At 54.7% G+C, this 141,959-nt stretch overlaps 2 protein-coding genes across 5 annotated transcripts in view; both read right to left on the bottom strand.

Moving 5' to 3' along the window:
- Positions 1-49,910: 49,910 nt before the first annotated feature.
- RASAL3 (RAS protein activator like 3) lies at positions 49,911-123,824 on the bottom strand. Of its 3 annotated transcripts, XM_044994974.1 has the most exons (19): positions 123,799-123,824; positions 119,861-120,287; positions 89,772-89,890; positions 88,433-88,517; positions 80,349-80,446; positions 79,846-79,934; positions 74,450-74,582; positions 73,974-74,072; positions 72,553-73,098; positions 71,816-71,960; positions 70,681-70,825; positions 67,935-68,171; positions 65,821-66,022; positions 61,623-61,723; positions 60,341-60,665; positions 59,590-59,712; positions 58,910-59,109; positions 55,948-56,023; positions 49,911-54,760 (listed from the first exon to the last, which is right to left on the bottom strand). In XM_044994974.1, exons 2-19 carry the CDS (start codon positions 120,285-120,287, stop codon positions 54,617-54,619), a joined length of 3,294 nt encoding a protein of 1,097 aa, XP_044850909.1. In that variant the 5' UTR covers positions 123,799-123,824; the 3' UTR covers positions 49,911-54,616. The 3 variants fall into 3 exon arrangements, with proteins under 3 accessions (XP_044850909.1, XP_044850911.1, XP_044850910.1); XM_044994976.1 differs by lacking the exons at positions 119,861-120,287; positions 123,799-123,824 and adding an exon at positions 97,279-98,054; XM_044994975.1 differs by lacking the exons at positions 119,861-120,287; positions 123,799-123,824 and adding an exon at positions 95,155-95,300.
- Positions 123,825-127,805: 3,981 nt separating this feature from the next.
- Positions 127,806-141,959, bottom strand: part of PGLYRP2 (peptidoglycan recognition protein 2) — a 24,362-nt gene continuing 10,208 nt past the window's right edge. The window contains exons 3-6 of one of the 2 annotated variants that reach the window (XM_044995676.1): positions 138,925-139,839; positions 134,508-134,718; positions 128,580-128,901; positions 127,806-128,039 (exon numbers count right to left, since the gene is read on the bottom strand). In XM_044995676.1, the coding sequence (XP_044851611.1) occupies positions 128,037-128,039; positions 128,580-128,901; positions 134,508-134,718; positions 138,925-139,839 (1,451 nt within the window). In that variant the 3' untranslated portion in view covers positions 127,806-128,036. The remainder of the gene's footprint in view (positions 128,040-128,579; positions 128,902-134,507; positions 134,719-138,924; positions 139,840-141,959) is intronic. The other variant, XM_044995677.1, reaches the window with a different exon arrangement.

Here is a 141,959-nt window from a genome sequence, read left to right as displayed (position 1 = left end):
AGACCTTCTCGAAGGTCTTCGCGTTCCGCTTGTTGGAGCGCAGCTCCGAGAGCACAGACTCCTCGCCCCACACAGCGATCAGATCCTGGACTTCCCGGTCAGTCCATGCTGGGGACCTCTTTCTATTCTGGGATTGCCCGGACTCCTCTGCTGGAGAGCTCTGCATCGTTGCAGGTGCTGCGGAGCTCGCCCCGATGTGCAACCAGAACGTCAGATTCAAACCGCCCAGACAGGAAAATGAATTCAAATTTTCGCGGGTCATTTCCTGTGTGGCTGGCCAGAGAATCCAAGCTCGGAATGCTGTCCAGAGCGTCAACAGAGTGGTGAACTGTGGGATAGCTCCCGGAGCTGCTAAGTTCGATTAGCATCCACACCAAGCCTAATTCGAGCTAGCAAGTGCGAATTTAGCGTTACTCCACCTGCCGGGGTGGAGTACCAAATTCGAACTAAAGAGCCCTCTAGTTCGAATTAAATGGCTTCCTGGTGTGGACGGTTGAGCGGTTAGTTCGAATTAACGCTGATAAATTCGAATTAAAGTCCTAGTGTAGACCAGGCCTCAGACATACTCTGTAGACCCTCAGGGCTAGACGATCGCCGTGGTTTCTTCTGCTCTTGGAATCTATGAATGTAACAAAGCTAGCAACAAAGAATTAGAGGCTAAATATATAATAATTCCAGTCAGTAGGGTTTCCCAGGGGGCAGGTCTTGTGAAACCAACCGATTGTCTTTTTTTGACAAGATTATGGCTCTGGTTGATACAGGTGTTGCTAGGCTATACTACTCAAGGCATTTGCCTTAGTACCCCATCACAGTTTGATTTAGAAACTCACAGTATATGGAATTAAAAGAACCCACATTAGATGGGTTAAAAACTGGTCGCTGGCAGATCTTAAATTGTAGTAGTTAATGGGGAGTTAATGGGCTGTTTCTGGCAGGGTCCCTCAGATAGCTGTTCTTGGTTCACTGCTAGTTCACATTTTTGATAACACTCGATACGATGATATAAAAACTTTGCTGGCCGAGTTTGCAGATGACACAAAGATTAGATTGGTGGAGTAGTAACCGATGGGGAAGACAGGGTACAAGGTAGGCCTACACTGTGTGTACGTCTACACTGCAAGCTGGGGAGGTGAGAGTCCCAGCCCGAGCAGACACACTCGTGCTTGTTCTCATCGAGCTAGCGCGCTAAAAACAGAGTGAAGCCATGGGAGCACAAGGAGTGGAAGGAGCTAGTTGCCCAAAGTACATACCTAGCGCCTCTGATGGGGTGACTGGGCCTCCCGCCACTTGTGCTCCCATGGCTGCACTCTGTTTTTAGCATGCTAGCTCGATGAGAACGAGCACGCGTGTGTCTGCTCGAGCTGGGACTCACCCCCCCGCCCCAACCTAGCAGTGTTGACGTACACACTGACTGATCTGAATCGCCAGGTTAAATACACACAACCTTACAACATGTTTTAATATGTTAAAAGAGTAGAAAAACGACCTTATAGCAATAATCTCCAGGAGCGAAATCTACTTAGCTTAACAAAGAGGCGGTAAAGGGCTACGATCAGTCTGCAAATGTCTCCATGGCACCTGGGGAGGTCTTATTAATATGGGCTCTTCAGTCTAGCAGACAAAGGTCTAACAGGAGCCAATGGCTGGAAGTTGAAGCTAGAGAAATTCACACAGGAAATGAAGCATAAGCGAGGGTTATTAACCACTGGAACAGCTCATCAAGGATTATGGATGTTAGTCATGGGTCCTTTTAGTAAAAGCCATGGACAGGTCACAGGCAATAAACAAAAATTCACTTTTACTATAAATACCCCAGATGTGGCATATTAAAACTCAAAGATGGGGGCTAGAGGTTTGCAAGTAGAAGAGGTTAAAATGTACACAGTGGTAACTATGGGAGGATTATCTCCCACCCTCAATAATTAACCATTTCGGGTTCTGATGTTCCAAGGTACATGCGGTGGGGAGAAATAATTGCTGTGTGACTAAAAATGGAGGACAAAATGCAGTTTACAGAGCTCTCCTATTGGACTTCCTTCTGCTTCAGCATGGAGTGCATAGCTCTCAGCGTGCTATGTCCAGCCATGTAGCAAGGTACCGTGTATGTATGTACAGTGCCCAGGCCAATGGGGCTCTCTTTTGGCGCTACCGCAATACAATGACAATATGAACAACTCTGAGGCGCAAGGCTGGGGTGTGTGTGTGTAAACCTCCCAAAGTTAGTGCTAGGGATCTTGGGGGTTTCAAATAATGGGCCTCATGCAAAACACATGGCGCTCAATGGAATGACGCCCATTGACCTCACTGGGCACTGGGATCAGGCTCACAGAGATTATCTGGAACACAGAAAACAGCGCAGCTCGGGGACTCGGGGACTCATAGACTCATAGATTTTTAAGGTCAGAAGGGACCATTATGATCATCTAGTCTGACCTCCTGCACAATGCAGGCCATACAATCTCAACTATCCACTTCTATAACAAACTCCTAACCTAGGTCTGAGTTACTGAAGTCCTCAAATTGTGGTGTGAAGACCTCAAGCTGCAGAGACTCCTCCAGCATATGACCCATGCCCCATGCTGCAGAGGAAGGTGAAAAACCTGCAGGGCCTCTGCCAATCTACCCTGGAGGAAAATTCCTTCCCAACTCCAAATATGGCCATCAGCTAAACCCTGAGCATGTGAGCAAGACTTACCAGCCAGCACTCAGGAAAGAATTGGCTGTGGTAACTCAGATCACACCCCATCTAACATCCCATCCCAGACCACTGGGCATATTTCAAGTCTCAACTTCCTAGTGTCCAGTTTATATCCATTTGTTCTTGTGTCCACATCGGTACTAAGCTTAAATAATTCCTCTCCCTCCCTGATATTTATCCCTCTGATAGATTTTCCAATTTAACTAATAAGTCCCCACGTGGAACCGTGTTAAATGCCTTACTGAAATCGAGGTAAATTAGATCCACTGCTTTTCCTTTGTCTAGAAAAATCTGTTACCTTCTCAAAGAAGGAGAGCAGGTTGTTTCGGTACTATCTACCTTTTGTAAACCATGTTGTATTTTGTCCCAATTACCATTGACCTCAATGTTCTTTCTCCTTCGAAACTACTTCCTCCTTCAAAATTTTTTCAAAGACCTTACATACTACAGATATGAAACTAACAGGCCTATTGTTACTCGGATTACTTTTTTTCCCTTTCTTAAAAATAGGAACTATGTTAGCAGTTCTCCAGTCGTACGGTACAACCCCTGAGTTTACTGATTCCTTAAAAATTCTTGCTAATGGGCTTGCAATTTCATGTGCCAGTTCCTTTAATATTCTTGGATGAAGATTCTCTGGGCCCTCTGATTTAGTTCCATTAAGCTGTTCGAGTTTGGCTTCTACCTCGGATGTGGTAATATCTACCTCCATATCCTCATTCCCATTTGTCATCCTACCAGTATCCCTAAGTTCCTCATTAGCCTCATTAAGGACTGAGGCAATGTATTTGTTTAGATAGTGGGCCATGCCTTAATCACCTCTCTGAGATGCTAGGTCTACAACTCCTGCCTATGATTTTTTCTCCCTTTCTTGGGATGCAGGCTTCTGAAAGTTTCTGCAGCTTTGACTTGAAGTAATTCCAGGCCTCCTCTGCCTTTAGATCCACGAATTCTTCAGTCCAATCCACTTCCCTAACTAATTTCCTTAATTCTTTTGAAATAAAAAACACACGAGTTGATACTCATCCAGCCATCTGGGTACCTGGGCTGAGTTAATACATGGTGTTTTTATGGTGTCATTCTAATGCCTACGGAGACGCACAGACTGGCATGTGGCCTTCTCTATTCATGCAAGGCCTGGGACTCGATTAGCAAATCAGGAATGATTTAGACTGAGAACGCTTGGATGACATCTATCTATGCTCTGGTCAGCCGGAGGCAGTGCTGTTGGCCCCTTCCTTTCAAGAGCAATGACTTCGCTTTTCACATGGTTAAACGTAATGACTTTATTAGAGCTTAAAAAAATGAAAAAGAGAATTACACCGCGCAATGCAGGCCTCGTAGCATCCGATTAACATAGCAGAAAAACAGAAACATATGCCCAGAACTGCCTTTTCCTCCCCTCATCAGCCATGTCACAGGATGCCCCAAACTAGTGAGACTCAAACATCTCATCTGGTAGATGACACATCTAAATCAATAAGTAGTGGAGCTGACCGATGGATTGAGAACTGATTTTTACCAGGTGTGAGCATTGGTTACAGTTCTGAGCCAATATCTTTTCCTTGCGATAGCGGAACCAGAAAGAACTGGGTTCCTCTTTGTTTGGCATAGTTCATACCTTAAAAGAAACTGCTCAGATCTTGACCTAAGTACTAGCTCACTAGTACCATCTTCCACAAACAGCCAATGCACTGGGAAGCCTGAAAATCATAGTATTTTGGCAATTATAGGTTCATAGCTTCCAATTCCGGAAGGGACCATTGTAATCATCTAATCTGATTTGCTGTATAGCTCAGGCTAGAAAATAGATCCTAGACTAGATTGGAAAAACATCCAATGCGGAGCAAAAAATTGTCAGTGACGGAAAATCAACCATCACCCTCGGTAAATTGTTTCAGTGCTCAGTTACCCTCTTTGTAAAAAATATATGCCTTATTTCCAGTTTGAATTTGTCTAGATTCAACTTTCTGACATTGGATTGTATTATACCTGCTAGGCTGAAGAGCCAAATACTAAGTAGCTGTTCCCCATGTAGGTAGTAATAGATTGTGACTAAGTCACCCCTTAACCGTCGCTTTGTTAAGCAAAAAACTTGAGCCCCTTAAGTCTGTCACTATCATTCTCATGGTTCAGCTCTTAACCATCTCCAATGTATCAACATCCTCGAATTGTGGTCACCATAACTGGATACAGTATTCCAGCACTGGTCACACTGGTGCCAAATAGAGAGGTAAAATAACGGCGCTATTTCTACCTGAGATTCCCCTGGTCCTGTTTTGTAGACAAGCTTTGAATTAGCCCGTCTGGACCCTGCACACACTGGGAGCTCATGCTCAGCTGGCTAACCACCATGACCTTACATGACAAATCTTTTTTAAAGTCACTGCTGCGCAGGATAGAGTCCCTCAGCCTATAAATATGGCAGTATTCTTTGTTCCCACATGTATACATTTACATTTAGGTGTATTAAAGCACATATTGTTTGCTTGCTCCCGATCTAGTTTTATGTATCCTATGATGGGTCTTCCACAGCTTCCCTAAAGACGTTATTCCTCAGGATAGTAGCTGGCACAATTAGGAAAGGATTCCTGATCCCTAGCTAAATTTCCCTGTTTCTGTTTCATTCCCTTTGTCGGAGAACGCGTTCTCAGTCTCTGGTTCGGTGCAGCAAGTCAGATACTTTATTATCTCTAGCAATTGCGTGGAGGGAAAGAGCTAAACAGGTCTCTCACAGATAAACAATTACGGCAAGCATTTATACCAGGGGTCGGCAACCTTTCAGACGTGCTGTGCCGAGTCTTTATTTATTCACTCTCATTTAAGGTTTCGCGTGCCAGTCATACATGTTAATGTTTTTAGAAGGTCTCTTTTTATGTCTATAATATATAAGTAAACTATTGTATGTATGGATTGTTGTATGTAAAATAAAAAAGGTTTTTAAAATGTTTAAGAAGCTTCATTTAAAATTAAATTAAAATGCAGAGCCCCCCACACCCCACCCCCCGAACCGGTGATCACGGCCCGGGTAGTGTGAGTGCCATAGGTTGCCTACTGAAAATCAGCTCCTGTGTCGCCTTCGGCATGTGTGCCATAGGTTGCCTACCCGTGATTTATACCTTTTGTTACATACAATAGTGAGTAACAGCTGCATTTTGTTTATACATCGGTCATCTTGATATCTTATTTTCCTCATTTCTATTTAGACTGTAGTCTACATTCCATAGCTAACACAAGGTCGCAACAATTTTTCACAGAGTTCTTTCCCACTCACCTCACAAAAGCCTCGTTTCTACAAGTCTCGCGTTATTAGGGTTACCGGTAGCTCTTGCACACAGAGATGACTATTTGCATTGAAATCCCCTTCAGAGCCCTGTCAGTTATTGCTCTACTTTCACACGTCACTCCGACCCACATTGTTCCAGAGTCAACAATTCCAATCCCTCCTTTTGATACCTACACCCTTCCAACACCATTTCTTCTGGATGAGTATTACATCTCTACATAAACTAGAGCTGTTTAAAGAACGTAAGGCATTTCATTCCAGGTGCCTGTGACAGTCTTATCAGTGACATAATGTTTGATCATTCATGCCGAGAAGTTTGCATTTACTTCATGTTCTGCACCAGCAACCTAGCAAGAGAACATGGTAATGGCAGGGGGATTAGAGTGTGTGTAATGAGCAGCTCTCTTCAATGGGCGCATAGTTCTGGTTTCTGTATCCGACTATACTAATACAGCTGAGGAGGACATGGTGCTGATTGATGGGCGTGGAGTGGGCTGGAAAGAAGAATTTCAATTTTTGATTTTCTGTGTAAGATGTGTGGGGAACAATGGGGAAAACAATAGATGTGACATGCTTTGAACTGTGGAATTTTCATCCAATCACCTGCTCTCTCGGCTTCACCAGTCCTCTCCCAGAGTTAGCAGAATTCCCAGGCCCTGATAGCAGGCTCCTGTCCCTCCAGTTGTGGCAGTGCAAAGTAGGCGTCACACTTAAGAGGGTTGATGAGCTGAATGGCCTGCATGTGGCTTTGAGGCTAGGAAAGAAGCAGTATTCCTCTGTCAAGTGTAGAAAAACTGGAACAGTGTCATTGGTGGTTGAACACAACCACGTTACTGTCGTGCACAGCCTCTGCATTAGAAGTATTGACCCCCCCCCGCACTGACAGGAATGGTCAGTAAATACTGATGGGTTCTGAGGTACCATGTGGGAGACATTAAGGAATGTTACGTGACTCCCAGATACATGCTGGTGCGCTCCAGAGAGAATCGCTAATACTGGAGATGGAACTGAGACTGCAACATCCGTTGTCTCAGGGCCCAATTAAAGGCTGGGGTGCCCTCCGTGGCAGGGGGCCACCATGAGTTGGATGTCAACATGGCAGCAGCAGGGCCTGTGCAGGGGAAAGATGGGCAGAGTCTCTTGCAGGCATCAGTGACCTTCCATGGTAACATATCCCACTGGCCATTTCTGACAGGAGTTGTTTAATGTTTGATGTCCCCTTGCGCCACTTATCCACCTGCTGGCTAGCCTTGAGGACCTTCGTGCCCTCCAGCAAGTGGCGGCTTAATCTATTTTTTGAGCAGGAAGCGAAATGGGGTGGATCTGAGCTGCTGCTCTCGCCTCCTCCACCAGCAGGGTCTGGGAATATCCCCCCCCCCAGGGTAAGGACATATACTCCAGGGACTCTAGCCTCCCCTTGGTTCCCAATGGGACAGGTTCCCGGCCCTAATGAACATCAGGTAGGGAGTACCCGGGGTGGGGTGGGGGGGCAAGTATGGACCATTAAAGTCAAAGCAGTATATGGGTACCTGAAAAGGGGAGCATGGCTGGCTACAAGGACTGATTGGTGCCCTGACTTGAATGGCAGCCAGCCGGGGCTGCAGGATGTGAAGCTGGAGTTTTAATTTCAAAAGTCTGACATCATAAGTGCACCAAGGAAGCACACGATCCTCTGGGCCATGGCTGGAGGGAGCTCTGCTGAACTAACTTTCATCAAGGAGTGGAGCTGAGGGCCACCTGGGAGAAAGCTCGCCTGGGGGTTAGGAGGAATCTTTCTCTGGGGGAAGATTATCTCATAACGGCCTATGATGGAGTTTCTTGCTCCTTCCGTGAAACAGCTGGCACCACCATCCGTTCCTGGCAGGATAGTGGACTAAATGGTCCATTGGCTGGACCCAGTGTTGCAGTTTCTGTGTTTCTGGAGTCTTGAGGGCCCAAGCAGTACATCACACTTCAGAGACCGTGATCACCACCACTCACATTATATAGTTCAGACCTTTGCCTGGCAGTTGGCAGAGATTGTAAAAAAACTTAGCCCCTGCCCCCAGGAACTTACTGCCACTGAGGTAGAAGATAGAGAAAGGGAGGAGGTGTGTACGCATCTATGTGCCGGGAGTGCTTATCCACCTTCATTTCCAGATTGGGAACTCAAGGGCATTGAAGCAAACCCATTTCCTGAAGGAGAGACCAGGGAATAAGTGCTCAGGGTTTGGGACTGTTTTTCCAGGGAGACCGGGGCTGCAAGTCCATCCATTGACAGTTCCAGATGGGCATGTGGAGGATGTGCCAAATGTGGCATATAAGCTCTCTAGGAAAAGGTTAGGATAATGCTATTTGGATTCATATATCATTTTTGTATTTGAAGTTATAAGTATTGGCTCTATACCTGGATTTCAAATGCTTGCTCCTGGGGTAACGCCCACAACATATCTATGTGGGAGTTCCCATTGGAGGAGCCAGGTATTTTGTGTTTGCGTCTGTCTTTGGGGTGCTTATGTCTCTCTCTGTCGGGGCAGACTGCTGAGCCCTGATTAGGGGGCGGAGCTAGGCCGAGGAGGGGGCCTATAAAAGCGGCCGCCCAGCCAGGCAGCGGCGCAGCTGATCGCAGCGGCCCAGGAGCCGGCCAACAGGGCTGCTAACAGGGGAGTTTGAGTGGGAGTTTACAGGGGGAGGCGGAAGGGGGCGGCACCGTGCTTCCCGTGTTCCCCAGCATAGGCGGCGAGTTCTATGGGCCCGTGGAGCCCAGGCCCCACCAATAATCCCGAGGGTGGGCCCAGCTCCACCAATGTTTGGGCCCCAGGTCCTGTGCTCCGGGGGTCCCCGCGCCAGCAATGTGGGCGCTCTTACCTCAGCGGCAGCTCTCCCCAGCCCCGGAAAGGCTCCGGGGCTGACTTGGCTCACAGCCCATTGGCCGGGAACCCCAGCCAATGGGAGCTGCCGGGGGCGGTGCCGGAGCTGCCTGGCCGCGCCTCCACAGCAGGGAGGGGGAGGGAGCCACAGGCAGCGGCTCTCAGCGCTGGGCAGAGCGAGCAGCAGGGTCTGTCACTGTCAGACAGACACAGCCGGTGAGCTCTGGGGGCAGCCAGACACACACACACACACACAGCTTGGGGAGAGGCTGTGGGACAGACACACACACGGACACAGCCAGGGGGTTGTGGGACAGACAGACACAGCCAGGGATGATGGAGACAGACACACACAAGGACACAGCTGGGGGTTGTGGGCAGGGCCAGCTCTAGGTTTTTTGCTGTCCCCCTTCCCAGCCCTGGGCTCCCCCCATACCCTCCTGCTGCCCCAGTCCTGGGCTCTCCCCCCACCCACACACACACCCTGTCACCCCAGTGCTGGGCTTCCCCCTTTCCTCCCCACCAGTGCCCTCCCTCCACCCTGCTGCTGCCCTAGCCCTGGGCTCCCCACACCAGTGCCCCCCCCACCTCCTTCCGCCCCAGCCCTGGGTCACTGGTAACTCGCTCCCAGGGTGGGTCGTTCAGCCGGAATTTTGGATGTGCACAAAACACAGACAGGATTGGTTCCCATATGCTTACAGAGCTGCAGTAAAGTGGAACAATTTTCAGCTTGTGTGATTGGAGGATATCTGGATGCATATTATAAGACTGTCCTCCATAAATGAGGAAAAGTTGAGGAGCCTTTATTATTCTTTTGTTCCACTCTTTCTTTCTATGGGGAATTTGCCAATGCAATCTCACTGTCTTCCTTTCAAACAAACAAAAAGGCAATGGCTGTTGAAAGTAGCAATTCCAGTGCTAATAAGAATTTCTTGCTCAATTTTATCCTACTTTTTCTACAGCAAGTTACAGTGGATCAGTATATTTGATTTGGGAGAAATGAAGTAAAAGCTGCCCAAACGGAGCTTGAGCACTCCTGAATTTTGAGGTGTTCAAATCTGGAAGGCAGGTGCTGCGGGTGGAAGAGGGCTGTGGGCTCCATGGGGGAGCATGGCAGCAACTGTCTGGAGCTGCACGGAGCCAGACATGCTGGTCTGAGTGGCACAGTAAGCGGTTTGGGGGTTGGAGAAGGGGTAGGAGGTTCCGGGGGGCAGTCAAGGGACAAGGAGCAGGGGGGGTTGGATGGGGCAGAGGTTCAGAGGGGCAGTCAGGGGACAGGCAGCAATTGGATAGGCATGGGAGTCCAGGGGGCTTATCAGGGGACAGGTAGGGGGTGAGGTCCTGGGGGAAAGTTGGGTGGGGTCTCAGGAGGGGGCAGTTGGGGACAAGGGGAAGGGAGGCTTAGATAGGGGCTGGGGTTCCAAGGGGCAGTTGTCTCGGGAGGGGGTAATCGGGGGACAAGGACCAGTGGTGCTTAGATAGGGGGTGGGGGTGGGGGTCCTGAGGGGCAATTGGGGCAGGGGTCTGGGGAGGGGGCAATCAGCGGCCAGGGGCTGGGATTCAAAGGGCTCTGGGCTGCTGGCAGCCGCGGGGAGCCCTGAGCCCTTTAAATCCCAGCCGCCGCCGCAAAGCCTGCGGGCAGCGCAGAGCCCTCTGAATCCCAGCCCCTGGCCGCTGATTGCCCCCTCCCCAGACCCCTGCCCCAATTGCCCCTCAGGACCCCCATCCCCTATCTAAGCACCACTGGTCCTTGTCCCCCGATTACCCCCTCCCGAGACCCCTGCCCCTAACTGCCCTTGGGACCCCAGCCCCTATCTAAGCCTCCCTTCTCCTTGTCCCCAACAGCCCCCTCCTGAGACTCCACCCAACTTCCCCCCAGGACCCCACCCCCTACCTGTCCCCTGATAAACCTCCTGGACTCCCATGCCTATCCAATTGCTGCCTGTCCCCTGACTGCCCCTCCGAACCTATGCCCCATCCAACCCCCCCTGCTCCTTGTCCCTTGACTGCCCCCCGGAACCCCCTACCCCTTCTCCAACCCCCAAACTGCTTACTGTGCCACTCAGACCAGCGTGTCTGGCTCCATGCAGCTCCAGACAGTTGCTGCCATGCTCCCCCATGGAGCCCACAGCCCTCTCCCACCCCCAGCACCTGCCTTCCAGATTTGAACACCTCAAAATTCAAGCTCCGTTTGGGCAGCTTTTACTTCATTTCTCCCAAATCAGTTTCCCCTGCAAGGTGCCAACTGAAGGTGTTGGAAAACAGAGAGATCGGGTGGCCTCCTAATGCCTGGAAAAGAGACAAAAGCCAGAGGAGGGAGTGTCAGTGCCTGTGCGGACTTCTGGGAAGTGCATGGTGTGGAAGGGGATGCTGTGATTCTTTGGAACAACTCCATACAAAGCCAGTCAGGACTCTGGGGGAGCCTCCTCTCTCGGAGCATACTGTCTCCAGGGCAAGAAGCTTACACCTTCCTGGGTCTGACCTCAGAGCATTCAGCTTGCCCTTCCACATCATGCACTTTCCACAGTGAGTCTGCCCAGGCGGGTCCTGGGGCAACCAGAGGTCCCTGCACCCCAACTCCGCAGTCAGATGTGACTCTCAGCCAGACAGTAAAACAGAAGGTTTGCAGGTAAATATGCCCAATGGTCTGGGATGAGATCTGAGTTACTACAGAGAATTCTTTCTTGGGTGCTGGCTGGTGAGTCTTGCCCACATGCTCAGGGTTTAACTGATCACCATATTTGGGGTCGGGAAGGAATTTTCTTCCAGGGCAGATTGGCAGAGGTCCTGGAGGTTTGTTGCCTTCCTCTGCAGCGTGGGGCACTGGTCACTTGCTGGAGGATTCTCTGCACCTTGAGGTCTTTAAACCACGATTTGAAGACTTCAATAACTAAGACATAGGTTAGAGGTTTGTTACAGGAGTGGGTGGGTGAGATTCTGTGGGCTGTATTGTGCAGGAGGTCAGACTAGATGATCATAATGGTCCCTTCTGACCTTAAAGTCTATGAGTCTATGAGATGATGGGAACACAGTTTAAACAGAGCTTGTTGGTACAGAAAACAGAACCCCTCTGTCAGGTCTATCTTAGGGGGTGGGGAGCCCAGAACCAAGTTCTGGGTCTCTCCCCATTTCCCCAGCCAGCTCCAAACTGACACTCCCTCCTCTGGCCTCTGTGTCTCTTCCGGACAAGGAGGCCACCTGATCTCTTTGTCCCCAACACCTTCAGTTGGCATCTTGCAGGGGAAACTGAGGCACCCACACAGTATTCAGAGAAAATATTAACATTCCCACTTCATCACAACAAGTGCAACAAAATATAATACTGTATATTGAAGTAGGCAAGTGCTGCTTCTGACTTTCCACTTTTAATTGACCCTTGTAATCTTGTGGCACTGACGCGTTATAGCTTCATTTTATATCGGCTTACAGGGCGGGAGCGGGGGGGCACCACCATTTTGGGCCCCACCAAAAATTATACAAACCTGCCGCCTATGTTCCCCAGGTAAGAACGCCGAGCGAGGCTGAGACAGCAGCAGCCATGAGCCAAGCAGTGGAGGATACACTGAGGATGAGAGCATGCAGCAGCTGCGGTATGTACATGGTTCTAGCGGGGGACCCAGAACAGTACTATGTATGCATGAAGTGCCGCCTAATAGAGCTGCTGGAGGAAAAGATCCAAGGCCTAGAGCTGCAGGTAGAAACCCTGGTAGAGCATAGAAGGGGGTTCGAGCAGCTGATGGAGCAATGGCAAGCAGTGACCGAGGGGGAATGCCCAGGGGTACAGGGGGAAGCAGGGGCTAAGGCCAGTGAGGGGGGACCGCCGGATGAGGAGGATGGGCGGTGGAAGCATGTGACCGTGAGAAGCAGGCCGAGAAAAAGGAGAGCCAGTGAGGGAGAAATAGAGCTAAGGAACAGGTTCGAAGGTCTGGAGAATGAGGAAGGGGTAAAGCAGGTGGTAGCTGACGGTGGGAGGCCAAGGAAAAAGAGAAGAGCGGCTAGTCCGATAGAAAGAGGGGAGGAGTCTATGGAGGCAGCACCAAGTGTGGGCCCAGGGAGGATGCAGGATGGCTTAACGGGAACCACAAGGAATGATAGGAATGGAAGGAGCTTGCAACCAGGGGGGACGGAGGATAGGTTAGAGGACCGCACTGTCCCCAGGCAAAGGCAGGTCTACGTGATTGGGGATTCCATACTGAGAAGGTTGGACAGGCTTGTGACCAGGGCCGATCCGGAGAACAGAAGGGTGTGCTGTCTACCAGGCGCTAAAATACGGGATGTGGACCTGAGGTTGAAAAGGATCCTAAGAGGAGCAGGTAAGAACCCTTTGATCATCCTTCATGTAGGAACGAATGACACGGCTAGATTCTCGCTAGAGAGGATCAAGGGAGACTATGCCAGGTTGGGTAAGACGCTCAAGGAAATTGAGGCTCAGGTGATCTTCAGTGGGATCCTACCTGTCCCTAGGGAAGGGCGCCAAAGGGGTGACAGGATCGTGACGATTAATAGTTGGCTGAGGGAGTGGTGTTACAAGGAGGGCTTTGGGATGTATGGGCACTGGGAGGCTTTTGGGGACAGACAACTGTTCTCACGGGATGGGCTCCACCTAAGTAGGGAAGGAAGTAGACTTCTAGGAGGGAGGCTGGCTCATCTGATTAAAAGAGCTTTAAACTAGACACTGGGGGGAGACGGTTGGGAGAGGTCCAGGTGCTCTCCACGCCAAATTTATACATTGGGAGTGAGAACAACAGGATAACAACAGATATAGCCAGAGGGGGACGGTTAGGTGTAAGGAAGAGGGGGGGGGGACGAATACTAGATTGACAGGTCATACTGGTAGTACTGTGTCCCTACCAAGTTGGGTGAAAAGGGTGAGAGGAGCCAAACAGCAAAAATTAGGATGTTTGATCACCAATGCGAGAAGCTTAGGTAACAAAATGGAGGAACTGGAGCTCCTGGTCCGGGAATTGAAACCGGATATCGTAGAAATAACTGAAACATGGTGGAACGGTAGCCATGACTGGAGTACAGATATGGAAGGGTATGTGCTGTTTAGGAAAGACCGATGCAAAGGTAAAGGTGGAGGAGTAGCATTGTATATCAATAATGAGGTGAAATGTAACGAAATAACTAGCAATGCAATGGATAATACGGAGTCTGTTTGGTCACATGGTCACATTGGGGAAGAAAACTACTAGAGCCTCCCCTGGGATAGTGATTGGGGTGTGCTATAGACCGCCAGGATCTAGCCTGGATATGGATAGAGAGCTCTTTAATGTTTTTAAGGAGGTAAATACTAATAGGAAATGTTTGATCATGGGGGACTTTAACTTCCCAGATATAGATTGGGAAACAAATGCTAGTAATAATAATAGGGCTCAGCTTTTCCTAGACGTGATAGCTGATGAATTCCTTCATCAAGTAGTTGCTGAACCGACGAGGGGGGATGCCATTTTAGATCTGATTTTGGTGAGTAACGAGGACCTTGTTGAGGAAATAGTTGTAGGGGACAACCTTGGCTCGAGTGATCATGAGCTAATTCGTTTCAAAATAAATGGGAGGATAATCAAAATTGCATCTGAGACTAAGGTATACAATTTCAAAAGGGCTAACTTTACTAAATTAAGGCGACTAGTTAGGGAAGTGGATTGGACTAACATATTTAGGGATCAAAAGGCAGATGACGCCTGGGGTTACTTCAGGTTGAAGTTGCAGGAGTTGTCAGAGGCATGTATCCCGAGAAAGGGAAAACAGCTCGTAGGTAGCAGTTTTAGACCGAGCTGGATGAGCAAGCGTCTTAGAGGGGTGATTAAGAAAAAACAGAAAGCGTACAAGGAGTGGAAAATGGGAGGGATCAGCAAAGAAACCTACCTTATTGAGGTCAGAGGGTGTAGGGAAGCAGTGAGAAAGGCAAAGAGCCGGGTGGAGATGGACCTAGCGAAGGGGATTAAAACCAATAGCAAAAGGTTTTTTAGCCATATAAATAGGAAGAAAACCAAGAAGGAAGAAGTGGGACCGCTTAAAACTTTAAACGGAGTGGAGATTAGGGATAATCTTGGAATGGCACAATATCTGAATGAATATTTTGCCTCGGTCTTTAATGAGGCTAATGAAGGGCTAAGGAATGGTGATAGAGGGACTGATGGGAATGAAGATATGGGGGGAGACATTACAGTATCTGAGGTAGAAGCCAAACTTGAACAGCTAAACGGAAGTAAATCGGGGGGCCCGGATAATCTTCATCCTAGAATATTAAGGGAATTGGCGAGTGAAATTGCAAGCCCGTTAGAGATGATTTTTAATAAATCTCTAAACTCGGGGGTTGTACCGTTTGACTGGAGATTAGCTAATATAGTTCCTATATTCAAGAAGGGGAAAAAAAGTGACCCGGGTAACTACAGGCCTGTTAGTTTAACATCTGTAGTATGCAAAGTCATGGAAAAAATGTTAAAGGAGAGAGTGGTTACGGAGCATGAGGCCGATGGCAACTGGGACAAATTACAGCATGGATTTGCGAAAGGTAGATCGTGCCAAACCAACCTGATATCCTTCTTTGAGAAAGTAACAGATTTTTTAGACAAGGGAAATGCGGTGGATCTAATATATCTTGATTTCAGTAAGGCGTTTGATACGGTACCGCATGAGGAATTACTGGTTAAATTGGAAAAGATGGGGATCGAAATGAAAATCCAGAGGTGGATAAGGAGCTGGTTAAAGGGGAGACTGCAGAGGGTCGTATTGAAGGGGGAACTGTCGGGTTGGAGGGGGGTTACCAGTGGAGTTCCTCAAGGTTCGGTTTTGGGTCCGATTTTATTCAATCTATTTATCGCTGACCTGGGAACCAAGAGTAGGAGTGGGCTGATAAAGTTTGCGGATGACACCAAGTTGGGAGGTATTGCAAATTTGGAAAAGGATCGGGATATCCTCCAGGGAGATTTGGATGACCTTGTAAACTGGAGTATTAGTAACAGGATGAAATTCAATAGTGAGAAGTGTAAGGTTATGCATTTAGGGATGACTAACAAGAACTTTAGTTATAAGCTGGGGACGCACCAGTTGGAAGTAACGGAGGAGGAGAAGGACCTAGGAGTCCTGGTTGATCGTAGGATGACTATGAGTAGGCAATGTGATGTGGCCGTTAAAAAAGCTAATGCGGTCTTGGGATGCATTAGGCAGGTATTTCTAGTAGGGATAAGGAGGTGCTAGTCCCGTTATATAAGGCGTTGGTAAGACCTCATTTGGAGTATTGTGTGCAGTTTTGGTCTCCCATGTTTAAGAAGGATGAATTCAAACTGGAACGGGTACAAAGAAGGGCCACTAGAATGATCCGAGGAATGGAAAGCCTGTCGTATGAAAGGAGACTTGAGGAGCTCAGTTTGTTTTCCTTAACCAAAAGAAGGATAAGAGGAGATATGATTGCACTCTTTAAATATATCAGAGGGATAAATACCAGGGAAGGAGAGGAATTATTTCAGCTCAGTGCTAATGTGGACATGAGGACAAACGGATATAAATTGTCAGTCAGGAAATTTAGGCTTGAAATTAGACGAAGGTTTCTAACCATCAGAGGAGTGCAATTCTGGAACAGCCTACCAAAGGAAACAGTGGGGGCGAAGGACCTCTATGACTTTAAGATTAAGCTAGATAAGTTTATGGAGGAGATGGTATGATAGGATAACGGGCTTAGTCAATAGGTCAATTACGTGCCACACTGGTAATTAGTACAATGGGTCAATGATAGGATATTGTTAGCCTTTTTCCAGAGGGTATGGCTGGAGAGTCTTGCCCGCATGCTCGGGGTTCAGCTGACCACCATATTTGGGGTCGGGAAGGAATTTTCCTCCAGGGTAGATTGGCAGTGGCCTTGGAGGTTTTTCGCCTTCCTCCGAAGCATGGGGCAGGGGTTGCTTGCTTAAGGAGTGGGTGGATCGGCTTATGTGGCCTGCATCTTGCAGAAGGTCAGACTAGATGATCATAATGGTCCCTTCTGATCTTGAATTCTATGATTCTATGATTCTATGAACCTGCACATCTTGGAGGGACTAGTCAAATTAAGTGACTCATCAAAAAAACACATCGGACAATAGCGCATGGGAGACGCCCATCTACACTAAATGAACAGTCTTGTAAAGATGCGGTTTGAGTTATATGTATGGCTTCTACTGGCTTCTACTTCCTTTGGACTACTGGAAGAATCCTAACCAAGGAACCAAAGACATTTCAATGATTTGGAAGCAGCCAGAGACTTGACTTAAGCCGGCAGTTAATTCCATCACTGCTACAAGCCTGAACTAAAGAGGATTAAAACTGGTAAATATATATATATGATTCCTTTGCCCAATTTTAATCCTCAAGTTTCTTTTTATAAATAAACCCTTAGATTCTAGCTACTAAAGGATTGGCATCCGTGTGAATTTTTTTTGGGTAAGACCTGAGGTACAGACTGACCTGGGTGTGTGTCTGGTACTTTGTGATCATACGAGCCTTTTATTTTTGAGACTGGTTGTAAAGAACCACTCATCTCTAAATCCAGTGTTTTAGGTGGTGCTATAAGAATTGGAATGCCTAAGGAAACTGATTTTATTCTTGTTTGCCAGTGTGCTGAAACAGGTTTACTTTTGTTGCTGGTTGGGTATATTTTTATGGAAGAATAACCACCAGTTCTGGGTTGCGTTTGCCCTGTTTCTCAGCAATCTGGCATTCAGATGTGACCCACTGAGGCATGGTTACACAATGTAATGGGGTATTTACCCTACAGATGCTGTGAAAGGGTAAAGGCACCCAATACTGTGCTTCTGGGAGCCATGGAGGCACCTGGCATAGATGTGGCTGAGCTATTTAGGAACTGTGCTGGTGGGGAGCGCCACTTTGTCTCCTTGAGGGGGAACTAGGCAGGCACCACCATCCTGTAGGGTGATTAAACCTGCAATTGGTACAGAGGTGTGGTAGGACCATGAATCAGTTTCCAGCCTTCACCTTCCTCAGCCCTTTGGGGGACACAATTAAGGAAGCAGTCCCTGCACTTCTGCAAATCAAACACTGTGACGTGCCCGCTCATGGGACTGCATGTGGTTGAGGCTTGCCCTGAAAGGTCATGTGAACTGAAGCCAGCAGCTAGGCATCAGGGGGACCCTGGTCAGGCTCTTTGCGTATGTGTATGAAACTCCAGTTCCCCTGAAACTCCAGCCAAGGGACCCGTAGCTCTAAGCAGGGAGCTGACCCGCCCTCCCTCAAAGCTGCTGCAGCCCAGCTGACATGTACCACTCTCAACTGCCCAGGAGCACGCCTGGCTCCAGGGCACCTTTGGCCGCATTTTTCCCCATAGGCTTTGGAGGGTTCCAGCATCTGCTGGGTGAATATGAAGGGAGGCTCATCACTGCTGATGTTTACACATCGAGCAATCTGGGAAGAGAAGAGGAAATGAGATGGAGGAGGGGTGTGGAACTCTCTGCCCCATCCACCCACTTCCACAGCAGAGTCCTGGGCTCCCAGAAGCACCATCACCTATCTCCAAGGAGTCACCAGTCTTCCAGTACAAGACTTCATACCTCTGGCCTATATGGTCATAGCTTAGGATCTGTTTTGTCCATCTCAGCTTATACTCCGGGTCTTTCATCTTTGACACTGGCATGTTCACAGGCACAAACGGCTTAACTAGAGCACAAATAACACTTTAGGAACATGCATCCATCTCCCATCATCTGCTCCTTCCCATTCTCTTTCCCATTCTGGGTTGTGCCAAGACCAAGGATACGCTGGTGCAAAACTTGTTGCTTGAGAAGGACTGCTAATATCAGTGCTCCCATCTGACACATATCTCCACACACTCATTCTTTACCTCCTTGCAGCAATGATCTGTCACTGCCAGTCAGGAGCTCCAGTGCTCGGAGCTCCCTTTAGCAGCCATCTGTCCCACACGTAGATATCACTGTCTAGTTCTTTTGTTAACCACTCCACTACTGTGTCAACCCAAGCACTTCCTACGTTGGAGGAGAAACCCCCAGCTAACCCTGGGAAGAGTATCCAAATGGGCTCTCACTGTTTTTGTAGGCTTTAATCACTGTCTCCTTCTTCTTGGGCAGGACAGTTATGAAGTACTGGCTCAGCCTGCTGAGGTTGGTGACAGCGATCTCACAACAATGGAACAGGTGGCTGCCAGGCAATTCCCCCTCATAGACTGTTTCTCACGTTTTGAGAACATTCTGTCTCTCTGGGGAGGAGAGCAGCCGGGCCTGAGTGGGCAGGAGGGATGATGAGATACAGGAGGACAGGCATACGCTACCATGGGCGGGTCTCTTACTCTGATGCCGGTGGGGTGGTCTAGAAGAGTGTGAACAAGACGACGCTGGTGACCTCTCTCTTCACTTCCCACTTTCACGATAGCCAACTGTAAGCCGGGCGGCCTTGGTTCCCGCCGGCGGCGGCGGGGAAGGAGTCCGTGGCACGCCCCTCGGACGGGGGCGCCGGCAGGAGTCTCTGGCGTACCCCTCTAACAGGGGGACGCGGCTATAGTCCGCAGCGCGCCCCTCAGGCAGGGGAGCACCGGCAGGAGTCTCTAGCGTACCCCTCTAATAGGGGGACGCTGGCTATAGTCCGCAGCGCGCCCCTCAGGCAGGGGAGCGCCGGCAGGAGTCTCTAGCGTACCCCTCTAACAGGGGGACGCTGGCTATAGTCCGCAGCGTGCCCCCCAGGCAGGGGAGCGCCGGCAGGAGTCTCTAGCGTACCCCTCTAATAGGGGGACGCTGGCTATAGTCCGCAGCGCGCCCCTCAGGCAGGGGAGCGCCGGCAGGAGTCTCTAGCGTACCCCTCTAACAGGGGAACGCTGGCTATAGTCTGCAGCGCGCCCCTCAGGCAGGGGAGCGCCGGCAGGAGTCTCTAGCGTACCCCTCTAACAGGGGGACGCTGGCTATAGTCTGCAGCGCGCCCCTCAGGCAGGGGAGCGCCGGCAGGAGTCTCTAGCGTACCCCTCTAATAGGGGGACACTGTCTATAGTCTGCAGCGCGCCCCTCAGGCAGGGGAGCGCCGGCAGGAGTCTCTAGCGTACCCCTCTAACAGGGGAACGCTGGCTATAGTTCGGGTACACGCACCTCGGGTTCGGACGGGTAGACCGCGGCGGGCAGCTCCAGCTCCTCCAGGGGTTCCGGATCCTCCGGCCGCTCGCAGCAGTCCACGCCGGGCAGTCCCACGGAGTCCCGTCCGTTCCCGGGTTCGGGCTTCCCTGGGTCCCGCGCCTCACCGGGGTCGGCAGCCAGGTCGGGAGGGAGCAGCACGGCGTCGGCGTCTGCGTCTGCGTCCCTCTGTTGCGCCACAGCCCTGACGGAGCAAAGGGCCCCGCCCTTTGTACTCCCCGCTCCGCCCCTCCCGCAGCTGGGGATGGAGCGAACTCGCCCTGGCCCCGCCCCCTCCGGCGGGGAACGCAGCGGTTTCCGCTCCGGCTCGGCAGGGAGCCACCCTGTCTCCCCACATACCCCACCCCTCAAATCCAGCTCCCGTTCCTCGGAGCTGGCATCCCCAGCCTCGCCGAGGCGGGACAGGAAATCCGCGTTGGCGTGCTCACGTCCCGCCCGGTGGCGGATCGAAAATGCGTAGGGTTGTAGGGTGAGGTACCACCGTTGAAGCCGGGGATTCGTGTCCTTCATCTCATTGAGCCATTTCAGGGGGGCGTGATCCGTAATAAGTGCAAAGGGGGCTCCAAGGAGGTAATAGCGGAGGGTGTCCACTGCCCACTTAACCGCCAGGGCCTCTTTCTCCAGGACGGAGTAGTTCCGCTCTCTGGGGAACAGCTTCCGGCTGAGGTAAACAACCGGGTGCTCCTCCCCGTCCACCTCCTGCGAGAGGACCGCCCCAAGCCCCACGTCGGAGGCGTCGGTCTGCACGACAAAGTCGCGATGGAAGTCCGGGCTGAAAAGTACCGGGGGGCTCGCTACACAACCGGGCTTTGACCGCTTGAAAGGCCTCCTCACAGACGGCCAACCAGCACACTCGGCGGGGGCTATTCTTGGTCAAGAGGTCGGTCAAAGGGGCCGTAAGGGTTGCGAAGTGGGGTACGAACCGTCAGTAATAACCCGCTAGGCCCAAGAACTGCCGTACCTGTCTCTTTGTAGTCGGGGGCTGACATTCTTGGAGTGCTTGAACCTTCCCGATGAGGGGCCGCACCAGTCCCCGACCCAAGGTGTATCCCAGGTACGTGGTCTCCTCTCGTCCAAGTTGGCACTTCTTGGGATTGGCTGTAAGCCCGGCGGCGCGAAGGTCACGGAGGACAGCCGCTACCTGGTTGAGGTGGTCCTCCCAATTGCTGCCATAGATGACCACATCGTCCAGGTAGGCTGCGGCGTAGGTAGTATGTGGCTGCAGAACCCGATCCATCAATCGCTGGAAGGTGGCCGGGGCTCCATGGAGGCCGAACGGCATTCGAGTGAAATGATAGAGTCCAGAAAGGGTGGCAAAGGCAGTCTTCTCCTTAGATTGCGGCTCCAAGGGGATCTGCCAATACCCTTTCGTAAGGTCTAGGGTGGTGATATACCGGGCGTCCCCAAGTCGCTCCAGGAGCTCGTCTACGCAGGGCATGGGGTAAGCATCAAACTTCGAAACGGTGTTGACCTTCCGAAAGTCGATGCAGAATCGCCGGCTCCCATCGGGCTTGGGGACAAGGACGACAGGGCTCCGCCACTCACTCTGGGAGCGCTCAATAACCCCCAGCTCCAACATTGCTTGTACTTCGTCTTCCACGGCCTCCCGCATCCTCCTAGGCAATGGCCGCGTCGTCCCCTGGACCACCACCCCGGGATCGGTCTGAATCACATGGTGGGCCAGGGTAGTCCTTCCGGGCTTTGTGGTGAAGGTCGTGGGGAACACGTTTATTAAGCAGGTAGCTTGGACTCGCTGCTCAGGGGTGAGCATCTCGGCGAGCTGGGGCCAGCCAGTTTCAGAGATCTCAGGGAGCCCCGGCCCCAAATACGGCTCGGGGGGGTACGGGGCAATTAGTAGCCCTTCCCGTTCCTTCCAGGGTTTCAACAAGTTTATATGGTAAACCTGTTTTTCCTTCCGGTGGCCCGGCTGTCGGATTTCATAAGTGACCAGGCCCAGGCGTCGAAGCACCTCGTAGGGGCCCTGCCAGCAGGCGAAGAGTTTTGACTCCTCCGAGGGGAGTAGGAGGAGGACGCGATCCCCCGGTGCAAATGTTCGGGCCTGAGCGCCCCGATTATATTGCGCCTCCTGGGCTCTCTGGGCGGTGCTTAGGTTTTCTCTGGCCAGCTCACCCACCTGTGCGAGGCGCCCCTGTAGTTGTAGGACATACTGCAGGAGGCCCTGCGTCGCGGACGGGGTGTGATCCCACGTCTCCCTCAGGAGGTCCAACACGCCGCGTGGTCGTCATCCATAGAGGAGCTCAAATGGCGAGAATTTCGTGGAAGCCTGCGGGACTTCCCGGATCGCCAGTAATAAAGGGGGAAGTAGTTGATCCCACTGGCGGAGGTCCTGGGTGGGGAAGCGTCGTAGCATCCCCTTCAGGGTGCGGTTGAACCGCTCGACGAGTCCATCTGTTCGGGGATGGTAGACCGAGGTTTGCAATTTCTTGATCCCGAGCAGGGCACACACTTGACGGAACAGCTTAGATGTGAAGCTGGTTCCCTGGTCGGTGAGAATCTCCCGAGGGAGGCCTACCCTGGCAAAGATTTTCAGAAGCTCTGCGGCAATAGTGCACGCGGTGATACTGCGTAAGGGAACGGCCTCGGGAAACCGGGTGGCGTAGTCCATTACGACCAGAATGTATTGATGCCCCGCCTGACTTTTGGGGAAGGGCCCGACCAGGTCCATCGCTACCCGCTCAAAGGGCACCCCCACGACTGGTAAGGGGACCAAAGGGGCCTTCCGGACACCCGCGGAGGCAGCGTGTTGGCAGTCCAGGCAGGACGTACAATAGTCCTTCACCTCGCGGTGGATACCGGGCCAGAAGAACTTGGCCAGGACCCTAGCTGCGGTCTTCTCCAGTCCTAGATGGCCTGCGGCCGGGATGTCGTGGGCCAGCTTCAGGACGGCCCGCCGGTGAATGCAGGGAACCACGAGTTGAGTCCGGACCTCCTCGGTTTGTGGGTCTCGCTCCACGCGGTAGAGGCGGTCGTGGCTGAGTTCGAACGTAGGCCAGTGGGAGGTTCGGCGGGCGTCCACGACATCCCCCTCGACTTGGGCCAGTTGTTCGTAGGCAAACCGTAGGGTAGGGTCCTCCCGTTGATCCTGGCTAAAGTCCACGGGGTCCTCAGCGGGGTCGCCGGTCCCTCGTCCGTCCAGGCCGGGGATGAGAAAGGGGGCAGCGTGCGGGTCGGCCCGGGTACGGGGGCTGGTATCGGGTTCTGAGGACGCCCCCTCGAACGCCTCGGCCGGGCCCACGGATCAGAGCACGTCGACAAAACCTGGCCAGTCCCAGCCTAGAATAACCGGGTAGGCGAGGGACGGGGCCACTGCCACGCTCAGCAACTGGGTTGCTCCGTTCAGCGTGAGCGGGAGCTGAGCCGTGGGGTACGGTCTCACGTCCCCATGGATACATTGGATCCGAACCTCCCCCGTGGTCTGCTGGCCCTCCGGAAGGAGTGCCTGCCGAACAAGAGTCTGTCCACAACCTGAATCGATCAGACCCACCACGTGGGTCCCGGCAACCTCCATGGGAGCCGTTATTTTGGCCACTGAGGGAGGGCGGGCTCGACGTTCCACCGCATACACGCTGCCAAAGTCACATTCCATTGCCGTACAGTCTCGTTGCAGGTGGCCGCTCTCGCCACACCGGAAGCAGGGGCCTAGCTCCGGGTGCCCGGAACGGGTAGGGGCGCCGGGGGCCCCGCGGAGTTGGCCAGGTCCTGGGGGTCGGACCCAGCGTCCGGAGCCGGTACGTGGTGACGTCTCTGGGGGTCGGGGAAAAGAGGTCCCACCGCCTTCTGGCCGCCGGACCCGGGGCGGGGTCCCAGGCTTGGAGCTGGGGCCCCTCTCCGGTCTCTGAGTGCCCGGTCCCGCCTGGTGGCCACGGGCGGCCGGCCCTAGAGGGGCCTCGGCTTCTAGAAAGTCTTCCATAAGGGTGATTGCTGCGCACAGTGTTTGAGGTCGGTGCCGCAGCACCCACGCCCGTCCGGGTGTCGGGAGGATGTGAATGAACTGCTCCAGAACGATCTGTTCTGTCACTTCCGCCGCGGTTCTATGCTCCGGCTGTAGCCACCTGCTGGCTGCGTCCTTTAGTTCCTGGGCGATGGCCCGGGGCCGGGCGCCTGGAGGATAACGCTTCCCCCGAAACCGCCGTCGAAAGGTCTCGGGGGTGATGTCGAAAGCGTCCAAGATGGCGGCCTTCACTCGCGCATAATCTCGAGCCTCATTGTCGGGGAGCCCCCGGTAAGCCTTCTGCGCAGGCCCCATCAAATAGGGGGCGAGGAGAGTCGCCCACTGGTCCGGTGCCCACCCGGCCACTGCCGCCACCCGCTCAAAGGTGACGAGATACGCCTCGGGGTCATCCTCGGGCCCCATCTTGGCCAGATGTACCGGTGGCGCAGGGAGTGCAGGTAAAGCGGCCCCCCCTGGTGCGCCACCACCGGGGCTCAACCACAGGGTGGCGAGCTGCTGGAGACATTGGGTCTGTTGCTCCCGATGCTGGACGCCCAAGGTCTGAAGTAGCTGCTTCTGGTGGGCCCCCAGCTGCTGCACAAGCTGCTGCTGCTGGCTCTCGGCCAGGAGCTTAATAAGGGCCTCTACCTCCATCCCCCACCCAGGGCGTCAACTGCGTCCTGGCTCTGATCCCTTCCGACAGGGATAGGTTCAAGGTCCTTGGTCAGGTGCCACTGTAAGCCGGGCGGCCTTGGTTCCCGCCGGCGGCGGTGGAGAAGGGGTCCGTGGCACGCCCCTCGGACGGGGGCACCGGCAGGAGTCTCTGGCGTACCCCTCTAACAGGGGGACGCTGGCTATAGTCCGCAGCGCGCCCCTCAGGCAGGGGAGCGCCGGCAGGAGTCTCTAGCGTACCCCTCTAACAGGGGGACGCTGGCTATAGTCCGCAGCGCGCCCCTCAGGCAGGGGAGCGCCGGCAGGAGTCTCTAGCGTACCCCTCTAACAGGGGAACGCTGGCTATAGTTCGGGTACACGCACCTCGGGTTCGGTCGGGTAGACCGTGGCGGGCAGCTCCAGCTCCTCCAGGGGTTCCGGATCCTCCGGCCGCTCGCAGCAGTCCGCGCCGGGCAGTCCCACGGAGTCCCGTCCATTCCCGGGTTCGGGCTTCCCTGGGTCCCGCGCCTCACCGGGGTCGGCAGCCAGGTCGGGAGGGAGCAGCGCGGCGTCGGCATCAGCGTCTGCGTCCTCTGTTGCGCCGCCGCCCTGACGGAGCAAAGGGCCCCGCCCTTTGTACTCCCCGCTCCGCCCCTCCCGCAGCTGGGGACGGAGCGAACTCGCCCTGGCCCCGCCCCCTCCGGCGGGGAACGCGGCGGTTTCCGCTCCGGCTCGGCGGGGAGCCACCCTGTCTCCCCACACCAACCAACCCCATTGAAGAGGCTGAGAAGGTTCTTGGGCTGAACCGCATCCCCTAGTGAGGAGCCAGTGGTTTGTGTACTTCTGGGAGGGGCAGGGTTAGTTGGGATGGGGAGGACAATGTAGCAGGGACTAATTACTACTGTTGAGGGAGGAAGAGAAAACTTTTGCCTTCGGTGTTCTCTGGGGCAGTCCAGAGCATTATGCTTGTCCATTCATGCAAGGGATACAATCCACGTATTGCGAGAGCCAGAGAGACTGAACTCTCCTGAGCCCATATCCCAAACCCCACCATCTCTACTGGCACTCGCTGGTCCTTTTGCTGAGAGGCCTGATACTGAGCACGTCTTACTTCTAGAAGGGCCCATCAAGGCATGGGGTTTCAGGTTCCATGGCTGAGGGATTGTGCATAAAGAGCCTGTATTGCCCCTGCCAGTGCTGCACTGGTATTTTGGCTGGGCTCCTGTGCTGTGCAACTAACCAGAGCGCTGCAGTCTTGGTGGCTACTGCTCTGCTACCTGTCAGTGACACCAAATCCACTTCACAGAGGAGAATAGCAGTGAAACTGGACCATTTTCATCAAATTCCAGAGACTTTCGAATGTCATCAGCTCAGCCTCCAAATCCTCTGGAAGCGAAGCACACTAGCCCTCTGCTGCCATTATCTCATCACGTCCCTCCGTATCCCCCATGGCCCCTCAGCCTCCAGAATTACCTTCCTGGGATCCCCAGGACACTACAGTGCTCCAGTCCCTGGACTGCCCAAACCAACCAGCGCCCTGGCTTGGCCTGGATTGCACACGACCAACATAGGTGCTGTCCAGCAAAAGACATCATGCCTCAGCAGGCAGTGGGAGTAGCTTGCGACTGACACCAAGGAAGATTTCTGTCAGTGGGGATATGATAGCGAGAAGCGAGGGAAGGTGGAGTGGGGGGAGAGAGAGACTTTCCACAAAGGTGGGGGAGGACCTTTTTCTTGGTTAAGTGAGCTCAGACAACCACAGGCAGTGCCGTAATACCTGGGTAAGGTGGAGCCAGATGCTCCTCGTGCAGGGCTCGTTGCACTCATAGCACAAAGGCTGCTTTTTGCTTTCTAGATCTCTGGTCTTAACCATCTATGGCCATGGCCATGGCCGGACGGCATAGGATTTGTAAGCTACACACACAGACAGCTAGCTGCAGCGTGAACAGACCTACCTTCTGGAAAGCGTGTTTTGCTCTTCCAATCTCTGTATAAAAACTAGATGTGAGAGGACGAACTCTACCAGTTTTCAATCTTGAAGAATGTGGTGATCCGAAAGAATGACTTAAAGTCACTTACTACTTCCTTTGTTTAACAAGTCTGTTAATTTTAAATGCAAAACATGTTTTGATAAAAAAAAATTCTTAACTATCCAGCATACATGCAGTAGTTTGATTCATCCAATTATAATAATAACTTTTTAACTGAATCTGAATTTCTATTCAAATTGAGGTTGATACCAATCACAAGTGAAAATTAAACATAAACCAGTAAATAAGAAATGTATCATTCACCTTTTTCTAACATAATACAAAAAAGTATAAAATAGGAATCTGAAGAGATGTATATTAGGCTGTTAAAAAAGTGTATAGATATCGTGATGCTTGTAAACCATGTGCCAGCTCCTGCAAAATCTGCAAGCATCAGCGGAGCGCAGACATAGTTATAGCTGGAAACGAGACCATGTAACTTATATGTTACGACTATGACAAAGGCCCTACGGGTCAGACCAAGAGCCATCTAGCCCAGTATCCTGTCTTCTGACAGTGGCTGAGAGGGAATGAACAGAATCAAGTGAGCCTTCCCCTATCACTCACTTCCATCTTCATGCAAACAAAAGCTAGGAACGCCATTCCTGCCCATTGTGGCTCATAGCCATTGGTGGACCGATCCGCCATGACTTTTTCTAGTTCTTTTTATGACCTCTTTATGGTCTTGACCTTCACAACATCCTATGGCAAGGAGAGCCACAGGCTGACTGTGCAATGTGTGAAGAAATACTTCCTTTTTTTGTTTTAAACCTACTGCCTATTAATTTCATTTGGTGACCTCCTAGTTCTTGTGTTATGGCACGACAAAATAAAAATTTCATATCTACTCTCTCTACACCAGTTATGATTTTATAGACCTCAATCATGTCTCCTCTTAGTTGTCTCTTTTCCAAGGTGAAAAGTCCAAGTCAATAATCTCTCCTCATATGGAAGCAGTTCCATAGCCCTCATCATTTTTGTTACTCTTTCCTGAACCGTATCCAAATCCAATTCATGAAGGCGTTCTGCAGTGCTCTGCTGGCTCTGTACTGGGCTTTCAGGGTTGGAGAATCTCGAGGTGAGTTTCAATTTCTTTTCCTCTTCTTTTTATTCCCTGCCCATTTGTCATCTCCCCTCCCTTCCTTTCAGTCCCTTTACTCTTTTCCCGTCCCTTTCCTTCTTTTCCCTGCTCGACTGCTCCCTCTGCCATTCCAAATGAGTATGTTGGTGACTAGACCGACAACCATGAGGGAGCATGTTTATGTGAAATGGTGGTATGGTAAGTGGATGGACTTACAGATGGGAGGGTGCATGGATGGCTGGATGGCTGGATGGCCAGATGGGTTATTGGGCAAATATGTGACCAGGCTGTTAAAGGCCCACATCTAGGGGTGTCTATCCCTCTGAACCACCTTAGTTCTTGCTTTACCACTGCAGGGAACAAACAGGACCTTCTGTCATGTCCATTGGCTGTTTAATCCCCCATCTGTGCACAGTTATAGCTAGTTCAGAGGGTGGGCAAACTTTTTGGCCTGAGTGCCGCATCTGGGTTTGGAAATTGTATGGCGGGCCATGAATGCTGACAAACTTGGGTGGGGTGCGGGGGGTGCGGAGGGGTGTTGCCCATACTCTGGGGTGGGGTCAGAAATGAAGCGTTCACATTGTGGGAGGGAGCTCCGGGCTGGGGAAGGGGGTTGGGTTTCAGCATCCGGGTGGGGCTGGTGATGCAGGATTGAGGGTGCTCCGGGTTTGGTCCGAGGGGGTTCTGAAGGTGGGAGGGGGATTAGGGCTGGAGAAGGGGGTTGGGGCCTGGGAGAGTTCCGTCCGAATGGGAGCTGTGGGATTGGCGCTTGGGGCAGGGGCAGTGTACAGATCCCCCTAACTGCCCCTAAGAATAGGAGCCGGAGGGGGGACACGCTGCTGCTTCCGGGAGCCGCACGAAGTCACGGCACGCGCGGAGGAAGGCAAGGCCTGGACCACTGTCATAGGTCTCACCCCCACTTAGAGCTGTTGGGTTCCAAAATGGGGACCTGCCTTGGTTTCCCTCTAAACTAAAATCCTAGTTTAGATCTGGTAAAAGCTGCCACCACCCAATAAGGTACGTGTATTGGGACACAGTCCTTCCCCAAAATCCTTGGGGATCCCAAGAGCCCCAAATCCATGGAGTTCTTACACCCAGGAGAAATAAACCATTCCCCCCTGCTTCCTCCCCTCTCCCTTTTCCTAGGAGAGATACCGGGATCCACTACATAGGGATGCCTTCCTCCTCCCTCCTCCCCTTTCCCTGAGAATCCACCCAAGGAAAGATCAACCAAGTCCTTTATAGAAAAGATTTATTAAAGAATAAAAAAGAAAGTCACTGTTTCTGTAACCAAGATGGAACAATACACAGGGTCTAAACTTATCAATCTCTGGAGAGAATTCCCCCTCCCCTTCTTTCTCAGTAAAAGCAATAACAGTACAGAATTAAAGAAATTATATAGCAAAACACAGAATTGCAAATACAGAAATAAAAGTATAAGAATACTAGTTCCTTGCTAATACTCACTAGCTTAAATAGAAGAATTTATTGCAGAAACCTGGGAGGACTTGATTAAGATGTCTGGACTCCCTTAATTCCCAAGAGAGACTCTCTAAAAACACAAAGAACAGAAAAAAAAACTTCCCTCCACGGGGATTTGAAATTATCTTGTCCCTGATTGGTCCTCTGGTCAGGTGTCCGCAGGTACTGCTTGTTAACCCTTTACAGGTCGAAAACAAAACCTTAACCCTTAACTAACTGTTTATGACAACCACGCTCCCTGTCAGGCACTCAAGGGCCAGATTAAAACATCTGATGGGCTGGATGCGGGCCACGGGCCATAGTTTGCCCACCCTTGAACTAGTTGTTCATTGCTTTATTCTAATCCAGTGTACTTTAGAGAGACGGCATGTCTCCAAACCCCATAATGTTCCCTTTGGGGGGGAGGTGTCGAAGTTGGAGATGCTTTTAGGTCTGCATTGGGTGCCAGTTTATTTTCATTACCTTTTCTATAACGCGCCATTCATTTTTCTGGGGGAATCCCAGGTGGGAGTGATGGCAGGACCTGTTAGCTTGTTGCTCCTGGAGTGGAGAAATATTCATCAGCAGAAGAGAGAGAGGGCTGGTTCTCCACTCCCATAGTTTCCCCTGGCCCTTCTTTATTGCAAGGGTAGAAGGAACATAGTCCGGTGAGGTCACATCTCCAAAATAAGGACGGGTGGAGAGGCTGTGAAAAGAGAGAAGTGGTTATGCCAGCTTGTGCTTTCGGGTTTCCCCCCCAGAGTTATTGGTCTGTGCACCTCAATATCGACCCATCACATCTGTTTCCTTCAGAGAGGGGTGTCATAAATAAACAGATCAGGGTTAAGGTCTCTTTTCCCTGGAAAGGGTTAACATGTAGTACCTGGTGACCACCTGACCAAAGGACCAATCAGAGACGAGATAATTTCAAATCTCTGTGGAGGGAAGCCTTTGTCTGTGTTCTCTGTTTTGCTCAGAGAACTCTTTTTGGATCTAAGAGAGGACAGTCATGTCTCCAAGTTCTCCTGGAGTAGTTTCTACTAATTAATAGTGAGTATTAATTAGAAAGGCGAATTAGTCTTATGATTTGATTTCTATATTTGCAATTGTGTGTTTGCTAAAGGAAATGCTTTATTCCTGTTTGCTGATATTGCTTTTACTGAGAAAGGGGGAGGGGGAATTCTCTCCAGAGATTGATAAGCTTAGACCCTGTATTGTTCTATCTTGAATTACAGAGACAAGTTACTTTCTTTTTATTCTTTAATAAATTCTTTTCTATTAAGGACTTGTTTGGTCTTTCCTTGGGTGGATTCTCAGGGAAAGAGAAGGGGGAGGTATCCCTCTGTAGTTAGATCCCGGTATCTCTCCTAGGAAAAGGGAGGGGGGAGGAAGCAGGGGGAATGGTTTATTTCTCCTGGGTGTAAGAACTCCATGGATTTGGGGCTCTTGGAATCCCCTAGGATTTTGGGGAAGGACAGTGTCTCAATCCACATTTCCTGATTGAGTGGTGGCAGCTTACTAGATCTAAACTAGGATTTTAGTTTAGAGGGAAACCAAGTCAGGTCCCCACATTGGAGCCCAACAGTTCCAAGTGGGGGTGAGACCATGACATGGTGGCAGCGGAGTTTCGAACCCATTGTTAGAAGGAGTTTTTTTCAGCTGGGCTACGCTGAAGGGAGCTATTCTCTTCTTCTAGAGCAGGAAAGCAACCTGAGAGAAGAGGGAGTTTACAAGTATTCCTTTTCTAACTGGTATTGTTAGAAGCAGTTTCAGCAGTTTGGCTGGAGGCAGTTAAGTTTTCCAGCAGGCTTTGTTGGAAGCAGTTTTTCTTTCGGGTGGCTTAGAAAAGCACCTTGGAGGAAAAGGAGGGGTAGGTTTTCTGGCAAGGCTTTGTTATAGGAGACCCCATACTGAGAGGGTACTTAGCAATTTGCAAAAGACAGTGGCAAAACAGGTTTTTCCACCTTCTTGAAAGCCAGGAGGGGGAGATTTTTTTTTTTTTTGGAAACAGATTTTCAGCTGGGTTTAGCTGAGGGAGATAAGGTTTTCTAACGGGCTGTGTTAGAAAGGAATTTTTTTTTCTTCTTTTCTTTTTTCTCCTTTTTCTTTCTGTCAGCTTAAAAACAGCTAGGGAAGAGGTGTAAGTTTTTCTAACAGGCTTTGTTAGAAGGACCCCTACTGTGAGGTACCTAAAAATTGCTAAAGGCAAGTTACCAAACCAGATTTTCTAGTTTCTTGTAAGCCAGCAAACAAGCAAACACCATTTGCAAATCAAAAGCGTTTGGTTCTTTCTATTCAATCGTGAGTAGACAGGGTAGGAATTGGGAAGCAAGCAACCCAATTCCCTGACTGCAGAGGGGTGTGACCAGCACCAAAAAGCAACACCAGCAAGCCACACATAAAATTCACTCACTGCAGAGGGGTGTGGCCAACACCAGAAGGCACTGTTCCCCATCCCAAGAAATTTCCCACCTACATGGCAGGTGAGAACACTCAGGCCTTCTTGAAAAATTTTTAAAAGGACCTGCCATGGGTACAGCATCCCTGAAGACCAGTACAAGGACTGCTCAGCAAAGTGGACTTTTGCTGTCTATGACAATTATTCCATCCCTATGCTACTGGGGGAAGACTTGGCCAACCATGTGCAGCTGGCCAAGAGGGGGGGAGTGGTCACCCGCAGCCAGGCCGAACAAGCAGGCACTCCCATCCCTGTTCCTGAGCCATCCACCAAGACCCGGTCTGTGTTACCAGACACCCAGACAGAGGTGGTGGAACCGGATCCCATGCCAGCAACTACAGCAGCCATAGTACATCCAGTCCCAGGACCGGAACTGGAAGAGCAACCAGCGGCAAAACCAGCACCAGCACTGACGCCAGCGCTTGCAACTCCACCACCAGGGGGCGCCAACGGGCCTGAACTGGCAAAAGCAGCACACAACTCTACCCAAGAGGCTCAGCCAGAGCCTGAAATATCACCTTGGGACCAGCAGAGAGCGGTTCACAGTCAACGGAAACAACATCATCACCTACATCGCTTCCAGAGGGACCAATTCCAAGTCCACAGTCTATGGAGGAACTGGTGTCTCCAGCTTCAAGGGAACAGTTCCAGACTGAGCAGGAAGCCGATGACAGCCTTAACAAAGCTTGGGCGGCGGCACGCAGCAACCCACCGCCTCTCAGCTCTTCTACCCAATTCCAGTTGTTGTAAAACAAGAACTTTTATATAAGGACATTCTTTCTGGTGGACACCAGAAAGGCCAGAATCCTCAAAAACAGTTGGTAGTTCCAACTAAGTACCGGTACAAGCTCTTAAGCTTGGGCCATGACATCCCAGTGGTCATTCTGGGGTGAACACAACCAAAGACAGGTTGGGGAAGTCCTTCCACTGGGAGGATGGGCAAGGACGTTGCCAAGTATGTCCGGTCAAATGTATAAAAAATGTTCTTCAATGTCAAATACCTTGTTGTTTACATACTTAGTAGTATATGTAATAGTGCATATGTTTTGTTAATCTGTTTATTTTAAAGTTCTAGAAGGAAATCACCGCCAGTGTGGTTCCCCCACTGTCTGCGATTTGGGGGGCGTGTCATAAATAAACAGATCAGGGTTAAGGTCTCTTTTCCCTGGAAAGGGTTAACATGTAGTACCTGGTGACCACCTGACCAAAGGACCAATCAGAGACGAGATAATTTCAAATCTCTGTGGAGGGAAGCCTTTGTCTGTGTTCCCTGTTTTGCTCAGAGAACTCTTTTTGGATCTAAGAGAGGACAGTCATGTCTCCAAGTTCTCCTGGAGTAGTTTCTACTAATTAATAGTGAGTATTAATTAGAAAGGCGAATTAGTCTTATGATTTGATTTCTATATTTGCAATTGTGTGTTTGCTAAAGGAAATGCTTTATTCCTGTTTGCTGATATTGCTTTTACTGAGAAAGGGGGAGGGGGAATTCTCTCCAGAGATTGATAAGCTTAGACCCTGTATTGTTCTATCTTGAATTACAGAGACAAGTTACTTTCTTTTTATTCTTTAATAAATTCTTTTCTATTAAGGACTTGTTTGGTCTTTCCTTGGGTGGATTCTCAGGGAAAGAGAAGGGGGAGGTATCCCTCTGTAGTTAGATCCCGGTATCTCTCCTAGGAAAAGGGAGGGGGGAGGAAGCAGGGGGAATGGTTTATTTCTCCTGGGTGTAAGAACTCCATGGATTTGGGGCTCTTGGAATCCCCTAGGATTTTGGGGAAGGACTGTGTCTCAATCCACATTTCCTGATTGAGTGGTGGCAGCTTACTAGATCTAAACTAGGATTTTAGTTTAGAGGGAAACCAAGTCAGGTCCCCACATTGGAGCCCAACAGTTCCAAGTGGGGGTGAGACCTATGACAAGGGGAACTGAGCCATCAGGCCAGGAGGGATGTGGTGGGCGGAGAGGGATAGAAAGGGAAATGTGGAACGCAAGAAATGCGGAGCGTAATGATCACGGTTTAGGAGTGCAGGGAAGTGGTGGGGAATAGGAAGGAATCATCTCTATTGTCTTTTGGGGAAGAGATGCTGAAATCATTAGTGGCGTGATCCTATGCTTATTATTGAGGTCACTGGAAGGACTCCAATGATGTGACTGGGCTTTGGCTAGGGACCTAAGTGAGCCCATAACCTCTCGAAACAGAACCCACACAAGGATTTGACCCTTGAGCGAATACTCTGGAGCCCAATCAGAAGATACACTGTTAGGCTGGATCCCGGGATGAGCGTGAACTAGTCAGACAACATGGACACTAGCGCCAGCAATATGCCGATGAACCACAGCGCTCTACTTAGCCTTCACCGCACGCAAGCAAGGCAAAGTACCAGGGCATTAAACCTTCACTGTGTTGTAGGTAACTCCAGCTAGTACAGAACACTGCAGCGTGCCTCCTCAGCAACACAGGCTACCGGGAACTCACCACCACTTTCCTCCAGTCTCTATACTGGCTGGCCACAGAATTTCTAATCAAGTTAAAGAGATCATCAAGGCTTTCCAGGCTTGGGGCCCAAGCCATCAAATGGACCATCTAATGTTCTGGAACAAAAATTATGCTTGACAACTCATTCAGGGGCCAGTCTGAGACTGTGGAATCAACTTCCTTGGCAACTTAACAACAGTCACAACCTCATCGCCTTCCACTGCAACCAAGGTGATCTCTTTGACATGCCTTCTCTAATATAAATACACAGCAACATGTGTCTAGTTAAAGAAAATTCCCTACCAAGACAAGACACGCACTTCACATGCTTTTCCCCCCTGGGGAGAAAGGTGACAGACCCAGCCACAGATGATAGATGTGAAGTCACATTGCTTAATTAGCTGCTTCAAGGTGCTCAGATGTTGCAGTGATGAGGTCAGCATAAGAATCTATATAGAATAGAACAGAATGTGGGGAAGGTTTCAGGAGCCTAATTTTGGATTTTCTCTCTGTACCTTTATCAGCATCTCCTAGACACATCCGGCCCGTGACACCCGCCTGCCCGGCCCCAGATCTCCTACCCCGAGAAGCTCGTCCCTCAACCCCTCCCCAGCTATTCCTCCCCCGCAGCCTCGGCTTGCCCCGCTGGCCACCGGTGCAATGCTCTGGGCGGCAGAGCTGCGAGCTCCTGGGGAAGCCGCAGCCCAACCCAGTGCTCTGTGCTGTGAGATGGCGTGGGTGGCTCCAGAGGGGCAGCGTGGCTGCCTGTCCTGATGCTCTGGGCGGAGCGGCTGTAGGGCTGCCAGCCACCGGTGCTCCAGGCAGCGCGGTAAAGGGGCAGGGAGCAGGGGACTGTTGTATAGCAGGCAGGGGAGTTCGGGGTGGTGTTCAGAGGGTGGGGAATGGGAGGTTGAATCGGGAAAGAGGTCCTGGGGGGGCAGTCAGGAAAGAGGGGGGGGTTGGATGTGGTGGCAGGGGGCAGTTAGGGGCAGGGGTTCTTCGGACGGTCAGGTGATAGGGAGAAGGGGTGGTTGGATAGGGCAGGAGTCCCGGGGGGGGCGTCAGGGGGCGAGAAGCCAGGGGGAGGGTCGGAAGGGGCTGAGGGCTGGGCCACGCCTGGCTGTTTGGGGAAACACAGCCTTTCCTAACCAGCCCTCCATACAATTTTGGAAACCAGCTGCAGCCCTCATGTCAAAAACTTTGCCTGCCCCTGCCCTAAAGTCAAGAATTCTTATCTGTAATCTTTAAACTTACTTCTGCATGTCAGCCTATTATAGTGCCAGGAATAGTTTCCTTTCCATTCTGAGACCTGTGTTCCTGTTTCTTAGAGGATGACAGATGGATGGATTCCTTCCTTACCGGAGGGAGAGGACGACAGGCCTGGACCACCAACAGATCAGATCCACAAGGACTCCCAGAAGCCCCCGTCAACCTCAACACCTCTTCACAGCAACAGGTATACCGAGGGGAGTGTGGCCCAGGGGTAGCCGACCTGCATACCTATCCTTCTGGCATAAACTATAACCCCTCTAACCATGAGAGGTGTCCTACCAAGTCTCTGTAATGCCAATTAAGTCATAATTTTCTTCATTACCATGACTGCCAGTCCCTCCTGCTGGTTCACCATACTCCTTGCATTAGTTTACAGACACTGAAGATATTTTTCAACCCGCCTTGTTGCTTTTCTTCTTGCCTTTTTAATGCGGTTGTGGTTTCTACGATGATTCCTTGGAGGCTAGATTACTGTGGGACATAGACAGAAACAATTCAAAGTCGTTGACGGCATTCACGGAGCAGCTGCAGATGATGGAGAGCTGGTTCTGGGCCCGAGAAACAAGCACTGACTGGTGGGATCATATTGTCATGCGGGTTTGGGATGATGAGCAGTGGCTGCAGAACTTTCCTGGATCTGTGTGCAGAGCTGGCCCCAGCCCTCCAAGAGACACCAAAATGAGAGCTGCATTGACAGTGGCGAATAGTTGACTAGATGTCCTAATTTTAAAGGGACAATCCCAATAGTCAAGGCTTTGTCTTATATAGGCACCTAATACCCTGCACGCCATCCCAATTTTTTACACTTTCTATCAGTTCACCCTAGTGGCGAAGTGAAAAAATAATCCCAATGCACCTGCCTCCTGTCTCCTGCATAATAGCTGTGAAGCAAAGGAGGGAACGTTTCCACCAAGATGAAGGGTGGAGACAGAACAGATGTCTGAGTGGTGTGGGAAATGTCCTACCACAGTGGAAGAAATAAGACAGCCCTCCACAGAAACCTTCAGCAGGGGATTGCAGACTACCTCCAGTAAACTTTCCTCAAGAGCGCTATGGAGGATTCCTGGGACATCCTGGTGCACATATACAAACTGTTCTGTGGGGAACCTTCTTCCTAAGTCTACAGCGGAAAGAAAAGCAGATAGCAACACAACCTCTATTGGGTATTTCACTACCTCTTCTAGCATAAGTAAAAGAAAAGTTAATCAATAGATATGTCCTGGTACTTTGGGGGGTTCCATCCCAGAATTTCAAAGCAAACTGCAGACGTACCAGAGGTTCCTTCCCCTGCTTCCGACTCACCAGTGCTGGACTGTAAAAACAGGTTCTGGCTCACTGTGAGGCTGGAACCCCCAGCTGCCTGTCCCCCATTCTCTCCTCCACCTCCTCTTCACTGTTCATGGCAGGGGCCTGTGATTCGGGGTCCTCTGACATATACATGGGGCTCCGGGGATGGCAGTGGGGTCTCCAACAAGGATCTCATGCAGCTCTCTCTGTAAAAATGGCAGGTCTGCGGCTACACACCAGAGCAATTGTTAGCCTCCGTTGTCTTCTGATACGCCTGCCACAAGTCCTTGGCTTTCACACGGCACTGCTTCTGGTCCCTCCTGTAGCTCTTCTCCTCCATGTCCGAAGTGATCTCCTAGATGTTGACATTTCTACGGCTGAATCAGCGGTGTGCCTGCACTGCGTCTTGTGGAAGCAGGGAAAGAATTAACAAGGATTTGAAGGGGATCTTAATGCATGTCAGTCAGTTAGCAAGAGTTAGGCCAGCTGTAACCCTAATGATGTGAGACTTCTAAAAGTGAGGATGGTGTGAGGCGAGAGAAAAAGAACTGTGTAAAAAGTTATTACGACCTTGTAACTGATAACCAAATATGCAGACTGGTGTCTTCTAGGAGTGAGAAAAATAAGATAGCAGGATGGCTTATGTATAAACAAAATGCAGTTGTTGCTCATTATCGTCTGTATTTTTGCTAGTTATTGTCTGTAACAAAGGTGCTTGCTGTAATTGTTTACCAGTTGAGAGACCTGTCCGGGACTGGGGCAACCCTGTGTCCTAGGGCACTCCCTCCCTCTATTGTAATTACTAGAGAAAGAATAAAGTATTTGATTTTGCTGCATCCAAAAGAAAAAGCGAGAACTGAGTTTTTATCCGACAGTCTTCTCATGACAGACCCAAGAGATCTATCCCCATATACTCCAGGCAGGAGCGCGTCCATACCATATAGCCAATATGGTCAACGGGACAGTTGCTAGATGTGCTCGAGAGTTGCTAGGTGAGCTCTCCAAGCCAGGCAAACAGGAAATGGAATTTCAAAAATTCACGGGGCTTTAAAGAAGAGGGGCGGGGCGGCAGGTTTTGTACCTCATCAACCACTTTGAGTCAAGGTGGGGCGAGGTTAAGCCCACCTCCCTGTCTCTACGTCGGTCTTACTACCTCCTGGTAGTCAGGGCTGTATGGCCCAAAGGCCAGAGTCCTTCTAAATCCGCCTCCCCTGGTGGGATAGAGTTGCCTAGTAGCCAGAGTCCCTATAGTGCGCTCCTAAAGCAGCATGGCCTAGCGGCCAGAGTTAATCTATCTCCTTTGGGGTAAGAGAGGGTTCGGTGAACTATGTCGTCACAAAAAGGGCGGGGTTAGCGACCCCCCCCCCCAGTAGGAGAGCCCAGGCCCACCTGCCTTCACCAGGCGCCGACCCAGGGCCAGTGGTGTGATCCGCCACGGGTCAGCGCGAAATCCTATCGCAGCACGCTGCTGTCAGAGTGGTGGGAGATACCACTCCTTTCTCTTCCCTGGGTCACTTCCTACCAGTTCTCCAAATGTAGCAGTCCCTGTGGCATCAGGCTCTTCAGGTTCCTCAGCACCCACCGTTCCCTGGGGTTACAACAGCTGCCAGTCTCTGGGCATCCTGACTACTCTGCTCTCTCCTGTAAGGGTCGCAACTGTTCCTGGGCTGGAGTTTCCGCTGGGCGTCCTCCTTTCCCCAGCCACCAGCCCTGACTGAGCAGTTCTGCAGCCTTTTATGCTTGACTCCTGGTTGGCACATGCCCAGCAGAGCCTCAGGAGTGTGCCTGCCTCTGCCAGAAGGGAAGGGTTGACTCCCTCAGTCCAGTATGGGGTCAGTCCACCCCGTCACAGATGGCGTCTTGTGTACCTGGCTGCTGAGCAATGGAGTTCAAAATGGTGACCAGAGTGGTCAAAATGGGCCATGTGGGACACCACCTGGAGGCCACTAACAGCCGATATAAGTAACTCAGTGTCTACACTGATACTGCTTTGGCCTAACTACAATCGACCTAAATTCTGTGGTGTTCATGGAGGTGGAGTTATTAAATCAGCATAGCAGGTGAGTTAACTCAGCAGGAATGAAATTATAGCTGCCTTACATCGAAGTAACTCTGTAGATCTAAAAGTATTCCCTTCTTCCCTCAATGTTTACAATCAGTCCCCACTCCACTGTTCTCCCCATCCCTCCCAACCCTGCCCCTCCCAGAGCTACACTAACCACTGGCTCCTCACGAGGGGATGAGGCTCAGCCCAAGAACCTTCACTTCCTCTTCAATGGGGTTGATTGGCTAACGTGAAGCTGGGAAATGAGGAGCGAAGTCACCAGCTCTGTCTTGTTCACATGCTTCTACAGAAGCCCACTGGCATCAGAGTAAGTGACCTGCCCAAGGCAGCGTATGCCTGTCCTCCTGTATCTCACCATACCTCCTGCCCAATCAGGCCTGGCTGCTCTCATCTCCAGAGAGACAGAATGGTCTCCAGTCCACGAGGAGGAATTGCCTGGCAGCCACTACCTCTTCCACAGCTGTGAGACCAATGTCACCAACCCAGCAGGCTGAGCCAGTACCTCATAACTGTCTGGCCAAAGAAGGAGGAGACTCTGATTAAAGCCTACAAAAACAGTGAGCTGAGATGGACAAAACAGATCCTAAGCTATGGCCATATAGGCCAGAAATATGAATTCTTGGGAACACTGGTGACTCCTTAGAGGTAGGTGATGATACTGCTGGGAGCCCAGGACTCTGCTAGGGAGGTGGGTGGATGTGACAGAGATTTTCTCACCCCCCTCGTCCATCTCAGCTCTTCTCTTCCCAGAATGCCCAAGGTATAAACATCAGCAGTGAGGAGCCTCCCTTCATATTAGCTCAGTGGTTTGAGCATTAACCTGGTAAACCCAGGGTTGTGAGTTCAATCCTCAAGAGGGCCACCTAGGGATCTGGCGCAAAAATCAGCACTTTGGCCTCCTAGAGAAGGCAGGGGGCTGGACTCAGTGACCTTTCAAGGTCCCTTCCAGTTCTAGGAGATAGGATATCTCCTATTATTATTTATATTCACCCTGCAGATGCTGGAACCCTCTACATCCTAGAGGGGAAAAATGCAGGTGAAGCTGCACACACCCTCCTTAGCCTACAAGGGGCCCTGGAGCAAGTGGAGTGAGGTAAGCTCCTGGGAAACTGAGACTTGTACATCCCAGCTGGGCTACAGTGCTGTGGCTTTGGGGGAGCTACGGGTCCCTTGGCTGGAGTTTCAGGGGAACTGGGGTTTCATACACATACTTAAGCAAAGAGTCCCCCTGATACCTAGCTGCAGGTTTCAGTTCACAGAGAAGGGGTATAATTGACTTATATGAATGGGAGCCCAGGGCTGCCATCCTCCATGGAAACAAGAAAACTGTATGAAAATCAGGGGCTGGAAGTGAATGAAATAGGTGAGGTGAGAAGAGGGCCTCCACAAGGAGGCTTAGCATCATGAACTGCCTACATTATCAGAGTGTCTTACAGAGTTTTAGTTCCATGATTCCCAGGAAAATTAGGGAGGAGATGTGACGTTCCCCTCTGATGTTATCAGGACTGCTAGGGCACTCTAAGCCTTGACTCTGGGATCCAGCCTTAGCTCCTGCTCTGTTGTGAGAACCCCCCACTCCTGGGCTGTTCACGCACAGCCTCTGGCATGTAACTGCTCCTTGGACTGTTCAACCAATTGACAGCCAATATCTCCGGACCCAGATACAACCCTAGGAACCTCCGTCTTGCAGTGTCCACTTATGCCCACACGACGCTGCAAGCCTACATGAGTTCGTCAATTGAACAAATAAATTGCTATGTATCCGGCTTGTTATCCCAAGGGGAGAGTCTGACATGCTTCACACCAAATTCACTGCTTCAGGTAGACTAAGCAAACAGATCTATAAGACGTCAGATTTGGTCAAATGAAAGAAAAGCAAAACGCACTGTAAACTGACCTTAACACTTTCAATGTCCTTAACAAACTTGTGCTTCTCACCACAGGCTGGCTACTCTTCAGCCAGGCTTGCCTCCTTGACCAGCGCTTCAATGGCTTGGTGGCGATGTCTTCAGATGTAGGTGTAAGCAAGTGCAAGAGCATGGCAAATGTCTCTCCCTTTTAGCATGTCCTTTCTCCCCTCTTGACTTTGTACCCCCCCACCCCAACCCCCACGCTTCAGAGTCAGGTGTGCATTACTGAGTCTCTCCAAGCAAGGTTGAGCAATTCCCCTGGTGGGGCCTCAAGCAGGTGAGTCATTACATTGTAGCTCCCTTGGTGGACAATGTCTGTTGATGGGTTGTTTACACCCCACCTGGGCAATGGTTACTTTCCTTGCTGTTGCCTCTGGGGAGCTCATATCTGGCTGATTCCCCCAACGTAGAGCATGTTTTAGTGACAGTCATACCACCCAAGTCTCATAACTTCATATGCATTAATGCTATAAATATATGGATAGAGAAATGACTTTCAGCAGATCATACCCTTTCCCCTTATACCTTACAAGGCATACTTTACACATTATATGAAAATTAGGAATTATGGGGGTTACATGTCCTCTGACATTTAAATAGGGACGTGCTGCAATCTCCTGGTGCCATTGCATTTGTCGTCAGTTCATCTTGTCTGGGATGGCCTTCACACTTATCTTTTAACACACACATTCCTCAGTCACACACAAAACAGAATTAATTTACACAGAACATTTGAACAGGAACATCAAATTGCAATGCAAGAGAAAAACAACCATTGCATTCTGTTATTTATTTTAAAATGCTAAACCTCCAGCTAAGTGGTGACCCTAAAAGGTCTGTCACTACCTTGAAATCAGCGGAAACAGATTCTGTCTGATGCATCTCTACTAATTGGGATTGTTTAGTCTGCAGAAGAGAAGAATGAGGGGGGATTTGATAGCTGCTTTCAACTACCTGAAAGGGGGTTCCAAAGAGGATGGATCTAGACTGTTCTCAGTGGTAGAAGATGACAGAACAAGGAGTAATGGTCTCAAGTTGCAGAGGGGGAGGTTTAGGCTGGATATTAGGAAAAACTTTTTCACTAGTAGGGTGGTGAAGAACTGGAATGGGTTACCTAGGGAGGTAGTGGAATCTCCTTCCTTAGAGGTTTTTAAGGTCAGGCTTGACAAAGCCCTGGCTGGGATGATTTAGTTGGGTTTGGTCCTGCTTTGAGCAGGGGGTTGGACTAGATGACCTCCTGAGGTCCCTTCCAACCCTGAGATTCTATGATTCTATGATAATTGCCCATTACGTCCGTCCATTCTGCTGTCAGGAAAGGTGGCTGGCAGAATATGGTCAAATCATACACCAATACATTTAATACATGCTACATTATTATTCTTTATTCTTCATTCCAAATTATACAAAATACAAACATAAAATCCTACTACTAGATGAGCATCCTGCAGTAAGCGATTGGGGTGCAGTAGAACGAAGGGTGATTGGCAGGTATGCTGAAGGCTCCAAGAGGTGCGGTTCCAGGAGGCAGAGGGCCCTATGGCTTAACCCCGAGAGAGAGTGGGCTGTTGCACTGAAGGGGTTCCTCCCAGGGACCATGGGGTGCTGAGCGAGCACAGGCCTGTGAGTCCATGACCACTTGGGAACAGCATGGAGATGGCCTATAACCATCGCCTTAAGAAGGATGTTGTAGAACTGTGCACAGAGAGAGGGTTGTGCATTGGAAGATTCACCAAGGCACAGCTGATTGCTCAGCGGGAAGAGAATGATCACTCCAAGGAGCCGGTTCCTGACCCAGCTGGGGCCATGAGAGAGGCTGGGATCAGCCAGGCAGCCCCAGGGGTCACCCCAGCCATCGATCCAACCAGGGACGCAGGAGAGGATGAAAGAAGCCAGGCAGCCCCAGGATCCACCTACCTGACCAGCAAGGGATCTTCACGACCGAGTTCCCCGTCAGTGGTTCTGAGACAGTTGGAGTTGGAAATGGAACTGAAACTGAAAGAGCTGGAGGACCAGTGAGAAAGAACAGCAGGACCTTGAGAAGAAATGGGAGGACCATGTGAGACAGAGGCAGCATGATCTGGCGATGGTGGACCTGAGAAGTAGAGAGAGACAGACCCCCTGCTGGGGTGAGTGGGGATGGGCCCAGGGTGGCTAAGCCCACAGGGAATGCTGATATAAAAGTGCTGCCTTGGTTTAAGGAAGGGTCTGATCTAGATGCCTTCCTCACTGCCTTTGAGAAGGTGTGCAATGTGTACCAGGTTGGCCCTGCAGACAGGCTTTGGCATCTCACCCCATTACTGGGTCCCAAGGCCATAGAGATGTTCAGCCAGATGGATTGGGTGGAAGCAGGGGACTACGAACTGTTCAAAAAAGCCTGTTGCGTAACTTTGAGCTGATCCTTGAGGAGTACAAGAAAAGGGTGTGCAGAAGACCCAGGGGATGACCTGTCTGGAACTGGTCACACTGATGATTGAATACACCCACAAGTGGATGAATGTGGCTGGGGCCCAGACCAAGGAGGACATGATTGAACTGATGGGGCTGGAGTGACTATATGAACTCTGTCCCCATGATCTGAGGATGTGGCTGGTGGACAAGAGGCCGAATGACCTGCACCGCACAGGGCTGCTGGCGGATGAGTTTGCAGACAGCAGGTCAGGATATGGAATGGAATCCCAGGGGGAGAGGCCCACATCAGTGCAGAAGTGGGGGCTCATCCAGGGGCTTCCCAGATGGGAGTCTTGGATAAATCCCTCCCAAGAGGCACAGCCAATACCAGAGCTGAGCGACCGGCCCCAGGGGAGCAACAGGACCTAAGGTGTAATTTCTGTGGGCAGAGGAGCCACAGAGGGCCTGCTGCCAAAAGCTCAGGGACAGGATGAACGAACCAAGCCCTCACAGGGTTAACTGGTTGGGAGCCCAGCCGGAGGAGGGGCTGGCTCCCCAGGCAGGAGAGGCTGGCAGTTTAGCAATGGCCCAAGAGGGAGGAGTCTCCCAGGCCAGCTCCTGGGGGGTGGCTTGCTGCCCCAGATTCAAAGTTATCAGTCTACAGGGTGGGCGCGGGACGACCCCTGAGGAGTTAGTGCCTCATTCCCCTGGAGCCGGAGGTGGATGGGAAGCAGGTCACTGGGTACTGGGACACAGGCACTGAGGTGATGCTGGCCCAATCTGAGATGGTGGCCCCAGACCAGGTGGTGTCCAACACCTACCTGACCCCGATGGGCATGTGCGGGCCCCCACATAAGGTACCTGTGGGAAGGGTACATCTGAAATGGGGGGGGCAAGGAGGAGCCCAAAGACATGAGGGTGCATCATCAGTTGCCAACCGATGTGCTGATGGGGGTGGGTAACCTGGCAGATTGGCCGGGCGGCCGTCAGAGTGCCCTAGTCTTCACCCGTAGCCGGAGCCAGTGAAGGGCACTTTGCCCTGACACCGGGGGGCGGTGTCCTGGCGGGAGTGCAGGTCCTACCCTGGTGGGAAAGGAGCCACTGGAGACAGAACTGCAGGGCTGCAGCCTCGGATCCAACCACCAAGAGGGAGCAGGTCCCCATCCTTTCCCCAGCCGCTGAATTCCAGGCTGAGCTGAGGAAGGATCCCTCCTTAGAGAAGCTGAGGGACTTGCTGGTCACAGCGTGGCGAAACCCCTGATGGAAAGCTGCCAGGGAAGATTTCTGTGAGAGAAGGGATTCCTGTATGGGCTCCTCAGGGGGAAGTGGAACTGTGGGAGATCAGAAGACAGCTAGTCATCCCCTTGAAGTACCACCGCAGGTCCTGGTCCTACCTTTAGGCCTAAAGGGGGCACCTGCCATCTTCCAGCCCCTAGTGGACCAGTTACTTAAGGGGATGGAGAATTTTGCCGTGGTGTATATTGATGATATCTGTGTTTTTAGCCAGACCTGTGAGGGCCATGTGTCCCAGGTTAAACAAGTGCTGGACCAGCTCCGGGATGCAGGGGGCTGACTATAAAAGCTGGCAAGTTCAAGGTGGGGCTGTCGAAGGTGTAATCGCTGGGCCACAAGGTGAGGAACGACTGCCTAAAGCCAGAGCCGGCCAAGGTGGAGGTGATCAGAGATTGGCCTGCTCCCCAGACTAAGTAGCAGGACCAGGCTTCCATTGGGATGGCGGGCTACTACCAGAGGTTCTTGCTCCAATTTAGCTCCATAGCTGCACCCATCACTGAGCTATGTAAGAAGGATAAACCAGATAAGGTGTTCTGGACCGAGCAGCCAGAGGGCTCTCCGTGCTCTGAAGGAGGCTCTGGTCAACAGCCCGGTGCTGGTAAACCCAGATTTTGACAAGCCCTTTATGGTGTTCACCGATGCCTCAGAGACAGGGCTGCGTGCGGTGATACTACAGGTTGACGGAAATGGGGAGGGACACCCTATCAGGTGAGCAAGAAGCTGCTGCCCCAGGAGCAGGGCTATGCAGCAATAGAAAAGGAATGCCTGACTATGGAGTGGGCTCTTAAAAAGCTGCAGCTGGAGCTATTTGGGCTGCACCTCACTGTGTATCAGGACCACTCGTCCTGCCGTGGCTGCACCAGATGAGAGGGGCCAATGCCCCCCCCCAAGGACCGGGACCCCTCAGCTTGGAAAAGAGACTAAGATGTGGACATGATAGAGGTCTATAAACTCATGGCTGGTGTGGAGAAAATAAATAGGGAAGTTGTTATTTACACCTTCTCATAACACAAGGAGTAGAGGTCACCAAATGAAATTACTAGGAAGCAGGTTTAAAAGAAACAAAAGAAAGTTGTGATAGACCCAGGCCAGGTGGGTACAGCAGAATAGCAGAAGGCAGATATACTGGCCACTGGATTAGCAGTTTTCTGTTCCCTGACTGACCAGAGCAGGGGCTGCTCCAGGCTAATGAGAACACCTGACTCTAATTAACCTGTAAAGAGTCAGGTGAGGCCATTCAGTTAATGTTACCACCTGACTCTGATTAAGGCCCTGCTGTTACTATAAAAAGGGCTCACTCCAGTCAGGCAGGGGAGCCAGGGAGCCAGAGGAGAGGAAGTGTGGCTGAAGGGCTGGTTACTGAAGACACCCTAAAACATCGTTAAAGGAGCCCTAAGGTAAGGGTGAAGAAGGGAGAAGCAGGAGAGCTGTGGGGAAGTGGCCCAGGGAAATGTAGCAACTCTGGCAGTGAAAGGTTGGCTGCCAACAACTGCTACCGTTAGGGTCCCTGGGCTGGAACCCGGAGTAGAGGGCGGGCCCGGGTTCCCCCCAACCCACCACTACAGGAACAGCTCCTGGAAGGGGAAGTCAGGTCCCTGTCAGGACAGGAGGCTGAACAGAGACTGTGGGAGTTCTCTCACCAACCTCCTTGCAGCCTATGATGAAAAGGGCTCAATAGACTGTAACCCTGGCCCTAGAGAGAGAAGGGCTACGTGGAGGGTCCCAGTGAGCCACTGAGGCTAAGCATAAACCGCCTAGAAGCGCAGGACCCACAGGAGCAAGGTCAGAGCTCTGCCACAAAGTATTTCTTCACACAATGCACAGTCTATCTGGGGAACTCTTTGCCAGAGGATGTTGTGAAGGCCAAGACTATAACAGGGTTCAAAAAAGAACTAGATACATTCATAGAATCATAGACTCATAGGACTCATAGGGACCTCGAGAGTCCAGTCCCCTGCACTCACAGCAGGACTAAGTATTATCTAGACCATTCCTAACTTGTTCTTAAAAATCTCCGATGATGGAGATTCCACAACCTCCCTAGACAATTTATTCCAGTCTCAACCACCCTGAAAGTTAGGAAGTTTTCTCTAATGTCCAACCTAAACCTCCCTTGCTGCAATTTAAGCCCATTTCTTCTTGTTCTATCCTCAGCAGTTAAGAAGAACAATTTTTCTCCGTTCTCCTTGTAACAACCTTTTATATACTTGAAAACTGTTATGTCCCCTCTCACTCTTCTCTTTTCCAGACTAAACAAACCCAGTTTTTTCAATCTTGCCTCACAGGTCATGTTTTCTAGACCTTTAATCATTTTTGTTGCTCTTTTCTGGCCTTTCTCCAACTTGGCCACATCCTTCCTGAAATGTGGCACCCAAAACTGGACACAATAGTTCAGCTGAGGCCTAATCAGCGTGGAGTAGAGTGGAAGAATTACTTGTCATGTCTTGCTTACAACACTCCAAGAGCTAGAATCCAAGAGCTTTTCTATGCCCATGTGCTGTGAGCTTGTGTTTGGGACAAAGGATGTACAACTACATGGCAAAGGATATAGAAGGCAGCTGCATTTTCTCCATTTTGTCTTCAGTCCTGCTTCTCAGCTGTGGAGTAACTTCTCTACAAACTGAAGATTCGAAGACAGGACTGATAGACCCATCTAAGCTTTGGGTGTGTTCAAGAGGAACTTTCAAGCCAGCAAACTCACCAGCATTGCTAAGAACCTGATATATGGACTCTGAAGTCATATGGATGTATCTGATTGCTTTAACATTTAACAACTCATAGAATCTCAGGGTTGGAAGGGACCTCAGGAGGTCATCTAGTCCAACCCCCTGCTCTTCTCTTTTTTTCTTTTCTAATTAGCCTTTAGTTTTAGGGCTGGTCTACACTGGGGGGAGGGGGAATCGACCTAAGATACGCAACTTCAGCTACGTGAATTGCGTAGCTGAAGTCGAAGAATCTTAGATCAATTTACCTCTCATCCTCACGGCGCGGAATCAACGTCTGCGGCACCCCCTGTCCACTCCGCTACCGCACGTTCACGCTGGTGGAGTTCTGGAGTCGACGGGAGTGCTTTCGGGGATCGATATATTGTATCTAGATGCCCGAGAAATCGATCGCTACCCGCCGATATGGCGGGTAGTCTAGACATACTCTAAGATACTAAAGGATTGGCTGTCAGTGTGGTATCTTGGGTAAAATCCAAATGAGTATTGATCGAGTAATGTGCTTGGCCTTTTGGGGTCAGAAGAACATTTTGTATAGTGAGCAGAGTTTTAAATAACTTCTCACTTTACTGGACCTATTTGCTGATTGGGAGCCAGAGAACTAGAATGCAGCAAAGGGGACCGTGTGATTTCTTTTTTTCTCTTCAGCTTCTCGATAACCAGTGTGGGGGATCCAGAGCATGGTTTGTCACTGGTTGGTGAATCTAACTGCCGTGTTAACCACCAGTTTGGGGAGAATCTGCTCTCCTTTTTGCAGCCTGCCCTGACCTTGGCATTTTCAGTGTGGGCTACTCTAGGCATCTTGGGTCACACTGCATAAATACAGGTGGACGTGTGCACGCGCGAGCACATGTGTACACTGTGCACACATGTCGTATGGAGCAGGGACCATCTTTTTGTTCTATGTTTTTACAGCACCTATCACAATGAGGTCCTGGTCAAAGACCTAGCCTCCAAAGGGCCACCATAATACAGCTAATAAATAATAATTGTGGGTGTGTGCTGTGTGTGTGTGGAGTTTGGTACTATGTGTTTGGTATAGTGTGTGTGTGCACCATATGAATATGTACACTGTGTGCATGAATGTGGAGTTTGTGTGCACGTGTGTGTAGAATTTCCTGGGGGACGCTGCGTCTCAGAGGGAGCTGCGCTTCAGAGTTGCCAGCTAAGCTCTCACAATTTTATCACGTCTTATGATCTTGGGGTGAGTTTTCAGGTGTGGTGAGCAACTGGGGCCAGCCAAGGGGGGACCTTGGGTAAAGGGCCCAGTGCAGAAAGATACCCCCCAGCCAAGGGTCCTTGCAGGCCAGACTGGGAGGGGGATCTTAACCCGATTGGGGGGGGGCGTGGCTGGTGCTGGGAAGAATGGTCCCACCACCCAAAGCCTGGAGGTGTGTGGCCACTGCCAGAACAAGTGTCCAACCCGCAGTATCCCTGCAGCACAGCTAGGGCCTGAGAAGGAGCTCTGGGACCTACAAGGAACAGACTGAAGTGCCCGGTGTTTTCCTTTAACCTGTCCCATTTTTCCTTATTCTTTTTTAAAATTTGTTAATTAAACAACTTGTATTTGCTTTAAATTGTATGAATTGATCAGTGGGTCAGGGAGGTGCCCAGTGCAGAGAGAGTACCCCGGAGTGGGGACACCCTAGCCCCTGTCCCAGATGACCACAGCAGGGTTGGGGGTTGAGCCCACCAGGAATCCTTTGCCAAGGGGTGCTGGTGTCACAGTGAGCTTGGGGTGGCTGACAGAATGGGGCAGGGCACTGAGGCTGTTGGGGAAGGTAACACTCACTGGCGGGGGGGGGGCAGGCGATGCCGGGATGGGGCAGGGGCAGTTACCTGTCAGTCTCCAGTGCTCCGGCCGCGCCAGCAGCCTCTTCACCTCAGAGTCTCCTCTGCTTGCCGGGGGCCACTCCTCCTCTCAGGCTGCCTGGCTGCTGCTGCTGCCGCGGCCGCCCAGGAGGACGCAGGCAGGGGTGCCGTCACAGAGGAGAAGCAAGGGGTTGGGCTCGGCCGGGGCCCTGCACCTGCCAGCAAGAGCAGCAGGAACTGGGCGCCCCTCCAGGGGAGACAGGCGACCGGAGCCCAGGGCAGTGGCAGCCTCCACAGCAGCAGGGGCAGGCATGGAGCATAGCCCGCCATGGGGCAGGAGAGGCCACACTGCTGCTGCTGCTGTTTCCTGCCTACAGCTGTCCTTCTCCTATGCCCAGGAGCCGCAGAACCCGAGTGCGGCGAGGGGGAGGCAGGGGGTCGCACAGGGTCCACTGCCCATATGCATCGGCTACTCCCCACTAGCAGCACTGCCACCTTTGCAGGGCTGCTGCCCCCTCCCCTCCCCCGTGCCGGCTCCTCCATGGCTGGGGCTCGCAGCCACCACAAGCGGAGGCTTTGGCTCTCCAGTCCCTGCCGAGCCAGGGCACCGCTTTTTGGCATTCCCAGCCACTTGGCACCCTAGGTGACCACCTAGTTCACCTAGTGATTGCACCAGCCCTGCTCCCAGGGTCACCAAAGTCCAACTAAAAATCTCAACAAAGAAAGAGGTTCTTCAGCCTGTCAGGGCGTCTCTTCAGCTCACTCACAGGGACCTGTTCCCTGGGCTACTTTGGAGTCTTTCCCGGCTCTGGCCCCAAGCTGGTTCCCCTGAAGCACCTGGCTTCCTGCAGGCCCTGGGGTTCCACACTCAGGAACACGTCAGTGGGCCAGACCCCTGAGGGGTCCTGCTCTTCCTTCAGATTAGCCCACGTGGCCTCCCCGCCTCTGAGACTGAGCCCCTGGGCTCCAATCCTCCTGCTGCACTCTGTGAGCTCTGCCCAGTGCATCCACCGGAGAAAGATGCCTGTCCAGAGACTTGCCAACTCCTCAGGGCCCAGCACAAGGATGTACAGCAACACCAGGCAACATTTTCAAACAGAGTCGGGTTTATTAGTTGGCTGAAACCAGGCCGGGAAGTCCCCAGGTTAGCGCAGCGAAGCAAAGGCTATGACACCGTCCATCCTGGTCAAGCCAGCACGCCACCCAGCCGTGGACTCCACTTTTGGTCAGTCTCTGATGAGAGCTTGGTGTCTCTCCCAAAGCCAGATCTTCTCCCCCGCCACAGATCCCTGCTGAGTTCACATGTTCTGCCCACAAGACGCTCATGGGTAGGTGTCAATTGTTTGGGCGCCCTTTGTCTTTCCAGACCCTCCATTGACATGGTTTGGGCTGAAAGGACCCCTTCACTCCACCCCAGACAGTCACATGACCTAACACCTCATGGCTCCTGCTCTGCCCCAAGAGCAGCCTTTTAACCCTTTTGCACCCACTGGGTAGCAACATAAAGTGCAGAGAGAAATTGAGGCACACACAGGCATAAAAATATTCCAGACAATTCTGACTTTGCCACCCTCTGTGAATGGGGGTTGTTGGAAGGGCCCTTCCCAGGAGGAGGGAACGCTCTGTGAGTGTGGGGGTGCGTGGAAGAGCCCCTTCATGAGGGAGAAAGGGAAGCAGCCCAAGGGGGGATGAGAATCCCCAGCTGTGGATCCTCTGGGATGTCTCAGTACAGGGCACCCTCCTGCTTGCCCCTTGGTACACATCAGTGCCTCAAACTTCCCTGCACTTAGACTGTGGAGTCCTTGCCTCAGCCAAAGGTTGGTACTTGGCACCCCCCCAGCCTGGCGCATAGCAATTGGGCACAATGATGCCCTGCTCTCAAATCAAACAGATAGGCGCTCCAGGGCTCTGATGGCCTATTTCCAGCCAGAGATCAACCCCTGCCCCAGTGTGGGGCTGGATCAAGCCCAAGGCAGCAGGGGGCTGGAGGCCTACAAGGTGTCCCCACCCCCACCCTCCTCATTCTCCAGTTTCACACTGTAAAACAAAATAACCTCCTTCTGGGCATACTCCCAATGGCTTACGTGCTTAGCCAGTCTGGCTGCTCCAGCGGATGCTGCCTGAGTCCTGAAAATCAGGCCCAAGTTGGGAAGCCAGCCAGCCCCACAAGGCACTTGGGAACATCTTGGCCCAAGGCTAGGAAGTGCAGGCAGGTCAGAGCTAGGGGGATTCGAATGGAAATATGCCTGCAGGCCTCTCCCCATCCCCCTCTCCCCCCACATGGACACGCTGGCACATGGACACCAGGGCTGCTGGCTGGTGGGTGCCATGTAGAAGGGCACAGGAGGAGCCCTTTGTCTGTGTCTTCACAGCAGCGACTGCCCTGACAGTGGGACAGGGGAGCCAGTGTCTGGAGACTGCAGTGCGCCAGTGCTCGCTGCTCCCAGACAGCCTGCCTGGCCCCTGGAGGCAGGCAGGCCCCATGAGGTTGCTGGGCTGGAGCATGGAGCTCCCGGCCAGGCTTCATTCTCGTGTTCTGCCATTTATCAAGAGATGCTCTGGCTGAGCCCTTGCAGACTGTGGGAGCACTGCGGGCCCCGGCTTCTCATCCCCCCCCCCCACTCGTTCCCTGCAGGGGCTACCCTCCCCTGAATCACCAGGGAATTTGCTCGACTAAGCTGGCCTTTGGGGCAGAACATGACGGGTACGAGAGACAGAGAGGAAGGATGGCTCCGCTCTGTGCATCAGGGATGCCAGCCCTGCCCTGCCCCAGAGAGGCCTGGATCCCTGGGTGATGGGGCCAAACCAGAACCTCAGGTTCCTGGGTCCCTTTCCTTAGGATCCATGCTGGGCTGGCGTTATTCACCTAACACAGCTGGGGGGGGCGGTGTTCCTCACATCTGTGTGCCATGGACCTTCCCCTGCAAGGTGACAGCTGCTGCGATCTCACAAGAGTTTGTGTTGGTGTCACAGCAGCTGAACTGTATCACACAGGGGAGCTGGGGACGAGTGTAGGGTGACCAAATGTCCCGATTTTATAGGGACAGTCCTGATTTTGGGTCTTTTTCTTATATAGGCTCCTATTACTCCCCCATCCCGTCCTGCTTTTTTACATTCGCTGTCTGGTCACCCTAGGGAATGTGTGTGTGTATGTGTCCCTAAGTGGTGCTGCTCCAGCCCCCTCTGTTAACCCAAAAGCCCAGAGGCATCTAGGTCTAGCTCCTCAATGCAATTCAGGTGCCTCGCTCCTGTTGAAGCCAATGGAAGTGAGCCCTGATCTACACTACTAAGCTGGGTCCTAGTCACTTGCCCTCAGAGCAGTGGGGACGGACTCCCTCCCTCTTAGATCCTCCCTCCCAACTGCTCACCCCTCCCTCCCCCACCTGGCTCCTTGCTGCGGCTTCCCCTCCCTGCAGTCATGAGCCCAGCAGGGCCCCTCCAGGACTAGAATGCACCTGTCCTCAGGAAGGCGACTCCTACAGGTGCTAGGAAACATTGGAGAGACAGGCTGCATCAGAAGTCACCCCGAGACCCTGACTATCATCCCACTGCAAATGCACAGGCCAGCCCCTGCAGACAGGCCTGCTCCTAGGGGCTGAGGGGCGAGCTGGCTCTGTGTGTTGCTGGACTGTCATGGGAGCAGAAGCCAGCTGTAGCTCTGAAACGGAGTGGTTTCCACTCTAAGGCTTTGTCTATACTGGACTTTCGTCAGTAAAACCTTTGTCGTTCGGGGTGTGTGTGAAAAAAACACTCTCCTCCCCCAAACGACACAAATTTTACAGACAAAAAGTGCTTATGTGAACAGCGTTTTATTGGAGGGCGCTTTCTCCTGCCGACAAAGCTATCACCGCTTATTGGGAGTGGGATTTTTTGTCAATGGGAGAGCGCTCTCCTGCCAACAAAGCTACTGCCGCTCATTGGGGTGGGAGTTTTTTGTCAGTGGGAGAATTCTCTCCCGCCAACAAAGAGCAGCTACGCTGTGTGCCTTTTAGCTGCAAAAGCTATGTTGCTAAAAGGTGCGTAGTGTAGACATAGCCTAACGCCCTGAATTTGATGACCCTTCCAAGCTGGCCTGCCCAGGCCCAGCCTGCAGGGGACGGGGAATCAGTCCGGAATTTGGGCCAAGTCAGGTCACCCATTTGGGAGGACGAGAAGAGCTCACTCCCACCCCGAATATCCCCATTATTCTCGTTTTGCCCAGTGCCAGGGTCCCAGTGGTAGGGGACAGAGCTCGGAATGGCCCCAGTGAGCAGGGGACATGGGGACCTGGGGGAAGCTGGTTTGGAATTCAGCAAATGATAAACCTCTGCAAGTGACAGCCAGCCCTGATGTGCCCTCCCAGGTGTGCACTGCACACATGCTGGGTGCCAGCTGTGACAGGGCCTCAGCCCTGCAAGTCTTGGAAGGTGTCTGTGTGAGCGCTCTGGGGCACAGGGAGAGACTTGCAGAAGTGCTCAGCCCCCAGCAGCACCCACTGAGAACAATGTGAGGCGCACATGTGTGTGCACAGGTTGTGCTGTGTGTGCGCATACATGCATGTGTGTTTTTCCTGTGTGTGCTTGTGCACGTGTATGTGTGTGTGCATGAACAGCAAGGCTGGGAGCTTCTCAGTAGGAGCTGGGCTTTTCTGAAACCTAGCCCTGTGGCAAGAGGCTCTCGGAGCTTGGTGCCTGCCATGCTTCCTTCTGAATCCTTGGGCCATGGCCTGTCTGGTCCCATGTGGCGAGTGCTCCAGGCTCCAACCCACATGCTCGTCACAAAAGGCACCATCAGGGCCAGTGCTTCCATTTAGGCGACCTAGGCAGTCGCCTAGGGTGCCAGGATTTGGGGGGGCGGCATTTTGCCACCCTCGGCGGCAATTCGGCGGCGGGGGGTCCTTCCGCGCTCCGGGTCTTTGGCGGCAATTCTGTGGCGGGTCCTTCACTTGCTCCGGGACCTGCCGCTGAAATGTCCCAAAGACCGGAAGTGCAGAAGGACCCCTCCGCCGCAGAATTGCCGCCAACGACCGGGAGCGCGGAAGGACCCCCGCCTAAGGCGCCAAAAACCCTGGCGCTGCTCCTGGGCACCATGTTTACTGCCTGGCTGCAAGGGACCCTCAGAGACAAGGAAGGTTTTTGACAAAGCAGCCACTGCATTTCTGGCTCTGCAGGGAGTCGTGGCCCAAGCACGAACCCGGAGACAAGCTCACTGTGGCAGCCCATCCCTGAATCCTCCAAGAGCCAAATGAGGCCTGAATACTGGTCCGGGGGCATCTCTTCTAGTCAGCCCCCTGGGCCTGTCGGCAGTCACTGGGCAGTGGCCCTGGGCAACTGGTGCTATGCAGCAGCCAGAGCTTGGGCACGTTGGGGCAATGTTCCACTACTGGGATGGCAGCATGGGTACGATGGAGGGGGCAACAAGGCATCGGGAGTGTGTGGGAGGGGTTCAGAAGGAAGCACCTGGGGACCCTTTGGATGCAGGAATAGGGAAGGGAACCCCAGTTGGGATGAGAGAGGGGCTGAATGGGCCTCTCACAAATCTGATCACTCTCCACCACTCCTGGGAGTGGAGAGCTGCAGGGGATTCACAGCAGCAGCCTGCAGCTCCCTGGGACTCCATTATCTGGAACAACATCCCTGGCAGACTCAGGACCTCCCATGCTGGACTCATACCAAGAAAGGGCTGCTGGGCTTGGGTCTGTGACAAATTTCTAGAGACAAGGTCTGGCTGGCAGGGTGTCCAAAGCGGGTGGCAGCTGCTGGAGTGGGGTGCGTCCCACGCAGGGCCCAGGGGCTGGCCGTCTGGGCCCACCAAGTTGGCTAAACCTCCTGCCAGTCCTCGGCCCCGTCCTGTGACGCTGGCATCAGCAGCGAGTTGGGTGGCTTGTCCTGGAGTCCCTGCCGCTGGCTGATGGCACAGAGCAGCTCGGCGTGTTCCCGCTCCAGGGCTGACAGGCGGCGCTCCTACAGGGACAAAGGGCTCATAACCCCAGCCTGCTGTCCTGCTCCCCTAGCCAGACGCCTAAAGCCGGCAGCACGCGCCGCGCTGCATGGAGATCTGACACCAAAGGCAACTAGCACCATCACCCTCCACTCCTGGGCAAGGTGTGGGGCAGCTCTCTTCATTCCCAGGGTCTCCCTCTTCCACGCTCCACCCTAGGAGAGACTGCCCTAAGGGACCCTCCCCTATCCCCTTTAGTGCTGCCTTCTTAGCCACCCTTCCACTCTGCCCCGCAGGAGCTGTGGCTGAACTTACTCCACTCCCATGAGGTCTAGGAGACTCAGGCTTTGGCTACACTTACACTTCAAAGCGCTGCCGCGGTAGCGCTGCCGCGGCAGCGCTTTGAAGCGCTAAGTGTAGTCAAAGCGCCAGCGCTGGGAGAAAGCTCTCCCAGCGCTGTCTGTACTCCACCTCCCTGTGGGGAATAACGTACAGCGCTGGGAGCTGCGCTCCCAGCGCTGGGGCTTTGACCACACTGGCGCTTTGCAGCGCCGCAATTTGCAGCGCTGGAGAGGGTGTGTTTTCACACCCTGCTGCAGCGCTGCAAATTTGTAAGTGTAGCCAAGCCCAAAGACTATCAGGTGGGTCAGAGCAGGGGGCTGGGAGTCAGGACTTCTGGGTTCTATTCCCAATGCTGGTAGGGGAGTGCGGGCTGGTGGGCAGAGCAAGGACTACTTCACCCCACTAATATCGGCCCTCCCGGCTCAATGGCTCTAGGTATTTTCCCACTCTCTCAGCGCTAAGCAGGGATCAGCCATAAGGGTGGAGGACACTGGTCCCTCTTGTTTGACTCACTGTGGGTGTAGGCGGAGCTCAGGTGCTGGGGGTCCTGATCCTTCCACCTAAGGGCCCAGGGGTCCCCAGCTCTGCTAGATGCAGGTGCTGGGGGTCACTCATGGGCAACCTGGGGCCCTGTCTGACTGGGCGGGAGAGGAACGGACATCACACACCCCTGGGGCTAACTCCCCCTGCCTCCCTTCCTCCTCCCCATGCAGTGAAAGCAATGGGGCGGCACAGGCTGGAGGTGAGATCCAGCATGCCCCATAATACACTGTGCAGGGTGACTCCCAGAATCCCCTCGGTTACTCCCTGATAGACCAATTGGGCGGAGCCGCTGGGCTCGTCAGCCCCAGGGGGGCATGGATCTTACCAGACGCTTCGTCCTCTCCTCGCTGGCCTTCAGCTTCTCCTGGTCCTTCCTCCGGCTGCCCTCTGCCGCCGCCACCCTGCAGGAGGGAGGGTGTCAGTGGATCCCACAGCTTGCTCTGCCCGGCTGCAAGAGCCCAGACACTGGACACTTATCTCTGCCCTAGCCCCAGGCACCTCCCAACCTCTGGACACCTCACTGCCCCACCCCTGGGCACCTCACTGCCCCACCTCCAAGCACCTCCCCGCCCCTGGACACCTCACTGCCCCACCCCTGGGCATCTCACTGCTCCACCTCCAGACACCTCCCCATCCCTGAACACCTCACTGCCCCACCCCCAGGCACCTCACTGCCCCACCCCCAGGCACCTCACCGCCCCTGGGCACCTCACTGCCCCACCTCCAGGCACCTCCCCGCCCCTGGACACCTCACTGCCCCACCCCTGGGCATCTCACTGCTCCACCTCCAGACACCTCCCCATCCCTGAACACCTCACTGCCCCACCCCCAGGCACCTCACTGCCCCACCCCCAGGCACCTCACCGCCCCTGGACACCTCACTGCCCCACTCCCAGGCACCACCCCACTCCTGGATACCTCAGTGCCCCACCCCTAGGCACCTCCCTGCCTCTGGACACCTCACTGCCCCACCTCCAGGCACCTCCCCCCCCGAACACCTCACTGCCCCATCCCCAGGCACCTCCCTGCCTCTGGACACCTCACTGCCCCACCTCCAGGCACCTCCCCGCCCCTGAACACCTCACTGCCCCACCCCCAGGCACCTCCCTGCCCTTGGACACCTCACTGCCCCACCCCTGGGCACCTCCCCGTTCCTGGACACCTCACTGCTCCACCCCCAGGCACCTCCCTGCCCCTGGACACCTCACTGCCCCACTCCTGGGCACCTCACCGCCCTTGGACACCTCACTGCCCCACTCCCAGGCACCTCCTCACCCCTGGACACCTCACTGCTCCACCCCCAGGCACCTCACTGCCCCACCTCCAGGCACCTCCCCGCCCCTGGACACCTCACTGCCCTGCCCCCAGGCACCTCCCCATCCCTGGACACCTCACTGCTCCACCCCCAGGCACCTCACTGCCCCACCTCCAGGCACCTCCCCGCCCCTGGACACCTCACTGCCTCGCCCCGAGGCACCTCCCCGCTCCTGGATACCTCACTGCCCCACCCCCAGGCACCTCCGTGCCACTGGACACCTTACTGCCCCACTCCCAGGAACCTCTCCACCCCTGGACACCTCACTGCCCCACCCACAGGCACCTCCCCACCCCTGGACACCCCAGTGCCCCACCCCTGGGCACTTCACTGCCCCGCCTCTAGGCACCTCCCTGCCCCTGTACACCTCAGTGCCTCGCCGCCAGGCACCTCCCCGCCCCTAGGCACCTCCCCGCCCCTGGACACCTCACTGCCCCGCCTCCAGGCACCTCCCCGCCCCTGGACACCTCACTGCCCTGCCTCCAGGCACTTCCCTGCCCCAGACACCTCACTGCCCCACCCCCAGGCACCTCCCTGCCCCTGGACACCTCACTGCCCCACCCCTGGGCACCTCCCTGCCACTGGACACCTCACTGCCCCGCCCCCAGGAACCTCTCCACCCCTGGACATCTCACTGCCCCACCCCCAGGCACCTCCCCACCCTTGGGAACCTCACTGCCCCACCCCTGGGAACTGCTCCACCCCTGGGACCTCCCCACCCCTGGACACCTCAGTGCCCTGCCCCTAGGCACCTCCCTGTCCCTGGACACCTCACTGCCCCACCACCAGGCACCACCCCGCCCCTGGACACCTCATTCCCGTGTCCTCGGACACCTCCCCCTGCCCTGTGCCCAGGCACCTCATCGACCCGCCACCGGGCACCTCATCACCTTAACCCCAGACACCTCATTGCTCTGCCCCTGAAGCACCTCATTGTCCTACCCTCAGGCACCTCATCGCCCTACCCTCGGACACCTCACTACTTCAACCCTGGGCACTTCACTGCCCTGCCTCCTGTTATCTCCCCCTGCCTTGCCCCATGGCACCTCCCCCTGCCCTGCCCCCAACACCTCATCACTCTGTCCCTAAGCACCTCATCACCCCACCCCTAGGCACCTCACTGTCACACACGTGTGAATATACCACTGGCCCCTGGGCATCTCCCCGTGCCCTGCCCATGGGCACCTCACCATCCCACCCCTGGACACCTCAACGTCCCACCCCCCTGGCACCTCACTGTCCTGCCCCTGGGCACCTCCCCCTGTCCTGGCCCTGGGCACCTCACTGCCCCACCTACTGGCACCTCACTTTCTTGCTCCTGGGCACCTCCCCCTGCCATGTCCCTGAGCACCTCAATGCACTGCCTCTGCGCACCTCCCCCTGCTCCTGGAAAACCTCACCCCACCTCACTACGCACTGTTCCTGGGGTACATTCCCATATCCCCTGGGAACCTGCCCCCATTCCATCATGGGGCACCTCCCCCTGCCTCGCTGCACCAAATGGAATCAGATTATGCGAGGGCCCTGACAGCTGCTGAACCTACCGCGAACTGTGCAAGGGTGGGAGGGACCATCCTGGGGGCAGATTGTGCCAGCCTTCCTGCCCCTTCCTAGCCACTGTCAGCAGGGCCAGGACCTGGTGGGAACATGTGGGCCAGCTGCCATGGCCCTCAGCTCGGCCAGATCCACCTGGGCAGCAAGTTCCAGAGTCCCCTGAGAGCCGTCAGTAAGTGCCCAGCCCACCCTGGCTGGCATCTGAATCAGCCAGGACTCAAGCCGGGGAGGGACCTGAGGTGCCCCTGGGGACCCACTAGAAGCACTCTGCTCTCCTTGCGGGCTGGGTGCCCAGCATATGCCTGGGCCATGGAGGGGCACCCATGGCTCTCTGCTGAGCCAGCACCCAACATCACCCAGAGGCTCAGCAGGATCATGGTGCCCTGGCGCTGCCTTTCTCCCTGATGGGCTCACTTACCTGGTGCTGAGGTTTGCCAGGTGCGTTTCCAGCTGCTCCAGCTGCCTCCGGAGTCTCTCCTCCTGCCCCTGGCTTTTGGCCTGCTCCTCCAGCAGTGTCTGGTTCTGGGTGACCAGCATTTCCAGCTGGCTCTCAAAGAGCCTCTGCTTCTCCCTGGACTCTGCCAACTCCTTCCTCAGCTCCTCAATTTGCTTCCCATGCTAGGGGAGCCCAAGACAAGGTCAGCTCATCAAGGGGCGTGCAGCACTCCACGGGCACAGAGAGGGCACCGTTCTGCCACGTGGGCTCCTTACCCAGCTGCAGAAAGGCTGAGAGCCCAGTACAGGCTGGCAGCAGGAGAGGGGCCTAGTGGTTAGAGCACTGGTGGCTGGGAATCAGGATTTGTGGCTGTGTGTGTGAGGAGCTCTAGGATCCTTGCCTGGAGGCCATAGGGTTGGGGAAAGGATGGTGACACATCTGCCGCCCCCTACCAGGCTAACATGGTGAGGTTTGGGGGATGGCACTGTCCTTCCCATTGCAAGCATGGGGGCTAGTTCTGTGGACTGGGGTGGGTAGCAGTGATGCACCAGCACCCTGGCAGAGGCTGGGCATTGAGGTGGGGAGAAGGACCCTGGGATGGTCCCATAGGGCCTGCTCTGGAGCCTGTATTGCCTGGGGTCTCTGGGGGTGCAGAGTGTTACCTTCTCCAGCGGCCGCATGGCATACAGCTCAGTCTGTGCCTTGGCTGCTTCCTCAGCGTGGCGCTGCCAGGGCACCGTGGATTTCCGGGGCAGCGAGGCAGATTGGCGGAGATTGGATCGCCCCTAGAACACACAGCACAGAGCCCTTCAGGTCGTTGCAGGCAGCACGGGCTGGCAGGGGGCCATGGCTCTGCCTGTCAGTGACATGGGGCCAGACACCTCCCGGTTCCTCTCGGGATAGGCTGGAACAACTGGTGATTCCTGCTGGAGCCCATCACCAGACCCTACCTAGTGGCAAGGGAATGGGGACAAGGACAGCTCCAGGCCCAGCCCTGAACTTCCCTGCCCCTCGCTGCACAGAATGGGCTCCGGGCTCCGGTGCCAGCTCTCTGGGGCTGGGGTGGGGCCCTGGCACTGATAGTGCCCCAGGAAGGGCAGCCCTTGTTCTCCGGAGAGCAGGCTGTGGCTGGCCCCTGGGGAGCGGGGCACGAGGGGTGAGTGTGCTCAGCTCCATTCCCTCTGTCCTCAGTCCCCAGCAGGCATCAGGCGGAGCGTGGCCTCTGTGGGAGTGGCTCTGGCAGTGATCGCTTTGCAGCTTGAGCAGCCTGCATGGGTCAGAGAAGGGGCGGGCAGCTAGGTGCCAAGACCCCCTTACCAGGTGGACTTGGACCCCCTTACCAGGTGGGCTTGGCCATCCCCCAGGGTGGGAGCTGCCCAGAGCCCCTTACTGAGTGGGCTCGGACCCCCTTACCGGGTGGGCTCGGCCATCCCGTGGGCGGAAGGTAGAGGGGCGAGGGCTCCCATCGTGACTGTCTTCTCCCTGGGACTCAACCACGTGCTCCATGCTGCTCTGCTTCTGCAGCCTGCGTCCTGCCTTGCTCTGGGCAGGCACACTCTGGGTGCGCTGCACCTTCCTCCTCTCCCAGGCCTGGCGTGGGGAGGCAGGCAGCTGCTGGAGGTGCTGCTCATCCTCCTTCCCCCGGCCCTTCTGGATGTTGGTCATGGAGTGACTCTTGATCAGGGGGCTGTACTTGCTCAGCTCCCTCGGGGGCAGGAATCCTGGCTTCTCACCAGGGCTGAAACACAATGGTTGGGGCTGAGCGTCATTGGAGAGAGCTAGGAGCACTGTGTTGCCCGGGGCCCACAGCCTGGACCAGAACCCAGAACCATCCCATGAACCAGACCCTAGAATCGGAACTATCCCCTGAACCGCAACCTAAAACCAGAAACATCCCCCAAACTGAACTATCCCCTGAACCCCAAAGCGAACCAGAATGGCAATCGTCACCTGAACCAAAACCATCAACCACACCCAAACTGAACTGGAGTCATCACCAGGACCAGAACCAGAACCATTTCCCAAATTGGAACCAGAACCATCAACCAAACCCAATCAGAACCATTCCTTGAACCCAAACCGTCACCCAAGCCCAAACCTCTACTTGAACCAGAACCATCCCCTGAACCAGCCTGAATCAGAACCAAACTGCCAGCTACAGTCACCCCAAATTCAAACCCAGCCTGGCACCAGCCCTTCAAGCAAACCCTTGGACTGGAGCCATCACATGAATCTCCAACCCAACCCATTGTCTGAGTCTCTGCTCCCTGCTGTCCCTCTTCCCCATCCACCTGGCCCAAAGCCACAGCCTAGCCACAGCCTAGCCACAGCCTTGCTTTAGTCCTGAGGCTCCAGACCCAAACTCTCTTCAGGCCCCACACCTGAGCTGCCTCCTAACCCCCCACATAAGCTCAAACCCTCCCCCGGGCCTTATGATGGCCAGGCCCCACTCCCATGAGCCAGAGCACCATCACTTGTCTGAGCCCCACTGGCAGGATCAGCCCAGTCTGGAGCACATCTTGCGGGGAGTGGATTTCCCAAGACTCATTTCCCAACATCATCGCACAGTGCCAAGCAACACCAACGGCCCTGTCCTGCTCCTGCTGCTGTCAATGACAGAACCTCCCCACCCCCCAGGCTCATTGAGCCCTGCACTGCCTGGACCACCGCTCATGGGGAGGGGAAGGGGAAGTACCTGTCCATGCCTGGGCCAAGTTTGATGGAGACAGGCACTGGCGTCCCCTCTTTGATGGCATTGAGGATGGTCGGCAGGGGCTCTAACGGCTCCCTCGTTCGCTGCCGGGAAACACAAAGGGAGAAGATTCACCGCTGTGGGTTTGCCAACAGCGGTGTCTCTCAGTCTTGCGTGAGACAAACCCAGCTTGGCCCTGCCAGATCTGTTGGAGGAGCTCTGACCAGCACAGCCGGGGGCAGCAGTAACAGATGCTTTTCTTCCTGTCTGGCGTATTGTCTACTTCCCAGTGGAGGTCTATTTGCACACTTAACTGGATGATAATCAAGACTGCAAAATCAAGGTGAGAGGAAAGCCCTAGAAGACTCACTCAGCAAGGCTGTTCTGCGTAGGAATAAGGATGAAGGACTGCTCTGATGTATCTAGGGGTACCAAAGACGCCTGGATCCTTCACTGAGGTGGCAGTGTGGTTTGCTTCATGAGAAAAGGTCACAACCTGCCTGGCTGTGAAGTTCTAGTGAGCAATATTTGATTAGCCAGGAGAGTAGCTTGCTAACTAAGTCTGGGTTCTAGAATGTGTTATGAGTTCATTTGCTATGAAGCCATTCGTTTCCAATCCTTCTCCTTGCTATTACTCAAATCGCTGCTTTGTTACGTGAAACTGTTGTGGATTTCACTCTAGCCAGATCTGTGCTGTGTGTTAAACAGAGCACTGATCTCAGTTGGGACTGGTAGGCGGGGGTGGATTGTTTCTTTGGAAGCAGTGAATCTGAATACTGCGGCGTCCAGTGGACCAGGGGCTGGACACTCCAGGGACACATTCAAGGGCCTTGGGGCCTGGGGTATGCCAATTGCTAACCGGCAGAGAGAGCAGGGCCTGCAGAGGCCTAGAGGGCAGGGCTTGTGTTGCCCGTGGCTGATGGAGTCGGGGACCTGAACCTGGCAAGATGCCACCCAACCCTGGTTACCAGTGGAAAGTTTCACAGGGGCAATGCCCAGCTGGGTCGGCTCAGCGCAGCTCCCATCAGCACATCCAAGGGGCGATACCCAACTGGGTCCAGCTCAGCATGGTTCCAACTGGAACAGCCATGCAGAGACAGTTCCCAGCTCAGACCAACACAGCGTGGCCCATGCAGGTCCTATGGTCTCCGCTGATGGAGCTGCTCGAGGATGCTAGCAGGTTCCAGACATACACAGCAACACCGGCCGCTGGCTGTGGAACCCTGCAGTGGATAAGCCCTTTCTACCTTCTGGCCACAAGAGGGCAGATGTGCTCTGTCAATGCACTTCCATCCCATCATGGGTGCCATTTCAGATTTTGGGAGGGGGCATCTTTAACCTGATTCCAGAGGCTACTTGGGCACCTGAAATTTTTTTTTTTTTTTGCAGATAATAACTTAGATACAGTGCTCCTGTCAGATAATAATTTCTAATTCCTATATAAAGAAAGAAAGTTAAATTAAATATTAGACCCACTCAGCTCTAATACTTGTTCTGACATCTTGTGTCGATTCACTTAAGGGACACTGGTTAGGTTTAAAAATTAATGTATAGTCTTACTCTGTTACTAATCCTTGAATGCAACAATTGAAACAATTGTACAAAAAGCTATATGACTTTCTATCACTTTTTTGCAGTTCATCAAGCTTGGAATAGATCATTGAACTTTTGGAAACATCTTATTAGGGTAAGGCCTTGTGAGTTTATATTGCGCCTGCCTGGAGCTGTAGAGGTGTTACCCCACTACAAATGATAGACTAGAAAATGACTTTGAACAGGAGTGAAACTGACACTTTCAAGTCACTTTCATAGTATTGCCAACCCTAAATGTTCAAAAATCAAGAATCAGGCTCACCAAAAATCATAAGATTGGCTTTAAAATAATGAGATTATGTAAAAAGAATAGATTTTGAGTTTTTTTTTAAATTTACATTCTGCTTTTTGAGTCTTTAGGGTGCACTGGGGCCACATTTTGAGGCTTTCTCCACAGCCACAAGGGCTAGAAACTTCATTTTTTTTAAGATTGAAGGCTGAAATCATCACACATCACTTGATTCCAGGATCTGGGGGTTTAAGGAAAACAATAATTATCATGAGACTCATGACAAAATCATGAGAGTTGGCAACACTGCTTTCACTTCTGTTTAAAAGCTAATTACTTTCCAGAAGGCTCCTAAATACTACAGTGCTTGAGTTGCAGTTTTCACGGGAGAATATTTTAAATCAAACACCAAGAAAAGTCAACATTTTAAAGTTGGGGGGAAACTGAGACTTCTGAGGTATATCAGGGCCACTGCAGGTAGGAAAGGAAAATAAACAGATACAGGAGCTCTGGGCAGCTCTTCCTCTTGAAAGAAAGTTGGAGGTCCTTAATAAAGTAAAACTTCTAGTCCTTAATAAAGTAAAACTTCTATTGCCATCAGCACCTCCACTCATAGATATAAACATCACGGTGAACACGTGATAACATGTGGGGTCAATAACTATACACTTCATACTTAAATATCTGAGCCATCTTATCCAGAGTTACACATCTTATATGCATTGGCTCAGGGATTACATTTTCTGACATATTCTGAACAGTGCTGCACACACAGATTGTGCCCAATGAATAATACAAATCATGACAATAATGGTTTACTTTATGGACTCTGTGGATCAATTTCTTTTTCTTAGTTCTGGAATTGGTCTGAATACAGCTGAAACCCTAAGAATTTGATGTATAATCACATCTGATACTCATATGACACTTTCTCATTCCTTCCTTTTCTCAAACTCAGAACAAAAACATGACAAAACAAATGGTTTTCAGTTAAAATCTAAAATTGCACAGCAGGCATTGCTGTACAACCCAGCCTGGGGCAGAACCTGCCACTCATTGGCCATTAAATGATCGCCTCTCATCTGACTCTCATTCTCTTTCTTTCTTCAGCCTTCTTGACCTCTGTGCTGCTTTTGATACTGTCAACCATGACATTATTCCCAATCATCTGGTACCATGTGCTGGAGTCTCAGAGAACTGGCCTTCTTGGTTTTGCTACCATCCATCAAAGGCCTCTTTTTTGCAGCATGCAGCAGAGAAAGACTGGTTCAGCGGATAGGGAGCTAGTCCTAAGAGACATGGGTCCTGCCTTTCCCCCCTCCCCCCGACTTCCTGTATGACCTCAGGTCAGTGCCTTAGGGACAGAGTTTCAAAGGTTTTTAGGCAACCAAAGATGCAGGCACTTTTGAAAATCCCACTAGGTGCCTAAACACATATAAAAACCTGGCTGTTAGTGTCTCTGTGCCCAGGGCCGGCTCCAGACCCCAGCGCGCCAAGCGCGCACTTGGGGCGGCATTTTGCCGGGAGGACGGCAGGCGGCTCCGGCGGACCTTCCGCAGTCATGCCTGTGGGAGGTCCACTGGAGCCGCAGGACCAGCGGACCTCCCGCAGGCATGACTGTGGAGGGTCCGCTGGTCCCGCGGCTTGGGTGGACCTCCCGCAGGCATGCCTGCGGATGCTCCACCGGAGCCATGGGACCAGCGGACCCTCCGCAGGCACGTCTGCAAGAGGTCCCCGGAGCCGCGGGACCAGCGACCGGCAGCGCGCCCCCTGCAGCGTGCCGCCATGATTGGGGCGGCCAAATTCCTAGAGCCACCCCGTCTGTGCCTCAGTGCCCCATCTGTACCATGGGGATAACCGCACTGCTCTACCTCACCAAGGGGCTGTGATGTGACGTGCACAGATACTACAGTGATGGGGCCACATAAGTACCAGAGGTAGAGTGGGAACTTCTCTATACCATTGCTAGCCCTTTCCTGAGTTTTGGACCCTTCTTTTCACTTATGCCCCTTACATCTTCCTCTTTTCTGATTGAAACTTTGGCTCAGAAGGCTCAGAAGGCTTGGCTGTATTCACCCCCACTCCCCTATTTTGGACATCTAACGACTTCCAGATCCTTAATTTAATTACTAGCCTTTTCTTAATCACCCTGCCTCTGTCTGTAAACGAAACACTGACTTTCTGCCCCAGGGACACAAGCTGGTAGAAGCACCTCTCTGCAGAACTCACATTTCACACTAATGCTGAGCAGTTAAGAACTCTGCCTGGGAGCACACCTCCTGTATGAAACTGGAGGGGGGGAGGGAGAAGGGGGGAACGGATAGCCCCCTTCTGCCTACCTAACTGGCTCTTTTGCACTCCACTCCCAGCCCGCAGTACCTGGTCCAGGCCAGTGAATATGTCGCAGAGCAGTGCGTGCAGGGTGGAGAGCTCCAGTGCCAGGTCCACATAGCCATCATAAGCCACCAGGTGGGCACTGCTGTCAGGGTTGGCCACGCTCTGCAGGAACAACTTCATGCGGCTCCAGTTGTGCTCCAGGAATTCGTTCATGAACCCCATGTACGCCTCCTTTTCGCCAAACCTGCAGGAGCCACAATGTCACGTGGGTGTCATGCACACAACACGGGCATGCACACAGTGCGGACGTCATGCACACAGCATGGGTGTCACGCATATGGCACAGGCGTCATGCACACAGTGGTCGTGCACAGGCATCATGCATACGGCATGGATGTCATGCACACGGTGGTGCTGTGTGGGCGTCATGCACACAGCACGGGCATCACACACATGGCATGGTCAGCATGTGCATGGCACGGGTGTCACACACACGGCATGGGTGTCACACACACAGCACGGGGTCATGCACACGGCAGGGCAAGCACATTCCCACACATTCTCTAGGAGCCAGTGTCAGGTGAGTTGGTCCATGCTGAACAGTCTCATACTGAGCAGTGGCTCTTCAGGGGACAGCACGTAGCTGATGAAGGGTTGTGACTAGCATTGCTGGAGACGTGAATGCCTCAGCCTTATGCTGCCCTCTCCTGGTGGGGGAACCACAGATTCAGGTAATCACACTGCTCAAGTGCCCCTGCACATGGGGGCATCACAGCCATGTCTCCCTGCCTTCTGCCCAGTGTCTCTGCCTGGCTGCTGGGTGAATGGTCCACATAAACCATAGGAGAAAGTGAAAAGCTGATTCTGCAAGGGAAACTGAGCCCACCCCACATGCTGCTAAAGTGATGGGCACTGTAGTGCCTGGCTAGCGCTTGGGCTCTCAGGGCTACTGGTAACCATAGCCAAGAAGCTGCTGGTAGCTGAAGGATGGCCCTTTGGTTTGTGCACTAGCCTAGGAGTCAGGAAACCTGCGATCTGGCCCCTCATCTGACACAGACTCATTGTGTGTCCAAGTCACTCTGGGCCTCAGGTGCCCTCAGCCTCATGGGGACAGTAGCCCTGTCCCAGGGCGATGAGGGAGGAGAAGGGTACTGGTGATTGTGAAGTGCTCAGGTACTATGATAATGGGGGGCAAAAGAGTGTGAGGGGAAAGCCTGGGGGTTACACAGCACTGGCCTTTTGAATTGCTCTGGAGCACACATGTATTTCGAGGTGACCTACCTGGGGTTCCTGCACGGCCTTTTCTAGTTGAGGAGGCTGGAAGGGTTTTTCCTGCTTCTTCTAATAATGTGACTTTGGGTCTCTGGCAAATAACCAGATCCTGACACCATGGGCCCCAGGGCCGGAGCCCAGCATCACAACTCCAAGGCTTGAGTGATGGAGATGGGGGCTGGGTGTTGTTCAGGCTCTTAAAGCTCTTTGGGGCTTGGTTACAGCTCTTCAACTTGGGCCAGAGGTCAGAGTGACCTGGATTCAGCTCCTGCCTGCTGGGAACCTCCCAGCCCACATCTCTATCAGGCCGAGCACCAAGCTCAGGGATAGGATCCAGCTGGGACCACCCAACATTTCTGCAGGAAGCCCCCAAAGTTTCTTCATCCCCCAGGGAGATGCAAACCCAGCACCTTTCCACAATTCCTTTCCTTGCCAGAGGCCCTTGAAATGCTAGTAGGAAGGGGAAGACCCGGGCAGACTGAGGTAAGGGGCTCAGACTGACACTGGGCACAGCCTGGCTTGCTTGCCCAGAGCTGGGTCCACACCATAGGGGCCAGAGCTGTGTGCAAGATACAGACAGGATTGTCCCGCAGAGGGGCAGAGCCCTGGGCAGAGCTGAGCCATGATACAGACAGGATTGCCCCACAGAGGGGCAGAGCTGAGCCGTGATACAGACAGGATCACCCCGCAGAGGGGCAGAGCTGAGCCGTGATACAGACAGGATCACCCTGCAGAGGGGCAGGGCCCTGGGCAGAGCTGAGCCGTGATACAGACAGGATCACCCTGCAGAGGGGCAGGGCCCTGGGCAGAACCGAGCTCTGATCCAGATGGGATCACCCCGCAGAGGGGCAGGCCCCTGGGCAGAGCCAAGCCATGATACATACGTAGCAAAATTGGCCAGGTTCTGGATGACTTTTGCCACCAGAGTGAGGGTGCGGGAGGTGGCATCATCTGGGTACTCCTGGGTGAGGCCAAACAGGCTGGGGGACATGATGGCTGGGCACAGGAAGCGCAGGAAGAGCGAGGCCGAGATGAGCCGCTGCCCGATGTCCTCCTTGTTCCGCTCCAGACAATCCCCCTGCCACGCTGCAAAGATCTCGCTGAGCTCCGCTGGGAAGGCGCTGAGGAGACAGGCACAGATGGTGAGGGGGAGGAGGCCAGTGCCAGTTAAACACCAGCATCTCTCAGACAATCCCTGGCAGCCAATGGGACCAGAGGTCCTCATGATGCCTCCCTGAGAAAACAGTCTGGGGAAGAAGGGGTTAACCTCCCCATATCTGCAGGGGCCAGCGCTGCCCCTGCGGTCCCAGAGCTGGGCCTCACCCCAATGTTCTGCTCATGCTCCCATGTCCCTTGTTCCCCCTGAGGTCAGGCCTGGCTGCCCATTACTGTGTTGGCCCAGCTCCCACCCAGATTCGGGGTGATGGGAGCATAGTGGGCGATCCTCCAGACCCCCCTCCAACTCTAGGGCCGTGACTTCCAGCACAGACTGTCCAGTAGTGGCTCTCTCCCCTCAGGGCTGCCCCATGGAACACAGGCTCCCTGCGAATGGGCAGCCCTGACAGAGCTGGTTGGAGTTCCGCTGCCCCTGCAATGGCCTCAGCTGGGGAGAAACAGGCCCCATGGCCATCCACCAGGAGACCCCACAGTGCCCACAGGAGCTGAGGAGGGGGAAATCCTTCCTGTGGCCAGCCCAGCCACTGGAGTCAGGGAAGGAGAGACGTTAGTTCAGCGGGAGGTTTGGGGAACCCCTGGTAGGGCTTGGGACCCTAACAACCCCTTAGTGTCAACTGGCACAGGGTTCCCTGGTCTGTAACAGCAAGGCCTACCAGGCCTGACAAACTCACTGCACCTAACACTTTGCTGTCATAGCAGAGGGATAGCTCAGTGGTTTGAGCATTGGCCTGCTTAAATCCAGGATTGTGAGCTCAATCCTTGAGAGGGCCATTTGGGGAACTGGGGTAAAAATCTGGGGATTGGTCCTGCTTTGAGCAGGGGGTTGGACTAGATGACCTCCTGAGGTCCCTTCCAACCCTGAGATTCTATGATTCTATTTATCTGCAGAGAGTGTTGTGTGGGGTGTCAAATGAAAGCTTATAGCACACTGGTCATAGTAAGCACTGTGAGATCTATGTACAGTTGGCACCTAAGAAGTTATGCGTATCTACTACAATACGTTCTGAACTAGGCAGAACTGACAAACAAGTTTTCTTCCAGACACAGTATGTTTCTTCTCCTACCCCTGATGTAGATGATGCACTGTAAAGCCAACACAACGGGGACCCCATTTACGTGTGAAATTCAACACGAAAAACAGGCTGACAGGGGGTTATGCAACAAACAGGAGTGTGGGAGCACTCCCTGGGACCAGGACTCCAGGAAGGGAACCACATGGGTCAGCCTGGCTTCAGGGGAAAAAACAGTGAGTTTGGGGAAAGCTAAAGAGAAGCAAAAGGACATTTGAGCATCCATTTGCTGAGGAAACCCCTTGAAGGGAGTGGGGAGTCATGAAACCCTGGATCCTGGTTGTGGCTGAAAACTAGCAGCTCTGTCAAAGGCTGTATCCATGGGAGAGAATCTACTCTATTAAACCGGAGAGGCCACCATGCGTGAGTGTGGGCCTGGGATTGCAGTTCATGTTTTGTTTTATCTGTGTACCCAGTTCTGCCTCCAATATTCTTATGACTCATCCAAGTCTTTGAATCTTTGTAAATAAATGTATTCTTCTTTTATCATAAACATACCTCAGTGCTGTGGTATTAGGCAGTGCGAATCCTCAGCTGAACCAAACCAGCTGGTGTGTGCACTGTTCCCTTTGGGGGACAGCGAGCCTAGTAACGCCAGCGAGTGCCCAGTAACAGGGGCTGGATATTACAGGGCTATGCTCTTCAAAGGGAGCTTGGGGATGGGGAGCACCGACTGTTAACCTACAAGCACAGTAGGACTGGCAAAGTCCTGAAAAGAGGGCGTGAGCAGCTGGAAGGCTGGTGGTGCCAGGGAGCTGACTCCCAGCTACCACAAGAAAGACTCCTTCATACTAGAGGCAACAGGGTGGCAAGAAAGCATCACAGGGCTGCTGGGACTTGTCCACGTGGGAGGACACTAAGCCTCTGCTTACCATAGGTGCCAACTTTCTCCGGAGCTGGTGGGTGCCATGCCCCCCTACCCTGGCCCCGCCCCTGACCCCACCCTGACTCCACCCTTTCCCCGCCCCCGCCCCATTCCAACCCCATCCCCAAAGTCCCGGCCCTAACTCTGCCCCCTCCCTGCCCAGTGAATCAGCTGTTTCGTGGCGCAAGGACTGGGAGGGTGGGGAGAGAAGCAGGACGCAGCAGGGCACGCTTGCGGAGGAGGCAGAAGTAAGCTAGAGCTGGGGGGTGGGGCGGGGAGCTACCAGAGGGTGCTGAGCACCCACCAATTTTTTTCTGTGGGTGCTCCAGCCCAGAAGCACCCATGGAGTCAATGTCTATGCTGCTTACCCCTTTCCTTCCCCCCACAGGCAAGCCCAGCCCTGCGTTGCCCCCCAGGAAAGCCTGGCCCTGCTTTCGCCCCTCCCTTCCTGCAAGCCAAGTCCTGTCCCTTCTCCCTCAGGTAAGCCCAGCCCCCTGTCCCCCGAGGGTTCTCCCTCACTCGCAGGAGTTGGTGATTCTCTGGAAGACCTCCTCACACGCCTGCCGCAGATTGTTCTGGTTGTCAGACAGGTCATTGGCTGCACACTTGCTGGGGTCAACTTCACAGCTATCCTCCGACTCATACAACTGGGCAATAGCCTCCCCTGCAACACACATGGAAAAGCACAGACTGACACGGAGCCTGGGCAGGGTCCAGAGATGAGGTGCCAGGGCTGCGGCCAGGCAGGACACAACGGGCATAGTACAATCCGGCTGGCCATTTGGAGACGCCCAAAGAATGTGCCCACTTGTGTGTGAGTATATGAGAGTGTGCATGCACATGTGTGTACATACATGTACAAGTGGGCTCGTGTGTGCATGTGTACAAGTGTGTGCATGTGTACATGTACAAGTATGTGTGTGCACAAGTGCATGTGTATGTTTGTACAAGTGTGTGCACGCATGTATGTGCACATACAAGTGTGCATGTGTGAATGTGTACAAGGGTGTGCATGTATGCACATGTACCTGTGTGTACATGCATGAGTGTGTACGTGTGTTAACAGCTGCATTCTACTGCTGCCCTCTGCTGGGTGAGGTCTGAGCCTGGCTAAGAATAGCATTGGCTGCCCCTGCCCCATCTTGGGCACTGCGTGGCCAGAGTCAGGACTCTCTGATCAGAGCTGAAGGGCCAAAGCTCAGCCTGATGCAAATGCACTTGGCCATAGGGGCTGAGGGAGCAGGATGAGGACGTCGCTGGCAGAAAGGAGAAAGGAAAGTGCTGCAAGGAACAGGCCTTGGAGGCCCATCCCGCTCCAAAGCCAGCATCCTCTCTCTGCACCCCCACCCCCGCAATGTGTATTGCCCCCCTGGGGCATTAGCCTGCCACTACAAACTCACCAGTAAATTGGCCGGCCCATGACACCCCCCCCCACGTGTTAGCCAGCTGGCCTATTACACACCGACACACACACCCTGTGGGCTAGCTGTCAACCCATTTCCCTCCCAGTCCGTTAGCCAAATGATCCATCTCTCTCACTCACTCACTCACACACACAGACACAGACACACACACGTGCGTTAGTTCATCAGCCCATAGGTCACTCACCACCAACTGTTACCCCCCCCCAGTGCGTTTGCTGGCTGGCCCATACCCAGTGTGTCCAACAGGTACTGTCCCCCAACCAGCTTCATGTATTCGTCGATGGCCTTGGTCGCCAGTGTGTTCTCGCGGAAGATCAGTGCCTCTCTGTCGTCGAAGCGGTCCAACTCCGCCACCCCCAGGTCGATGAGAAATGCCTATGGGGCCAGAGGGGGTGGGGTCACTGGGAATCAGACTTTCCAGCCCCGGCCCCCAGCCCTGGGCCCACCTGGCTCCATCCCTGCAACACACACCCAGCTCAGGGGTGCTGCAGCACCGCCATGCTGGGTTTGGCTGTGGGGTGAAGGAGGGGGTGCTGCTAATGGCGGTTTGCCCCTCCAGGCACCGAGGAAAGCAGCTGGGGAAAGACCCTGACTACCCTCGCCCAGGGGCCTGTGAACGACTCACTGCCCAGCACACGCCCCATCACAGTGCCACCCCCAGCCCTCCCCTCCCCCTGCCAGGCAGGACAGCCCTTCCTCTCTGGGCTGAGCCCCCCAATTATACCCCAGGAGGTGATGCTAGGCAGCCCACCACCCACATCCTGGGGCAGAAGGGGGGATTCCCCCCCATAGGCCTGCAGAACAGCTCCCTGCCCCCTGCAGTGGGTCATGCCCTGGCTCCTGCCCCTAGGAGCACAGCAGGGCTCTGTGGCCCACATGGGGGCTGCTGAGCCGGCCCTAACTCAGGCTTTCCTGTACAGTTCAGCTGTCCTGGGGCTGAGAGCGCCCCCTGGTGGCTCGGCCATACCTTAGCTTTGCCTGTGCTCTGCAGCACATGCACCAGGGCACTGGCAAGTTCTTCTTTGTGGCGCACAGCAATAGCAGGCTCCAGCCCGGCACACAGCTCTCGGTAGTGGAAGGTGATGTACTCGGCGAACTCCTTGTAGCTCACAATGGGCAGCACCTGGATCTCCTGGTAGCGTCCGCGCAGCCGCAGAGAAGGTGCCCGACTGGGGGCAGCTCCACACAGAGGGTACCATTTCTCCAAGGGCTGGCGCGAGGCGGCCAGCTCCCCCAGTTGGATGGTCACGGTGCCCAAGGGGCTGGTCTCCCGCCGCCGCCCCTCTTCCTCCCGCAGCACGCTGATGTGCAGCTCCCGCACTGCAGGCAGTGTGGCCAGCTCGAAGAGCTCGCCCCAAAAGAGTGCCCCATCCGCACCCGCTGATTTGGCTGTAGTGCGGGCGTACAGGGCGCCATCCAGGTGCAGCTGGCAGAAGTAGCGCTTCTTGGGGGGCAGGTCTCGGGCCTCATACACCCAGAGACTCAGGGTGTTCTCCACACGCTCGCAGTTGTCCTGGGGGAACGGCACAGCATGAGGGGTGTGGACACGCCACAGCAATGCAGGAGAAGGGAGAGCTCCCCTGCTCACATGGAGGGGGAGCAGCTCATGGGGAGGGAGAAAGCCAGGGTGCTGTGGGGCAGGGCAAGGGTGGGGGGATGCTGAGGGGCCAGGTGATGTGAAGGGCAACTGGCAGAGGGTGAATTCCTTGTGCCCGGTGCAGATGGGAGTGGCTGCACTCCCCCGCCCCAGCTGGTGAGTCGGGGGGGACACAGCCGTTCCCCAGCTGACGTGTCGGGGTGGGGGGGAACGCAGCTACTTCCCAGCTGGAATGTTGAGGGGTGTAGATGGTATTTTGAGGACTGGGGGACATAGCCATTCCCCAGCTGGCATTTCGGGAGGGTGCAGCTGCTCCCCAACTGACATTGCAGGGAGGATAGCCACTCCCCAGCTGGTGTTTTGCGGGGGGCAGCTGCTCCCCAGCTGACATTGCGGGAGGGATAGCCATTCTCCAGCTGGCATTTCAGGAGGACATAGCCATTCCCCAGCTAGTCTTTGGGGGGGCGCAGCTGCCCTCCAGCTGACATGGTGGGGGACAGCTGTTCCACAGCTGGCATTTCGGGGGGGGGCGCAGCTGCTCCCCAGCTGATATTGCAGGGAGAATAGCCATTCCCCAGCTGGAATTTTGGGGGGCATAGCCACTCCTCAGCTGGTGTTTGGGGGGGCACAGCTGCTCCCCAGCTGACATTGCGGGGGGGATAGCCATTCCCCAGCTGGCATTTCGGGGGGATGTAGCCATTCCCCAGCTAATGTTTGGGGGGGCGCAGTTGCTCTCCAGCTGACATGGTGGGGGATACTGCTCCACAGCTGGCATTTTGGGGCCATCTCACCTTGTTGGGCTGCACGGTTCTGCGTAAGTTTTCAATCCACCGGTCCCGCTCAGCCACTGATGTGCAGCCGAAACAGCGGCTCCCCTCAGCGTTGATTATCTGCGGGATGCGGGGGGAGGTTGTCAATGTGGGGAGCACAGCTGCAGTAAAGCAGAGGGGACCTGGTGCGGGGTCATGCTGGGTCAGTGGCCAGCATTGCCATGGAGGGGAGGAGGGGACAAGAATCTGCTTGGGCTTGTTCTGTGTGCCCGGGACAGGGCTGGTGCTCATGGATTGGGGCTGGTGCCTTGGAACTAGGGCCTGTGCTACTCCATGGGTAACCCCCATTCAATCCTTGCCCTTGGTGCCCCAGGGCAACAATGCGCTCTGGCCCTGGAGGGGCTGGTCCCTAGGGCGTGCTACACTGTGAGGCGCCCTGGGAGCATGGGAGAGGCAGGGAGACCTGCCCAGAGTCCCTGGACCAGCAGCACCATTACCTGGAAGCAGAACTTCTCGCCCAGGATGCTGCTGTGCAGCGGGCGGATCACTACGTCCTCGCCGCTCAGATCCAACTCGGCTGCACTTGGTGCAGGCAGCAGGGACTCACGGGAGCCATGCCGGCTTGGCAGCCTGGAGGGAGAAGGAGCCGGTCATGTCCTGCCCAGCCCTCCTGCCAGTCCCAACCCAGTCTCTGCCCACAGCAAGGGGGCCAAGTCCAGAGCCCTTTCTGGAGCAGTGTCACGGAGTGTGGGGGAGTCAGGGCCCTTCACCTCCCATTTCCTGTGATTCACCATGACCCTCAGCCAGCCAGTAAAACAGAAGGTTTATTAGACGACAGGAACACAGTCCCAAGCAGGGCTTGTAGGTACAACCAGGACCCCTCGGCCAGGTCCCTCAGGGGGGCAAGGATTTTAGACCCCAGACTTGGGGTTCCCTGCCTCTTCCCAGCCAACCCAAAACTGAAACCAAAAACCCCTCCAGCAGGCTCTCTCCCCCTCCTTCAGTCCCCCGCTCCCTTTGTCCATTTTGGGCAAAGGTGTTGACTTGCCCCTCCCACCTTCCTGGCTCAGGTTACAGGCGCAGGTACTGTCCCTCACCTAAAGTCATCCCCTGCTCTCCCATACCCCATGTAGACAGTCCCAGTAAAACTAAATAACATTCCCAGGTCAATCCACCCTGCTCCCTACTGCGTCACATCTCTCCCCGCTTCGAGACTGAACTGAGTGGGGTCACTCTGACCAGTGACCTGGGGAAGTTCAGGGCCCCCTCTCCAGGACAACGCATCCACTATCATGTTGGCACTTCCCTTCACATAGACCACGTCCATGTCATAATCCTGCAGCAGCAGGCTCTACCTCAGGAGCTTGGAGTTGACTCCTTTCATCAGGTGTAGCCAGGTCAGGGGAGAGTGGTCGGTGTACACGGTGAAGTGTCGCCCAAACAGATATAGCTCTAGTTTCTTAAGGGCTCACACCATGGCCAGGCATTCCTTCTCGATGGTCGCGTAGTTCTGCTCCCGGGGTAGCAACTTTTTGCTCAGGTACACGATGGAGTGTCTCTCCCCCTTTTCATCCTCCTGCATTAACACCGCCCCCAGTCCTGTGTCTGAGGCGTCGGTGAACACCATAAAGGGCTTGTCAAAGTCTGGGTTTGCCAGAACTGGGCCACTGACCAGATCCTCCTTCAGCACCCGGAGAGCCTCCTGGCACTCCTCGGTCCAGACCACCTTGTCTGGCTTCCCCTTCTTGCATAGTCCAGTGATGGGGGCAGCTATGATGCTAAAGTGGGGCACAAACCTTCGATAGTACCCCGCCATCCCAATAAAGGCCTGGACCTGCTTTTTGGTTTGGGGAGTGGGCCAGTCTCTGATCACCTCCACCTTGGCTGGTTCCGGCTTTAGGCAGCCGCTCCCCACTTGATGGCCCAGGTAGGATACTTCAGCCATCCCCACCTTGCACTTCTCAGCTTTTACAGTCAGCCCCGCCTCCTGGAGCCGGTCCAGCACTTGTTTAGCCTGGGTCCTCCCAGGTCTGGCTAAAGACCCAGATGTTGTCAATATACGCCACAGCAAATCTCTCCATCCCCCGCAGTAGCTGATCCACCAGGCGCTGGAAGGTGGCCAGCGCTCCCTTGAGGCCGAAAGGCAGGGTCAGATACTCATAGAGCCCCAGAGGGGTGATAAAGGCTGATTTCAGCCTGGCATCTGCGTCCAGCGGCACTTGCCAGTAGCCCTTTGTAAGATCCATGGTGGTGAGGTACCGAGCGCCTCCCAGCTTGTCTAGGAGCTCGTCAGGCCTGGGCATGTGACACGGAAGGGGGAGCATCTTATAGTAGGATGTGATCCGGTCTCCACCCGGTGGACAGTCAAATTAGTGCGTCCAAGCTGGTTGGAAAACAGCTGTCGGTACAGATGCAGCATCCCTCTGATCTCAGCTTGCTGGCCAGGGGTTAGCTCGGGGGTCCCCAACGCAGTGCCCGCGGACACCATGGTGCCTGTGGGGGCATCTAAATGCGCCCGTGTCCTGGCCGGCGGTGGAGCATCTGCCAAAATGCGGCCGAATTTCTGCGGCATTTCGGCGGCAACGCCTCTCGATGACGCTGCTTGCCGCCGACAAGTGACATCATCGATAGGTGTTGCCCCCGAATTTCTGTGGCATTTCGGTGGCGACGCCTCTTGATGACGCCCCTTGCTGCCGACAAGCGACATCATTGAGAAGCGTTGCCGCCAAAATGCCGCAGAAATTCAGCAGCATTTCAGCGGATGCTCCACCGCCGCAAAGGTCCTTCATCTGGCGCCCGCCAGACAGAAAGGTTGGGGACCACTGGGTTAGCTGATCAGAGAGGGGAATTGTTTCCAGGGCGGAGCCAGCCCCTGTATCATGGAATAGATCTACTAAAGGGTCGGCTCCCTGCTCCTCCCAATGTCCACACACAGCCAACACTACATTCCCCCTGTCATAATATGGCTTCATCATATTGACATGGTACACCCGGCGGTGATGTGCCAGGTTAGACAGCTCCACCACATAGTTTACCTCATTTAGCTGCTTGACAACTTTGAAGGGACTTTCCCAGGCAGCCTGTAGTTTGTTTTTCCTCATGGGGATGAGAACCATCACCTGATCCCCGGTGGTGTAGGCGCGGGCCTGTGCCGTGCGGTCATATCAGACTCTCCCTGGCCAGGCCTATGAGCTCAGCCAGTCTTTCTCAGAAGGTCAGGACATACTCCACCACGGATTCTCCATCGGGAGTGGCCTTCCCCTCCCATTCATCTCTCATCAGGTCCAGGGGCCCCCTTACCCTCCTGCCACATAACAGTTCGAAAGGTGAAAACCCAGTAGACTCCTGGGGTACTTCCCTGTACACGAACAGCAGGTGAGGTAAGTACTTGTCCCAGTCCTGCAGGTGCTGGTTCATAAAGGTTTTCAGCATCATCTTTAGCGTTCCGTTGAACTTCTCCACCAGCCCGTTGGATTGGGGGTGGTATGCTGAGGCCCAGGTGTGCCGGACCCCTCATTTTTCCCACAAGCACCGGAGCAGGGCTGACATGAAGTTGGACCCTAGGTTGGTCAAGACTTCCTTGGGGAACCCCACTCGGCTGAAAATGGTCAGCAGCTCATCCGCCACAGTGTGTGCTTCAATGGAAGCTAAGGGCACTGCCTCGGGGTAGTGGGTGGCGAATCTACCACCACCAAAATGTATTTCTTCCTCGACTGGGTCGTCTTACTGAGAAGTCCCACTATGTTCATAGCCACCTTCTGGAAAGGTTCCTCTTTGATGGGCAAAGGTCTCAAAGCCGCTTTCCCCTTGTCCCAGGCCTTCCCCACCCTCTGACAGGGTTCACAAGATCGGCAATACTGTTGGACCATAGTAAAGACCCCTGGCCAATAAAAGTTCTGTAGCAGCCTCTGCCTGGTGTGCCGGAATCCCTGGTGCCCTGCGAGAGGGATGTCATGGGCCAGGTACAGTAACTTGCAGTGAAACTTCTGGGGGACCACCAGCTGCCTCCTGCTCCCCCATGACTCCATTTTCCCTGGGGGAGCCCATTCTCGGTATAGGAATACCTTCTCCCACAGGAACCTCTCCTGGCAACCTCTCCCCATGGTATGTACTGCACTGAGGTCGGCCAGGTCCCTTAGCTTCTGCAAGGAGGGATCTTTCTGCAACTCGGCCTGAAACTCAGCAACTGGGGAAGGGATGTGGACCCTTTCGCTGGCTGGGTCTGAAGCTGCAGCCTCCCTGAGCTGTGTCCCTGGGCACTCCTTCCCCTCTGGGGTAGGATCCTGCACCTTGGGCTAGGTACCCTCCCTGAGGTCAGGGCGTAGTGCTCCTCGCCGGCTCTGGCTTCGGGTCACGACCAGGGCACCCTGGGGGTTGCTTGGTCAGTCCTCCAGGTCCCCCACCATTAACACCTCAGTGGGCAAAATTCCTTGGGGCCCTCCTTAGCCCCCCATTTCAGGTGTACTCTCACCATGGGCACCTTGAATGGGGTCCTGCCCACCCATGTCAGGGTCAGGTAGGTGTTGGGCATCACCCGATCTGGAGCTACCACCTCGGTCCGGGCCAGCGTCACCTCAGTGCCCATATCCCAGTATCCACACCCCTAGTGTGCCAGAACTTCTCGAGGTCACCACCTCTCTGCCAGGGTCGAGCGGCAGACTCGTCTGCCCCGGGGGACCGTGTTACGGCAAAAGTCCTTCTTGCTGGTCACACACTCCCAGGGGTTAATCACCCCCTGAAACCATCCCTCGCTGACTCTTCAGCACGCCTGGTTCCTGTCAATCCCCCTTCATTTTACTGCTCCCCAGCCACTTACTGCAGGAAGCGCTGTCCACGGGGTGCACTAGATCCCACCTCTACCACCAGTTGTCACAGAATGTGGGGGAGTCGGGGCCCTGCACCCCCCACTTCCTGTGATTCACCGTGACTCTCAGCCAGCCAGTGAAACAGAAGGTTTAATAGATGACAGAAAAACAGTCCCAAGCAGGGCTTGTAGGTACAACCAGGATCCCTCAGCCAGGTCCCTCAGGGGGGCAAGGATCTTAGACCCCAGACTTGGGGTTCCCTGCCTCTTCCCAGCCAGCCCCAAACTGAAACCAAAAACCCCTCCAGCAGGCTCTCTCCCCCTCCTTCTCTCCCCTTCTCCCTTTGTCCAGTTTCCCAGGCAAAGGTGTTGACTCGCCCCACCTCCCGTCCTGGCTCAGGTATTGTCCCTCACTTAAAGTCATCCCCTGCTCTCCCATCCCCCATGCAGACAGTCCCAGTAAAACTAAATGACGTTCCCAGGTCAATCCACCCCGCTCCCTACTGCATCACAAGCAGTGATCAGCATTTGCCCATGCCCGCTGCTTCCCTGCTGGAGATACCAGCTTCCTGGTGCCCAGAGCACTGGGGTGGCCTAGGGGCAAGGGGGTTCTGGTGTCGTGGATAAATGCTACACAGGATCCTTTGGCACCGCTGTAACCAGCTCCTTGCTGTGGGGAGTGATTCCACCCATCTGCCTAGGCCCCGGCCTCGGGGGGCGGGGGGGCACACACTTGCAGCAGGGCCCCTGGGGGACACAGGGATGGCCTGCCCTAGACCTGGGAAGGGAGGAGGCTGCAGGGTGGGAGATCTTCCCAGGGGCATCCACACTTTCAGTCCTGTCTGGGGGGTAACTCCCAGTACCCTGCACACCGGGGGCTGCTGTTCTACTGAACCCTATACAGGTTGTTACACTGCCCTCACAACCAGGGCATCTGATCACCCTCACTGGTCTCCTTGTAGGGGTGCCCAAGGGCTTTGCTCAGAGGAGGCACGCTCCCCAAACTCCCCAGATCCTAGGGCCTTGGCCAAGCAGGGGAAGATGGGGCTGAGGCTTCTTGCTCTCATGCCAGGGGCAGCGGCGGTGTACCTGTCGCCATCCGTAAGAGGCGCTGTTTGGGAGTCGGGCTTGGATGCAGTCCGGCCCTTGCGTTCTCTTAGCCTCTTCCATATCAGCCCCTAAGACGAGGAATAGCCAATAGTAACAAGGCTCTCATGCCACTCAGCCAGCGCTGGGGGTGGGGGGGTGGGAGGGAGAAGAGCTACCCCGATAGCTAGGGGAGGGGACTGGACAAGGGCTGTGAGCCCAAGACAATGCTGGGGGGCCAGAGAGGCAGGAGTTAGTCAACCAGACCAGCTGGGCACCTGGTATTCTGCATGGCCGCTGGGCTCAAGGTGCAGGTCTCTGTGTGCTCTATGGGCATGTGTGAGCGTCCTTCAGTGTCCCCAGGGAGATGTGTGAGCGTCTCTGGGATCTGTGTCCCTCTCCGGAGTTATGTCCCTGGGTTATGACACCTGGGGCCTGTCCCGTCTCCCATTCCCCTGGGTCAGGGCAAGATTCTTGTCCTAGCTCAGCAGCTGGGATTTTCTTACCTTCACGTTACTGAACTGGGAGCCGGTTGACAAGTCGCTCTCAGTGCCTCTTCCTGGGGCCCGAGGGCTGGGTGAGCTCTTCCCCTCAGAGGAGAGATCTATAAGAATCAGCCACACTCAGCAAGAGATCCCAGCCCTCTGGGGGGGGGTCAGCTGGGGTAGGGAACTGGAGAAGGGCTGTGAGCCCAGTGTGACGTTGCAGTCTATATGGTTTTATAAAAATATGTTAATGTGTGAATATAATGTAACTGGAATATGAAATATAACTCTGAGGGCCTATCGTAATTATGCAAATGTGGGCCATTAATGGTGGTTTGGAATCTTGATGACTCCCATTAACCAGGACAATTGTCTTCAGCTGGCTAAAGAGAGAGCCTCTCCACCCCCACCCCACCCCCAGGATGCCTGAGAGAAAACTGGAAAAAAAGGCAATGACTGCAAAGGGTGTGAGTGATTGCTGGACCCAGGCTAAAAGGAGATTAGTCTGTAAAAGGGAGCATTCTGGAACTGGTGAGGATCTTATCTGTATTCAGTTTGATTAGACATAGATTTGTGCGTTTTATTTTATTTTGATTGGTGACTTACTTTGTTCTGTCTGTTACTACTTGGAACCACTTAAATCCTACTTACTGTATTTAATAAAATCACTTTTTACTTATTAATTAACCCAGAGTATGTATTAATACCTGGGAGAGCAAACAACTGTGCATGTCTCTCTATCAGTGTTATGGAGGGTGAACAATTTATGCGTTTACCCTGTATAAAGTTTATACAGGGTAAAACGGATTTATTTGTGTTTAGACCCCACTGGGAGTTGGGCATCTGAGTGTTAAAGACAGGAACACTTCTGTTAGCTGCTTTCAGGTAAACCTGCAGCTTTGGGGCAAGTAATTCAGACCCTGGGTCTGTGTTGAAGCAGACGGGTGTGTCTGGCTCAGCAAGACAGGGTGCTGGAGTCCTGAGCTGGCAGGGAAAGCAGGAGCAGAGGTAATCTTGGCACATTGGGTGGAAGCTCACAAGAGGGTTTCTGTGATCCAACCCGTCATACCCAGGACAGTGCTGGGGAGGCAGAGAGGCAGAAGGGAGTCAACCGAACCAGCTGGGTACCTGGGAGAGGGGCCCTGGGAGCCTGAATGGCCACTGGACTTGGGAATGTCACTGTGCAGGACTCCCCCCAGCTCTTCCAGTGCCCCTCTGTCCTGGTCCACAGTCCCCTGGTATCCCAGCCGGTGCGCCTCAGTCCCAACCCACAGCCCCTGCCATCCCAGCTGAGGGCTTCCCCTGCAGCTCTGCTAATGCCGCTTGGGCCCAATGCATAGACCCCTGCTATCTCAGCCCTGCCCTCTCCCCCTCCCACCCTCCCTACTGCTCTTCTTGTGCCTCTCAGGCTATGGCTACACTTGCACTTCAAAGCGCTGCCACGGCAGCGCTTTGAAGCGCTAAGTGTAGTCAAAGTGCCAGCGCTGGGAGAGAGCTCTCCCAGCGCTGTCCATACTCCACCTCCCTGTGGGGAATAACGTACAGCGCTGGGAGCCGCGCTCCCAGCGCTGGGGCTTTGACCACACTGGCGCTTTGCAGCGCCGCAATTTGCAGCGCTGGAGAGGGTGTGTTTTCACACCCTGCTGCAGCGCTGCAAATTTGCAAGTGTAGCCATGGCCCTCAGTCTTGAGCTCTCAATTGTCATGCTGGATCAGAGACGATGGAATTCTCCCACCACTGACCCTGGCCAGCACCAGATGTTCCCGAGGAAGGTACAGAGCTCCCCTTCGTGGCCAACTCTGGAATAATTGGCCTGTAGGGGGCGTTTGTCCCCAAACCGGCCCTTACGGGGAAGCTCAGGGGACCAGGACAGGAGGGTTTGATCTCTTCTGCCTTTCTCGGTGACTGTTCTGGCTCTGAGCTTCCCCTGGCCCCTGCTCCGCTTGGCACCTTCCCCAGCAGCCCTGGCCTGCACTGCTCCCCTCTCATGCAGAATTGATTCCCAGGATCCCTGGAGCTGCCCGTGCGATGCTGGGACTGAGAAGGCTAATGCCAGTGTATAGACAGAGCAGTCGAGGAGCAGCAGGCCAGGAGCCGGACCTAGTCTCCAGTGATGGGCTCCCTGGTGCCGGATCCAGCAGTAAGACTCCCTGCTGCTCCTCGATAGCTTTGTCTGTACCAGGGGTGTGCAAACTTTTTGGTTTGAGGGCCACACCAGGGAATAGAAATTGTATGGCAGGCCATGAATGCTCACAAAATTGGTGTTGGGGTTCAGGAGGGGTTGAAAACGCTGGTTGGGGGTGCAGGCTCTGGGGTGGGGCTGGGGATGAGGAGTTTGGGGTGTAGGAGTGTGCTCTGGGCTGCAAGCAAGGGGTTTGGAGAGTGGGAGGAGGATGAGGGCTGGGGCAGGGGTGCAGGAAGGGGTGCAGGTTCCAGCTGGGGGTGCTGGCTCTGGGGTGGGGCTGGGGATGAGAGATTTGGGGTGCAGGAGGGTGCTCCAGGCTGTGATCAAGGGGTTTGGAGAGTTGGAGGAGGATGAGGGCTGGGGCAGGGTGTTGGGGCGAGGGGAGAGGCTCAGGGGTGCAGGCTCCTGGAAGCAGTGGCATGTCCCTTTTCTGGCTCCTACAAATGGAGCGGCCCCCAACTCTGCTAGTGCTGGAGCAGGACCATGCGGCTGCTTCTGGGAGCCCCGCGTGGTGCGGCCCCTGACCCTGCGCCCCAGAGCAGGGCCATGCCACAGTTTCTGGGAGCTGAGTGATGTGGCCTCCGACTCGGTGCCCCGGCTGGAGCAGGTCCAAGCCGCGCTGTGCAGCCCCCAAACTGACACCCCATTTGGAGCGCCGGAGCTGGGCACGTCCCATACTCTGCTCCCCAGCAGGAGCTTGGGGACCGGCTTAAAATGGATCCGGCCCGTGGGCCATAGTTTGCTCACCCCTGCTCTATACCCTGGCATTAGCCCTCTCAGTCCCAGTATTGCACGGGCAGCTCCTGGGCACTCGTGACCCCCTAAGTCCATTCCAGTCGCTGCTCTCCAGGATGCAGCCCACCCCACCCCAGCAATGGGACCTGTATCCCCCTAGGGGACGTGCAGTTCCTGCCCTGGGGACATAGTGAGGCCCTTGCTATGCAGGGGAGAGCAGGGGGCTCAGGGCAGGGGGTTGGGGTGCAGGAGGGGTTCAGGGGGTGGGCTCCCTGCCTGCCCTGCCCTGCCCCCGTGCTGCCCCAGGAAGTGGACGGAACCTGGGAGAAAGTGGGCACAGGGGTCTGTGTTGCTGTTGCTTCGGGCACTGCCCCCAGCAGCTCTCATTGGCTGGGAACGGGGAACCACGGCCAATGGGAGCTGCTGGGGGCAGTGCCTGAAGCAAGAGCAACACACAGACCCCTGTGTCCCCTCTTCCCCACGTTCCAGCCACTTCCTCAAGTGGCGTGGGGTCAGGGCAGGCAGGGAAGCCTGCCCTTCCCCCGGTGTGCGTAGGGCCAGAGGCGCTCTAGGTAAACACTGGGGGAGGGTGGGGGGCCTGTGAGGAGCTTACGGGCAGCAGAAAATAACTCCACAGGCCGCGTGTTTGAGACCTCTGGCATAGGGTGACCAGATGTCCTGATTTTATAGGGACAGTCCCAATTTTTGGATCTTTTTCTTATAGGCTCCTATTACCTCCCAACTTCTGTCCCAATTTTTAACATTTGCTGTCTGGTCACCCTAGCCATGTCTGATCCAGGGCTGGAGCCTCCCATAGGGGGGCAGGGATGGGGTTACCGCTCCCCCTGGAGGGGATCAAACCCCCACCAGTCCCAGTTCCTGCCCCCACCCCCATTAGTCAAGCTGCTCTGGGAGGAAGTGGGAGGTGCAGAGCCAGCCGCAGGGACAGGAAGAGGCTCAGCACAGAGCACCAGCCCCTGAGTGCTCAGAAAGTGTCACCGGGGCTCAGCCACCCTCTGCAGATGGCCCCATCCCAGATCTGGATGTCCTTGGGGGGAGCAGAGGGAGAGCAGGCACTCGGGGGCAGCGCTGAGGAGGGGATCGGACCCCTGGAATGGGGAGGGTGTGATGTGGGAAGAGGAGCCCAGGGAGGGGGGAAGGCAGAGTGTGGGGAAGTTAATCACTGCGGAGAGCTGGGCAAGGCAATGAGTGGGGGAGCTGACCCCCAGGGGTTGGGCAGGGCAGGGTGGGGGTTGTTATAAAGGGCAGGGTGTGCGGGAGCTGACCCCCTGGGGCAGAGCTGGGCTGGGCAGGGGGCGCGGGAGCTGACCCCACTGGGGGCTGGGCAGAGCAGGGTGTGGGGGAGTTGGGCCCCTGGGAGGGGAGAGCAAGGTGTGGGGGAGCTGACCCCCGGGGGGGGGGGTTGGGCAGGGCAGAGGGTTGGGGAGCTGACCCCCTGGAGGGGGTTGGGCAGGACAGGGGGCGCGGGAGCTGACCCCACTGGGGGCTGGGCAGGGCGGGGTGTGGGGGAGCTGGCACCCAAGAGGCAAGACAAGACGGTGTGGGGAGCAGATGGTACCCAGCCCCTTCTCAGAGCAAGGGATGGGGGTTCTTAAAGGGTCAGCACCAAATTTAAAAGTCATCTGAGTTCCCAGCACTTGGTAGGACTCTGGGTACAATCATGTGTCCTATTCTGTCACGTGGCCCCTTTGGACCAGCAGTGCCATCCACTGGTGGGTGGTGTCACTGCCCAGCTTTCAGGTACTAGCCCTGTGCTGCAATATCTGGGCTGTGTGTGCTCCAGGGAAGGGGGTTCACACAGGCACTAACTCAGAGGTAGGCAAACTACAGTGGTCTGCGGGATTGTCCTGTCCGGCCCTTGAGCTCGAGGCTAGCCCCCAGCCCATCCCCTGTTGTCCTCCTTCCCCGCAGCCTCAGCTTGCCGTGCCGCCAGCGCTCTGGGCGGTAGGGCTGCGAGCTCCTGCCAGCCTGCCCTGGTGCTCTAGACTGCTCGGCAGCATGGCTGGCTCCGGCTGGGCGGCCCAGCTGACAGTCCTGCTGCTGTGAGTGGCCTGGTAAAGGGGTGGGGAGCGGGGGGGGGGGGGGTTTGGATAAGGGGCAGGGGATCCTGGGAGGCAGTCAGAGGACAGGGAACAGGGGGCAATTGGATTGGTGTGGGAGTCCTGGGGGGGTCTGTCAGGGGGTGGGGGTGTGAATAGGGGTTGGGGCAGTCAGGGGACAGGGAGCAGGGGGGTTAGATGGGGGTGGGGTACCAGGGGGTAGTTAGGGATGGGGGATCCCGGGAGGGGGTGGTCAGGGAACAAGGAGCAGGGGGGTTGGATGGGTTGGGGGTTCTGAGGGGGCAGCCAGGGGGCTGGAAGTGAGAGGGGGCGGATAGGGGGCAGGGACCAGGCTGTTTGGGGAGGCAAAGCCTTCCCTACCCAGCCCTCCATACAGTTTCGGAACCCTGATGTGGCCCTCAGGCCAAAAAGTTTGCTCACTCCTGCACTAACTGCTGAATTTGGGGTTCGTATGGGTGAGATGAGACCCAGCCACATCTGGCAGGTGCCCAAAGCTTGGTGCCATCATAGACAGTAGGGAAACAGGGAGGGAGGGTCAAGTGACTTTCCGAGGGTCCCCCAGAAAGTCTGGCCAAGCCAGGGATAAAACCCAGCTGGCTGAGCACTTCTCTCCACCCTCTGGCCCACTCTGCCCCTGGCTGGACCCCAATGCACCTCCGGCTCCAGGCAGTCTCTGCTTCCCACCACCTGTGGGGCCCCACCTGTCTCTCCGGAGCTGAGCCGCCTGGGACTAGTGCAGAAGCCCAGCCAGTCTCAGCCAGGTGCGGGTGGGGGGAACAGTGTCGGGGGCTTGGCTGGGCCTCTCCAGGCAAGTGCATCGTGAGGGAGCCTGGCCAGGGCAGGCCCTGGCTGATCGCGTCACTCTCGAGTGCCAGAGCAATTCCCTACCTCGGGACCAGCCCTGGTTGCACTGCCATCTCAGCCCGGCAGACAAATTGCCTTCCAGCAGAGCAGGTGACTGCGGCTGGGAGGCAGGGCATGGGGGAGTGGGTTTCTGAGGTGTGGAGGGGATGGGCTGTTAGGGTCTGGGGAAAATGTGTGTTGGGGCACTAGGGAGTGGGGGTTCTGTGGGGAGTGCTGGGCAGTTGTGGTGGGGCTGTGGGCAGGGGGGCGCTGTGCATAGTGGGTCCAGGGGGACTCTGGCCATAGGGAGTTGGGGGTGGTGGTGTTGGGGGGGGAGCTGTGTGGCACAGCATGGCCTGCCCCTGAGGGGGAGGGGCATGCTGGCAGCACACAGCCAAGTGCAACTGCCAATTTGTAAATAGTGGCCTCGCACTGGGCTGGGCTGCCATGTACCACCGCCTCCATGGGGGCCCACAAATATGTTTGGCACTGGCAGGGCCAATCCTATCCATTTGGGTGCCTTACACAGTGGGGCCCCAGACCTCCCACCCGGGTCTGGGAGGCAGGAGCTTTGGGGGGCCCCACAGGCCCAGAGTGGCCCAAGGGATTAGTGGGGGCCGGGAGCAGCCTGCTCCACTTCCCTTGCCCCAGCCCCAGCCGTGTCACTCGAGGGAGGAGGCTTGGGCGAAGGGATCCCGCCCCATACTCACCAGCAGCAGCAGCGGGAAGCGGAGCAGCCCGGCCCCAGCCCACTCTACTCCACCAGCTCCCAGTCACAGCACTCCATTTCCCACTGCCAGTGAGAGCTGGGGGCGGTCCTTTCCCTAACCTGAGCGACATGGCTGGAGCCGTGTCTCTCCGCTTCCCGCCGCCGGTGAGTGTGAGAGGAGATCCTTTCCCCGCACTCACCGGCGATGGGAAGCGGAGCGCCACGCCTGGGAGCTGGTGGAGTAGAGAGGGCTGGGGCCAGGTTGCTCCGCTTCCCGCCGCTGCCGGTGAGTGCGGGGTTGCTGGGAGAAGTGGGGGTGGGCCAGGGGCAGAGCGAGGGAAGGGTAAGAGGCAGGGCCGAGGGAGTTGTTCGGGGCCCCACACACCCCTAGGGATAGCCCTTCCCCTTGGGGTGTGCGGCCAAGGGCTAGTGCTATTTGCCAGGGCTGGTGCTGCCGTGTATGCAGCATGCAGTTGCCTAGGGCACCATGAAATTTGGGGCAATTTGGTGCCCCAGATTTCATGGTGCCCTACGCAGCTGCGTATGCCTAAGGACAGCCCTGGATGCCGGGCCCACAAAAGATTAATCCGGGCCTGCCTGACTTCTAGACTGTGCCGCCTTCTGGTCGCAATGCAATCATCACAGCTGCAAAACCAATAAAACCAGTCTCTGCTCCTATTAGTAATAAAAAACCCACGTGCCCCCAGTCCCCCACCTGCCAAGTACCCTGGCACTGCATCCTGCCTGTGGATACAGTGGAGCTATCCCTGCCCCTGTAATGCAGCTACCTTTGGGGTAGAGCCCAGCAGCTGCCAAACAGCATCTTTTGCCCCATGATGTCTCTCCAACAGGCTGTTCTGAGCTCAGTGGAGGGACAAAGGACCAATTCCCAAACTGAACCACTGGAGTGGATACCCTCCCTGCCCCTGCACCCCCACCCAGCTGGCGTGCTCCCTTTCAGGCCAAACTCAGTCCCAGCAGGAGCATCTGTGGCTGGCAGGGGGAGGCGCCTAGTGCCCCTGCTCCCAGCGCCATGGAGGTGCTGGGGTGCCCATAGAGGGCAAGCTGGGTGGGGCTGCCCTGACTCACCTCTCCGCGTGGCACAGAGCAGCCAGCACCACGAACCCATCGCTCCAGCTGATCCCTGGGCTGGGGCGTCTCCCCCATCAGCGCCCAGGCAGCTGGGAGCCCTGGGGGGTGGGGAGGGGAAGGAAACAGCCTGGCCCTATCTCTCAAGATCAGCACACACAGCACAGAGGAAGCCATGACACACCCGAGACATCTCTGCTCAGAGCGCTTCCTCCCCAGAGCTGCATCCGCACAGCCCACAGCAGCATGGCTCACACACAGCACTGGGTAGGGGCCTATGGGTGGCATGTGTGTGTGCATGTATGTGAGAGTGCACGTGTAAGCATACACGTGTGAGTATGTGATTGTACCCGTGTATGAGTATGAGTGTGCATATAGGAGTGTGTGCGTATGAATGCATGCATGCACTTGTGTGTGTGTACATGTTGTCAGTGTGCATGGCACTGTGTCAGGGCTCACTCACCGGTGTCCCTCCTGCTGCTCAGGGACGGATGAGCATTGGTCTCCGAAATGGAGCTGCCAGTTCTGTTCCGGCTCTTGTACAAAACCTGGGAGTTAGGAGCAGAGCCTAAAACATCAGCAACTGACTGACCCATTCCTCCACTGGGCCTCCCTCCCTCTCCCCCTCCCACTCCCTGTCAACCCCCTCCTTCTGCCGGCCCCTCTCCTTCTCTGCCAACCCCATGGCCTCCATCCCTCCACTGGACCTCCGTCCCTCCCCACGACCCCCATCCCCTCTGTTGGGCCTCCCTCCCTACTGCTCCCATTTCCTGCACCTAGCCTCCCTCCCCACAGCCCCCATCCCCTCCACCCGGCGTCCTTCCCTCCCTGCCACCTCTATCCCCTCCGTCCGGCCTCCCTTCCTCCCTCCCCATGGCCCCCATCCCCTCTGCTGGGCCTCCCTCTCTACCAGTCCTATCCCCTGCACCTGGCCTCCCTCCCCACGGCCTCCATAGGCCTCCCTCCCACCCTGACAATCCCATCCCCTCTGCCTGGCCTCCCTCCCCGCAGTCTCCATCCCTCCACCTGGCCTCTCTCCCTCCCCACGGCCTCCATCCCTCTACCCAGTCTCCATCCCTCCCTGACACCCCCATCCCCTCCATCCAGCCTCCTTCCCTGCCACCTGCCCAGCCTCTCTATTCCCCATGCCTCGCTCACCCCTCCATTGCTCACCCCTCCATTCCCCACACCTATCCTTGCCCAAGCCCAGAGGGTCTGCAAGGCTGTGCCCGCTCCCAGTGGTGCCTCTCCAGCAGAGCAGAGTCTCCCCACACCAGCCCTCCTGGGCAGTGGCTGCTGTGGGGCAGCTTCAGGCATTGGGTCCTCCCCGCTCCTGACCCCTGGTGCCAATTCCACCCCGACAATACACAGGCCCAAGAAGCTACCCCAGCCTCCAGCAGAGGGTTCAGGAACTGGCTCAGCCCAAGGGCAGCAAGTTCAGCCCCCAAGGGAGCCCTTGGTAGACTCTAAAGCTGCCCGGTAGGGACCCCTGGGGCTGGAGCAGGGTGAGGAGCCCTCAACAGATCCAGAGTCCAGTTGGGAGCACAGTGACCAATGGGGTGCAATGCTGGGAGCGACATCCCTGCCCCTACCACAGGCCCCTCACCTCCTTGTCCCCTTTCCCCCACCCAGGCCTGTCACCTCCTTGTCCCCATTCCACGCCCTCCCCCCACAAGCCCCTCACCTCCTTTCCCCATCATCCTCCAGGCCCTTCATCTCCTCATTTGCATCCTCTTGTCCCACCCCTCAAGCCCCACCCCTCCTTTCCTCATCCTCCCCTTTATTCCCCCCAGGCCCCTCACCTCCTCATCCCTGGCCATCAGCACCAGCTGTCCATCCACCAGGGAGAAGTTCGAGACATCCCAGACAGGGACCTCGGGGGATGGGGCCAGCGGAATCTGCTGCACGGGGCGCACGCCATCTGGGGGGAGAGAGGCAGCTCGTCAGGAGGGTGACACCTGGCCTCAGGGATCAGATCCCCCCACATCTCCTGACTCCTCTCCACACCTCCGCCTCTATCCATCTCCCCGCTCCTGTCCATCCTTTCCTTTCCCCCTCTCTTTACTTTTCCCCTGTTCCACTCTTCCACCTCCCTTCTGCTGTTCAGGTGTTTATACCATGCCCATCACCGTGGGATCTGGACAGTGCTGCAGTCAGGCTCTGGGCCTGGATCCCCGCTATGCTGCACTATGTGTGAGCGGCTGCCCCTGATATAAGAGGCTGGCCTGGCTGTGGGCCCATGGACCCCATCACACCATGCCACACTCTGGGTCTGCCCCTCTGCCCCCGGTGAGTTGTGGGTCTGTGTCCATCCCCTTTGGGCTGCATGCAGGCTCTGGCAGTGGCACTCTCTCTATAGATCAGCCTCACAGTTCAGCTCCAGGGGACCTGGGGGACTTGTGGCAATTGGTAAGCCAGGTTATTGGTGGGTCAGGCAGGCCCAGTGTTCACCAGCAGTTAGGGCCTTTGGATGGCACTGGGGCAGGTGCTGCCCAGGTCCTGGGAGTCGGAGCTTTCCTGGGCACCTCCCTCTGCATTCATGCTCCCAGCTGGCTGGGCTGCCCCTGCTCCCAGCAGCAGGGTCAGGAGCAAGCAGCCCAAGTCTGGGCTGGGATGGAATAGAGGGGGTGGGGACCAGGCCCCTCCTGTCCCCTGGAGGGGCTCCTGCCTGCACTTGTGTATTGCAGGCGTGGGCTGCCAGGGCATGGAGCCGGTTACACTGGAATTGGTGGCGGGGGATGGGGATGGGCAGCTGCAGGTTGTTGGACACCTGCCGAGCCCAGCTCAGAGCCCGGAACACACCCACTCTAGTTTCTTCACACAGGGTGGTGCCCGGCAGAACCAGCCACGCTGCACATTTAAAATACCACTGCAGCCTGCTCAAAGGGGATCCCTAATGCCGAGTGTGGACCCACAGAGTCTATGCTAGCTGTGAGCCAGTCTCTTGGAGGAACTCCATCTGGGTGCCAGACCCTCTTTCTCCAGGGCAGGCCACTCAGCCTCACTGACTCCTGAGACTGAACCGCTGGGCTTCAGCCCTCCTTCTTCTCCCCGGGAACTCTGCTCTGTGAGTCCAGCTGAGAGAGACTTGTACACGCTTCAGGAATTAATGCCCCTCACCCCATAGTTACAGTGACACACAGCGCTGTCAAAACAGTCAGGTTTATTAGTCACCTAGAACTCAGCATGGGAAGACCTTAGGTCAGCACAGAGCAGTGATGGTTAAAGCACAGACCATTCTGGTTAGCCCAGATCCCAGCCAAGCTGAAGTGAACAGCCTCTGATTGTCTCTCAGGCTGTCTACACTGCACTTTTGTCGATAAAACTTTTATCGGTCAGGGGTGTGAAAACGACGAAAAGCACCAGTATCTTCCACCAACTAAGCTACCTCCGCTTGTTGGGGGTGGTTTTATTTTGCCAGCAGGAGAGCTCTTTCCTGCCAGCAGAGAGCGTCTACGTGGGAGACCTTTGTGCCGCTGTAAGGTACGCAGTGTAGACATAGCCTTAGTCTGACCTCCTTGGTCAGTTCCCAGGTGAGAGTCCAGCTTCCACCAGAAGCCAACATTTATCCAGGACCACCGGGGGGGGGCAAGTGGGGCAATTTGCCCCAGGCCCCACAGGGGCCCCCATGAGAGTTTTTCGGGGCCCCTGGAGTGGGGTCCTTCACTCGCTCTGGGGGCCCCGGAAAACTCTCGCGGGGCCCAGGCCCCTGGAGCTTCTTCTGCTCTGGGTCTTTGGCGACAATTCGGCAGCGGGGGGTCCTTCCGCTCTGAGACCCACCGCTGAAGTGCCCTGAAGACCCACAGCGGGAGGTCCTTTCGCCCAGGGACCCGCTGCTGAAGTGCTGGGTCTTCGGCAGCAATTCGGCGGTGGGGGGGCCTCTGGGCGGCCCTGCATTTATCCCCTACCTCAGACTTTCCCAGTCCTCTGTTCTCAGGTGGGGGAAGGAGGGCAGTCTGGTCTGTGCTCACCTTCCCTGCTGAGAGCGTGGATCATTGGAGCTGGCATTGTCTCTCTGGGACACCCTGTTGATCTGGGTCAGATTCAACTGGTTCCTTAATTACTCTATTCATTCCACCCAGACAGGAAGGTAACACACACACCTATGTCTCTTAGCCTTCCCTGAGAGCAAACTTAGGCCATGTCTACACTATGAAGTTTTGTCGACAAAAGTTATACCACTTTAATTAAACTGCTGTTGCGTGTTCACATTAATCCTTGTGTCTGCAGAGCGCATCCACATTAGCAGCTCTTGCATCGACACAGAGAGCAGTAGCTATCCCACTGTGCAACTGGCTGCAAGGTGCTTTGGGAAAGATTTGCAATGCCTCATGGGGCAGGTGTGCAGTGTCACATGATGCAGGTTTCTCAATCCCATCCTTCCATAGGCATCCTACTGGATTGCCAGCCGTCTTTTCAACTGAAGTGTATGTGTGGGGGAGGAGGGGAGAATGTGTTATAGAGAGTGAGGGGGGAGGAGGAAGACAGAAACAGTGTGTGTGTTGGGGAAGAGCATCTAGGCATGCTGTCTCTTTAAGTTCTGACAGCAGCCTGAGCAACCAATCCTGGGGGAGGGGACACCCTCCCACATCAGTCCCTGGCTCTGCACAGCACAGCAATCTCCCCACACCTAGCAACAGCAGCCGCCTGCTCTGCCTGCCTGCTGATTCCACATTAATGGTTCTGTGACTCCCTCTGAGTTCTCCCACAGGCATAGGCGTCAGGTTTGTATAATTTTTGGTGGTGCCCCCCCCACCCTGCTCTTGCCCTGTAAGCTGATATAAAATGAAGCTACAACGCGTCAGCACCACAAGATTACAAGGGTCAATTAAAAGTGGAAAGTCAGAAGCAGCACTTGCCTGCTTCAATATACGGTATTATATTTTGTTGCACCTGTTGTGACAAAGTGGGAATGTTCTCAATGTTTTCTCTGAATACTGTGTGGGTGCCTCAGTTTCCCCTGCAAGGTGCCAACTGACGGTGTGGGGGACAAAAAAATCAGGTGGCCTCCTTGTCCAGAAGAGACACAAAGGCTAGAGGAGGGAGTGTCAGTTTGGAGCTGGCTGGGGAAATGGGGAGAGGCCCAGAACTTGGGTCTAGGCTCCCCACCCTCCAAGATGGACCTGACTGAGGGGTCCTGTTTTCTGTACCTACAAGCTCTGTTTTAGACTGTGATCCTGTTGTCTAATAAACCTTCTGTTTTACCGGCTGGCTGAGAGTCATGTCTGACTGCAGAGTTGGGGTGCAGGGACCTCTGGTTGCCCCAGGACCTGCCTGGGCACACTCGCTGCGGAAAGCGCACAGTGTGGAAGGGCTTGCTGAATGCTCCGAGGTCAGACCCAGGAAGGTGTAAGCTTCTTGCCCTGGAGACAGTACGCTCAGAGAGAGGAGGCTCCCACAGAGTCCTGACTGGCTTTGTATGGAGTAGTTCCAAAGCATCCCAGCATCCCCTTCCACACCATGCGCTTCCCGGAAGTCCGCACAGGCACTGACACTCTCTCCTCTGGCCTTTGTCTCTTTTCCAGGCATTAGGAGGCCACCTGATCTCTATGTTCTCCAACATCTTCAGTTGGCACCTTGCAGGAGTGTGGCCCAGGCCATTAGTTGCCCGGAGACAGGGTTTCAGCCATTCTCTGTGCAGACAGCATCACACTGGCACTCTAGGACTCTTCAACAATCACCTACCCTTATCCCACCATCTAGATCCTTGAGAAATGCATAGGGGAAACTGAGGCACCCACACAGTATTCAGAGAAAACATTAAGAACATTCCCACTTTGTAACACCTGTATACTTTAAAGGGTGTAAAATAATCAAGTATTGTGCTAAACACAATGATACTCCAAACTGACCACCAAATTTAAGTTGCACGTTTTTCCCCTCAAGTGAGGGCTCTGGGGTGGGGCTGGGGATGAGGAGTTCACAGTGCAGGAGGGTGCTCAGGGTTGGGATGCTGGGGGCGTAGGCTCTGGGGTGGGGCAGGGCTGGGGATAAGGAACTTGGGATGCAGACAGGCTTCCCCAGGGCTAGGGCCAGAGAGGACTCCCCACCCTTACTGGCAGCAGCAAGCTCCAGGGGAGGGACCCCTCCTCTCCCCTCCTCCCCCCCGCAGCACACTCACTCTGCACCACGGTCACTGCACATGCTCCTAGGGACTCTCTCAGGTCCAGAAAGCCCACTCGCCTCCCCTATGGTGGGTACTGGGGGGGATTTGCCATCACGTGTGGCCTCCCCTGCTGCTGCCCCTCACCATAGCCTCACTGGGGATGGGGGATGGGACTGCCCCTTGCCTAGCATGGGGCAGGAGTGGGGACTGCAGGGTGGTGGCTGAGGTGGGGGGGTAGGGTGTTACAAATTCCCACAAGCCCCAGCTGCTCAGGTCTAGGAAGCTCCCCTCCTCCATCTCCTCTGTGGTGGGTGGGTGCTGGGGAGCGGGGGGGGGGTGTGTGTGAAACTGCCAGCACATGTTGCTTCCTTCCTCCCCTGTTGCAGCCTGCTGCCCCTCACCCTTGTCTCACTGGGGATGGGGCTGCCCCTTGCCCAGCATTGGGCAGGAGTGGGGGCTGCAGGGGGAGGGGGTGGATCACAGGGTCAAACCTCACCGAAGCCCCAGCAGCTGCTCAGGTAAGTGAGGTCCACCCCAGATGTCCATCTCCTGGCCGGAAGTCCCCTTGGCGTCTCCTCCATGTGGCCCAGAGAGCTCCCAAGCATGTGTGCCTCCCCCACCCCCCTCCTCTCTCCCTCTTCCCCTCCCCCAGTGCTCCAAGAGGCTGCCGTCCGCTGATCTCTATAGCCTTAGGCAGAAGCAGCACAAGCAAGGGAGAGAGGCACCGGCTGTTTTCTTTCAGGCAGGGAAGCTCCGAGGCAGGGGAGGGCCCACTCCAGGCAGGGCCAGGGGAGAAACCCAGCTCCAAATATTGGTGGAGCTCAGCCCTTAGCCTTGAATATTCGTGGTGCTCGAGCACCTTGAGCCCATATAACCTGCCGCCCCTGCCCACAGCCTCCTCAAGCAGCTCTGTGAGCTCTCCAGGCCGAGGAATGTCAAAACTTCTGGGAGCTTTGAAAGGGGAGGGGCGCATACCTGCCCACCCAGTGGCTGAGATCAAAACAGTCAGCAGAGCGGTCACGATAGGCATTGTGGGATACTGGGGGAGGCCAGTTATATCTACACCAGTGGTCACCAACCTGTAGATCGCAATTGACTGGTTGATCCTGGAGCCTCTGACAGTCGATCGCAATCTCCAGTTGCTAAAAGTCCAGCAGTACAGAGGGGCTAAGGCAGGCTTCCTGCCTGCCCTGGCCCCGCATCACTCTCAGAAGCGTCCAGCACGCCCCTGCGGCCCTGGGAGGGGCAGGGGTCTCTGCACACTGCTCCTGCCTGTAAGCACACCCCTGCAGCTCCCGTTGGCCGGGAATGGATAACTGCTGCCAATGGGAGCTGCAGGGGCAGTGCCTGCAGGGATGGGCACCGTGCGGAGCCATGTGTCCCCTCGGGGGCGGCAGGGGCATGCTGGCTGCTTCCAGGTGTGGTATGGGGCCAGGACAGGCAGGGAGCCTACCTTAGCACTGCTGTGCTGCAAACCAGGAGCTGCCCGAGGTAAGTGCCACCCAGCGGGAGCTTGCACCCCTCACACATCCCAAACCCCAGCTCTGAGCCCCCTGCCAGAGCCAGCACCCCATACCCCCTCCTACACCCCAACACTCTGCCCCAGCCTGGAGCCCCCTCCTGCACCCCAACCCCCTGCCCCAGTCTCAGCCTGGAACCTCCTCCCACGCTCCAAACCCCTCAGCCCTAACCCAGAGCCCACACTCCCTCCCACACCCCAACCCCCTGCCCCAGCCCAATGAAAGTGAGTGAGGGTGGGGGAGAGCAAGCGACAGAGGGAAGATGGAGTGAGCGGGGTGGCACCTCGGGGAAGGGGCGTGGTAGATTCTGGGTTGAACTTAAATTCAAAAAGTGATCTTGTGCGTAAAAAGGTTGGAGACCACTGGTCTACACTGACGCTTTTGCCTCAATAAGCTCTGTGCCTCTCGTCAAGGTTGTTTTATTTTGTCATCAAAACAGCAGAGTTTTGCTGCCAAAAGTAGCTTTCTAGTGTGTACAGCTCCACTGTTTTGTCGGCAAAAGCTACCTTTTGCTGATAAAACTGTTTAATGTAAACAAGTCCTTTTTCCCAACTCTGGGTAGCCATGGGTCCCCAACATATAGGGGAAACTGAGGCACACACAGGCTTCATACAAAATATTACGATTCCCATTTTCTCACAGGCAGGCAGTGGTCCACAGAGTACAGTTCCAGGCAAGATCTTCCCTCACTGAGACTTGATCAGGCCTGATTCCCCCTCCTGAGGCTCCTGCCAAAGTTTTTTTTGGGGGGGGGGAGGGGGCTGGTGGAAATAAATAATAATAACTATAACCTAGCTCTTATCTAGTTCATTTCATCTGTAGATCTCAGCGATCAGTATTCCTATCCCCATTTAACAGGCACAGAAGAAGGCAAAGATACTTGCCCCAAACCACCCAACAGCCCAGTGGCAGGACTGGGAATAGAGGCCAGGTCTCCTGAGTTCCAGCCCTGTGCTCTATTCACTAGGCCACACTATCTCCCAGCAAACACATAAAGCAAAGAGCCTATAAACCCCTGGGGGTGTAAATGTGTTCCGTTCCCCACAGAGTGTTACAACTCCTCTTTGTGCCTGGTCATTGTGGAGGGAGGGAGGAGATTAACCACGAGTGCCAGGACTGGCATGAAATAAAATCAGGGCAGATGTGTGCTGACTATCAGGACGGCCTCCTGGCAGTGGAGGATGCGGCTGTGGGAAGGAGTGGGGAGGGTGCCCTGTTGCCAGCCAAGCCAATGTACAATGGTGCACATGGTGGCTTTGCCATAGCAGGCAAGGAGCAGTGAGGTCTATCCTCACTGCAGGTGCAATGTGCCTGCCCTTACTAGGAGAGCCCTGTGGCAGGGGAGAGCTCGGGGCCTCCCTGCTGGGACCTGGATCTCTCCTGATCCTGTCCTAGGGAAGGTTTCCTTTGAGCTGGGGGCACTGTGCCACCCGTGCAAGGCCAGCTCTCAATGCATAGCGAGACGGCCTCACCAACAAAGCCACAAGGGCCGTGAGCCACACATGTTGCGTGCCTTCCTGCACACCAGCAGCCCGAGCCCCACAAGGCGCAGGGCACCCAGCAAGGGGTGGAATTTCCAAACAGCCCCGCCCCCAGCAGCTTCCACGCAGACTGACAGAGCGATCCCCTCTCCCCACACAGATGAGGAGGCACATGACTGGCCAGAGGAGGCCTCACCCTCACCTCAGTCCTGGCCTGGTCACAAAGAGGAACAAGGCTTGAGAAATCGCAGCGCAGTGCACCATGGAGATGCCCTTCCCCACCACACTGGCCAGGCCAGGCCCCTTTCTGGGCTTCTGGCTCAGGCCTCAGGCAGAAGGAGTCTCAAAACATGCAAGACTGAGCGCTGGCCCCAGTACTCTCCCCTCCCCCCACCGCCAACCAAGGACAGCCACCAAGGCCATGCTCCCTGTGATTTCCCAGCCGGCCTCTCCCTGCTGTGGATGTGGGAGGCAGAGAGAGCAGGGCTCAGAGGAAGCAGGGACAGAACTTCTAGGGCACAGAGCTTGCTGGAGGGGCGGGCCTGGAGATTTCTGTGCAAGAAAACTGTCGGCTGCTGTTTGTTCTGCTGTGGTCAGGGAAACTGGACTATGTGTAAATAAAAAAATCCCACTAAGAATATGCTGACTAGGAGCAACGACTACTCCCCCTAACGGAAGCAACCTTGCAAAGTTCCAGCTATTTGCAAATTGCTCAGGTCAAAGGGGAACAGCATGGGTCCATGCCCATCACTAATATCCATACAAGGGGACACGACAGAGCTAGGCAGAATGGCCCCAACACAACATGGAACCTGCCATCTTGTGCTACAGACCTTGAGCTCAGCCCAGCCAGTCCGGGAATCCTGACATCGGTTTAGCTGGCTGAGCTGGCAGGACTCCCATCACCCACTCTATGCATGTGCAGCCCTGGAGAGTCAGCCTTGGCCTTTCTGTGACCAGGACTTGCTGAGTGTCCATCCCCAGAGCTACAGTTCTCTCCAAAGACCCTGCCGCCCATTCCCCCATCCCCAGGGGCTTAGCTGTGGTGTCCTGGCCAAGTCCCCTCTTCAGTTGCCCCAGTGTTCCAAAACAAGGATTCATCTCCATGTCCCATCCAAAGCTGTTGTGTAGTGTGGCTGAGTGGTGTTAAGCAGCTGCTGCATCCCACCCCTGAGATGGCTGCATTTCAATGGTGAGGGCAGTGAGTTCTCTTGGTGTGTTTAGCACTTGGGGATGTGCTCTGGTGGATGGTGCTCTAGAAACACTTGCTAGGTGTATCCGGAGGATGGAGGTGTCTGACACTGTGAGGCCCCCTGACTAAACGGAATTGTATGCCTGCCGTTTTTAGCTGCCCGGGTCTCAGGATTAGTCAGTCCCCGCTGTCTCTCGGTTGTGAGATGATTCACACAAGACACAAATGGCTCCTAACCTTCAGATCAGCCTTTTCTGGAGCACCAGCAGAGTCCTGAAGTGCCATGCAAATAGGTCATGGCCTTGTCTGAGTTCCTGCAGGCCCCAGGAGAGCAGCTCTTCAGTCCTGTCTGAGCCTCGTCAGGCCCTAGGAGAGCAAATCCCCAGCCCTCTCTGAGCCTCACTGGGCACCAGGACAGTGGATCCCCAGTCCTGTCTGTACTGTGCAGGGGCCCCAGGAAAGCAGCTCTAGGAGCTGCAGCCCACATAGTATTCAGCATCCTCCCTTCTCTGCAAATCCCTGCTGCCCACCTGAACCCTCCCTTCCCTCAAGGGCTGTGCAGCGAGACGTCCCCACATCACAGGCTGATCCCAGGGAATGCGAGTTCATGGCCTGAGTTGGGGCTGGGGATGCCTGAAGAGATGTCAGCAGGGCAGGCAGGAGCAGCCCTAAAGGGCTCCACTCATTGGGGGCAGGGACAGGCCACAAGCGACACATGCAGGGCCCTTCTTCCATAGAACCCTTGTTCCATAGGAAGAACAGCTCAATTCCACTGATGCAGGGGTGGGAGGGGAGATTCGCTGGAGGAGAAGGTGCTGGGCAGGCAGTGGGGGGCATGCCCCATGCCAGGCATGCTGCAGGCCTCATGCTGGGAGGAAGGGCAAGAGCTCCCAGGAGTGCTGGGGGCACATGAAGGGGAACTGCTGCCAGGTGGTGACTGTGGCAGGGGACAGGACCAGCTCTAGGCACCAGCAAACCAAGCACGTGCTTGGGGCGGCACAATTACAGGGCGGCATTCCAGGAGGTGTTTTTTTTTTTTGCTTTGGCAGTTGCACTCTTGGAGGTGTTTTTGGTTTTTTTTTTGCTTGGGGTGGCAAAACACCAAGAGCCGGCCCTGGCAGGGGGTGGGGTTGGGGCTGCTGTGACACCGCTATGCCTTCAGCTAGGGGGGCTGCTGTGCCATCGCACTGTACTTTGTGAGACGCTATGCGGGGGTGGCAGCGCTGATTTCATAGCTATCTTACTTTGCAAGTCTGTCCACAGGGACTGGGACTACCTGCCTGTATGGACTCCATGGGGATTGGGACTGCCTGCCGATATGGACTCCACAGGGACTGAGCTGGGACCCGCTCATCCCCCTGTATGGACTCCATGGGGACCGGGACCAGGCCCACCTGCCCGTATGTGGACCGGGACTGCCCGCCGACATGGACTCCACTCGGCGGATTTGAATTAAATCAAATTGAATTAAATTGAATTAAATCATGATTTAAATCACTAGTCAGGAAGACTCGATTTAATCATGGATTTCTACATAAAAGTGTATTCTTGTTGGTTGTTATAACCTTAATACAGGGGCTGGCAAACTTTTTGGCCTGAGGGCCACATTGGGTTTCCAAAATTGTGTGGAAGGTTGCTTAGGGGTGGCACATTTTCTTTTTCTTATAGCCAACGCCCCCTATCTGACTCCCCCATTTCTCGACCTCTCATGGCCCCCCCCGGGACTCCTGCCCCATCCTGTCCCCTGACACCCTCCCTGGGAATCCTGCCCCATTCATACACACACTCCGCTCCCTGTCCCCTGACCGCCCCCGGACCTCCTTGTCCCCTGACTGTCCCCCGCCGCCCCATCCAACCCCCCCTCCTTCCTGACTGCCCCCCCCCCAGGACCTCTGCCCCCATGTTCCCCGCCCTCTGACCGCCCCAACCCCATCCACACCACTGCCCCCTGACTACCACTCTGAACTCCCCTGCCGCCTTACTGCGCTGCCTGGAGCATCGGTGGCTGGTGGTGCTACAGCTACGCCACCTGGAGCACCAGGACAGGCAGCCACGCCACCGTGCAACACAGAGCACCGGGGCAGCACAGAGCATGCGGCTCTGCAGCTGCACTGCCCCAGGAGCTTGCAGCCCCACCACCCAGAGCGTTGCACTGGCGGTGCAGTGAGCTAAGGCTGCGGGGGAGTAGGAACAGCAGGGGAGGGGCCAAGGGCTCAGGGGCCAGGCAGGAGGGTCCCGCAGGCCAGATGTGGCCCACAGCCCATAGTTTGCCCACCTCTGCCTTAGTACATATTCTTCACAGGTAGAGGAACTTCATTAAAATATTCCCAAACTGGGTCTCTTTTATGGCCTGCTGCCATGATAGGTTTTCCCTTCTAGTGAGAGAATGGTATGGTAGATCTCAAATCAATGAAGGCTACACTCAGAAAGACCTCAAGACTTCTGGAATATGCTGCTCAAACAGTTTCACTTTTGTTTCTACTGCCTGTCCCTCCCCTTGTCAAATTTATCTCCAGATTTATTCTCCATGTCCAGATCTATACCGCCACCAACAATCTTCTATTCATTGAACTTTTTGAAACTTTGCACTTTTAGAGAGAGGTAAGGGATTGACTTTGTGTAAACAAATTTGCAGAGGGACAATAGGGTTGAGGTCTGTTGTTTCTCACCTCTATACATTATTTATTTATTTAATTTAAAAACATTTTTGCTGTTAATAAGCATGTTATGTCTGGAGACACAAATCCAAAGTTTGAGAATTGCAAAACTAAGCATCTCTGATGGTATCTTCTAGACTGAGCACTGAGTCCCATTGGGTAGATAGAAAGATTAACCTAAATACACACAGAAGCCCCTGGAACCTATAAGCTTGGGTCCTTAATCCATTAACTATTGGAACTCATTTACAAAACTTTTCTAAAACATTACATGAATATATTGTCTCATACTATAGTATTAGAATTTATAATCCTTATTCCACTATGAGATATCTTTGAGCTATAATGTATCTTAATTAAAACTATTTTTAGATAGGTTTTTTCCTCAAAAAGCATTTTATAAAAAAAAATCTGGTTTAAATAAAAAAAAATCTGTTTTTTTTTTTTAAAATTTAATGGATTTTTATCTACTCTGACTCCACTGGTATGGGCCGGGGCCCTCTTGCCCACCTGTATGGACTCCAGAGGAACCAGGAATGGGCCTGCCTACCCATATGGATTCCACAGGGACTGGCCTAGGGCCTGCCTGCCTGTGGATTCCATAGTGATTGGGCCAACACGCCTGTATGGACTCCACAGGGACTGGGTCTAACTGCCTTTCTGGTTTAGCATGATGGTTTCTGCTCATTGATTCTCACTGCCCCTGAGCTGGAGCAAAGCAAACGAGAATCAGCCTGTGTGATGTAGTAGGGACTGTCTGTGTGGGGGATGGGAGAGCCGGGGATGACTTTAGGTGAGGGACAGGACCTGAGCCTGTAACCTGAGCCAGGGAGGAGGGAGGTGTGTCAGCACCTTTGCCCTGGAAGCCGGACAAAGGAAGGGGCCTGCTGGAGGGAGTTAGTTCAGTTTCAGTTTTGGGCTGGATGGTTGGAATTCAGGGAATCTCAAGCTGGGAACTAAGCTTCCTGAACCCCAGAAGGTCTTGATTGAGGGGTCCTGGTTGTGCCCACAAGCTCTGCTGTAGCCTGCATTCCTGTTGTCCAATAAACCTTCTGTTTTACTGGCTGGCTGAGAGTCACTGTGAGTCCCAGGAAGAGGGGTACAGGGCCCTGACTCCCCCACACTCCGTGACAACTGGTGGCAGAGGTGGGATCTACTGCACCACGTGGACGGCGCTTCCTGCAGTAAGTGACTGGGGAGCAGTAAAACGAAGGGACGATTGTAGGGGTGATTAACCCCTGGGAGTGTGTGACCAGTGAGAAGGACTTTGCCGTAATAGGGTCCCCCGGGGGATTGCAGCGAGTGGTCCCAGGGGCGGAGGAGTCTGCAGTTCAGCCCTGGCAGAGAGGTGGTGATCTCAAGAAGGGCTGGTGCACTAGGGGTCTCCCTGGAAACCGTGGGGAGCGGCGAGCACCCCGGCCTGCGAGTGTCCAGCAGGAAGATGTATGCCAAGTGGCTTAAGTGTGACCTGGTGGAGCTGTGCAAGCAGAGGGGGCTGCGCAGTGGGAGGCTCACCAAAGACCAGCTGATTGCCCAGCTGGAGGAGGGAGACCGCTTGAATGAACTGATCCCTGTCTCTGAGGGAAGCAGCCTGGCAGATGCAGCACAGGCACCAGTGTCTGTCCCCGCTGGGAGTGGTCAGCCGGCGGCTGAGGGCTTCCCGAACCCCCCCATTCCTATGCCTAGGGGAAGGGCGGGGAGGAGCCCAGCGAATATCAAGGGCACCGTGACCCCCCCAGCCAGCAGGGGATCCTCCCGGCAAAGCTCACCCGCCAGCAGGGAATTGTCCCGGCGACGCTCGGCATCCGTGAAGCGGAAGTGGCTGGAATGGGAGAGAGAGCTGGGGGATCGTGAGCGACAGAGGGAACATGAGGAGAGACAAAGACAGCGGGAACTGGAAGAGAAAGAGAGACAAAGAGAACATGACCGGGAGGAGAAAGAGAGACTGCGTCATCATGAGCTAGAAGTGGCAAGGCTGAGGGGCAGCGGGCCCCCAGCTGCAGTGAGTGAGGGGGGGCCCAGGACTGGGCAGTGAGGGGGGGCCCAGGACTGCACAGAGCTTTGATAAGTGCATCCTGGCCCAGCGTAAGGAGGGGGAGGACATGGATGACTTCCTGGATGCCTTTGAGACGGCCTGCAAGCTGCACCAGGTACATCCTGCGGACAGTCTCCGGGTTCTCACCCCCTTACTGGACCCCAAAGCCGTGGCATTGTACTGCCAACTGGAAGAGGCGGAGAAAGGGAACTACAAACTATTCAAGCAGGCCTTGCTGCGCGAGTTTGGGCTGACTCCTGAGATGTACCAGGAGAGGTTCCGGAGTCAGCGTAAAACTCCTGAGGTCTCATATCTGCAACTAGCCATCTGCATGGAGGGATACGCCAGCAAGTGGGCAGATGGGGCCCAAATGAAGGGGGATCTGGTTAAACTGCTGGTACTGGAGCAACTGTATGAGCGGTGCCCACCCGACCTGAGGCTGTGGTTGAGGGACCAAAAGCCAGAGAACTCGTGACATGCAGGGCAGCTGGCCGATGACTTTGTGAAGAGCCGGTCGGGGGGTGGCAGGGAGGAGTCCCAAAGGAACAGGCCCGCCGCGATGCAGAGAGAGTCTCATCCTGGGACCTCCCAAAGGGGGAATAGGGAGAACCCCCTCCCAAGGGGAACGCCCAGCGTCAGGGACAACCGACCGGTTCGAGGGGACCAACGGGACATGAGCTGCTATCACTGTGGCCAGAGGGGCCACATACGGGCCCAGTGCCTCAGGCTCAAGGACAGACTGAGCAGACCGACCCCACACCGGGTTAACTTGGTAGAGACTCAGCTGGACGAGGGGCAGTGTTCCCAGGAAAGGGGGGCTGGCTGCGTACTGCCTGCGAAGGAGGGAGGAGGGCCTCTGGGGGGCTGGATGCTCCAGGCTGCTGTTTTTTGGTTTACAGGGTGGGCGCAGGACTGCCCCTCTGGAGAGAGTGCCTTGTTCCCCTGGAGGTAGATGGGAGGAAAGTCACTCAGTACTGGGACACGGGCGCAGAGGTGATGCTGGCCCGGCCCGAGGTGGTGGCCTCAGATCGGATGGTGCCCGACACCTACCTGACCCTGATGGGCGTGGGTGGGACCCCATTCAAGGTACCCATGGTGAGGGTACACCTGAAGTGGGGGACCAAGGAGGGCCCCAAGGACGTGGAGGTACACCCACATTTGCCCACAGAGGTGTTAATGGGGGGGGGACCTGGAGGTCTGGCCAAGCAATGCCAGGGGTGCCCTGGTCATGACCCGTAGTCAGAGTCGGCGAGGGGCACTGCGCCCCGACAACGGGGAAGGTACTTTGCCCGAGGCGCAGGACCCTAGCCTGGTGGGGAGAGAACGCCCAGGGACACGGCTCAGAGAGGCTGCGGCCTCAGACCCAGCCAGCGAGAGAGAGCAGGTTAAACTGCTGGTACTGGAGCAACTGTATGAGCGGTGCCCACCCGACCTGAGGTGGGCACCCTGCCCCAGCTGCTGAATTCCAGGCTGAGTTGCAGAAAGATCCCTCCTTGCGGAAGCCCAGGGACCAGGCTAACCTCAGTGCGGTACAGACCATGAGGAGAGGTTGCAAGGAGAGGTTACTGTGGGAAAAGGGGTTCCTGTACCGAGAATGGGCTCCCCCAGGGGAAGTAGAGTCATGGGGGATCAGGAGGCAGCTGGTGGTTCCCCAGAAGTTTCGCCACAAGCTATTGTACCTGGCCCATGACATCCCTCTTGCAGGGCACCAGGGAATCCGGCGCACCAGGCAGAGGCTGCTACAGAACTTTTACTGGCCTGGGGTCTTTGCTATGGTCCAACAGTATTGCCAATCCTGTGACCCCTGCCAGAGGGTGGGGAAGGCCCGGGACAAGGGGAAAGCGGCTATGAGGCCTTTACCCATCATAGAAGAACCTTTCCAGAAGGTGGCCATGGACATAGTGGGACCTCTCAGCAAGACGACCCTGTCGGGGAAGAAATACATTCTGGTGGTGGTAGATTTTGCCACTCGCTACCCTGAGGCGGTGGCCTTGTCCTCTATCGAAGCAGACACTGTGGCAGATGCGCTGCTGGCCATTTTCAGCTGGGTGGGGTTCTCCAAGGAAGTCTTAACGGACCAGGGGTCCAACTTCATGTCGGCCCTGCTCGGTGCTTGTGGGAGAAATGTGGGGTCCGGCACAACTGGGCCTCAGCGTATCACCCCCAGTCCAACGGGCTGGTGGAAAGGTTCAACGGGACGCTAAAGATGATGCTAAAAACATTTATGAACCAGCACCCGCAGGACTGGGACAAGTACTTACCTCACCTGCTGTTTGCATACAGGGAGGTACCCCAGGAATCTACCGGTTTTCGCCTTTCGAACTGTTATATGGGAGGCGGGTAAGGGGGCCCCTAGACCTGATGAGAGATGAATGGGCGGGGAAGGCCACTCCCGATGGAGAGTCGGTGGTGGAGTATGTCCTGACCTTCCGGGAAAGACTTGCCGAGCTCATGGGCCTGGCCGGTGAGAATCTGGCCCGAGCCCAGAGGAAGCAGAAGGTCTGGTATGACCGCATGGCGCGGGCCCGCACCTTCGCCACCGGGGATCAGGTGATGGTTCTCATCCCAGTGAGAAAGAACAAACTCCAGGCCGCCTGGGAAGGGCCCTTCAAGGTTGTCAAGCAACTAAATGAGGTAAACTATGTGGTGGAGCTGTTGAACCGGGAGCACCACCGCCGGGTGTACCATGTGAATATGATGAAGCCATACTATGACAGGGGGAATGTGGTGTTGGCTGTGTGTGGACATTGGGAGGAGCAGGGAGATGACCCTTTAGTGGATCTATTCCCTGGGACAAAAGCTGGTTCTCCCCTGGAGGCGATTCCCCTCTCTGATCAGCTGACCCTGGCCCAGCACGCTGAGATCAGAGGGGTGCTGCATCTATACCGACAGCTGTTTTCCAACCAGCCTGGACGCACTAATTTGACTGTCCACCGGGTGGAGACTGGGTCACATCCCCCTATAAGATGCTCCCCTTTTCGGGTCACTGGGAAAACTGCCCAGGACCTAGAAAGAGAGGTCAGGGACATGCTGGCTTTGGGGGTGATCCAGCCGTCTTCCAGCCCTTGGCCTCACCAGTGGTGCTGGTCCCCAAAAGGGATGGGTCGATCTGGTTCTGTATGGACTATCGAAAGCTCAGTGCCATCACAGTATCCGATGCCTACCCAATGCCCAGGCCTGACGAGCTCCTGGACAAGCTGGGAGGCGTATGGTACCTCACCACCATGGATCTTACAAAGGGCTACTGGCAAATGCTGCTGGACGCAGATGCCAGGCTGAAATCAGCCTTTATCACCCCTCTGGGGCTCTACGAGTTTCTGACCCTGCCTTTCGGCCTCAAGGGAGCGCCGGCCACCTTCCAGCGCCTGGTGGATCAGCTACTGCGGGGGATGGAGAGTTTTGCCGTGACGTATATTGACGACATCTGCGTCTTTAGCTGGACCTGGGAGGACCACGTGTCCCAGGTTAAACAAGTGCTGGACCAACTCCGGGAGGCTGGGTTAACTGTAAAGGCTGAGAAGTGCAAGGTGGGGATGGCTGAAGTATCTTATCTGGGCCATTGGGTTGGGAGCGGCTGCCTAAAGCCAGAACCAGCCACGGTGGAGGTGATCAGAGACTGGCCCGCTCCCCAAACCAAAAAGCAGGTCCAAGCCTTTATTGGGATGGCAGGGTATCATCGAAGGTTCATGCCCCACTTTAGCGCTATAGCCGCCCCCATCACTGAGCTGTGCAGGAAGGGGAAGCCAGACAAGGTGGTCTGGACCAAGCAGTGCCAGCAGGCTTTCTGGGTGCTGAAGGAGGCTCTGGTTAGTGGCCCAGTTCTGGCAAACCCAGACTTTGACAAGCCCTTTATGGTGTTCACCGACGCCTCAGACACAGGACTGGGGGCAGTGTTAATGCAGGAGGATGAAAAGGGGGAGAGACACCCCATCGTGTACCTGAGCAAGAAGTTACTACCCCGGGAGCAGAACTATGTGGCCATCGAGAAGGAATGCCTGGCCATGGTGTGGGCCCTTAAGAAACTAGAGCCATATCTTTTTGGGCGACACTTCACCGTGTACACCGACCACTCTCCCCTGACCTGGCTGCACCAGATGAAAGGGGCCAACGCCAAGCTCCTGAGGTGGAGCCTGCTCCTGCAGGATTATGACATGGACGTGGTCCATGTGAAGGGAAGCGCCAACCTGATAGTGGACGCGTTGTCCCGGAGAGGGGGCCATGAACTTCCCCAGGTCACTGGTCAGAGTGACCCCGCTCAGTTCAGTCTCGAAGGAAGGAGAGATGTGATGCAGTAGGGACTGTCTGTGTGGGGGATGGGAGAGCCGGGCATGACTTTAGGTGAGGGACAGGACCTGAGCCTGTAACCTGAGCCAGGTAGGAGGGAGGTGTGTCAGCACCTTTGCCCGGGAAGCTGGACAAAGGAAGGGGCCGGCTGGAGGGAGTTAGTTCAGTTTCGGTTTTGGGCTGGGTGGTTGGAATTCAGGGAATCTCAAGCTGGGAACTAAGCTTCCTGAACCCCAGAAGGACTTGAGTGAGGGGTCCTGATTGTGCCCACAAGCTCTGCTGTAGCCTGCATTCCTGTTGTCCAATAAACCTTCTGTTTTACTGGCTGGCTGAGAGTCACTGTGAGTCCCAGGAAGAAGGGTGCAGGGCCCTGACTCCCCCACACTCCGTGACAACCTGAGCTCCTGTCTCCCAGCAGAGACCAACCCTTGAGCTGTGGCTGAAAGCCTGATCCTGCCTTGGCCACTAGCCAGTGCTCAGAGCAGCGCCCAGCAGCCACATCTGACACATGGCTCAAATCACAGGCTGCCCACGTCAGGGTAGCAATGGCAGCATCTCCCCCTGCAAATCTGAGAAAACATCCTGAGAGCAGAGTCTCTGCCCTGCCCGGGGAAGGAGCCTTTGCTTTGCTCTGTCGTGGTGAGCTTAACGTGCTGACATGGGCTGGCATAGCCCAGCCCTGGAGATAGGGTCCTGCCTGCACAGAGCTGGCCCCACCACACAGCCCTGCGAGGTTTGCCTCTTCAGTCTCTGGCTTCCCTGCTGAGCCTGCCAGCAAGAGGGGCTTGGAAAGGTTTAACTGAGCCCCATCCTGCCACAACCCACTACCTGGCCTAGCCCCAAATCCAGCTTGGGGCTACCTCCCCTGGGATTTGTACCAAGCTCCAATGCACACTCCAGCTCCAACGTTGTACGTAGATTGCAAGGCACTTTATTGACCCCAGGAGGCTGTCTGTGTGCCCCACTGCCCCCTGCTGGTTATAGTCAGAACTTCAAATGTGTGTGTCAGTCCCGCTGTCACTAACAGAATCCTCTCTACTCAAGCTACAGGGCCCTGAGCCTCTGGAGCAGGGGCATCTCCATTCTCTCCCTGCTGCCACCGTGACCTGCTGGGTGGGGGCACCACTCTCAGCTGCAAGATTAGAACTCAGCTTGTGGGATCACAGCTTGGGAGGTAGCTGCTAGTAACAGGGGGAAGAGGCCTCAGCACAGCCAGAAACAGAATGCCTGTGATGTAGTAATGGGCTGATCACTAGTAACAAGTTCCCCTGTGCGGAGAGCTGCCAGTCACTCTGTGGAGCAAATTGGCATGAGTGAAACAGGAGGGGGCACGGAACAGCAAAGGGGCTCTAACCCAGGGAGTGGTCAACCGAGCACACATGGCCCCTCTGTGAGATGGCTGAGATCCCCGATCCACACACACCACACATGGCCCAGCTGTACCATGGTTGGGATCCGCAACACACACTATACATGGCCCAGCTGTGCCACAACTAGGATCCCCGACCCATACAAACCGCACACGGCTCATCTGTGCCACAACTGGGATTCCTGACCCATATGCATCACACACAGCACATCTATGTCACGGCTGAAATTCCCGACCCACACGCATAACACACGGCCCAGCTGTGCCACAACTGTGATCCCTCGCCCACACAGACCTCCCACAGCCCACCATGGCTGGGATTCCAAATCCACACACAAATCTCATACGGCCCAGCTCTGCCACAATTGGGATTCCTGACCCACACAGACTGCACGCAGTGTCGCTGTATGACACCTGGGATCCCCAACCCACACATACTGCACACGGCCCAGCTGTACCACAACTGGTATCCCAGACAAACACAGACCTCACACAGCCCAGTTGTGCCATGGATGGGATTCCCAACCCACACACACCACACACAGCCGAGCTGTGCCACGACTGGGATACCCAACCCAAACACAGCCCAGCTGTACCATGGCTGGGATCCCCGACACACACCACACACGGCCCAGCTGTGCTACTATTGGGATTCCCTACCCACACACACCGTACACAGCCAAGCTGTGCCACAACTGGGATGCCCAAGCTCACATACCACACATGGCCCAGCTGTGTCACCTTTGGGATCCCCGACACACACACACAGCACAGGCCCCAGCTGCACCAAAACTGAGATCCCCGACTGAGACACAGCTCACAGGGCCCATCTGTGCCACAGCTGGGATCCCCGACACACACAGACCTCAAAGAGCCCAGCTGTGCCACGGCTGGGTTCCCCAACCCACACACATACCTCACACAGCCCAGCTCTGCCTCAAATGGCCCAGTTCTGGGATTCCCGACCCACACACACCACACATGGCCCTGCTGTACAACTGGGATCCCCAATCCACACATACTGCACACAGCCGAGCTGTGACACAACTGGGATCCCCAACACACACTCACTGCACACGGATCAGCTGTACCATGGCTGGGACTGCCAACCCACACACACCACACTGGGCCAACTGGGCCGTGACTGGGATTCCCAACCCAAATACTGCACACAGCCCAGCTGTACCATGCCTGGGATCCCTGACACACACCACCACACATGGCTCAGCTGTGTCACCTGTGGTATCCCCGACACACACACACACATAGCACAGGCCCCAGCTGCACCACAACTGGGATCCCTGACCGAGACAGAGCTCACATGGCCCATCTGTGCCACAGCTGGGATCCCTGACACACACAGACCTCAGTTGGCCCAGCAGTGCCACAGCTGGGATCCCTGACCCACACAAATGGACAGGGCCACGCTGTGCCATAACTGGGATCCCGTCCCACACAGACCTCACACCGCCCAGCTGTATCACGGCTGGGATCCCTGACACACACCACACGTGGCCCATCTATGCCAAAACTGACATTTCTGCCCCACACACATTGTACACAGCCCAGCTGTACCACGGTTGGGATCCCCAACCCCAACACACCGCACATGGCCCAGCTGTGCCACAACTGGGATCCCCGACCACCACACAATGCACACAGCTCAGCTGCGCCACAACTGGGATCTCCGACTCAGACACAGCTCACACGGCCAAGCTATACCACGGCTGGGATCCCCGACCCACAGACACCGCACAAGGCCCAGCTGTGCCACGACTGGTATCCTGGACCCACACATACTGCACATGGCCCTGCTGTGCCAAAACTGGGATCCCCAATCCACACACACCACACAGAGCTAAGCTGTGCCGCAACTGGGATCCCCGACCCACACACACTTCACATGGCCCAGAGGTGCCATGACCCACACAAACCGCATATGGCCTAACTGTGCCACAACTGGGATCCCCGACCACACACACCACACACAGCCCAGCTATGTCACAACTGTGATCTCTGACCCACACGCACAACACAGGGCCCCGCTGTGCCACAGCTGTGATCCCCAACCCACACACACCGCACAGGGCTCAGCTATGCGACAACTGGGATCCCTGACCCACACATACTGCACACAGCCCAGCTTTGCAAAAATTGGGATCCCCGACCCACATGCACCACACATAGCCCACCTATGTCATGGCTCCGATCCTTGACCCACAAGCACCACACGCGGCCCAGCTGTCTCACGACTGGGATTCCCAGTCCACACACACCGCACACAGCCAAGCTGTACCACAGCTGGTATCCCTGACACACACCACACACGGCCCAGCTGTGCCGCAATTTGAATTCCCTACCCACACACATTGTACATGGCCAAGCTGTGCCACAACTGGGATCCCCGACACACACGCGCTGCACCCGGCCCAGCTGTATGATGTCTGCGATCTGCAACACACGCGGCCCATCTGTGCCCTAACTGTGTTTCCCGACCCACACATACCATACATGTCCCAGTTTTGCCAAAATTGGGATCCCTGACCCACATGCACCACACACAGCCCAGCTATGTCACTGCTGTGATCCCTAACCCACATGCACCACACACAGCCCACCTATGTCATGGCTCCGACCCCCAACCCACACGCCCCACACATGGCCCATCTGTGCCACGACTGGGATTCCCGATCCACACACACCGCACAGGCCCAGCTGTATCACGTCTGGGATCCCTCACACACACACACACACACACACACACGCACACACACACACACACACACACACACACACACACACACACACACACAGAGCCCATCTGTGCCCCAACTGTGTTTCCCGCCCCACACACACAGTACATAGCCAAGCTGTGCCACAGCTGGGATCCTCAACCCACACACACCGCACAGGGCCCAGCTACATGACAACTGGGATCTCTGATCCACACAAACTGCACACGGACAAGATTTGCCAAAATTGGGATCCTCAACCCACACGCACCACACACGGCCCATCTATGCCACAACTGGCATTCCTGACCCCCACACACCGTACACAGCCCAGCTGTGCCACAACTCGGATCCCTGACCCACACTCATCACACACGGCCCAACTGTGCCACAACTGGAATCACCTGTATTTTAAATATCAGAAGAGTAGCTGTGTTAGTCTGGATCTCTAAAAAGCGACAAAGAGTCCTGTGTCTCTTTGTCGCTTTTTACTGTATTTTAAAGAATCCTTATTGAGGTTGCAGGAACAAACCTTCCCGATGTATAGAAAGAATAGTAAATATGGCAGGCGACTAGCTTGGCTTAACAGTGAAATCCTTGCTGATCTTAGGGTATGTCTACACTACAAGACTATTTCGAATCAACTTAAGTCAAATTTGTGGAATCGACCTTACAAAGTCGAATTTGTGTATCCACACTAAAAACACTAATTCGACTGTGTGAGTCCACAGTAACGGGGCCAGCGTTGAATTTGGAAGCGGTGCACTGTGGGAAGCTATCCCACAGTTCCCGCACTCCCCGCTGCCCATTGGAATTCTGGGATTTCCCCCCAATGCCTGCTGGGGGAAAAAATGTGTCGAGGGTGGTTTTGGGTAACTGTCATCATTGAACCGTCAATCACGCCCTCCCTCCCTCCCTCCCTGAAAGCGCCTGCGGGCAATCTGTTCGTGCACTTTTCTGCTCAGTGACAGCACGGGCACCACAGCACTGCGAGCACGGAGCCCGCGGCAGTTATGGCCGTTGTCAACTCCTCGCACTTTATCGTCCACCTCTTCCACAGTCAGCTGCTGAGAAATCGGGCTACTTTTCAATGGTGCTGCGAGCACTGGTGGACCATGGGGGACGTTTTACCAACATCAACGTCGGGTGGCCAGGCAAAGTTCATGACACGCGTGTTTTCAGGAACTCTTGTCTGTTTAGACGCCTGCAGGAAGGTAGTTTCTTCCCGGACCACAAAATAACTCTTGGGGATGTGCAGATGCCTATAGTGATCCTCAGGGACCCAGCCAACCCGCTAATGCCCTGGCTCGTGAAGCTCTGTGCAGGCGCCTTGCACAGCGACAAGGAACTCTTCAAGTACCAGTGAGCAGCGAGCAGCGTGACCTGTGACTGTTCAGTTTCTTTACAGAGAAGCTGAACCTGCCCCTGTTTCTTTACCAAGTTACTGTTGACCAGCATCTGCAGTTACATACCCGTCCACCCCGCTTCCCCCACTTCCAACACACGTTTAAAAATAAAATACATGTTCCACTGTAACTTTACAAAGGTTTCTTTATTGATGACTTTGCATTAAAGGGTTGAAACTGGGACGCAGACTGTGCTGGGTAGGGTGTGCGGTGATGTAAAGACCACCTCTAAACTCGAGGAATGACAGGCTCCTGCTCCCAGAGCGGTCTGCAGTGCCGGACTGCTTGTTTCAACGGAGCCTGCCATCCCTCCTTTTTGGGACTCTGTGTGCGGGGGCTATGTGGCCTTGTGGCGGGGGAGGACGGATACAGATTCCTCTGCTGCGTGGCTCTGTGGTTCAGGACAGGGACCGTTGCATGAGATCTGTAACCCCCCTCCCCCGCTACAAAGTCACGTACCCCCCCACCCACACAGAACCTGCAAACCACCTCCCATACCGACCAGGGTGCCTACTGACTGCACTGTGTGTGTGACCTGCTGCTGATCCTGCCCCCGTCTCTGTACCCTGCTAAAGGTGACTGTCCTATGCAATACCCTACCCCCTTCCCCACCCACCCCTTCAAACGCAGCGTTGTGTAAAAAAGCATGACGGAAACAGTAATTAACAGCAAAGTATTTTTAATAATTAACCAGACAGTCAGGGGATGAAACTGGGATTGGGGCTAGGGTGAGTCAGGAAGGGAAGGAATTCTCAAAAATTAGGGTATGAGAGCTTTTGTCTACTTGAGCACTCTGCTGGGGTGCAGTGACAGTTTTCACGGCCCCTGGCGCCACTCCTTCTGGTTACTTTGGGTGATGGGAGGTATGGGACTTTGTGGCGGGGGAGGGCGGTTGCAGATACACTGCGGGGGGGCTCTGTCCTCCTAGCTGCGGTCCTGCAGAACATCCACAAGGCGCCGGAGCGTGTCCGTTTGCTCCCTCATTAGTCCAAGCAGCGTTTGAATCGCCTGCTTGTCTTCCTCACGCCACCTCTCCTCCCGTTCGCTGTGTGAGCGCTGGTACAGAGAGAGGGTCTCCCTCCAGTGGCTCTGCTGGTCCGCCTCGGCTCGGGAGCACCCCATAACTTCAGCGATCATCTCGTCCCGTGTCTTTCTCTTTCGCCGCCTAATCTTTGCCAGCCTCTGTGAGGGAGATGCTGTGGCAGGTCTGGAGACAGTCGAAGCTGTGTGATGGGAAAGAGGGAGTGAATTCCTTGCAAAGATACATTTCTGCGAACAATGAACACAGTCTAGTCTGTGTCTGTGAACAACACCATGCACAGCACCTATCTCGTCCGCACTCCTGCAGCAGGCAATCCGGAAAGCATAAACTCTGCCCCTGTTCCACCCCATCGCAGTGTCCCCCGACCCTTGGAATTCCGGGTTGAGATCCCAGTGCCTGATGGTGCAAATTTCATTGTCGCGGGTGGTTCTGGGTACATGTAGTCACTCATTCCTTCCTCCGGGAAAGCAACGGCAGACAATCATTTCGAGCCCGTTTTCCCTGGATTGCCCTGGCAGACACCATAGCGTGGCAACCATGGAGCCTGTTTTGCCTCTTGTCACTGTCACCGTATGTGTACTAGATGCCGCGGACTGAGGCGATCCAGCAGCGCTACACAGCAGCATTCATTTGCTTTTGCATGACAGCACAGATGGTTATCAGCCATATTGTACCATCTACCATGCCATTGTAAATTGGCAAGGTGATGATGGTTACCAGTCGTATTGCATTATACCTTCTGCTGCTGTCATAGGTGCCCCTGGCCGAGATCAGCCGGGGGCGCAAAAGACAAAACTGGGAATGACTCCCCGAGTCAATCCCTCCTTTATGGTATCTAAAAATAGAATAATTCCTGCATAGAAGATGGGGCTAGTGTAGTAGAGATCCAGTGTTTCAGAGAACCAGAGAGCACAGCCGATCCGTGTCAGATTATGCAGGAATGATGAGCTGCATGGCATTCACAGGGGGTGCTCCTGCAACAACTCCACCTGTTGCTTCCCTCCTCCCCCAGCCTTCCCGGGCTACCGTTGCAGTGTCCCCTGATTTTTATGCTAAAGTAATAAAGAATGCAGGAATAAGAAACAGTGACTTGTTACTGAAATGAAATGAGGGGAAGGCAGCCTCCAGCTGCTATGATTGTCCAGACAGGACATTAAGCAGTGTGGTGGGAGAGGAAAACAGCATCCTGCTGCTATGACAGTCCAGGCAGTACAGAATCTTTTCTTTACACATGAAGGGCGGGGGCTGATGGAGCTCAGCCCCCTGTTGCTATGATGAAGACGGTTAGCAGGCCGTCTACTTATGGGCTGATGATGAGGATGGGTACCAGTCGTATTGCACTACACCATCTACAGCAAGGCTGATGATGATGACGACGGATATCAGTCATACTGCACCGTCAGCCACCCATGAGGCGGAGGGGGGAAAGGATGCTACAGTACAGTGCCGCAGCATCGCGTCTACCAGCAGCATTCAGTACACATAGGGTGACATTTAAAAGAGTCAAGAGACGATTTTTTTTCCTTTTCCTTCTGGGGGTGTGGGAGGGGGGTACATTGATGAGCTATGCCCTGAACCGCCGCGGACAATGTGTTTGACCGTACAGGTATTGGGAGATCAGCCAAGAATGCAAATGCTTTTCGGAGACTGCAGGAACTGTGGGATACCTTGCGTCCTCAGTCCCCCCTCCCTCCATGAGCGTCCATTTGATTCTTTGGCTTTCCGTTACGCTTGTCACGCAGCAGCGTGCTGAGTCTCTGCTACGCCGTCTGTCCGGAGATTTTTTAAACATACTTTGGACCAGGCGTAACATTACAGTAATTCCCCTAATTAGATGCAGGAGTCGCCGAGCGAGATCGCACTGAGGAGGGTCACTGAAGGAGATAGAGAGCGCATGCTGCGTGAAAGCCAGCACAAACCAGGGCCCTATGCAGCTGTGCTCGGGGAGGCAATGCTCATGAAAGCCTGGCGCGGAAAACTGTGCTACCACGGAGCACCCAATAAGTCAGCTCTCCCCAGGAACCTCCTGCGGAGGCTTTTCGATTACCTCCAGGAGAGCTTCGTGGAGATCTCCCAGGAGGATTTCTATTCTATCCCCATATATGTGGAGACCTCCTTTTCACATACTTCAGCTTCCTGTTATATTAAGAATAAAAGTTTACATGTTTAAAGCACTTACCGACTGCTCCTTCCCCTGATTCAGGGTCCGGGTTAACGGCCGGGGAGGGTTGGTAGGGGATCTCCGTGACGGTGATGAAGAGATCCTGGCTGTCGGGGAAACCAGCGTTGTAAGCGCTGTCGCCTGCCTCGTCCTCCACAAACCCTTCCTCATCTTCCCCGTCCGTGAACATCGCCGAGGAACTGTCCGTCGACACTGTCCCATCGTCAGAGTCCATGGTCACTGGTGGGGCAGTGTTGGCAGGCTCCGTAGCGTCCGTTTGCCGCTTTGATTTTTTGGTAGCCTTGTCTGGGGTCCTTGATTTTCACGCGGCGCTGCGTTGCATCCCGCCTGTATCCTCTGTCTCTCATGGCTTTGGAGACCTTCTCGTAGGTCTTTGCATTCCGTTATTTGGAGCGCAGCTCTGAAAGCACAGACTCCTCGCCCCACACACCGATCAGATCCAAGACTTCCCGGTCAGTCTATGCTGGGTCCCACTTTCTATTCAGAGATTACATGAACTCCTCTGCTGGAGAGCTCTGCATTGCTGCCGGTGCTGCTGAGTTCGCCCCGATGTCCAACCACGAAATGAGATTCAAACTGTCCAGACAGGAAAAGGAATTCAAATTTTCCCGGGGCTTTTCCTGTGTGGCTGGTCAGAACATCGAAGCTCGGACTACTGTCCAGAGCGTCAACAGAGTGGTGCACTGTGGGATAGCTCCCGGAGCTACTAAGTTCGATTTGCATCCACACCTAGCCTAATTCGACATAGTCATGTCGAATTTAGCGCTACTCCCCTCGTCGGGGTGGAGTACCGAATTCGAACTAAAGAGCCCTCTAGGTCGAACTAATTAGCTTCCTGGTGTGGACGGGTGCATGGTTAAATCGAATTAACGCTGCTAAATTCGACATAAACTCCTAGTGTAGACCAGGCCTTAAACACAAAAAAGAAGCTTACAAGAAGTGGAAGATTGAACAAATGACCGGGGGGAGTATAAAAAGATTGCTCAGGCATGCAGGAGTGAAACCACACTTGGAGTTGCAGCTAGCCAGGGATGTTAAGGGTTTCTTCAGGTATGTTAGCAACAAGAAGAAGGTCAAGGAAACTGTAGGCCCCTTACTGAATGAGGGAGGCAACTTAGTGACAGAGGATGTGGAAAAAGACAATGTACTCAATGCTTTTTTGCCTCTGTCTTCACGAACAAGATGTGATGGTGCTGCCCGTGGGAGCCAGCTGAGGTCACTCAATTAGGGTGAACTGCAAACAGAACAGGGCAGACAAACCCCAAAAGCTGGTGCAAGCCAGCACAAAACAACTTCTATATTACCATACAGGTTATTCAGAAGTCCAAATGATGCAGTTCCTTTAAAGTACCCAGCCTCAGGCGTCCAGACACACACGTCAGATATGATGATGATTATTGAAAATCTTATCTCATCATAGAAAAGGTTCTTCCAACCCCAAAAGGTCAGCCACATACCCAGGTCCAATTATAAATTAGATCTTACCCAAAATACACATTATTAGCCAGTTCTTATTAACTAAACTAAAAGTTATTAAAAAAGAAAAGAGAGAGAGGGTTGGTTAAAAGATCAATATACATACAGACTTGAATTCAATTCTTGTAGTTGCCAAAAGTCCTTTTAGAAAGAGTTCATAGGTTATAGTCCAATGTCCATATTTAGGGTGACTCCAGTCAATGACTGGGGATCTCAATCCTTATGGCTTAGGGTTTCCCCTTCTTGAAACCCAAAGCAGATCTGAGATGAAGCAGGATCGTGTCTCAGGGTTCTTATACATTTCCAGCAGCCTTTCTGCCTGAGAAAACAATAGGCTTAACTCCTTCTCCCAAACATCCCAATTAGCACAGGGTAATTTATCCATCAAACAGTTCAGATACAGGTTACCACAACCTTCAAAGAGACACATAGACAATAATACTATTTCACTCAAGTATCTTCCTAAATGTTAATATTCCTTTTTTGATCTTTGAATCAAAGCTATAGCTATAGCAATAGTCAAGACTTGTTTGCTTACATCACAAAATCTGAGCAAACATCTCCCCTTCTATCTTTAACAATGCAGACTTGCATTTCAAAGCTCTATTCATTTACATATTTCCCTAACAAGTCTTTAAAGTTCATCCATGGGTCAAGTCAGTCTGTTAGTTAATTAACTCTTTCTGGCCCTTTCATCCTTCAATGAGATATTAGATCAGACTCATAACATCACACAAGGGCAGCTCCCAGACTACTGCACTGGGCAGTACAGTATGGGTAGGCGGTAACCCAGCCCTCTGTGGAGAAAGAAGTGGTTCAGGACTATTTAGAAAAACTGGACGAGCACAAGTCCATGGGGATGTGCTGCATCCGAGGGTGATAAAGGAGTTGGCAGATGTGATTGCAGAGCCGTTGGCCATTATCTTTGAAAACTCATGGTGACTGTGGGAGGTCCCGGATGACTGGAAAAAGGCTCATGTAGTGCCCATCTTTAAAAAAGGGAAGAAGGAGGATCTGGGGAACTACAGGCCAGTCAGCCTCACCTCAGTCCCTGGAAAAATCATGGAGCAGGTCCTCAAGAAATCAATTCTGAAGCACTTGAGGAGAGGAAAGTGATCAGGAACAGTCAGCATGGATTCACCAAGGGCAAGTCATGCCTGACTAATTGCCTTCTATGAGGAGATAACTGGCTCTGTGGATGAGGGGAAAGCAGTGGATGTGTTACTCCTTGACTTTAGCAAAGCTTTTGATACGGTCTCCCACAGTATTCTTGCCAGCAAGTTAAAGAAGTATGGGCTGGATGAATGGACTATAAGATCGATAGAAAGCTGGCTAGATCATCGGGCTCAACAGGTAGTGATCAATGGCTCCATGTCTAGTTGGCAGCCTGTATCAAGCAGAGTGCCCCATGGGTCAGTCCTGGGACTGGTTTTATTCAATATCTTCATTAATGATCTGGAGGATGGCGTGGACTGCACCTTCAGCAAGTCTGCAGATGACACTAAACTGGGAGGAGTGGTAGATACACTGGAGGGTAGAGATAGGATACAGAGGGACCTAGACAAATTAGAGGATTGGGCCAAAAGAAACCTGATGAGGTTCAACAAGGACAAGTGCAGACACACATCACACACAGCCCAGCTGTGCCACAGCTGGGATCCCCAACCCACATATGGCCCAACTGTATCATGGCTGGGATTCCTGACACACACCACACACAGCCCATCTGTGCCACAACTGGGATTCCCGACCCACACACACTGTACATGGACCAGCTGTGCCACAACTGGGATTCCCGACCCACACACACTGCACATGGCCCAGCTATACCACAGCTGGATCCACAACTCACACAGCCCATCTGTGCCACAACTGGGATTCTCGACCAACACACACTGTACACAGCCCATCTGTGCCACAACTGAGATCCCCAACCGACACACAATACACAGAGCCCAGCTGTGCACGTCTGGGATCCCCGACCCCAACATACCACATACAGGCCAGCTGTTCCATGACTGGGATCCTCGATCCACACACAGCACACATGGACCAGCTGCACTGCGGCTGGGATCCCCAACCCACACACACCTCACATGGCCCAGCTATGCCACATCTCGGATCCCCGACCCATACAGACCTCACATGGACCAGATGTGCCACAGCTGGGATCCCACAGACCGACCACAGACCTCGCACAGCCCAGCTGTACCACGGCTGGGATTTCCCGACCCACACAAACCTTGCAAGGCCCAGCTGTGCCACACTGGGATCCCTGACACAGACCCACCCCATATGGCCCAGCTTTGGCCAGTCTAGTTCCAATTGCCCCACTGCCCCGGATGCCCATTCCCCTGCTGGACACAGCCCAGTGCCAGAGCGTTCAGCCCCACGCTGGACCCACCTTACCTTTGGCTGCCTCCTGAGGTGCCTGCTCTGCCTTGGGCCCACTCTCCTGGCTCCTGCGGTGGGACTTGGAACGCAGGTATTTTCGCAGGTTCAGCTTAATGCCCTCTTGGCCCTTGGGCTCCTTGGGCACCTTGCCCGGGGCAGAAAACGCCCTCTGGAATACAGACCTCCGGGCTGCTGTTTTGCTCCCCACAGGCTCTGGGGGCTCAGTGCCTGGGCTGCTCCTGGCCATGCGCACCTCGGGGGCATCAGTCTCAGGCTGGCTATGAGCGCGCTTCCAGTTGTGCAGTTTGGCCCAGCGGCTGCTGGCAGGGGGCATGGGGTGCCGCTCGGGCTCCCTCTCCCCACCCTGGGGGCCTGTCCGCCATTTGTAGGACTTCAGTGGGGATGGTGCCTCAGGTGCGGGTGGTGGTGTCATCTCCTCCATCTACAGAGCAAGAGAAAGGTGGCATGGGACTGTGCCATGACAGTGACACATGGTCTGGCCTAGAAATGGCACCTTGGCACCGGATCCACCACTTCCCATGGGAATGGAGACGGCAGGGGATGGGGATGGGATTGGGCAGCACAGAGGGGGTGGGAGAGGGCATTGGAGATGAGATGGAGTGGTAGATACACTGGAAGGTAGGGATAGGATACAGAGGGACCTAGACAAATTAGAGGATTGGGCCAAAATAAATCTGATGAGGTTCAACAAGGACAAGTGCAGAGTCCCGTGCTTAGGACGGAAGAATCCCATGCACTGCTACAGACTAGGGACCGAGTGGCTAGGCAGCAGTTCTGCAGAAAAGGACCTAGGGGTTACAGTGGATGAGAAGCTGGATATGAGTCAACAGTATGCCCTTGGTGCCAAGAAGGCTAATGACATTTTGGGTTGTATAAGTAGGGGCATTGCCAGCAGATCAAGGGATGTGATCATTCCCCTCTATTTGACATTGGTGAGGCCTCATCTGGAGTACTGTGTCCAGTTTTAGGCCCCACACTACAAGAAGGATGTGGAAAAATTGGAAAGAGTTCAGCGGAGGTCAACAAAAATGATTAGGAGGCTGAAGCACATGACTTATGAGGAGAGGCTGAGGGAACTGGGATTGTTTAGTCTGAAGAAGAGAAGAACGAGTGGGGGATTTGATAGCTGCTTTCAACTACCTGAAAGGGAGTTCCAAAGAGGATGGATCTAGTCTTTTCTCAGTGGTAGCAGATGACAGAACGAGTAGTAATGGTCTCAAGTTGCAGTGGGGGAGGTTTAGGTTGGATATTAGGAAATATTATTTCACTAGGAGGGTGGTGAAGAACTGGAATGGGTTACCTAGGGAGGTGGTGGAATCTCCTTCCTTAGAGGTTTTTAAAGTCAGTCTTGACAAAGCCCTGGCTGGGATGATTTAGTTGGGGATTGGTCCTGTTTTGAGCAGGGGGTTGGATTAGATGACCTTCTGAGGTCCCTTCCAAATATTCTATGATTCTATGGGGTGGGATGGAGGCAGAGGGGATGGGATGGGGCAGCAGAAAAGGTGGATGGCATGGGGCAGAAGGCATAGGTCAACAGGGGAGTGGGGCTAGTAATTGGAGCCTCTGAGATTTTGATGTGCCCATGGTGCTTCTGACTGCCCACCAGCCTCTGGTGCACAGGCAGGCACCTCTGGTGCACAGGCAGGGGACATGAGCCAGGTACCCATGAGTTCCTAGGGCAAACCAGGCACTGGGGGAGTGGAGGGACTGCCAGGGGTCATTCTGCACTGCCAAGACCTTGGGGGCACGCATGTGCCTCATGCAACAACAATGCAGCTCGGCTGGGCTGGGCTGGGCATGGTGCAGGGCCTGGTAGCAAAGGTCTGGGGTGTCCCAAATGGAAGCCGATGGTTCTCCTGGTTGCTGTGGTTTCCCTGGGCTGTGTGCTGCCCCGCTGGCTCCCAGGGCTGTGCATGCTGTGCCATGAGCTCTGGAGCATGGCAGCCTGCAGTGGGTGGCTGGGGACAGCTTCTTTCCTTCCTCTGCTTTGGTGGTGCAGGCCTGGCTGGTCTCACCAGCGCCCAGAGTCAGGTCCAAGCAGGCTGGTTTTGCGCATCTGAATCAGGCTCTCTCTCAGGGCTGGGCCCAAAGAGAAGATAAAGGCCCTACTGTTAGTGGCGGTGAAGGGAGCACTCCTGTAGCCCAAGTAGGGTGACCAGACATCCCAATATTATGGGCTTTGTCTGATATGCACAACTATACACACACACTCTCCTCGAAAAAACTAAAGTGTCCTGATTTTTCACACTTGCTGTCTGGTCACCTGAAGCCCAAGCAGCTGAGACTTGGAATGCTGGAGTGGAGGTCGCTGGCCTAGTGTTGCAGCCTGTGAGAAACCTGAGGTTTGTAGCTCTGGATGGTGGGCGCCCTGCATTGGGTCTAGGCCAGTTACAGCCTGGCTGCTCAAGAATGGGAGAAGGGCCTGGTGGGAACAGCAGAGGATGCAGGAAGGCTGGGGCAGGGTAGCCAGACTAGAGGGGTCTGGTGTTCCATGTCTCCCCATGGCATCTGGCCAGGATGAGTGCTGGCTGGGGGAGAGGCCCCCAGTGCTCTGGGTCTCCCTGTGGCATCTGGCCAGGATGAGTACTGGCTGGGAGAGGGGCCCCGGTGCTCCAGGTATCCCTGTGGCACCAGGGCTGGGGGAAGGGCCTGGTGCTCTGGGTCTCCCCCTGGCACCCAGGCAAGGTGCACTTTGTGGGCGGCAGCACGGCTCCTCCCTGCCCTGCACAGAACCAGTCCTTCTGCTTCCCAGGCTGGGCAGAGATGCCAGGCTGGGACAGGTGCGATGCTCAGGCCTGGGCTGAGCAGCCCTTGCCATGGGATGCAGACAGCAGCACTTCCGCTTCCTCTGGCTGTTGTGGTGCTGCTGCCCCTCCCCTCCCCCCCCCCCCCGCAACCACTGAGCCATTTCCTCCCTCTGCACCTGGCCCTGTGCTCAGTCAGTTTCTGATGTAAATAAAAGGTCCCCAGGTTCCTGTGAATGCAGGGGGGAGGGGGCAGTCCCTGGGGGCCTTTTCCCCCAATGCCAGAGCTCCTGGGGGCCAGACTGGAGTGCAAGGAGGGGCAGGGCTGGCCACAGCCCAGAGGCTGCCCTGAGCACAAGGGCTGCTCACTGGGTACCAGCCCCCCGCAAGACCCGTGGCCTCACACGTGAGCCATACCAGCCAGTGGGGGAAGGGATACAAAACCCCAACTTGGGCCACCCGGCCACCACCACGCACCAGGGTTCTGAAGCCCAGACACCTTACATGCCCCCAGATCCCAGGTGGTTCTGCCCACATGGGCCCAGTGTCTGACCGTGCTGGCGGGGTGGGGGGTGAGGACCAGACCCCCTTGTGCCTTGCCTGGAGTTCCTGGGGCAGGCAGGAAGCAGCGCCCCCGCAAGTGCTGCTGACAAATGCGCAGGTGGTGGTGGGTTTTTGCGAGCACGCGGGCAAATGGGGCTGGGTTTCTCCAGCAGCACTGTGGGCACGGGGCTGACAGCTTTCCCTGACGACTGCCCATCCGAATCTTTTCCTCCCCCCCTTCCCCCGTGGCCCCTTCTCCTCTCCCCCGGCTTCCCCATATCCCGTTTCCCCTTCTCTCCCCCGATCTGCCCATGTCCCCTGCTCCCTCCAGTCCCCTTCTACCCCCCTCAGTCCTCTGCTCCCTCCAGTCCCCTCCTCCCCCGGGGATCCCTACTCCCCCCATGTCCTCTCCTCCCTCCAGTTCCCTCCTCTTACACCCCCCCGCCCCAGTTCCATTCTCTCACTGGTCTCCTGCTCCCCGCATCTCCCCATGTCTCCTCCTCCCTCCAGTCCCCTCCTCCCCGCGGGACCCCGGTCTCCCCCATCTTTCACCCTCCCAGGCGCCTTGCTTCCCCCTCCGGCCACCCGTGCCGAGCGGCTCTCACTCAGCAGCAGCAGCAGCAGCCCGCGCTGCCGGAGAGGTACCTTAGCTCCCTGCTGCAGTCGCTCGCTCGCTCTCCGGCTGGTCCGTCCCGGCAGCGCTGAGCTGTGGCGAGGCACATGTGATCAGGCAGCAGATGCTAATCTCGCACTCACCTCCGCTTGTGACTGAGCGGCCCGATGGCATCTCCGCTCCCAGCAGAGAGGGAGTGGGATGGGGGCAGAGGGGATGGGATGAAGCAGCAGGAGAGAGGGTGGGAGGGGGGCATTAGGGATGGGCGATGGGATGGGGCAGCAGAGAGGGTGGGACTGAGGCAGAGGGGATGGGATGTGGCTGCAGGAGAGGGGGTAGGAGGGGGCATTGGGGATGGGGTGAGGGCATGGTTCTGGCTGGGCCCAGGCCCATCAGGCCCGGCGGTCTCAGGCACGTGGACCAGGCTGGGACTATGCCAAGCTGCACCCATGCCTGGCCCCATGGCAGGCTCACAGAGCCCACAACCCTATTGGCCCTCTCTTCCCCTGAAGGCCTTGAACAGCCACGAAGCAGTTAAAAATGGACATCGTTGTTAGGTTTCAGAGTTAACATGACCAGGTCTCTCTGAGCTCCTATACAGGGCTGTGCAGACTCCAGGAAAGTGAAGCATGGGTCACACACCACACTGGCAAGGGATCTTTGCAGCTAGAAGGACCCAGACTAGGTTATTTTAAATGGAAGTTGAGATCCTTCAGCACAAGATGCAGCCACCGGGGAATTGGCACTGGTGGGACTTTGCAAACCATCAGCTCTTCAGTGCACCATTGGCCCAGACAGCCTGGTATTGCTGGGGCAGCTGGCCCATTTGCACCACCTCTGAGAACTTGCTGCTGTCCTCTGCCAGTGACACTGGTATGGCTGGTGCTGGCACAGACAATCCGTCATCATTTCCAGTGGCTCGGCTGGTGCTGGCACGGTCAGTCTGTCAGCATTTCCACTGGCATGGCTGGTGCTGGCAGGGCCAGTCCGTCAGCATTTCTACTGGCACAGTTGGTGCTGGCACAACCAGTCCTTCAGCATTCCCATTGGCACGGATGGTGCTGGCACGGTCAGTCTGTCGGCACTTCCACTGGCATGGCCGGTGCTGGCACAGTCTGTCTTTTGACATTCCTACTGTCACAGCTGGTGCTGGCAAGGTCAGTCCATTGGCATTCCCACTGGCATGGCTGGTGCTGGCAAGGTCAGTCTATTGGCATTCCCACTGCCATGGCTGGTGTTGGCATGGTCAGTCTTTTGGCACTTCCACTGGCATGGCTGGTACTGGCACGGTCAGTCCGTTGGTATCCCACTGGCACGGCTGGTGCTGGAATAGCCATTCTGTCCACAGCATCACCGGAATTGCTGATATGTCAGAGAGCAGGAGACTGGGACGTGGAGTGTGGCACCCCAGCGGGGCACGGTGGCAGGGACGAGAGCTCCGAACTGTATTTGGCCAGGGACTGCCCTTCATTGAGCTCCTGATAGCGGCACCACAGCGCCCCCTGGTGAGTTCCCAGGGAACTCAAACTTGCCTCCTGGAATGGCAGCAGCACCTGCACCCAGGACTCCCCCTGCTTGGCACCAGACCCCGACACAAGATGTATTTAGTGCAGAGGTCCCCAAGTGGTATCTAGGGTGCTGGGTTGTATTGGGGCACTGGCTCGCCTAGGGCACTGGCTAGCCTGGAGTGCCAACTCCCCCATGTTCCCAGCTGCTGAGTTGCACTGGAAGAAGATAAAGCACTGAGCTCCTATGGGGTTTGGGTATGGCATGGCAAAGAGCAGTGGTGTGGGGCTGGGGAGCAGGGTCAGTGGCTGGGTTAGGATTCGATGGATGTGGATGTCATGGGCTATTTTCCTAACATTTCCGTGGAAAGCAGGTGCAGTCTGTGAAACGCTCCATTCTTGTGAGGTTTTTGCCACCTCGGATGAATCTGCAGAAGGATCCTTCCAGTGTGACTCAGAACCAGAGCCTGGATCAGCCCCCCTCTCCCTAGAATCCCAAGGGCCGAGGCTCTGGGTTTGGCTCATTGCAGGCTCCCATGGGGGCTGGGGCCTGAGTTAGGCTGCCTCACCCTGACTGAGCACACCCAGACACTGACAGCACGAATGCCAGGCACCTACTGAGGGCATTGACGTCCTGGAGGGATGCCCTGGAGGGAGCGGTGCTGTGCCAGCAGGAGTTCATTTCTATAAAGGAGAGGGAGGTGATCCCTGGGGCTGATGCTAGGGGCAGCTGCCTGCCTCAAAGCCAGCCTATCCTGTGGCTGGTAAATTGCAACAAGAGCTTTATTGCTGGAGACTCAAGTCATCAGCCTATCCATGGGGCAGGGAGAGCACAAGCTGGGACCCAGGTAGCCCCTCAGTGCCAACTGGCCGAGGGCACACCATGGCATAACTCCCACGCATTGCCCCAACACACTGTTAGCATCTGAAAAGTGCCATGTGAGGAGTCATATGCAAACAGGAAACATGCTGGCATTAATGTCATTGCGTGATATGTGTACGGGCCGTGTACGAAGAAATACAGATGGTGCTGTAAATATGTTCTGAAAATGTGTTTGGCAAGCAGCCCAGCCTGTCCTAGCCAAAGGAAGGGTGCTTCACCCCTTGGCTTGGGCTTCAGTGTAGACTGAGCAAGGGAAGGCCAGGAACAATGGAAATACATTTACATATAAGTTAAAAAAGCCATCACTCTAGCCAGTTGGGGAGCTGTACACTTAACAGTCATGAGGGGGCGGAGGCTGCACCCCTTGGAACAGAGACAACAGCCTTTGGGAAATAGAAGCAGGAACAGAAAGTCATTTGGGCATCCAGCACGCGGAGGCCATGAAAGGCCAGAGCTCTTGAAATTTGAGACAGATGGATCCGTCAGCCGAGGGGCTGACATCTCTGGGAACTGACTTGAGATGAGAAAGCTGCTTAGACAGACCATAACTTGCTGAAGTTAAGTTTTAGGCACTAGTCAGCATGTTTGGTTTGTAACTTTTACTGTCACTTTCACTCTGATTTGAAATCACTTAAGCGTCTGTTCTTTGGTCATAAATTAATTCCTGTTTTATTACAAACCATCTCAGTGCTGTGCATTAAAGTGAAGTGTGAGTCTTCAGCTAACCTGACTGGCTGGCGTGGGCTCTGTGGAGGTAGTGAACGTAACAACTTATGTGAGTGTCACAGTGAGAGGCACTGCACACTGCAGGGAGCCATCTCTGGGGAACACGGAAGCTGGGGCTCAATGACTGGTACCTGCAAGGCAAGGCTTGGACTGGCAGAGTCCTGGAGAGTTTGCTGGCAAGGCCGACGGGCTGGTATGACCCACAGCTTAGCAGCGTGGTAACACAGTGGCTTGCAGCTATGGGTGACCTGAGCAAGATGTCACAAGCACACATACATACACATGCATGCACACTTACAACACACTGAAAATGTGTGTGCACAGGTACACACACTGCACACTGAAAACACATGCACACGCACACATGTTGCACACCCACTGCTCCTTGCCAGAGAACAGCCCCCTCTTGTTCTCTTTGTGATGTGCCACCTCCCCAACCTTGCTGTCCTGGGGGCCACAGTGCCACAAACACTGGAAATACATTTATATATAAGGGGGGAAAGCCATCAACCCAGTCTGTCAGGGAGATGAGCACTTAACGATCCTGATGGGGAATGGCACACATCATCCCAGCCAGTGACTTGGCATCAGATTGTCATGGTTCCTGGTGCCTGCTGAGCTGGGGTCAGATTCAAGCCAGTGACCCAGAGACTATTGAGTCCCCTGTCTGAGGGATTGCAATCCTGAAGGGCTGGGGACAAGAGTCTGAGCCAGGACTTCTGGGTTCAGTTCATTATTTAATCCACCCTGCCCGGATGGGTGACCATAGGCAAATTTCATCCCCTCTCTGTCCCTCAGTTTCCCCGCCTCAGTCACAGTGGGGATGGGAGGGTAATGAGGGGGACCTTGAGGGGCACTTTGCTCTGCTTAGCCAGGTGATGGCATTGGGACTCTCAAATGGAAGCCAGGCTGCAGTGACACTGAATCATGTTCCCATTACCAGCTTTATTGGAGGGGGATTTTCAGTACAGGAGCAGAGCAGCACATTGTAACTACTGGGGCTAGCGAAGCCCCCCTGGCCTCCATTGAGCCACCCTCCTGGGAACAGGCCACTGCAGCCTGCTCCCTGGGCAGTCTGAAGGCATGGTCCTGGGTCCCGGTGGGATGTGTCCTGAACTGGGTCATTACTTGGATCATGACCCATGGCCGGGAGTTCTCACTGCAAAAGCAAAGAGAGAAAACATGGGTTTGATCCCAGTGTGTCCAGGAAATACCCAATTCCTTCTAGCCTCCCACACTCCAACACACTGAGCTCCAGAGAGCCTGCCCAGGGCATGAGCAAGGCCAAAAGAGCCAGCTCCCCGGAACTGCCCAGGGCAGCCGGAGCATGCCATTTCACCATCCCCGGGGCAGCAAATCTCAGCTTCCAGTTAGAAAGCCCTGGGGGTTGGAGAGAAAAGTTGGAAACTGTGACTCCGAACAGCTCAGGAACCATAAGGCGAGGAGCCAGAACCCAGCAGTGATCAGCTGGAGACATCTCATGCTGTCTGAGCCAGTCTCATGACTTTGGGGGCTGGTCTCCCCTGTAGACTGCAGGGGAGCAATCCCTGATGGGAGCCCTTGCTGCTGGGGTGGAGGGAGGACAAGACGGGCCACTGGCTTGGAAGCCTTCAAAGCATCTTCACTCTCCCACAGCCCCATTAGCAGAGTGCCCCCTAGTGGAGAGGGAGTGCTGGGGAGCATGCGGGAGAGGTCTCACCTTGAAGCCCTGCCATGTTTGGATCTCCCGGTAGAGTAGGTTGCCCGGGCACGCAGTGTGCACCATCTGCCGGTGCCCATGCACTGTGTAGTTGGCCCGGATCTTGGCGCCCTTCACTGCGCACGGCAGGAAATTGTCACGCACCAGTGTGAGGGCAAATGCTTCCGGCAGTGTATCCATGTAGTCCCCAATGAAACTCACGCCGTAGCCTTTACTGTTGTAGCCACGGGTGTGAGCGCCAACCCAGTGCCAACCCCGGCCCTGGTACATGTACCCATCTGATCCGACCACGAAGCTGCAGCAGGGCAAGAGCAGACAGAAGCTGAGAAGGAGACAGATCCTGTTTCCCTTGCAGTTTGGATCTGGGCTTTCAGCCCACTAGAGAGATGTGGGTTGGCTGCCAAACAGGGGTGCCAGTCCAACCCAGGGAGGGTGGATGGGGTTCATTGAATCATAGAATCATAGAATCTCAGGGTTGGAAGGGACCTCAGGAGGTCATCTAGTCCAACCCCCTGCTTAAAGCAGGACCAAACCCAACTAAATCATCCCAGCCAGGGCTTTGTCAAGCCTGACCTTAAAAACCTCTAAGGAAGGAGATTCCACCACCTCCCTAGGTAACCCATTCCAGTGCTTCACCACCCTACTAGTGAAAAAGTTTTTCCTAATGTCCAACCTAAACCTCCCCCTCTGCAACTTGAGACCATTACTCCTTGTTCTGTCATCTTCTACCACTGAGAACAGTCTAGATCCATCCTCTTTGGAACCCCCTTTCAGGTAGTTGAAAGCAGCTATCAAATCCCCCCTCATTCTTCTCTTCTGCAGGCTAAACAATCTCAGTTCCCTCAGCCTCTCCTCATAAGTCATGTGCTCCAGCCCCCTAATCATTTTTGTTGCCCTCCGCTGGACTCTCTCCAATCTATCCACATCCTTGTAGTGTGGGGCCCAAAACTGGACACAGTACTCCAAATGAGGCCTCACCCGTGCTGAATAGAGGGGAATGATCACGTCCCTCGATCTGCTGGAAATGCCCCTACATATACAACCCAAAATGCCATTAGCTTTCTTGGCAACAAGGGCACACTGTTGACTCATATTCAGCTTTTTGTCCACCGTAACCCCTAGGTCCTTTTCTGCAGAACTGCTGCCCAGCCATTCGGTCCCTAGTCTGTAGCAGTGCATGGGATTCTTCCGTCCTAAGTGCAGGACTCTGCATTTGTCCTTGTTGAACCTCATCATATTTCTTTTGGCCCAATCCTCTAATTTGTCTAGGTCCCTCTGTATCCTATCCCTACCCTCCAGCGTATCAACCACTCCTCCCAGTTTAGTGTCATCTGCAAACTTGCTAAACGTGCAGTCCACACCATCCTCCAGATCGTTAATGAAGATATTGAACAAAACCGGCCCCAGCACCGACCCTTGGGGCACTCCACTTGATACCGGCTGCCAACTAGACATGGAACCATTGATCACTACCCGTTGAGCCCGACCATCTAGCTAGTTTTCTATCCACCTTACCGTCCATTCATCCAGCCCATACTTCTTTAACTTGCTGGCAAGAATACTGTGGGAGACTGTATCAAAAGCTTTGCTAAAGTCAAGAAATAGCACATCCACTGCTTTCCCCTCATCCACAGAGCCGGTTATCTCATCATAGAAGGCAATTACGTTAGTCAGGCATGACTTGCCCTTGGTGAAGCCATGCTGACTGTTCCTGATCACTTTCCCCTCCTTTAAGTGGTTCAGAATTGATTCCTTGAGGACCTGTTCCATGATTTTTCCAGGGACTGAGGTGAGACTGACTGGCCTGTAGTTCCCTGGATCTTCCTTCTTCCCTTTTTTAAAGATGGGCACTACATTAGCTTTTTTCCAGTCATCCGGGACCTCCCCGATCACCATGATTTTTCAAAGATAATGGCCAATGGCTCTGCAATCTCATCGGCCAACTCCTTTAGCACCCTCGGATGCAGTGCCCCATGCCCTCCTGGGTGCCCACAGGGATAGAGGAAGGAAGCTTTAATTTGCAGCCAGGCCTTCATAGGGGTTTGCATTGATTCATTTTACCAAGCTGTGCTCCCTCCTGGCCTTTTTTCGAGTGGCACTGGCCTGCTGCCCTGCAAATGTCACCTACATCACTCCCTTCAGCAGGGCTCTCCCAGCACTTGGAATTGAATGGCTCTCTGGGGTAGTGCCCATGAGACCAGAGCAGGTCTGGCTGTCTGCATGAGCTTGGCAGTCCCTGGTGACAAAGCCCTATACCAGGCACGTCCCTGCCCTTGGAGATTCAGGTTTCATAGCATTTAAGACCATAGAGGACCTGTATAAGCCAGGCCAGAGAATTTCACCACTTACTCCCGCCTGAAGCCCAGTAACTTGTGTTTGGCTAAAGCATCTGCCAGCCAGGCCCCCAGCCTGGCTTTGGAGCCATCAAGAGCTGGAGAATCCACCACTTTCCCTGGGAGTTTGTGCCAGTGGTTCATCCCCCTCCCTGGTAAACACTTGTGCCTGATTTCTAGTTTGAATTTGTCTGGCTTTAGCTTCCAGCCACTGTGTCTCGTTGTGCCATTCTCTGCTACAGCCCAGCAGTACCCAGTGTTCTCTGCAAGTGGCTCAGCAAGTCACTGCTCTATCTTTGTGATAAACTAAAATGATTGAGCTCTTCAAGTGTCTCGCTGTCAGGCACATTCTCCAGCCCACACGTCATTTCTGTGGCTCTTTCCTGTACCTTCTCCAATTTTCCCACATCCTTTTAAAACCGTGGACACCTGAAGGAGGCGCTGTATGCCAGTGTTGGTCTCTCCAATGCCGTAGACAGAGGGAAAATCACCCTCTGCACCTGCTCTCAGCTCCCCTGTTTACACATCCAAGGGTCGCACTCACACCCTTTTTTGTGCCACAACATTCCACTGGGGAGCTCATGTTGAGTTGTTTGTCCCCCTATGACTCCAAAATGCTTTTTGGCCCCCGCTTTCCAGGATATAGGCCCCCACACTGTAGGTGTGACCTTGGTACTAGACTGGAGACCTTTGCATGCAACTGTATTACAATGCATTTTTTTGAATGGACCCAGGTTTCCAAGCAAACCTGATCGTTTTGTATGACTGCTCTGTCTTCATCATTATTTCCCACCCTGCTAATCTTTTATCAGCAGCGATTTTGTATTTACTTCCAGATCATTGACAAAAGCGTTGAATAGCGCCAGGCCCAGAACCAATCCCTGTGAAGCCTCCCTCGAAACATTTCCATTTAATGATGGTTCCCCATTGACAACTAGTTTTTGAGTTCTGTCATTTAGCCAGTGCCTTATCTATTTAATATATGCTCTATTGACAGTGTATAGTGCTGATTTTGTAATCAGAATGCCATGTGGTACTAAGCAAAATGCCTTTCAAAAATCTATTACATCTACATAGTTACCTTTGTCAACTGAACTTGTAATATTCTCAAAGGATGAAATCCGATTTGTTTGACAAGACCTATTTTCAATATAACCGTGTTGACTGTTAGGATATAGATATTCAGGCCTTTCTGCAAAGGCCTATACTTTAAGAATTTAGGTGTATTCTTATCACTTAGCTAGTTATAGAAGTTTAAAAGAAAGAATCAAAAAAACCACTGTCTGTCTGTGTAATGGCCTTCTCTTACTGTGACAGTCTGAGGCCTGGTTCTTCAGCTAAGCAGAAGAGACCAGCCATAAACTGGGAAATGTATGGTCACATCCTCACATTCAAAACTAGTCACAGTGAAATAAGATGCTATTGGGCTGTTAGGAATACAATCCTGTCCTGATATTCCTATCACCTCCAGAGAAAGGGAAGAGCCTAGAAGATGTAAAAGGAAACTTAGTTTGATAGCATCCTGTCTGGCAGGAACTCACTTATCAATAGCTGGGATGTGAAATCCTCATTTTTGTATTGTTCTGTCACTGTAGTCTCCACTTCCCTATTGTTTGTCTGTATAATCTCTGTCTGGTTCTGTGATTGTTTCTGTCTGCTGTATAATTAATTTTGTCGGGTGTAAACCAATTAAGGTGGTGGGATATAATTGGTTAAATAACATGTTACAATATGTTAGGATTGGTTAGTTAAATTTCAGTAAAATGATTGGTTAAGGAATAACTAAGCAGAACTCAAGTTTTACTATATAGTCTGCAGTCAATCAGGAAGTAAGGGGGAGGGAGGGATGGGAACAGGGACTGGGGATGGGGGTAGGGGAATTGGGATCATGTTTTGCTAAAGGGGGAAATGGGAACAGGAGATGGGAACAGAAACAGGGACACAGGCAAGAGTCTGTGGTGTCAGAGCTGGGAAGGGGGACACTAAGAAAGGAAACTGGAATCAGGCTTGCTGGAAGTTCACCCCAATAAACATCGAATTGTTTGCGCCTTTAGACTTCAGGTATTGTTGCTCTCTGTTCATGCAAGAAGGCCCAGGGAAGTGAGAGGGTGAAGGAATAAGCCCCCTAACATTGACTGGCATTAATTATATTCCTATTGTTTAATTCTTTATCAAATAAATCCTGTACCAGGTTTTTCCTTAGTTTGCCTGAGGATGATGTCGGGCTAACAGGCCCACAGTTACCCAGATCACACTGCTTACCCTTTTTGAATATTGGCGCAACATTAGCACTCTTCCAGTCTTCTGGAATTTCCTCAATATCCCATAGTTTATTAAAAATGAACATCTTTGGGCTGGAGATCTCCTCAGCCAACTCTTTTAGGATTCTTGGGTGCAAATTATCAGGGTTTACTAATTTAAAATGTTTACCCTAGTAGCTGTTGCCTAAAATCCTTCTTCATCATCCCCATGTGATTCAAGATCATCCTGTTTCTTTCCAAATACAGACAGAAATATTTATTTAATACTTCTGCCTTATTTGCATTATTATGAACAATTTTACCATCTCCGTCTAGTGATGGGCCTATGTTATTGTTGGGAATATTTTTTTATTCCTAATATACTTTAAAAACTCCTTATTGTCCTTAGCCCTGCCAGCCATGTATTTTTCTCTGGTGTCTTTAGCTTCCCCATCAATTTCCTACCTTTCATAATTTCTAATTTATATTGATTGCCATCCATTTCTCTTTTTTCTATTTTTTATATATTGCTTTTTTATTTCTAATTGTTGCTAGGATGGGCTTTTAGCCACAGTCACCCTCTTTCTGGATCGTGGAGTCATGGTGTTTTGGACACCTAATAAATGCTTCTTAAAGAACTCCCAATTTTCATTCACATTTTTTTTTCTGTGCAAATGTTTCCTCCCCATCAGTTTGGCTCATCCTCTCCCTCAGCTTGGGGAAGCTACTCCTGTTGAATCATCAAGACTGTATATTGCAGTGCGGGGGGGGGGGGGAGCTGCTGGGGTCAGAATCCTGCCTCAGGGTCTGTCCTGTACTCTCATGTGGGGGGCTGTGTTTGAGCCATAGGAGGCTAGTGGCCTTTGTGGAGCAGAGGGTGGCTCTAAGGTGGGGATGAGCATCCAGACTAGGGGGAAGGATGCTCAGAACCAGGGAGGGAATGGGAAGGGAGAAGTGAGTTGGGGAGGTATGGCACCCACTGCTCTTGTCAGGATGGAATGAAAGTGGCTCACCTATGTGTCATAGCCCCTATTCCTCCAGCAGGAAAAGGAGAGTTGCTTTTATGTCAAGGCGTCACAGCCTGCACTGAGGCCCCCATTGATCAGTGTTCACTGTAGCCAGGACTGTGAAGGCTCAAGCTGGCCAAGGATCTGCTGCAGGGCTGGGTGGGAGGCCTGAAGCAGAGCCAGGACACAGCAGACACTGCACATCATCAGTGCTGTGTTTCAGGGATGCAAGGCTCCAGGCGGCAAGGGCCCTCCCCCTAGGCTTTCTCATGGGCTGCCCAGTCCCAAACCATCTGATGGGCACTAGCCGAGCCCAGTGCATTCTGGGAAGGCCATGCCCCTGCTCACCTGTAGCCTATATCGTCCCAACCACGGTCGTCCTGGTGGAAGCGCTGCATGGCCCTCATGTCAGCAGCGCACTCGGGGAAGGTCCGGCAGGGCTGGCTGGGTGAGCTGGTGTGGTGGATGTACACGAAGCTCAGGGGCAGCTTGAGCTGCGTGGGAGTCCCCTTGTAGGGCCTGGCCCCCCACATGCAGCGGGGGATGATGGCTGGGCATTCTGGAGGCAAACGCACAGGGTGAGACACAGGCCCCCTGAACCCAAGCCCCTCATGCTGCCAAAGAAATTGCTTGGTATTGCAGTCTATTTGCCAGAGCGAGAGGACTAGCTGAGTGCTGGAAGCTCTGGTTCTGACCACAGTTCCCGCTGTATCCCACAAGTCCCCACCCCCACGTGCCTCAGTTTCCCCCATGATACAGTTGTGTAATGCTGCCCCCTACCATCCCCAGGACACCGTGGGGCCGAGGTAGGGAACACGCTGCCAGGAGGGGAGGCCTAGCCAGGCTGCTTCTAAACAAGAAACAAGCAGTTTCTAAATGAGAAATGTTCAATCTCTTCCAGCCATTTGGGGGTTTATCTTTCACATGTTTTCAACAAAATGTTTTTAAAAAAAAGTTTATTGGTGGGTTCCCCTCCCCTTTCAGGAGAAAGAAACAATGGGGGGAACCCACTCCCAAAGGGGTCTGTTTCGAATGAGAGAGTGGCCCAAACACAGAACTGGACCTGAACCTCACTGTCTCACTGCAACAGGCAGAACCGGACCCGAGCCCCAGAGCCACACCGTGACCTGCAACAGGCAGAACCGGACCCGAGTCCCAGAGACACACTGTGACCTGCAATGAGCAGAACGGGACCCGAGCCTCAGAGCCACACCGTCTCACTGCAACAGGCAGAACCGGACCCGAGCCCCAGAGCCACACCGTCTCACTGCAACAGGCAGAACCGGACCCGAGCCCCAGAGCCACACTGTGACCTGCAACAGGCAGAACCGGACCCGAGTCCCAGAGACACACTGTGACCTGCAATGAGCAGAACGGGACCCGAGCCCCAGAGCCACACCGTCTCACTACATCGGGCAGAACTGGACCCGAGCCCCAGAGCCACACCGTGACCTGCAACAGGCAGAACCGGACCCGAGGCCCAGAGACACACCGTGACCTGCAAGGGGCAGAACCGGACCCGAGCCCCAGAGCCACACCGTGACCTGCAACAGGCAGAACCGGACCCGAGTCCCAGAGACACACTGTGACCTGCAATGAGCAGAACTGGACCCGAGCCTCAGAGCCACACCGTCTCACTGCAACAGGCAGAACCGGACCCGAGCCCCAGAGCCACACCGTCTCACTGCAACAGGCAGAACCGGACCCGAGCCCCAGAGCCACACCGTGACCTGCAACAGGCAGAACCGGACCCGAGTCCCAGAGACACACTGTGACCTGCAATGAGCAGAACGGGACCCGAGCCCCAGAGCCACACCGTCTCACTGCAACGGGCAGAACTGGACCCGAGGCCCAGAGCCACACCGTGACCTGCAACAGGCAGAACCGGACCCGAGGCCCAGAGACACACCGTGACCTGCAATGGGCAGAACCAGACCCAAGGCCCAGAGACACACTGTGACCTGCAATGAGCAGAACGGGACCCGAGCCCCAGAGCCACACCGTCTCAATGCAACGGGCAGAACTGGACCTGAGCCCCAGAGCCACACCGTGACCTGCAACAGGCAGAACCGGACCCGAGGCCCAGAGCTACACCGTGACCTGCAACAGGAAGAACCAGACCCGAGCCCCAGAGCCACACGGTCTCCCTACAATGGGCAGAACTGGACCCGAGCCCCAGAGCCATACTGTGACCTGCAACAGGCAGAACCAGACCCGAGTCCCAGAGATACACCGTGACCTGCAATGGGCAGAACCAGACCCAAGGCCCAGAGCCACACGGTCTCCCTGCAATGGGCAGAACCGGACCCGAGGCCCAGAGACGCACCGTGACCTGCAACAGGCAGAACCAGACCTGAGGCCCAGAGCCGCACCATGAACTGCAATGGGCAGAACCGGACCCGAGCCCCAGAGCTGCACCGTGACCTGCAACAGGCAGAACCGGACCCGAGTCCCAGAGACACACTGTGACCTGCAATGAGCAGAACGGGACCCGAGCCTCAGAGCCACACCGTCTCACTGCATCAGGCAGAACTGGACCCGAGCCCCAGAGCCACACTGTCTCACTGCAACAGGCAGAACCGGACCCGAGCCCCAGAGCCACACCATGACCTGCAACAGGCAGAACCGGACCCGAGTCCCAGAGACACACTGTGACCTGCAATGAGCAGAACGGGACCCGAGCCCCAGAGCCACACCGTCTCACTGCATCGGGCAGAACTGGACCCGAGCCCCAGAGCCACACCGTGACCTGCAACAGGCAGAACCGGACCCGAGCCCCAGAGCCACACCGTGACCTGCAACAGGCAGAACCGGACCCGAGGCCCAGAGACACACCGTGACCTGCAAGGGGCAGAACCGGACCCGAGCCCCAGAGCCACACCGTGACCTGCAACAGGCAGAACCGGACCCGAGTCCCAGAGACACACTGTGACCTGCAATGAGCAGAACCGGACCCGAGCCTCAGAGCCACACCGTCTCACTGCAACAGGCAGAACCGGACCCGAGCCCCAGAGCCACACCGTGACCTGCAACAGGCAGAACCGGACCCGAGTCCCAGAGACACACTGTGACCTGCAATGAGCAGAACGGGACCCGAGCCCCAGAGCCACACCGTCTCACTGCAACGGGCAGAACTGGACCCGAGCCCCAGAGCCACACCATGACCTGCAACAGGCAGAACCGGACCCGAGGCCCAGAGACACACCGTGACCTGCAAGGGGCAGAACCGGACCCGAGCCCCAGAGCCACGCCGTGACCTGCAACAGGCAGAACCGGACCCAAGTCCCAGAGACACACTGTGACCTGCAATGAGCAGAACGGGACCCAAGCCTCAGAGCCACACCGTCTCAATGCAACGGGCAGAACTGGACCTGAGCCCCAGAGCCACACCATGACCTGCAACAGGCAGAACCGGACCCGAGGCCCAGAGCTACACCGTGACCTGCAACAGGAAGAACCGGACCCGAGCCCCAGAGCCACACGGTCTCCCTACAATGGGCAGAACCGGACCCGAGCCCCAGAGCCATACTGTGACCTGCAACAGGCAGAACCAGACCCGAGTCCCAGAGATACACCGTGACCTGCAATGGGCAGAACCAGACCCAAGGCCCAGAGCCACACGGTCTCCCTGCAATGGGCAGAACCGGACCCGAGGCCCAGAGACGCACCATGACCTGCAACAGGCAGAACCAGACCTGAGGCCCAGAGCCGCACCATGAACTGCAATGGGCAGAACTGGACCCAAGACCCAGAGCTGCACCGTGAACTGCAATGGGCAGAACCGGACCCAAGCCCCAGAGCCACACCATGAACTGCAATGGGCAGAACTGGACCCAAGCCCCAGAGCCTCACCGTGACTTGCAACGAGCAGGACCAGACCTGAGCCCCAGCGCCGCACCATGACCTGCAATGGTCAGAACCAGACCTGAGGCCTGGAGCCGCACCATCTCCCTGCAATGGGCAGAACCAGACCTGAGCCCCAGAGCTGCACCGTCTCCTTGCAATGGGCAGAACCAGACCTGAGGCCCAGAGCTGCACCGTCTCCTTGCAATGGGCAGAACCAGACCTGAGGCCCAGAGCCGCACCGTGACCTGCAAGGGGCAGAACCGGACCCGAGGCCCAGAGCCGCACCGTGACCTGCAAGGGGCAGAACCGGACCCTAGGCCCCAGAGCCGCACCGTGACCTGCAAGGGGCAGAACCGGACTTGAGCCCCAGAGCCGCACCGTCTCCCTGCAACGGGCAGAACCAGACCTGAGCCCCAGAGCTGCACCGTCTCCTTGCAATGGGCAGAACCAGACCTGAGGCCCAGAGCCGCACCGTGACCTGCAAGGGGCAGAACCGGACCCTAGGCCCCAGAGCCGCACCGTGACCTGCAAGGGGCAGAACCGGACCCGAGGCCCCAGAGCCACAGTGTGACCTGCAAGGGGAAGAACCGGACCTGAGATCCAGAGCCGCACCGTGAGCTGCAAGAGGCAGAACCGGACCTGAGGCCCAGAGCTGCACCGTGAGCTGCAAGAGGCAGAACCGGACCTGAGCCCCAGAGCCGCACCGTCTCCTTGCAATGGGCAGTCCCCAAAGTGTGGATCTGGGGTTCTAGAGTTCAGATGTGAATGGAACTCCCCACAGCCCGGGAGCTGGGATTCAGCAGGTGGTGCTGTAAGCCCCACATAGGCCAGGGGGTGGCGTTTGCTCATCTCTAGAACCATGTAGTCCTGTTAGTGTAGCATCGCCCCGGCTGGTGAGGGGAGAGAAATAAGCACCTACCCAGGTAGGCCTCCGTGAACTCCTGCACTGCCCGGCTCGCAGCAGCCAGCAGCTCCTCGTCCCCAACCCCGCTAAGCAGCGGCGCCGTCCGAGGCAGCGCTCGGAGCAGCTGGAGGGAATGCACCACCTGCTCCTCCAGCTGCCTGGCCTCGGTGAGCTGCACAAAGTTCTGGCGCCTGAAGTTGCTTCTGGCCTGGCTATCTCCGGCCAGGCCATCCCCAGCGTAGTACTCTCTCAGCAGGGTGCTCAGCGGGGCTGCGGGCACACCTTGCCCTGCCAGGTGTGCCCCCAAGATCACCCCGTCCAGCGCCCCATTGACGAAGGCATCAGTGAGGTGTGACGGGCGGCCCAGGAGGGTGAAGTTCTGGGGCTTGGACACGCTGTCCCAGCAGCCATTCGGCCCCATGGGCACCTGGCTCTCATTGGCCTGGGCCAGGAGAAAGGCCACGCCCAGGGCCTTGGCAATGGTCACTGCATAGAGGGCGTCTATAGTCAGGGGCAGCTCCGGATGTGTCTGGTTCAAGGGCTCAGTTGTAACTAGCAAAAGCTCTAAAGCCTCAGGGAGCAGTGGCATCTCCCGCCTCCCCTTCAGCCCTGCTTCAATCCCAGCCACCAAGGGGCTTACAGCCACTGTGGTGCCATCAGGGAGCAACACCACCCCCTGCTCAGTCGAGGAGACCTGGACTTTGTGCTTCACGATGCGCATGAGGAAGGATCTCTGCTCCTGGCTCAGGAAGGGCAGGTCCGGGGGCACGGCGGGTGCCTCCCCCAGCAGGAGCTGGTAGAACTCGCTGTCACAGCAGCCCAGGCCTCGGGCGAGCTCCGTCACGGTCAGGTTGAGGTGTCCGTCCAGGTGGTGAGATTCCAGCACTTCTGCGACTTGGATCACGGAGTTCATGTGAAACGGGAGGGAGCCTGGGAAGGGAGGAGCAGGAGAGGCTGTCAGATCCCTGCCTGGCTGCCTGGCCCCTGCACTGCTCACTGGGCTAAGCAATGGGCAGCCCAAGTCAGGAAGTTTTGCACTCCCAGGGATGGGTGCTATCGGGGAAAACAGGCTAGTCTGAGAGCTCAGTCACGCTCTGGGCCACCTGGGCTGAGGGACTGGAACAGCACAGAACTGTTGCTGTTGTGGCAGTTTACTGAGGGCTTGTCCACATGGCGCTGCGGTCTGGACTGAGGGGTGTGAACTGCTCTAACGTGTTGTGCTCAAACTGCCCCATGTGACCTGTTGGCATGCTCTAAAGGGAAACCTCATGCTGATCTAGACCTGTTTAAACAGGGCTACATTAATGTGCACTCGGTACCCTTTCGTTCATGCCAGCAGCGTCCACATGGGGCACTGAGAGCAGTACACAGCAGAGTACTCTGCAGGTTATACCCCTGGAGTCCGGACTGCAGCATCATGAAAACAAGCCCTGGGTGTACTGGGGGTTCAAGCTGATAACGTGCTGTGCGGCCTAACAGCCCCTACAAACCATCAGACAGATGGCAGTCTCTGGCAGAGACTGTGGGAATCCTACCAAAGCATCTCTCCCCCAGGCTGCTGGTGGCTGCAGCCAGGGCATCTCCACGTTTCGAGATGGAATCCAAAAGCAATTGAAACTGTTCCTGACTGTGTGGCTGGATTAAGGAAATTAACAGAATGCTGCTAGTTTAGAGACAGTTGAAATGAGGCAACACAGGACTGATCAGTGTGTGGTCTGCAAAATGAAGCAATCCAAACCCGGATATTGACAGGCTGATGTGGCTGTAGGGGGGGCCCAAGAAATTGCTGCATCAATGGAGGTGGCTACTAAAGATGCTACAGAGTTTCAACAGCATCGAGTGATCTGTGCCATAGATACACTGGGGGTCAAGCAGAGAACACACACAACTCAGAGCCCACTGGAAAGCTGTTTGCTTTCGCTGTCACAAACTGTCTTGCAATACAAGTGGTTGGCTCAAGGACACACTGCTGGAATTGCAAGATATTGGGGCACACACAGAAGATGGGCTGGTCAGGGCAAAACATGTTGCCCCCAGGTGGCAAGAGCAGCATCAGACAATTTCATTCAGCTTGCTGAGGGCAATGTGGAGTGCACCAAGGATGCTGGAGTACCTCCCCAGGGGCTTAGAAGACAACCTGAAGTGTTATTTGGATTTCTTTGCAGTTGGCAGTAATTTGTAGCATGGAGTGTATTACTGATAGTAATACATTGGTAATTGTTTCTGGCCTACCCTTTCACACTAAAGGAGGAAGAGTATGTAGTGTACAGGAATTGGGTAATGTCCCTTTAATAGTTTGGAGCCCTCTAGTGGCATCCCTGTCTTTCTGTTGCAGAAGCCAGCCAGACCCCTGCCCAAGGGCTGGGTGTTTGTACATCATTAACTCGCATGGCTGTTTGGGATCCCGTTCTGCCAATGTGGGGTCCCTGTATTGCTAATGCTGTGTAGAGAGCACAAACACGGTCGCTGCCCAACTCTGAGGCTGAAGATTTCGGGTTATTTTGTAAAATAGTTTGAAGAAACATAACACTTAAGAGAGACGGGACAATGTGAACCCTCCACTCCTGTATGCCTGGCATCCCCTGCTATCGTCCCAGGTGATCCCTGAGATCCCACTCACTGAGAGCGATTGGAGGGAATAAATCCCACCCCAGCCACCCCCACCACACTTCCTCTCTTTCCCAGCTAGCTCCTTTGATCATTATGCAGCAGGTTGCAACGAGTCACTTTCATTCTGTGCCCCATACAGTCACTTTCCCCTTGCTGGTTGGTTGGGTATTTGTGGGCAAAACAGGAGGTCTGCTCCTCCAGTCCCAGTGTAGACATACCCTTATTTAGCCTCAGTTTCCATCTCTCAAACTGGGCAATAGCTCTGCCCCATGTTGCGTGAGCGTTCACGTGTTAAAGATGGAGAGGTGCTCACACTCTCCGGTAATGGGGTCCCCAAGTACCTCAGCGAGTGAGGTAGCTAGAGCTTCACAAACTAGGTTTAAATGGACTAGATTTCATGTTGGTCAGACATCCCCCAGTGAGCATTCCCATGCTTGGGG

Source organism: Mauremys mutica, chromosome 20 (genome assembly GCF_020497125.1).
Source record: "Mauremys mutica isolate MM-2020 ecotype Southern chromosome 20, ASM2049712v1, whole genome shotgun sequence".
NCBI lineage: Eukaryota > Metazoa > Chordata > Testudines > Geoemydidae > Mauremys > Mauremys mutica.
The sequence above is the reverse complement of the archived record's forward strand: the minus strand, read 5'-3'. Positions and strand labels throughout refer to the sequence as shown.

Coding starts and splice junctions, on each gene's coding strand:
- RASAL3 (XM_044994974.1), bottom strand. CDS start 120,287: ATGGAGGAGATGACACCACCACCCGCACCTGAGGCACCATCCCCACTG. Junction 88,518..89,771: donor TGATGGCCAGGGATGAGGAG/GTGAGGGGCCTG, acceptor CCTAACTCCCAG/GTTTTGTACAAGAGCCGGAA. Junction 74,583..79,845: donor CCTCTTACGGATGGCGACAG/GTACACCGCCGC, acceptor TTCTCCCTCCAG/GCTGCCAAGCCGGCATGGCT.